Here is a 144,179-nt window from a genome sequence, read left to right on the forward strand (position 1 = left end):
CATTTCACTTCCGATTAGCATTAGCATAGCTAGCTGATTTGGGACCGTCAGCCACAGTGTTTGTATTATGTTAGCCCTACACTAATGCTAATCGTAGCTTCGCTAGCTTACCTTTGGATACAGGTTGGCCAAGTGAGGTCGCCCAGCCTTTTCACTCCCACCGACCTGCTCCAGACAGCACAGCTGCTGCTGATGAGCCGCTGCCTGGTCACATCAGCTTGCTATGCTAATTGAAAATGTTAAAATATTGCGTTGTGCCTAATAAGGTTGCACAGTATTTGTATTATGTTAGCCCTATGCTAATGCTAATCTTAGCCTTGCTAGCTTACCTCTGGAAACAGGTTGGCCATGTTAGCTGCAAAATAGTAGCGTGTTAATGCTAAATAAATATGTGGCTCAGAATATTTGGCTGAGAGTTTAAATTCATTTCAAAAATCCACCTTTTGAAAATGTTAACCTTGTTTTGACAGTTACATGCGACTGCCCTTTAAACCTGTGCAGAATTATATATATTAAATATATTATGAATATCAACAGTAATGAAGACAACGACAAAAACCCATTTAGTTTCACAGTTACTTTTATTAAATAATACTTTCATATGCATGCACTATACACAGAGTAATGACACATTCTTTGCTGTTTTGAAGTAATTCACTGACAAAAAAAACAAAAGTGAACAGCTATTCTTCCCTTATATAATGAAGCCTGTTTTAGTGAGAGGTGAAACCTGATGGATGAGCTGCCTACGACGTAGACCAGATGATCATCACGGATGAATGTATGACACGTAATATATGCACTTATGAAGTGTAAATAATCAAATCACATATGGTATTTATTTGTCCATGTTTTTTTTAAAGTTGTTCTACGATATCTTCTTTTCTTTTTATGTAAAACTGTCCAACACAGCAGTTCATGTGTAGAGTTTTCGAGCACCGTTAAGGTGGACAGATTTTCTGTCCAGAACAGGAAATGTTAGTGTCCTACTGCTTTTCATCCTGTGCATCCTCATACAGGAAGTAGCTCTGGAGGACTCTCTCCATAGCAGTACTTGGCTTGAGGGTTCCGGTATGTGTTCTCATGTTGAACACTCTGTATGAAAGAGAAAAACACATGATTTCATACATTTGACTATATTTCCTTTCAATAACACACATGTAGAATGTGCATGTGGATATCCACTGGCAGAAACAATACAAACAGACATTTGTCTGATGCTTTGTTCAGAAACAAATACTGGAGAGAACAATCAATGCCAGTGTTTGAATGATTTTTAAAATGTAATCGTGCAATTCATTTAAAGACGCCATAGGTAAGAATGTGGCCAAAAAACGGTTACTACACTCAAATTCAAAATACCGAGGTATCTTAAGTTTTGTTTTCTCCTCCATTGTAGCTCAAACGTAACTGGCACCCCGTGGTTGCTCAGCAGCTGAGACTCTACTGACTGCAATGATTGGTAGACGGCGGTAGGTGGCGCCACATGTCAAAACATGATTTCAAAACATAAACATGATTTGGAGTCCGCAAAAGATTTTTTTTCATGCAAATATTTTGTCTGTACTGTTGTTGTTGGTGAGTTCAGTTTGTTATATGAACATTATTCCTGAGTCTCTGTGACATATTAGGAGGATTTTATGGCCAGTTGCTTTAGATTTATTACATAATGCACCTTTAATTCAACATCTTAAAAAAATATATTTCATCAACCAATAATGCAAGTAGCTTTCTGGTGATGTGTGTGGTTATTGTGGCCGCTAGTGTCTGTGCCATAGTTTCAATGGTGTATTATTTGGTGTGCATGTTGCACAGCTTCTCTCTGTTTGGCTTGTTTGTCCTGTAGTTTGATTCTTCTTTTCCTTCTTGGGCAATATTTTATTGTTTAATGGAGCACAACCTTACTCTTTCATTATATAATAAACAGATATATGGAATGTGTGATTACTGTAGACTGAACATTTTCACTATTCATGCTCTATTTCAAAAATAATGGTATAACGGTGGTTATTTTGCAGACTCATTCTGCATGACTGTTTATACTTTTTAGGGAGTTAAGCCCAATTTATACTTCTGCGTAAAGTGCTCTGCGTAGGTTACGCAGAGTCCTCTGCGTCGACGTAGAGCCTGTCGAAGAGCCTCTGCGTCGTCTCCGACTGCACGAAATATTTTTTAAGTGTCAAGGGACAAAGGAGACGGCAAGAGCTGCGATTGGTCCTCAGGACAGGCTGAGCGAAGCTGCTTTGTGCCGGCTCACAGTGCGCACCCGAGCGTCCACAGAGGTGGAGCTGATCCCCGCCGATAACGCCGCTGCCAAACTATAAATACGTCATATCTTAACACACACAGCACATGTTTAGACTCTAAATGGCCAATTTCTCGCCTCAAATTATCTTAAAACTGCGTTCCGTCACACAGAAAAGTGAGAAACGGCCACCATTTCAACAATAACAGTCTTTCTTTCTCTTTCTTTCTCGGACACCATTGCTCACTGTAGCCTGAAGCAGAACAACCTTGCGCAGCGACCCCTACTGATCGGGCGGGAAATTGCAGCGCGTGTCCGTCACCACGACGCAGAAGTATAAAGGCTCGAGGCGTCTCCGTGGTGACGCAGACGGATAACGCATTACGCAGTCGGAGAAGTATAATGTGGCCTTTAGGTCAGCTGCTCTGACAGGGTAATTCAACATGACATAATAACATACTTGTGATGACGTTCGACACTTGGCCAGGCACAGCTCAAAATGATCCTCCACAGCAGTGAAGAGATTCTGGAAACCTTCAGCAGCACGGTTAAGGAAGTGCTCGAGGAGAGGTTGCTGAAGAAAATAAGAAAAAACAACACAAGTGTTAGTCTTCTATGTACTGAGTGAAGTATCAAGAGTCAAACCCAAACCCTGAACATCCTCACTGAGACAAATCAGATACCTTATCAGGTTGGAGGCAGCAAGACACGCAATACTCATAGATGCTGCAGCAGCCATTGGCCAGGCAGCTTTTACAAATGTACTGTCTCGTGCTGGGAGCGTTGACGTTACAGCAGCTGTTCACCAGCAAATCTGTCCTCTCGCAGACATAACCTGCAAAACATTAACACTGATAAATACAATGATAAGCTGATTAAAGGCAACTGAACGCGTTATCATCACAGTATGCTGTTGAGCACTCACCAAGTTCATCTGTGATCAGTGTCTTGCCCTGGATGGAGTTCCTGCACTGAGTCATCTGTCGACTGCTGTTGCCCAGGTTGAAACGAACTTTCCAAGGGATGCGGTGATCTGAGTCTCTAACCTCTAAAAGTGTGCGGTCCCGCATGGTCCTTTCCTCCTGTAAAATCCAAACAGGAGGTCATCATGTCACATCATTGAAGAGCAACAACAGGATGTGGTCAGATATCTGATAAATCACTATATGCACAGAGCAGTATTTAACAATTTCCGCTATAATATAAGCAAGCCACTTAGTCGTCACTAAAGGGAAACTTGGGCTTTATAAGATAACGCTATTAAAACTTTTTATATCGATCTGGAACTAACATAATCTTTTAGAAGTTAGCCCAGGGGGATTCAACATGGCCTACAATTAAAAAGGTGTTTTGATTTCTGCACCAGGAGGAGTCAACAGCAGTTTAGTTTTTTTTGGATTTAATTATGTCTTAAATTATTTGTGTATGTGAATAAATAGAGTAATCCTGGAAAATTGGCGTTTTTAATATAATGCTATATTGTCCTGCAATATATTGATTATCGTGGACCACAAATGTGCATTGTATTGGGGGGTTTCCTGTGATTCCCAGCACAAATGCAGAAGACTATCTCTGAATGTCTAACAATGAAGGGCTAAAGCAGTAGAAGACCTCAGTGGCCACTTCATAAGGTACACATAATACTGTGTGGGAGCTTCTGTACCTGTTTGAGTGTGCTGGTGAGAAAGTAGATGAGAGACAGACCGAAGACTACTCCAAGCACCCAGCGCTTTCTCAATAACCGCCGAAGTACCATCATAGCATGGCTTTCTGGTAGAGATGCCGGAGGTGACAGTGACAGCCCGAGTCATCAACATTCGCCGAATGAATATCAAATGTGCAGGTAACGTTTTATGTAAGGTAAAAGTTACGATGACTCACAAATAGAGTAACTATTTATACTATACTAAACGAACTTAGCGACGAGGTTAGACAGCTATTTAGGATAGCTTACATCACAAACGCCTGCTCTGTTGTTGCGCTAGCTTTCTCTAGCTAGCATTAGCTTTTAGTCGTTAACAAGGTAAACACGGAGGATGAGCAAAAAAAACGAGATACTGTTATGACAGTGTAATTCGTTACACTTCGTTCTTTGAGGCAAAATCAATCCACAGTTGCGCCAACAAGCAGCGACTTAAATATTTGTCCAGCGATATCACACTGCAACACGGATGAGGGTCGTCGGAGAGCTTGGCGCATTGGTTGACAGAGCTTTCGGTGACGTCACACAGGAAGTTTATCGGCGTTGTACGTACAGAATAGCATCCTCCATAGCTACAGCATCTTTTCTGACTACAACTATGACCGAACCTGGGCAGTACTTCACCGAACCGATTCAGGTAAATCATTTTTATGTTGTTATGTAGCTTAACGGCTCAATTACTGAACACAGACCCACAAATAAAGTGTTCTCACTCCTGTCCATGTCTAACCCTAATGTTAAGCTAGCCGCAAATAGCATGTCACCCCTAACTCTCAGAAATGAGGTTCTGCCTCATTAGGGCCATGTTTTGGTCTCTATTAGGAATAGGGGTCGCTGTTTACACTAGGTTCTCAAGAGGTTACAAAAACATATATGTAAACACACACGCAGACAAACATGTAGTATATGCACGAGCTGCTGGTGATGCTGCTTTGTATTTTCCAGGGTTGGACCATGTGGTGATGAGCAGTGTGCCATGCAGAGGAGACATAGCAGCAACACGGATGGCATGCCCTCTGAAAGGTGGACACAAGAACTCTCCTAATACTGTGTATTTTCTTACGTCACTATGTAGCCAAATATATCCAGAAATGCACATTCCTCCCATACACACAATCAGAGACGGCCATTAAACATTAGATACAAACGTTCTTGACAGTGGGGACAGTAACACTCCATCCAAACAGTTTGAAGATGTATAAAAATACTCTGGGTATATACAGCATGTATTGCTGGAAAGTGAAGGCCATACATCCCAGAGAGGTAAATGCATCTTCCAAACTAATTATTTTTCTCCCGTTTTTTTGTAATATTCAGGAGCCGAAGCCAAACTCTGGGATCAGAGAGCAGCCTTGATGAGGGTGGCGTCTTTGAATGCCTTAAGTCTGACTCAACCGCCTCACCCCAGCAAATCTTCTCTGGCCTCGTGGGTGTCCCCTCAGGCTCTGTCTCTTCTGCCCAGTTCCAGGCAGCTGGCTTAGTCCTGGGATCTCCCCCTGAAGTTTTTATCCAAATGACAGCATCTTCCAGAGAAGAAGGGGGCCCACACCGCTCGGAGGTTGGACCTTTCCTCCCTCGGCCGCCACAGCACCACCACCACCATCACCACCACCACTTCCACCACCAGCCGCTGCAGCACAGGACATCCTCTCTGCTTCAGCAGGCCACCACCGCAGCTGGCTCAGAGAGGCACAGCTCCAGAGAGGAGGGCCAGGAAGACCCATCCACTCCGGCACCGGCCCTGTCTGAGCTGAAGTCAGTCGTTACCTGGCTGCAGAGAGGTTTTCCCTTCATCCTGATTCTGCTGGCTAAAGTATGCTTCCAGCATAAGCTAGGTAAACCTGTGGAGTGTGGAGTTCAGCAGTAGTGTTTCTAACAATACAATACTTACAATATAATATCAGTCGCAGCCAAGTGTTTGGTTTAGTAATGATGTCCCTTCTCTCTTTTACAGGTATTGCTGTCTGCGTGGGGATGGCGAGCACATTCGCCTACGCAAATTCCACACTGAGGCACCAAGTGTCATTAAGGGTGAAAAACACTACACTATAGTTCCAGCTGAACTGATACAGGCTTAAACAGCATCTGATATTCTGCAATATTAGCTTAACTAGTGTTATTAAAAGTATTTTTTTTTATTTAATATGATATTATAAATGTATAGAAAGGTGAAATCACAAAATATTAATTCTACAATCAAACATTACATTGAAAGTTATTAATATGAAGAACCTGAACAACATAATACATTTCATACAGAGATTTTCACACTGTCACTGACACTGGAAGACTGTCTTGAAGACATTAAAATTGCAATTTTATAATTTAAAGAAATGCACTGTTTCTTTTGTTTCATTAAGGAGGAGCGTTCCATATTTGTCGCTCTGTGGATCTTTATGTTCCTCTCAGGAAATATTGTGTACATCTTCTACACATTCAGTCATGAGGAGCTGCACCACAGGTAAGGTACAATGTATATATAATGTATATACATACATGTGTATATATATATGAACATTTATCATATTTTTGTGTGCCATCTTTTTTTCGAATTTCTTTTATACATTTTGGTTTTTCCATTCATTTTCTGTTCAGCACTCTGTTTTATTTTAGTTTATCCCTTCATTTTTAGGGTGTTCCTGTTCTTGTCCTGTGAGTATTTTCTGTTTGTTTTTTTTTGTCTCCAGAGTTTCTTACATTATGTTTAACATGTTCTGTTTTGCTGATGTTGATCATTCTACCAACTCAAGTGAGAACACCACACCTCCCTATGACTGGATTTATTTTAAATTTTTTTCCAGCCTCATATTCGCCAAACCCAACCTCAACAGCTTTGACTTCTTTGATCTGATTTGGGCAGTGGGAATCACTGACTTTGTCCTGAAGTATGTGACCATTGGCCTGAAGTGCTTTGTCCTCTTTTTACCCAAGATTCTCCTGGCCTTCAAATCCAGGGTAAGAAATCGACATGGATCTCTTTAAATGTTGTGACTTGGTTTTCTTTAGTCTGTAAATATCAAAATCATTTATTATGTTTCTGTAATGGTTAATACACCACTACGTAGAAGCTCTTTAACCAAAATGATATTTTCAAGGCTAAAATATAATTGTTGTTTTCAAATTAGCTGTTTTACAAAAAAACATTCTTTCACAATGTAATAGATACATTTTAATTTAAAATAGTGAATATTTGAAGTATTAACAAATGAACTTTACATTTCATGGTCAAAATATAATAGCATCAATGAAACGCAATAAAGTGGAAAAAACTATCATATTAATATGTGTCTTCATAAGGTTTGACATTGATGAATGATGTCACACCAAGTTCACTGTCAAAGTTGTGAAACTATTCATAATGTTGTGATGAAATACTGTTCCGAGTGAAGAAAGTGCTAAAGGGTCACAGTGTGAAGCTGTTTTCTATTCATAAGGTTTTACATGGTATTCCTTAGGTGAGCATCTGTGTGCTGACCTGAGGCAACACACTATGTCTCGAAACACACGCACGCACGCACACACACACAGATAGACTTGTGTATAGGTGCCACTGGTATTTGTGCTTAGTGTTTGTGTGTTGGCCCAATGGAGGAGCAGAAGGGTTGCAAACTATTAGGATTAAATTTTCCACTGATAAACAGACAGGCCTATCAGAACTGCGGCAGCCAGCAACTGAGCTCATTCAACCTCCAGGGGGTTTGCAGCGGTGAGGTCATCCCTCCCTGGAGCTGGACCATTACCTGTAGCCTCCACACACACATGCATGCACACACACACAGAGATATAGAATAGAATGTAGACACATGGAAGAGTTAATAACATTAATAGAAGAGTAGAGTTTTAAGGGATTTCCAGATTTTATCCTCACTGTCTTCAAGGAGTTCATGAATCTTGACAGTTGCAGTCTTTTCTAAATTATCAATAATATATAAACATATCATTCTCAGTGTATTAATCTGCACAAACACCTACACATGCATACAGAAGTTCCCTAGAGGCTTTATTTTCTGCTTGAATCATAATGTTTTATGTGAGAAGAGTCATTGTTGAATTTTCACTAAGTCTGTATCTATTTCATCTGTTTTTTTCCCTCTTGAATTCCATTTTGGATTAATTGAGGAGAGGCACAGTTGTGCCATGGTTAGCATTGGTTTTTGTTTGATTTCTGTGTGGAGATTACATGTTCTCTCTGTATTTAAGTGGGTTTTACCTGAGTACTCTGGCTTCCTCCTGCAGTCCAAAGACATGCAGGTTGGGCTAGGTTAATTAGAGACTCTAAATTGCTGGGTACTGTGATCGGCTGCTAACCTGTTCCAGGTCTAACTTTCCTCAAGTAAACAAAGAAAAGTGTTTGTTTTTTTGCAGAATATTCAAGTTGAAATCATGAAGAAGCCACTCCATGCTTCAGTATTGGGGGTCTTAATAGGAAAATGTTTTATTTGATTCAGGGTTGTTTAAGGAAGGTTTAAGGACATTTCTGCTGATACCTAGTAGGGGGGTGTGATGATGCCACAGTCAATTAGCATACTGAGTTTGGTTGGCTATTCAAGTGCTTTTGTTCATATGATCAGCAGTATGGATGGATGACTGTTTATGTCTTGACACTTACATGTTTTTTCTCTATATTTTTTTAAACGACATTGAGTCTAAGATGACGTTATTTTATATTGCATATTCACTGGTTTTAGTCTAGGCATTCTAGGCATTGTCTTAGATCATTTGTTGTCTTGATCCTAAACAGACAAAACAACTTCATTCACTTGTTGTTTCAGCACAGAAGTAGAAACTTTAAACTTGGGCTTTGTAAACAATAGAATAAGAAATGTGCTCACTATTGCCAGACTGGTAAAGAAACCAACTGAAATGGTACATTTTTCATTAGTGACACAAAGGAACAACATAGCCAAGAATGTTAAATGCAGTTGTATCTGCCAACCAACACCAAAGTAAATAAATATACAGATACAAATGCAAAGGTTGCGATACTACTGCATGTGTTTGAGTGTGCAGTGGTGGAATAGATAACGTATTTAGACAAAGTAATGAAGTCAAATAAGTAGGAAAGTCCTCGAACATGGCCTGCAGTGAAGCTTAGTCAAACTCCTTGGCTTGTGTCCAAGCTTTAGATTTGACAGTTTGTGCATGGGCGTGATGGGCACTGTGGGATACGAGGCTGTGGGGACAATACGGGAGATGAATTAGCCACAAGCAGAGGTCTTCCATCGCTTACCAACCTGGCTGCTTGTGCCTCTTCACCCACAGTCATCAATCTTTGTCAGCTACCATCCGGGAAGTCATTATCCAAGCTGGGAAGCTACGAGGGCGACCGGGAATCAAGTTTGCCTTCATTTTGGTCACCTCTGTTTTTAACCGTCCCTAATCACTTAGCACACTTTGTGGCAGTATGGTCCATAGACAGAAGTTCATTTCTTGTCTGTGATTATGGATGGGGAGGGGAGGGTCTGTTAGAGGCAGCAAGTGAGCCCCTGCAGGGCTGGGTTTAATGTGGATACAGGGTAGCAGGTGGAAAGAGCTGCTGCCAGTTTCCCTTGCAGAATGGGGAAATTGCCTGCACTGCTGTGAAACTGTGGAGCTCTGGATGGCAGCCATGTTTGGGCTGGAGGGATGCTGTTTTAATCTTTTAATACTGCACTGCTCTTGACTAGATAGAAGAGTACCCCGAAGCTGTTCAGCCTTTTTTTATTTTGCTTTTTGGACAGTTACTGAGTAGATCAAGGAAAAAGAACACATATTGGCTTTATTTATTTTGTTTATTTTCATTGAAACCAAATACAAGTGTTTTGTTTTGTTCCTTTTTCAAAAATGGTGTCGTTCTCAATAGGAAAACATGAAGTGGATACATTCACAGAACTGCCATCTGCATATGGACTCAAAGTTTGACTAAAGCATCTAAAGAGGCTGAATTTCTAACTTTGTGCAGGGTAAATTCTACCTGCTGATTGAGGATCTGAGCCAGCTGTTTCGGGCCCTGGTGCCCATCCAGCTTTGGTACAAGTACATCATGGGAGAAGACCCCTCAAACAGTTACTTCCTGGGGGCTACACTCATCATCATCTACAGCCTCTGCAAGGTACTCACTCTGTGGCAGCAGAACAATCTTTTCCAGAGGAGTTTTCTTTTGCTGTTGCTTATACTTGGTGTAATGCTGACATGGGAAAACATGGCAAAAAGAACTTTATGTTTCATTCAACAAGAATGTCACAGTCTATGAGCTATTTCTTAAACAATTCTGCTGTTGATGTCTCACTACACTCTTTCCCAATCACTCCTAAGATAGTTACTAGTTATTGCCATACCATAATTTAGTTTCTAGTCTTCCAGTTTGGGCCTGGATTGCAAACACAGCAGGTGATCAGGTGTCATGACGGTCAATGGCATTAAGTAAAATGGTGAAATGAGCCAACAGCGTGGAAGGTGAATCTCCAAGTACACTGGGAAATCCCAGTCGGTGATTTACTGACGTAAAGTGGAATATCAGTTCCAGTATTGGTTGGAAAAGTGTAACGTCTAATAACTAAGTGTAGTATTACACCAGTGATTCATTCTGCTCAGTGGGGTGTATAGTTTCCTGTGTGTGAGGAGGTGTTTTCCAAGATCATAGTGAGTATAGTGAGTACATTGACATGTACAATGTGAATCAGTGTGGTTGATTCACCATTGTCATACTGTAACAGGAAGGTTCTATTCTTAAGAAAAGTGTGCTTTGTCTTTGTTGATTTGCAGTCCTTCGACATCTGTGGACGTGTATCAGCCATTTGCAAGGCCTTTTCTGTGCTCTGCAGGTCCCAGGTTGGCTGTTAGACTTTTTACACATTAGGAGTAAACAGACACAGATAAACAGATTGCATTTTCACACTGAGAATTGATCATAAATGCACATAACATGCTCGCTCTTCTCTCTCCCAGAGCTACGGAGTGAGGGCCAGCGGTCAGCAGTGCGGCGAGGCAGGCGACGTCTGTGCTATTTGTCAGACTGAGTTCAGAGATCCCATCGTTCTTCTCTGTCAGGTAAGGAGCAAGTGAACGCTTCACAGGAAGTTTACGGACAAGAAATAATACGTTTATGTATTTTTAATTAATTAATTAATTAATTAATTAATTATTTAATTATTTATTTATTTATTTATTTATTTATTTATTTATTTATTAATTAATTAATTAATTAATTATTTATTTATTTATTCATTCATTCATTTTTTAAATTATTTTATTTATTTATTTGTTATTTATTTAATTTTAATTTTACTGTAATTTAATTTGAATTTAATAAAAAAAATACAAATTTAAAAAATAAAGAAATAATACATTCAACACTGTCAACAAGAAGTATTTTACTCTATTTTTTTCTGTTGAATTTGAGATGATGAAAACTTCAATATCCGCACACAGAATTTTTGAGTTGTCCATCCGTTTTGTAAAACCAGTCGTAGAACCAAAGGAGCAGACCAACAACTCCTGTGTTCTGTAATAATTCACTGTTTTGTCGGTGTATGTTGGTGCAGGGGAATCTGACTTTAATTTACTGTTGAAAAAGGCTGAAAAGGTAAAGTGGCGAATGTAGCTTACACTTAAAACTGACAGAATTAAAGTGGATATTTAACTCTCACTAATAATCTGCCAATAACACTCAAGGCTATAGAAACAATTGAGTTTGAAGAAGAAGAGTCATTTCAAGGTTTGTTGAGAATATGAATCCATCTTTTTTTCTTGTGCAGCACGTGTTCTGCGAGGAGTGCTTGTGCTTGTGGTTCGACCGCGAGAGAACGTGTCCGCTGTGTCGCTCTACAGTCATCGAGACAATGCGATGCTGGAAGGACGGCACCACGTCAGCCCACTTTCAGATATATTAAGCCACGGCAACGCAGAATATGCACGCACTGACAGGCAACTGTGCTGAGTGAGGTAAACGACCAATAAACATATTTAAAAAATGACATCAGAAAAATAAATAGCATAAAGCTTCTGGAACCCATAAATGCTGTTGTCATACTTAAATGGGAATATTCCTTTTTTGTGTACATGTTGACATTTATTTTACATTAGCACATGATAACCCAATGTCCCTTTGATTTATGTTGTGATGTGAATAGTTGTTACACAAGTGAAGGTGTCATTTAGTGTAAACTATATATAGTGTTTGTTTTACTGCTTTTTATCTCATTTTAGTTTAAAGGTTCATATTTATTCAAAAATAGAATTTGTAGGTTAAAGCCTAAACATTTTTATTTGGATGTTGAGTATTGAGTGTATGTGTGGTTTGTGTTAATATTGTTGTATTATTATATTGTGAAGAGGTTTTGAATTAAAGCAAATTCATTCAATCATTGCAATAATGAGAGCAGAATATTTATTTCAGAAACATTTTTATTCATTTAAAAACCCTTATGAAATATGTAGAACGTATAAAGAGCACACACTTTATAAAAGATAGTTTCAGTCAAAGTTATCACATGAACATGTTCTATAAGAAATCACATACAGCATCAATGCACAGGTCCTGTATTATGTTTATGATTTTAAAAAGCCATTTAACACTGCCCCCAACAGATAATGCTAAATAAGATCATCTAAACACTGTAGAAAACATCTATATATATATAATATATATATATAAAAAAAAACATTCATCCTCTCATTATTTACAGTTCCACTTACAGCATAGCTTATGTAAAGATGGTGAAGCTTAAAACAGGTCTGTTTCTGTATATTTTTTTAGGATTACTGCACTCAGTTTGGATACAACAAGTATTTAACTCCCTTGTCATTGTGGGAGGTGAACATTCACAGCAGTCACATTAGTAAGCTTTTCCCTCCACTGTACCAGGGGAGGATTACATCACTGTTTTGTAACCAGGATGACAGAATGGGAGAGTCACGCAGGGGTAGGGACATGCACACCGACTGACTGACTGACTGCAGCTCTGCATGGGAGCTGCGTGTCAGCTCATTATCAAACCCCCAGTGCATCATCATCCGCACTGGGCCTGAGGAAAGTCTTCATGACACATGGAGTTCTGTCAGAAGCACAGTTCCAACGCCGCGACGCACACGAAACCCTGCGTCCTCCACCGCAAATGATGTGAGCCCATTAGTCCTGCATGGTCCCAAGGCACCATCTATATAATACACAATACATGGACTTCAGATTGAAACAAGCAACATCAACTCAACAGAACAACATTAACTATGCAAGCATTGATTCAAATTGGGGAAATTCAACAAATAAATATATATATATATATATACATATATATATATATACAATTTTGTGCTACACAAACACCTTTGATCATGGAACATGCATTTAAGTTTAATTAAACTTAATTGTGTGTTTGTGTATGTTCGTCAACATTACAGCCTTTTAAATGGTTGTAATCAAATATTAATCACATCCTTTTTTTAGATAATCATGGTTGATCTACACGCAGGATTAGATATGTATGAAATAAAAACAATTACAGGCTAATACATGTCTATAAAGTTAAATTGTATTGTTCACAATGTGGAACTTGTCTTTGGCTCCACATAATAATAAAGAAAACATACATTACAAATACAAAAAGAAAAACTGTAAAAAAAACTGGAGAGATTAGAGTTCATTAACAGGCATTTAAAATCTATTGAACAATTGGAATTGCACAAACACACGAGATTTGTCGCAGACAAAGTCGTTGAAATCATACCCGTTTTTTGGTGTGTTTATGGCGTTTTTCTCCTTGAAAATTGTTGTGTTTATATTTTTATTGGACTCTTCTGCTTCCTAACATCAGTCTCAGTTCCAGGTCACGTGACGTGACACTATTAACGCACCTGTTGCTGGTGTCGCCGCCTCGCGCCCTACAGGTGTTGCCCCGCGACGAACAGCACGCGCACGGTGAAGCGTATAACGGTGAACAGAAAGCCTCTCAAGTGTCCGCGCGGCACGGCCACCACCTCCTTCACCTCTTCCACCGCCGTCGTGCATCTGTCCCCGCAGCTGCAGCAGCTGCCGTCGGCATCCCCCGCCGCCCAGCTCCTCTCCAGCTGGTCCCCGATCCTCCGCAGTCGCGACGCGAGCAGCTGCGCCACCGAGCACGGCGAGGGTCTGCGGCCGATGCCGGTGGAGTCTCCGGGCACGAACAAAGGCTGGGTTATGGGCAGCCAGCACATCCTCTCCGGCAGAACAACCAGCTTCCTCTCTATATGTGGTTTATAAAGGCGATATGACCCTCCTTTCTTCTATTTCAGCTAACATTAAGTGTGTTTGTGCCCCCCCCTCCTTTTTTCTCTACCTCTCCCTGCTGTATTATTCATTACAGTGTCACGTGACGTGGGGTTTACATCATCCTTTCCCCAAAGAGATGCAGTGGTTACCTCTCGTGTCTGGTTTGATCTGAACAGTCCTTTGTTATATGTCGAGCTGGGGCAGTCTTTTGTCTTTGTCCGTCAATGTGCATGAAATATTACACATTTGCATTTATATTTATATTCGTAGTAATCACCAGCTGTGGCAAGATATACGGTCAACGTGTCCCACAGCCTATAATAAAACTGCGGTGCGGAATTAAAAAAAAAAGTAGCGGAACTGAGGTCACGCGGCGCGCTGTCCCTCTTCGGACTGTTTACGAAGACGGACAAGACTTGTTTTGCGACCAAGGTGTCTTTGTGTTATGTTATGTTACTTTATTTTAATTGTTGCTGTTTACAGGACACCGTTTTCTAATGTAAAGTTTTATTTCGTGAACGATGGTTGAGAAATATGGCCGGAGACGAACTTGCTGCGTTCAGGGAGCATTGGAAACAAGAGTTAACGAGTAAGGGGGAGCGACGACTTGTTGCTGCACCCTCTGGGGACACCTCTGGTCATACCTCTGGTCAGTGCGACAAGAAAGACTTGAAAAATAGGTATTTTGAAGATTTAAATGATCTGAACAATACCGGCAGTCCTTCGGTTCCAGAAGAGAGTGGCTGCAATGAGGAGGAAGAGGGCAGAGGAGAAGGAGAAGCTGCGGCGGCAGAGTCAGAGGATCAGCCGGAGTATGTGTCCATTGCTCGCAGTTTGCTGGACGGGAGGACCAGTCCTTTATTGGACAGGATTCAGGAGGAGAGGACAAGGAGGAAGAGACAGTATCAGTCCAGGACCAATGTGTGCTCCGCCTCCGTGCAGCAGCAGCCTCAGGGAAAGGTGAAGAAAGAAGAAGAGCTGGTGGATCAGCTCATTCAGGATCTGGTATGATGATGATGATGATGATGATGAAATAATATTGGTTGGCCAAAATCAGGTCATACTTTTTTCACTTTTAATGTTATGGCTGATCCGTGTATTTATGTAGAAATAAACAATCAAAGTTAAGTCAAAAATCCACTTCATATAAAATTAATATATATATTCAAAGAAAACTAAATATGATGATGATTTTGTCACTCTGGATCTGTATCATGATATTTGGGTTTCAATTCAGTTCATATTTCATCCTTAATCTGAAACTGAATGGAGTATTTCCTGAGAGACTTAAAGTCTGACATTATCTAAATTGAATTGGACACTGGTAAATAACATGTACAATAGAATTTTTTGGAAGATAATTGCTACATTTAGCTGCCAAGTAGAAAATAAAGTAGTTAGAGTAGCTAGTGGTCTAAGAAAATACAATAAAATGCTGGGCCAAAATGGATAGATCCTCCTAAATCAGGACTTTGATCCATGTACTTTGCCACAAAAACAACTATTGTTTGGACAATTATGAAGTTCATGGGTTTGATTTTTCTATGCATTCTTTTCCTCTGCAGAATGAAGTCAATGACATTCCTTTCTTCGATATCGAGCTACCGTACGAGTTAGCCTTAAAGATTTTCCGGTATATGGACTGCACTGAGCTCGGCCGATGTGCACAGGTAAGAAGATAATGAAGGAGTAGAAGTAAAAGAGTGAGCCTCGCACTAAATCAACAGCTATGTAGTTTAGATTATTTTGTAATGACATACAGATAAAAGGCTTGGACCATATTAATCCGCAGACAGAATTTATCCCAATGAAGTGTCAAAATGAATCTCAGTGATAATGACAGTTAAAGTGCTCTAAGATCACAAACCACTATCATTACCAAGAGACACAGATCTGCATTTGCACCAAATTGTGCCTGTTCATCGATGTTATCACAAATTGAAAATGAAAATGCCCTGTCTCGTAAATCCACTCCTTCACTCCAGATCCACTAGTTTATCATTTGGGCCTTCATTTTTGAATAATTGCTAAATAACAGATGGTCAGACAGACAGACACACTATCTGGTTTTTTGTCAAGTATATTTTAAATGAAAGGAAATTGCTTTGGTGTTTGGGTGTGTGAAAAATATAGTAACAAGAAAATAAGGCTTAAACAGACTCTATATACAACAGATTAAATACAAACAAAGAACGTATTCTACAAGACTATGCAAAAAAGATACAACAAAATCTTCAAAGGCATCAAATACATGAAAACTCCTTGTGGAGGAAACAGAAAATAATTTCTAGAAATCTGATTAGAACAAATATTTCAAACTGCGTCTAGAAGAATAAGTCAAATTTAGTTCAGGCTTTTGTTGTGGTTATAATCTGCAGTTTGAGATACTGAACAAAACATTAGAAATGATAAAATCATAAAAAGTAGCATATTTCTACATAAGTAAAAGGAGGGACTGTTGTACAGCAGACTGAGCTCTTCACGGTAAAAATCCAGTTATCTTGTACTGTCCTATACATGCAGCGTTACTCAGGGCAGATTGAATACCTCATGTGCCGTAATTCACTATAGATTGGTAAATGATATTATGTGTGGCAGTTCCACAGCATGCTGTGCATTTGTCTGCTGGCTGGGCTTATTAAGCACAAACAAATGAAGTGATCGCACTGTGAGCATGTAATGTATGCCGACTCAATCCACGGTTACGCTGCCCCACGTCTTCCCAGGTGAGCAGAGCATGGAGAGTCCTCGCAGAAGATAGTGTTTTATGGTTCAAGATTTGCTCCAAGGAGGGTTATCTCCAGGACGCCAGCATGTCTGACTCCCCCTGCTGGAAGAGCACGCTGCGAGACTGCAGGAACTCAGCCAAAACTGTGCGCTCCAACTGGAAGGTGGGCAACAAATCACTTTATGACCCACAGTAGTAAGCTTGTGTGTATATGTAATAGTAAAGCACAATTGACTTTATTTTACACATAACATAATAAACATCATTTCAAATGTTTTTTTGTTTTTTTTTATAATAGGCAAGGTGGTTTTCCTTTGGTAGAAGTGAGAGAAATATTCATTTTTGAGAGACAAAACATTTACTGTTCCTGATATTAATATTTTGGTAATATGCTTTGTGTAGAATCGTGTTGGGTCCATCAGCCAGCTGCAGTACGAGCTGGGGAAGGTGCTGTGTGACATCAGCTCTTTTGACCACTTTGTCTTGGCTGGGTGAGTTACAAGGAACCAACTTAAAGTTATCTGTATGTATCTGCCTCGTTTCTTGTGTTTGTATTTTCAAAAATCTAGTTATATAAACCTAAAATGTCTTCTCAGTGGTACAGTTCAATACTGACCGATGATCGAAGTGCACACTTTTCTTTTTTTTGTATTTCTGATGAACATAACAGACAATAACCTTACAATAACTGAATAAAGACCACACCTGGTTCACAAAATATGACAAATTTTCTTTTCCACACTAAGTTTGCACATTTTATTTTCAGTAACCTCAAGCATTATTACAAATATTTGGAGAAGTATTCAAACAGCTGTTTCTTCAGACTAAATGACACACCCAATGATAGATTGTGTGGACCCACAGGAGCCTTGTTGAGATATGCAGCATCTCCACAGTGGAGATGATCTGTATCTTTTGGCGTTAGCAGCTGTAGGACATGCACTTCCAAATCAGTTTGTGAACATGGCATTATACACGCTCTTTCTACGTTCCCTAAATCAGTCCAAATATTTGAATTTGTCAGACGATGAGGTTGGTAATTCATTGACACCCTCTTCATGTCCTCATAGACATTAAATTAATACATTTAAATAAAATAAATCCATAAAAAAAAAAAAATCTGTGGGAAAAAAAAGACCTGCTTACCTGTTTGCACCCAACACCAGAACCAGAATTCCCAGTTCCACTACAGATAGCAACAGGGATGAAAGGAGGAAATGCTATTTATTGGATGCATTTTTTTTTCAACGTGCAGCCTGCTATATTGCAAGCTTTTTTTAAATTCCAGACCCTAGCTTTAACGAGACAATAATCAATGTTGTCTAAATGTTGTCCGACCAGGGAGTGGATCCCTCACCTGTGGTTCTCCCTAAGGTTTCTACTTTTTTCCTTGTTATAAGGGTTTTTTCCCTGGTAGTTTTTCCTTACCCTGGTCGAAGGTCTAAGGACAGAATATGTTACTAACCCTGTGAAGTCCTGTGAGACAAACTGTGTTTTGTAAACTGTGGGCTATATAAATACAATTGGATTGATAGATTAAATCAGGTTAATTAGAGAATGGGTAGGATTAAACTTGTCTCTTAAAATTCAACAGAAGACATTTGTTGTTGACCCTTGATGACAAGTTAAAGGTGAAGTAAGTAGTTTATAGTGACATCTAGAGGAGAGGCTGAAATTTGAAACACTACGAAAAGGAAACAAAGAATATTATACAGCGACTAGACAATGCAGGAGCACATAATGGGTATAAAAAAGTGGATTTTGGGTCATATAAACCCATAAATACTACACAGTGTCCCTTTAAGTGTGAATTTGAAGGTAACCTGTACACAAAGTTTCGTGCACATTAAAGTGTTCATCATCAGTCTGCTGATTATTGGCATTGAGGTCATGTACTAATTAGATGACAGTGTTCTCCTATTGTTAACTTCCTGCCAAACCCTACAATGCCAGCTGCGCACGCACGCACACACACGCACGCACGCACACGCACACGCACACGCACGCACGCACACACAGGTGCACTCGCTCTGACACACGCTGTCATTGTGTCAAACACCCGGCTGCTGTGAGGCGGATACTTGCTCAGACATGATGGTATCTGTGGAGGTGGCAACGCTGGCACTTTGTCGTCTCCCACTGTGAGAACTCAGTGACTCCAGTGAAGAACAAATCAGAGGAGGAGAAATGGAACACGATGGAGCAAAAGTTTAACCACAGGTTAACTGTGTTGTTATGTGTGTGTATATATGCGGCAGAGTAGGACCATGTTTTCATCACTAACACTGGAGGAAGTGTTGTTCAACAGCTGAATGTCACAGTCTGGATCCAAAAAAGTTTAATGTCACAGTCTTATGAACACATGTTGTTTTAAACATTATCTTTGAGGTATAGAGGCTGGGTAATGAGATGATTTGTAATGTTTCTAAAATGTCACATTACAGTTTTCTAAAATGTCTTGTTTTGCACAAAAACTCACATTGGAACAAACAAATGTTTTGACAATTAACTAATTATTAAAATGTAAAATTAATTTTTGAATTTCAGATTTAAATGTGAAACTTCCTACAAAGTTTGAGAAACACTAGCATCGTTGTGAGATTAAGCATTGATTTATTCAACTACATGTACATTTTTAGGCCATTTCCTTTCTGCTCTATATTGTAAATCAAGCTACCTTATGATCAGTGTGGTTCAAAAGTGTGGCGTTAAATTAGCAGCTATGTTTTGCCCAAATGACACTTCAGAGTGGCCAAAGGAGGATGGTGTGAGAGAGGAAATGATTCATTGGTGAAAGAATGACGTCTGGTATGAAATAAATGGAAACTAATTCTATAATAGCCATTAGAGATTTGTGTCAAGTAAAGTTTCTGTTCTTGTCTCTTAGGTACACCTCTGGTGATGTGAGGCTGTGGGATACACTGCACTGGGACGCCAAAGCCTCGTACCTTAAGCCCAACGGCCTATCAGCCAACATGGAGCCCAGACCACATGCTTGTCACGTCCAAGTCAACGGCACAGTGGCTGCTGCAGCTTATGATGATGGTGTGTGTGTGTGCTGCTGGTGAAGAATGAAATAGAGACTTGTGCCAGCCGACAAGGTTTTGTTTTCTTTGCAAAGAAAAGGTCAATCAACACACGAGTGGTCAAAGATGAAGAAAGACCCCGAGCATGGGGAGACCTAAATATTTATACCTGAGGAACACCCCTCTCACATCCCTTCGTCTGTTGCAGGTATCGGGGCCGACTCCCCACAGAGGTATCCTGCAGGATGTTGTATTTAGGTGCAAAGTTGAGTCTAGACATCATAATTTGAATTAGGGCTGGGCGATAAAAATATAATCCCTGATTTATTTATAAAATAATTCGATTTTCTATTTAAATCCATTTTTTACTACTAAAAAACTACTAAACTACTAAAGACTTAAAATATATTCATATTATGTACTATGCGTAAATGCATGACATTTTACACACATACACAGTGTTTCAGTGTCAGTTAATTAAAATATTTTAAATACGTCCTCCATGACTGTAGCACAGACTCCATGTCTGTCACAGTCTCTGGACTAAAATACAGGGTTCCGCATGGAAGCTCCTGAGGGCAAAAGGTGCGGACGGCGTAGTAAATAATCAATGTTTTTATTTTTTTAAATCGTCCGTAACAAAACACTTTAATTAATTAATTGATAAAATCAATATATCGCCCAGGCCTAATTTGAATACACAAAAGGACCTGGTATCTTGTGTTAGGGTTAGGAAAGGGAATGTTGGGCAGCTCAAGTAGCTGAGACAAAACACTGGCATGAATCACAAATAAATGAACATTTCAATTGAATAAATATTGTGGATATTATTGTCAATATTGCCTTTGATGTGCATGCTCTTAGACTTTATTTCACTGTGCTTCTCGGTGCAGGCTGTGTGGACCTGTGGAGCACAGAGACAGGTGGGGAGCCCATCCATCACTACCAGATACCAGGAAGGATCCAGGCCTTTGCCCTGAGCCCTGACAGTCCTGTGCTGGCCGCCGCTGCTGGACCTGACGTTCGCCTCGACTGTACCGATGATCGTGGCTACTGGAAGACGCTTTGCCAGTCTCAGCTACCCAAAACTGTGAGTCGGCCAGATGAATGTGTATGAAGTGTTCCATACTGATGTGTGGAATGTTTGGATGATAATGATCATTTGATTCATGTATGTAGCAGAAAGGCAGACGATTCATTGGTCTTGTGTTTATCTGCAATAGTTAGATGTAAAATACTGACCACGCAATTCAAATGTCAGATTTCATCTTTGGATTTGTGGAGGTCATGAACATTATGTCATCTAGTGTTGTGTCGGTCACAAACGATACGTTCGAAAGAACTGATCTTTTGAGTGAACAAACTGAATGGGATAACTTCATGAACTGATTCGTTCCTTTCTTAGTTCAATTGAGTTCAGCAGCGGGTGTGGCACCCAGGAGTGGAACTGCCGCGTTCTGTGAATCACTTGTGAAGTCGTTCGCCGACGCCGTCACTCGCTCGTGAATCTTCGGCAAACGACGCCAGCCAATGTGCGGCGAGCGGGGAGGGACGATTAAGAAAGACTGTATATGGAGGATGTGATTTGTTCGCGCTGTCACTCACTGACTCACTCATGATTCGTGAACGTACTGACACAGAGAACTGTCACGGAGGAGGACATGAATCACGTTCGCAGCTCGTGCTGTCATTTACTCATCATGATTCGCAAACACAGAACTGTCACGGATTCACGTCCTCAACGAAACAGTCGCGGCACACTGCTGTGTGTCTATTGTAGAAGACTTTTACAGAAACGGGTGACAAATTGGCGTCCTTTTCTCCAAGCTAATGGCTAATGTTGAGTCAAGCTATGCCACTTGAAAACAAGCACACACACACACAGGGCCGTTTGAAGGAATTTGGGGGCCCCAAGCAAAATGGACAAGTAGCCCCCCCACCACACACGCAAAGCCAACAGGAACTACTGCATATCCATACAGTTTAAGTTCACCCACATGCAAAAAAACACACCACCGTACCATAAAATCAAATATACATTAAAAAAAAAGTACACAATGACTAAATCCAAGATACTTAAACACACACACACACACACACCATTAACAGACTTAGGTACACATAAAGTAATGAGAGGAGAGGAGACAGAAGAGAGACTCACCAATAGCTGCAAGATTTAAAATAATAACAAATGTGTGCATATTAGTATTCTTCTAGGTGCCTCTATAATAATACGAATACTAAAAATAATAATAATACTTTTAAACTTTTACTTTTTATTTAAGTATTATTGTTTTTTTATTATCATCATCATTATTAACATTATTATAATGCTGTTTTGCAATTAAACGAGTGTAGTCACTCACTCACTGACCCACGAACGTACTGACACAGAGAACTGGAGAACTGTGGCTGAGGACGTGAATCTCGTTCGCGCTGTCACTCACTCACTGACTGCACTCAGGGAGGACATGAGTCATGTGGCAGGGCACTGGGCTCCTGTTAAGCACTGAACGATTCGGTGAACAAATCATTTTAATGAACAGATTCTAGGGATTCAGTACACTCAAATGAACTGCCGTTCCCATCACTAGTGTCATGTTCTATGTGTTATAGCAAATTAGGAAATATTTAAAGCTCACATAGAGTGGTCCTGTTGCACATGTTAGTTAAGGAGGTCTACTTGCATACATTAACGTGTTTTTATGGTCAAAAACCTACTAGTTGCCGATAAAATCCCTCTTTTCTGACGGTTCCTCAGCCACATTATTTCAGACATAAATCTCACACCCAGAAGACAGAGTGTGTTGTGATTGGCCAGCCAGCGTAGAGCCTTGCCTACTGTCTTGTGATTGGTCAATACCCGGAAGTGACATATTCAGCACACCCGCTCTCAGAAGCGCAGCTCCCCCTTCTGGTACGGTGGATGCACTGCTACTCATTATCAAAACATTGTTTGAACAGTGTTTAAAAATAGCTTCTTCACGACTCCCCGCCGCAGTCCCTTTTATGACTTTGACCCGGAGTCGGACCCGGAGTCAGAAGACACTGTCGCTCGTGAAACACCTCCACAACGGACGTTATTCTTCTTCTGCGGTTCAATGTACGCAACCGGATGTGCCCGGAATAGTGCCTGGAGCAGGAGGATCTGCTGTTCAGGAGAACTGCTGTTTACGTAACCGGACCGGGATTTTTCAGAGATCTCGCTGAGCCGGAGATTACAATAAAACACAGCGTTCTCAGCAGTGGCTGAACTGTTTGTTTCGAAAATTCAGGGCTTCGTAAACAAGGTGATGACGCACTAAAAAACAGCGTTAATTGGACCTTCCGGTTTAGGTCCACTTTAAAGGTCCCATATTATGCAAAATCAACTTTTTAATCATTTAAATCCTTATATTTTGGACTCTGCAGGCCCTATGAGTCGGTGAGGGCAATAGTATCCGAAAACCGGAAGTCCACAAAGTCTGCGAAAAAAGTTCTATTCTTGGCTCCACAGTGCAGCACAGAGTCCTAACTAGTCCAAGAGCATTAGCTCAAAATTGAGTAGAACCCGGAACAAATTTGTTACAAGCTGAATTTTTCAGGATATGTTCAGAATACCTTTAGGAATAACATACTAAAAGTCCCTGTGAATCCCCCTTGTGCTTTCTGAGATATTCAAGATGGCGTCCAAAATTGCCACTATTTGGAGATTTTTCCATATCTCAGGCTTAAAACATAATACAAATGCAATAAAAATGTTAATATATATGTTTTCTCATACAAGGAATCCAAATTCACCATTGACACACTGCTAAAATTAAAGTTAACCAAGATTACAAGGTCATTAATGTGACAATGACATGAAATGCACATAGTGTACCCATTAAGCCCAGGCACCAATTAAGCCCATTTGTAACTTTGAAGTAATTTTTTAGAAAAAGAGTGGCCTGTCTAATGCTATTCATTATTTTGTCTAATCCTACAATGTCTTTAATATATGTTAGTTTTTATTTGGCACCAATCACACCAAATACATCTGTGCAGTCTCAAGGAGGCTCAGATAAAGTCGCTTCAAAACTTTGGTGTTTTTGAACCCCTCAGATTTTCAATTATTTTCAGCTACTGACTTAGTATGTAGATTCATATTATGTAAATTGGGAGATTATTGTTTTTTGTGTATAAACAGGTAGTTCATTGTAATTTTTTACCATTTAGCTTTATGTAGAAAGATGAGTTATGCTAGTTAGTGTAGTGAGAACTTGGAGAAGTTCACCGGTGTGCATAGTGCTACCTCTGAACAACACAAAGATCTCCGATCATCTACTCAGGCTAAAGACAGCAAAGACTATGATGTCTTTATGCAGTGGCTGGAGATACATCCAACATTTGCAGGTTACCAGCCTGATCACCTAGAGTCTATAGCTACTGTTGTTATAGCTGACACATCCATCAATTGTGAGAATGCAGTCCAGATTGGTCTGGCTGCAGCCTCCAGGATAACAGGAAAAAAGTTGCATCGCAGAAGTCACACTGCATCGCACTGACAAAGTCAAGACTATAGGGGATAAAAACACCATCAAAGTCAGGGGACAAAACATGGTAGTGAATCCCAGTCTCTTTTTCAACAGGATCACCTGCGTCCTAAAGACAAGTTCTGACATGGAGCAGTTCATGTCATATGAGCTTGCTCCTCAACCTCCATCCCTGTTTCATAATGGTGTCATGTGAAAGACAACCAAGAGTGTTCTAGGTACTCTTCTCAAGTCATTTGCCCCTGTACAACCTAACATTCCAAAGAACTGCCAGTTTGTTCTAGATGGAGGCCATCTGTTGCAGTTTGTGGTGTGGCCACGGCCATCTACTTACGGAGATGTGTGCCATTGCTACATTGCCTATATCCTGAAACACTATGGCTACAGCATGATCTCTACCAAGGCAGCAGAGCAACTGCCAGGGCAAAGAAGTCCACATCCAGTGACATCTTATTTGATCAGAACATGCCAACCACAACAACTCAGGCAGCATTTCTAGCAAATAGCCACAACAATGAGTGTTTGATAGAGATGCTTGGTGACTTGCTGAGTCAAGCAGGTGTTCAGGTGAAGCAGTCACAAGCTGATGCAGATGTATTGATATTCCCTACTGCTCTGTCGTTGACAGAGTCAATCAAACCAGTTGTTGTTGTTGGAACTGACACTGACCTGCTGGTAATGCTGGTGGCTCAAGCAACCACAAACATGGACTTTTACATGTTATGCTGCAAGAACCCCACAACTGTGTACAGGGTTCATGGCATTCAAGGGAGCATTGGAGCACATATCTGATGGTGTTACATGCTATAACTGGATGTGACACTGTATCTGCTCTGTATCACCAAGGGAAGCGTAACCCTGGATTTCCACTGGACGCGTTACAGCCGCAGCACGTCAGTGGCGCGGTCGCCGTTGCAAATAGCTTCCATTCTAACCAATGAGAGCATTTCCACCAGACGCGCTGCGGAACGTCTCAGCAGCGTCCCAGAAGCGGCTTGCCGTGCTGCAGCGCTATAGATAGGTAGCAGTTCTATTTTTGCCTTTGCCGCTGCTGAACTGCATAAATTTGTCACAACTTCACATCAACATTACGTCAACACCAGTCAATTAATCAGAGCGTCTCGGAGAGTCATAATGTACAACGAGACGCCAGATCAACAGTTCTTCCACTTCGGAGAATGAAAAGAAGCTGTGTTGTTGTTTCCTTTATGCACACAGTCTGTCGCGGGATCTCGCGAACTCGCGTCTGTTCGAGATTATCGCACGATCTTCCGTGAATACTGCTGGCTCCCAAGGCACCTCGCTGCTGCTGTAAAGCGCCTGGTGGACAGAGGTCGTAGCAGAACCGCACCGCTGACGTTCCGCGGCTGTAACGCGTCCAGTGGAAATCCGGGGTCAGGCATTCAATCTGGTGCATAAGAAGAAAGAGTGTGATCTACTTGACACATTCATCAATGCTGCATGGAGCTATGGAGCTTCCAGTTGTGAATCACTTGATCAGTTCTGATACATTGCTTACAATAAGGCAATCAGCAGAACTTCACTTTCCTCGTCCTTCCAGTTGGCAACTTTGCCTCCAACAGGTGCTGCAGCCAAGCAACATTCATTCAGAACATATCTCATTGTTCAGGAATGGATGGTAAGGCCATTGCAGCAAACAGATTGGGGATGGAAAATGGAGGATATCTTGACTCCACTTGAAACTGACCGCCCCATTGCTCCAGGCACTCTGCTCAACACGATCTCTTGTGGCTGCAGAGCAGATGACTGTGGAGTGTCATGTGGCTGCAGGAAGATGGGGGTACACTGCTCTGCCTTGTGTACAAAGTGCAGTGGTCAAACATGCAACAATGCAGCACCAATGCGATCTTTACTAGATGATGAGGGAGAAACTGAAGAATCGACACCAATTTCTGATGATGAGGATGATGACTGAAGTGATTTATTATTATGAAATGTGTCCATTTAAGAAACTAATGATGAAATTGACTTTCTTACCCTAAAAAACATATATTTTGACCTTGTAATTGCATTTGTATCAGGTTTTTAGCCTGAGATATGGAAAAATCTCCAAATGGTGGCCATTTTGGACGCATCTTGAATATCTCAGAGAGCACAAGGGGGATTCACGGGGACTTTTAGTATGTCATTCCTAAGGTATTCTGAACATATCCTGAACAATTCAGCTTGTTTCAACTTGTTCCGGGTGTAACCCTATTGCTACTGGACTATACACAAACTTCCAGCCTCAGAGGATTTATGTGCCTGCTAGAGCCTACTAATGATCACTTTTCCAAATGCTAACTGCTGTTAGCTCCCAGTAGCCTCTGTGGCTGATGTCAATTCCTGTCCCTTAAGTTTCGTTTTACTTTTTTTTAAGGTGGACCTAAAGAGATACTACTAAACAGAGCGTTGTGAACAGGGCTGTTTTGGCAGGATGATTGAACTGCTGTGATGCTTCATCCTTATGGTATTTTAACCAACGCATGTCACAGACATGTTCATTAGGACACCAGGGAACTAGGTTCACTTGGAGAAATAGGGTATAATATGGGACCTTTAAATTATGAGCAACTAGAAATGATATGACTTCAATCCAAATGTGGTATTCTCCAGCACATATGGATAAAATAATGACATTGAATTCAATTGTTGTAATATTACTACAGTTTGAAGTCTATTGTGTCTGTGCGACAGGTAGAGAGCTTGGTTCTGGTGCCAGGTAGGGCACAGCAGTCCCCCCTGGTGGCAGTGGCAGCAGGAGATGCCGTTCTCCTGCTGGACCCACGAGAAGACGAGCCAGGGATCCTCCACTCTGTCTATGGCCATCCTGTTACCTGTCTGGATTCTTCCAACTCCCATGTTGCTCTTGGGGTAAAGAGTGCCGGCTGGGCAATGCATGACGGAGGTAACAAGGTAGGTTCACTCTATCTGTAGTTTCTGCATAAAACATCTTAATAACAGCAATAATAATCTGTATTGTCCACAAAAGTGGAAATTGGTTAGCGGTTAAAAAGACAATAATACATCGTATACACACAGAAAGGTGTATTTGTGAACTGCAGTGACATCCATCCATCCATTTATTTTGTGCAGTTTAAAAAAATACATAAAGATTGACAAAGAATACAAAATAACATACACGGCAGGAGGCAGAAAACCTAGTGGGCTTATTTGAAGCCTCTACCTTAATGTTAAAATTTCACAATATTAAAAGAAAACACAAAGTTAACATACAAAAAATTATTTCTATATACAAGTGATAACAAGCTAATAGTAACAAATTATATATAATTACAGAAAATACAAACAATAACAAACATAATATAAAAACAAATAATATGAGTGTGTAATTGCATTCCATAATTTGGTACCCCTAAATCTTATTGAAAGTTGCATTCAACATTGACTGCTTATCTGAGACATTGAAAGAGACATTTTATATTTATGAGCACAACCTGGACAAATCACTAAATCAAATCAAAGCACTAAAAAAAACTACTCTTTAAATGCTACAGAGCTGTATCAAGCTGTCTTTGCAGCTAAGCTAAACCTATTTAAAATGATGTGAATATTTGATGCTCCGCAAACAAGGGTTGTTCTTCATTTCGGTAAATATTAACCGTGTCTCGGGGCATTATTCTGTGTCCCCTTAGACCCCTCATGTTCCCGATAGAAAATAATGTGATATACCTGCAGGGGATTTGTTCATAGTAGAAAAAAGTCAACTTAAATAGCAACAAGCTCACCTTGGGCCCTGGTCCTAATTACTACAGCCTAAAGTGTTCTTTAATAAAGCCTCGATCCCTGAGCTACATCTGTTTGTTTCTAATAATATTGTGTTTCTACGGACCTGTGCACCTAATTAACTCTTAAGTCTTTGCTTAGAAAGCACACAGAGCCATGAGACCAACTATTCTTTAGGGATCACGAGGCAAATATGTAGCCCTCAATACGCTTGTCTCTTTTGTATATGTGAATAGATCCTGGAATAAGCTGCTTCAAAGTATAGATGTGTCCATATTAGTGGCTGTTAAGATTGGACAGGTGGTGATAGCCATCCAAGCCTCTGTGGGGCCCAAAAAGGTAATTTCTAGTTTGGTCAGTAGGGGGCGGCTCATGTGTGAGAAAAAGACATTAGAATAGTCTTTTTATGATGATATTTCCCTTAATTTCATAGAAGAATAGTTTTACGATATAAACGTATATATGATATTAATCTATTAAGATAACAGAAACATACAGATATAACTCATTATAGCTTGATATTAAGTGGCCAGACATAGAACAAATTGAATCGATTATGTATTTATCAGCCCAACATAATATTGTGACTTGTTAGCACTCGTCAGTGTTAGTGTGAGCGGCTGCTGTCTTTGTTTGTGATTTCCAGGTCATTGCCAAAGCTGCTACAGTGACATCATCACTGCTGCAGCTCAGCACATTAGCAGAGTCAAAGCACCACACAGTGGATGAAGGCGAGAGTAGCAATGACAGAGTGAATGGCCTGCACTTATCAAGCAAACCTGCTGATATACAGCAATAATATTATGAAACTATTCTTAAATATGCTTTATGAGTTGTTTTATTTGACTTCATATATTGGATTTATGCATATTTGTGTTCATTTAGATATAAATCTCAAGTTTATCTTCAAACTTTTGAATATTTTAAATATATAATAATATAAAATATATATTTTTTTTTATTTAACCTCATGTTGTGTATATACGGAAGAGGATTAGGGCCAAACAATATTTGAGTTCTGACTTTAGTCTCAGAATACTGACTTTAAAACTCACTTTAAACTCAGAAATTCTGACTTTAAAGTCAGAACTCAAATATTTTTTTCCTGTGTGGCCCTAATCCTTTTCCGGACGTATATTGTCCCAATGCAGTTGATTTAACTTCTTTTTCAAGTGTGCAAGTCAAGTTTCCTGTGCACGTTTTTGAAACTTTCTTGTTTCCATGGCGACATAAGCCCAAACTCCCCACATCTTTTGATCAGAAAGCCTCTCGTACTAATTAAAATATTTTACAAACTTAATTAGCCTGTCTGTCACACTTTACATGCTTGGAAGTGCAACAAAGTGAATGAACAGCTGTAGCGGTTGGTGATGCCAGACATTTTTTTTAATGTGGCCTTTAGTAAGAAAACATATGCTTCATTAAAATCTGTCAAAATGCATGGAGGTGACATCCAGGGAAGTAATTTCACACCTCCTTCCATCACAGACGAGTGATAATCATTTCCAGCATTTTGAATGAGATGAACCCGACCACATGTGATTCTCACCGACTTTGCTGCAGTTTTGTTTCAAAATCTCACACTTTAAAGGATGAATGTTGCTTCATAGCCTGGCCAGCATTATCACAGCTTGTGTCTTTGTCTTGTAGCTGTTGTCATAGTGTGTGTGTGTGTGTGTGTGTGTGTGTGTGTGTGTGTGTGTGTGTGTGCGTGTGCGCGTGTTCCTGTGCTTGTGAGATGCCAGTCTGGACTGGGAGGTAAGCAGGCATTCACCCAGCTCCAGGCTGGCTGCTCCACACAAACTGGCATTGGCACAGTCAGACTATCCGGCCACGGTCGTGGATGTATAGCCCACACATGGCTGGATGATTGGATCAAAGACTTATTCAATGATTTAATGTCTTACATATGCATTTATGCGACATACTGTTACTAAAAGTATGGATGTAACTCTGTAAATCAACTTGTTGGCTATAAGTGTGAGTACAATTATCAGAGCCCAGTCGTTATTAAGTGTTAGCAGTTGACGCTGATATTGATATTAAAAAGATACATACTGTCTATTTAAAGATTTGCAATTGTTCTAAAATGTTGATACACTTTTCTTTTGAGGATATGTTATTATTTACCCACAAACCTCAGTATACATTTCTACAGTGATAACTAATATTAAATAATTAATTAGTTCTTTATGGGACTTGTTTTGTGGCAGAACATGAACACACTTTCTATCTAGTGAAATGTAGGGGTGGGGGGGAAATCGATTCACATAAGAATCGCGATTCTAATCATTCACAATTCTGAATCGATTCATAAATTTCAAACATCGAAAAAAAATTTTTTTTTTTTTTTGGTTTTTCTATTTTGAAAAACCACACAAAACACCAGTTTGTGTTATTTGTGTATAGTTATTTTGTAACTTCTGGTAGAAAAAGGCAGCCAGCCTAAGCTTTTATGCAAGTTATTTTTTTCTACAGTAAGTACTGAAAGTTTTTATTTATTTTGAATGAATAAATGTTAGCTTTTTTCTTAGATTTGCCTTTGTGTGATCACATCATTGGAATCTTATTTGTTTAATGAATAAATAAGATTGTTTTGCTCATTATTGCTTAATTGTTTATTTATTTAAAAATCAAATTATCTTGTACAAACGGTATTGTTTTGATGCCATAATTTGCCATAATAATCGAGAATCGATTTTCAAGTGAATCTTGACCCTAAGAATTGGAATCAAATCGTGAGACACCCAAAGATTCACATCCCTAGTGAAATGTGTGGGGGGAACCAATGGCAATGTGATGATTCCCCCCTCTTTGGACCTGAATCCACCAGGGTGAAATGAGCTGTGTGACTTTACATGCACACTTATCTACTCTCAGGGAATTACACTTGTGAGAATATTCTCTATGAAAAATGAAGACATATCTGCATGAATAATTTCTGATCCTGATAACTGCACTCACTTTTGTGAAATGAGCTGGAAAAATACCAAATGACATGAAGCCACAAACCTGGTCCACTATTCTAATCTCTGTTTACTCACATGGTTTCTTGGTCTGAAATACATATTTGTTTAGATGTGGGTGTGCGGCGGCCACTGAGAGCCAATAGTACAGCCGATTTGAAGACAATGATTGGCTGGCGTACCTGTCTGTTGCTCTTGCAGTGCACGTTTAAGCTGCACAACAAACCATAGAGGTGAACACCACAGTAGCAGAGATAATAGCCACAAGATAGTGGGCGAGCCACGGAGAAACGGAAAGTGCTGCCAAGATTTCTAGTTCTGCAGAGATGATGATCTCTGCAGAGATGACTTCCAGTTTGTTGAGGATGCTTAAATATGAGGGCTGACAGAATGGGGTGGGGTGTATCGATTTTATGTTTTTAAAGTCGAGCCTGCTCTTGCGAGCTCTTACGGACTTGCAGACCCTAAATCGGTGAAGTCTGTGGTGCAAGTAGACACATCTCAACCATAAATATGAAAAAGAAAGGTTGAAATTTGCACTTTTGCCAAACGGCCACATAAAAGGTTTCCTTTTAAGTGCCACAGTGATTGCCAAATGCTTTGTTGGTAACTACATTAACATCCCAATGCAAGCTGCCATTAGTTTCCTTTGTCTGCAAGCTTTACTCGCCTCCAGCAAGTACATTAACCTAACAACTCCTCTATGGTCATGCTAATGACTATTCTTCGTCAAAACTCTAAATAGTCCTCAATGTCATTTCCCTCACTTACATGGATTCACTTTATTGGGTTGATATTTAATAAAAATGTCTCCCTGCAGTAATTCATTGACAGCAGCAAACCAAACCTCGTTTCTGGACACCCATCCTCCTCCTCCTCCTCCTCCTCCTCCTCCTCCTCGTCCCCCCTCTGTCTCAGCTCATCCACCTCTCTTCCTGCGTCCAAATCCTATCAAGCTGTCATTTCAAAGTCTGCTGAGATTCAGGCTTTGCTCCAGGGTGGTGCACAAATAATGCTCTACTTGGCCAAAATGAGGGACACAAAAACTATTGGCACCTTTTCAAGACTTACATCATGCCTCATCGTTTTTCTTCAAATGTGTTTATCTTATCATGGCTGTCTCTCAGTATCGCTCTCCCTCACTTTAATTTCTTTATACATTTAATTATTAACAAACAAATTTTGCTTGGCGGGCCATTTTGTTTGTTCTGTCTCGTTTTGGATGAGAAAATCCCAGCCGTTGATTGACCAATTAGATGAGCGCCAGATGACATCATTTCAATTTGCATGAAGAAAGTTAATTGCAGTCATTGAGTTGATGTCCATGACTGTTGCTGAAGTTTGTCGTTATGTTGATCTCCTCTCCTTCACCAAGCTAGCTTATAAGCTTAAGTGCTTTTAATGAACTGTCACTGCGTCACTGCAGTATCTGATTTATCGTTGCAATATTATTGTCTTACACTGCAGTGTTGCCCTGCTGTCTCATAGTGTAGTGCCATTTTGTGCAGGTTATGGAGAATTAATAGGTAGGATATGTGAATCCTGTTCAGGGGGGAACCTCAGATGTCAAGTTGAAGTGTGTTGGCTATGGACCAGATTGTCCATTTGTTTGATTTAATCTACTCTACTGCTACAGCTGGTTACATCTGATTGTGATACGGCATTTATGAGACAATACCTTTGGCTTGATTAAGAAGCTGGAATTAAGTTTTATAAATTATGGACTAAGAGAAGTGTGAGATGTTAAAGTTGGGCCACCCAGCTGGTGTAGTGTTTAGCCGGGTTTACAACTCAGTCGGAACAAGGGTATCTCTGCATGGAGTTTGCATGTTCTCCCGGTGTGTGCGTGGGTTTTCTCCAGGTTCTCCAGTTTCCTCCCACAGTCCAAAAACATGAAGATTTTGGGATTAGTTAAATTGGAAACTCAAACACACAAATCACAGGTGTCAAACTGGCGGCCCACGGGCCATATGTGGCCCCCCCAATCGATTACATGCGGCCCCCCACTTAATATCATGTCCTGTATGACCTCACCGTCTTTTAACCCATTAAGTCCTGAAGCGCCTGGAAAAAATGCCACTAAAACCTGCTTCAATGGCGACTAAATGACTGATTTCTGATTTAATAAACAAATCACTCCAGTTCCACTGTAGGCGTGCTAACCGGCGCTAAAGGAGCTAATGCAGCTAATGGAGCTCACTGGTAAACGGTGCCTGGACTATGGTGTCGTGGCACGTAAACATGACGTCACGCACGTCTTTTTCCGGTCAGTCATCATGGAAATCACTTGTTCCTGGTCCCATTGTGGACATTTCCTGAAAATTTAATCCAAATCCATCTGTGACTTTTCGAGTTATGTTGCCAACAGACAGACAGGCGACGACATATACCAACATACCTTGATGGAGGTCAATAAGCTTGTTGTCGGCATTATTATTTACGTAATTTGAAATAAATGTCTCTGTTTTTGATATTAAAGGGACACTGTGTAGTATTTATGGGTTTATATAACCCAAAATCCACTTTTGTATACATATTATGTGCTCCTGCATTGTCTAGTCGCTGTATAATATTTTATTTTTTTTATAATATTTGTTTAATTTTCGTAGTGTTTCAAAAAGTCATGTAAAATAACATGGTCGCAGGCCGCTACTGCATTGCCACGACGCCATGTTTCTACGGGAGCCTGTATAGACAAACGCAAGAGAACAAATCAAGCGTCACTTTACTTTATCTGAGGCCATTTCTGAAATGTGAGACTATAGCAACCTTTTCATAAAAGGGATGCATATGCATGGGCTTTTAAGTAGAACTTCCTTTATTTGTGCTGGTTTATACAGTATGTTATATACAGTATGTTTAAGATGGTTGTGGTTCGGTTTTTGATCACGCTCTAAAGCTTTAACCTATGCAATGCACTATGTTTAGTTGGACATCTGAAGTCTTTGTTGATTCTTGGTTTTCAGATTCACGTCTACAGCTTGGAGACTAGAAAACCTGCGGCATGCCTCGGCAGCTCACCGGGAGATTTCACCTGCATCAACCTGAGGAACAGCCCTCCTCACCTGCTCGTATGTGGCAACAAGGACAGGAGGTACAGGAGACATATTTAAACAATTCACAGACTGATTGAGAAGTGGGTTAGATGTTTATTTATTGTTTAGTCATTCCAATTTTCTCTCTCTTTCTCTTTCCCGTGTTTCCTTTCACTATCGCTTACTAGTGCAGTGCCCGTAGGAAGTATGTATTCCTGTAGTGGGAGCTGAAGAAGATTATTCAGTTATGGTAATGCATGATAAGGAACGTAGAGGCTAACATAATACAAACACAGTGCAACCTCATTAGGCACAACGCAAATGTTTTCATTTTCGATTAGCATTAGTGTAGCTAGCTGTTGTGACTGTCAGCCACGCCAGTGCCTAATGAGGTTGCACAGTGTTTGCATTATGTTAGCCCTACGCTAATGCTAATTGTAGCCCCACTAGCTTACCTTTGGAAACAGGTTCGCCAAGTTAGCCGCAAAGTAGTAGCATGTGCTCGCATAGTGGTGAATGGACACCGACTTCGCTGTTTCAGTATAACACCATTTTCTGCTTTGAACCGTGTGAAAATGTCGCACCCACTGTGAGGACAGCCTCTTCACTCCCACCTCTCCACTCCAGACAGCACAACTGCTGCTGATGAGCTGCTGCCTGCCTGGTGTAGCATGATAAATCAGCGAAAATTAAAATTACTCCAAAAAAATTGAAAATCAAGGATGCACACCATTGGGCCATGCTCAACCCATATCCAAAGTCTTCGGGCGATCTGACTAACGGTCAGCGAGATATGCCTGTCACAGACAGACAGACGCAACTTGCTTTATAGATAGTTTGCATTAATTGGATGCTTTACATTGAGTGTGAGAGTGAGTGGTTGTTTGTCGCTATGTGGCCCTGTCATGTGGACGATAAAGCAGTGGAAGATGAATGGATGGTTGGATGTTTTTAGACTGTGGGAGTACTCAGAGAAAACCCATGCATACACGGGTGTTGCTGCAAGGTGAGGAAGTTGATTTATTCTGTGAAAACTCACACACAGGGAGAGAACATGCAAACTGAAACCAGAAGTCCAACCAAGAAACTTCTTTTAGGAACCAGTGCTGACAATGCTTCACCACAATGCCCCAAAACATCAAAACTAGGCCAAAAATATTAACCTGAGAGGAGAGCTTGTTAACTTTGTTTTCTCATAGTAGCGCCTGATGAAGGATGTTGGAAAGCTGAGGCTACTTTCAGTGGAAAACAGGTGTTTAGAAAATGTGTAAAAAGTAAAGGCTCCGGTGCATTATTCACACTTCTCAGCATGTCTGTTGCCTTGGAAAACAAAGATTTCAAAAGCGGCAAGTGAAAGAGAAGAGAGCGAGGCATTGAAATACTCACACGTCCTCAAATAAAGACGGTCACCTTTGTTACCTGGAGTGTTGTAGTGAAGGAAATCTGGCCATCTTGATCTCATCCAGCGACAACACAAGCATGGATGTGTGTGCACGCACTTGCTGCATCGCTGACCTGGCTCTCCAGATGAGAACATAAAAGAGCCATTCTCATCTATTCTGCACTTGTTAGCGGTAGCTGCGGTGCAGAAGCTGGCAGCAGAAAAGTCCCTGGCACGCCTTCCTCTGAAGCTGCCCCGCTGTTTCTATTCAGCACCAATCCATCTGGCTGTTAAGTAGTTGGCTTAAAGCAGAAGACAGAGTCACGTCATCCACCCGTCTTTATACAAGTTATGACACCTAGCAAATGTACAAAGACAAAAAAGTGCTTCATCAAAGATACAATATCAAGCCAAGAAAAAAATGTTTTGCATTCTCTGAGAAACAATTCACCAGAAGCAGCTTTTGAATGATGTATTCACTTCTTGCCAAAGCATCGGTGGGTAATTTGCCCAATTCCTTGGTGCTTTATTTGTTGTCTTTTCTTTCTGTGAAATGTGTGGCAGTGTTCAGAGACATTCACACACAGCTTGGCTCTTCCTTTTTGGCCTCACCTGATGCAGCGCACAGTCGAGGACAAATGAAACGCAGAGGGACTGAGGGACAGTCGGCGATCTTGGCCCTCGAACAGTGTGGCTTCAGGCCAAAGACTAATGTAGTTCTTCTTTTTGTGAGCTCCTGTGAACAAATGGGTTTTGATCAGGGCTGTGTGGAAAAAGGCCAGGTCACTGTTAATGGTAAAGCACAACATCTGATGCAGTAAGAGGGGGACATTCATGAGTGCAACACCCATAGTAATTGGGCACCTATTATGATATCAGCACTGTAGCATGTACATGGACCTGGATTAGGTTTCCACAGGTCCAGAAAGTGAAGCCACTGTAGAAGTACCTGAAACGTGAGGTGTTCATGGGGTCAATAACAAGTTTGATGTCTTCTTCAATACAGCATGATCCCATTTCGAGTCAAATAGATGATAAAAAAGTCAGAAAGATTCACTCTTCAACGACTCCTTTTCACCCTCTCATGCACTCTTGGTTTAAAGGTCCACTGTGTAATAATGAGGTACATCTAATTTTGGAAGTACAGAGTGCAACAAATTGAGGACTCCTTCAATCATGTCTCTCAAGCATGTCTGAGAACTACGGTGGCCTTCATACAGTAACAGACATTATGTAAATGCTCTTTCACCGAGTCTGATTTTCATTTGTGGAGTAAGTATCTGTTTCAAACCCAGAAACTCTGACCGGTTTGTCCTTTCAGGTTGCTGTAGAAACAATGTAGTGCCAGATGGTGGCCTCCATAAATCATGGCCCTTGCCTAAAGTACATAGAAAATGCTTATTTTAAGGCTACATAAACCAAGTTATTTTATTTCAAAGCAATGATACACTTATACAAACATACTTATGGGTAGAATATTCCATTGCTGCCAATAAACCACCCTAAATGTTACCGGTTGGATGGCGATGGCCACGTTGCAAAACTCTTCTTTTACCACTCAGCATTATAATATAGAAGTCTTGATCCAATACACTCCTGAAGGAAAAAAACATGTTTATAAAGGGCCACTTCACCCATAAAATCTATAGTTTTTACTCATTTACCAGAGATAAGTGTGTGATTGGATCATCAGACAGTGGATCTCAAATACATGTCTCATTCCCACAACAACACAGGAAGTTGGGATTGAAATAATAATAAAAAAATTATTTAAAGAAATAAAGAAATAACATGGATAAAAATCACTTCCTTCAAAAAGACTAAAAGACCTACACTGCTCTTTACTGCGTTTCTGTCAATTACAACACATTTTATTGTAAACGGTCTGGGGGAAAAAACTCTGTATTAGAATGTGAATTAGCAGCATCATAGTGATTTTAAGTTTATACAGTACTGGCGTCTTATTCATAATGTTCAAAATGTGTTATAATGTTGAAATATCAACCAGGAGCATGTGAAGTTAGCTAATCCCAGGTTTACATTAGACTGTAACTGTTCAGGAGCCTCTTCCTCTCTTCTCTAATGAAGTGGAGTCTGTCCACTGAAATCTCTCTGCTGCCTCCAGCTTCAGATGAACCCTTCCCTATGGTTGGCACCGTAATGTTCAGCTCTTATTGTTGAAACGTGTGCTTCCATCACGTAACACCACTCAGCAGACAAAACTAACTACACGCAGCCTGACAACTGTGGTGCCTGTTTAGCCATTTAACTCTGATTCTGAAATGAAATCTTGGTCCCACAGTGAATTGGATTATGTTAATGAAGTCTTAGAGGACGGTGGAGGCTGGATACAGTCATGTCCTGGATGCTTTCAGCTGCAATGAAGCCACAGTGACAACAGATGGAGCTGCAGGTCCCATGAGCTTTTGTCGCTCATGAAACCCAGAAATCCTGCTTTTTTTACATCATAAATACACAATTACCAGTGACTTAATGATTATGATTATCATACAAAGTATGTATCTCAACACAACATTTACTAGGATTAAAGAACAGAGTTGTCAAAAGGAAACATAATTGCATTAATGCAAAATATGTAATTAACAAATACATTATGATATATTAGAATCAATTCAATGTCGGATGAAGTCATAGGTAAAACTGCTTTTAAGACTACGATCTTAAAGAGAAAATCATGTTGATTATATAGTTCATTTTACTTTAAAAATCTATACATTTTCTTTTTGTTTTTACTGAAATAAATATTTTTTATTGTTTTCTTGATATTAAAGGGACACTGTGTAGTATTTATGGGTTTATATAACCCAAAAGCCACTTTTTTTATACATATTATGTGCTCCTGCATTGTCTAGTCGTTGTATAATAGTTTTTGTTTCATTTTCGTAGTGTTTCAAAAAGTCATGTAAAATAACATGGTCACGGGCCGCGGTTGCATAGCCACTGTTAGCAGCGAGACGCCATGTTTCTACCGGAGCCTGTAAGGACAAACGCGAGAGAACAAATCAAGCGTCTCTTTACTTGTAGTGGAAGTCCCGCCTCCACTCTCTCCACTTCGTCTGCTACGGCCGCGGTAGCTCGCCCTCTCCCTCGCCTCACGAACCTCATCTGCTGACACGGAGAAAGACGACGAGGACGACATTTGACCAGCTGAGGATACCGTAGCGCTCAGGGAAGGGAGGGGGTGAGCAGAGTAGCAGTTCTTTGTTGTAAATTTCAGCCTCTCCTCTAGATGGCACTATAAACTACTTACTTCACCTTTAAATTATATTCCCACACAACAGAATTTACAGGAGATTGTATTCATGTCATTGCAACATTATTTTGTGCCCACATTTATTTTACTGAAACATTGTATACATTATTTTCTTTTTTTAGTCTTCATGTTCATTCATTCACTTGTTCAAATACTTCATATTAAACACTAACTACTGATTTTTCTCCATTCAAAATGAACCTTATGTAACACCATCTCCATAATATGAAGTTTCTCGTGTCTGTCTTGGTTTATCCTCTTTATCTTAAAGGTGAAGTAAGTAGAGAGTGGACGCTTGATTTGTTCTCTCGCGTTTGTCCTTACAGGCTCCGGTAGAAACATGGCGTCTCGCTGCTAACAGTGGCTATGCAACCGCAGCCCACGACCATGTTATTTTACATGACTTTTTGAAACACTACGAAAATGAAACAAAAACTATTATACAGCGACTAGACAATGCAGGAGCACATACTATGTATAAAAAAGTGGATTTTGGGTTATATAAACCCATAAATACTACACATTGTCCCTTTAAGGCCATGTGTTCCACAAATGTAACTCCAAGGAAATGTTGCATTTATAACATCAGGCAGAAACTATGTGCTTCAGCCTTTATTTCTCTGTGCTCTTTCAGTTCTCAGTTCTCTTGCTGCTCCTCCAACACCGAATAATGTGCTTTTGTCTGTGAATGAATGCACTCTTGTGACAAACCTCTCTCTGGTGCCGTCTTGGTATGAAATCTCCGCCTCTTGTCAGCAGGAAGTTTGACTGGAAATCACTGTTGTTATTGTGCTCTGGTATTCTTCTCTGGTGCTCATTTGAAACACATGTTTGTGTCACATAAACACTGTGTTATTAAAAGAACCTTAAAGAAGTTAGAGAGTTCAAAGTCAGCAATGTGAATGAACTGAACAAGATAGATAGATAGATACCCTCAAATTAAAGCTGAAAGTGTGCAGTTAAAGCACATCTTGTTCGTTTCATTTCAAATCCATTGTAGTGGTGTATAGAGTCAAAATAAAGAGAACTGTGTCGATGTCCAAATATTTATGTGCCTAACTGTACACACGGGGATAAAGGACTGTGTCTAATTAGGCTGTAAACAGATGAATGAAATGAATTAATAGACAATAGACAATGAATGAATAGAAGCATCTGTGTTTCTGTGCTGTGATGCAGGGTGAGAGTGTTTGACCTTCGAAGTGGCTCCTCTGTGGCGTCTCTGTACGCTCACCACCTGGGCGTGACGTCGGTGCAGGTGGACGACTGGAAGATCGTGAGCGGCGGAGGCGAAGGTTTGGTGTGTGTGTGGGAGCTGAGGATGGGAACGAAGCTTTGGGAGATGCACAACAGGTGAGACCGTTTTCTGCTTTCAGATCAGAGTTTTCATTTGGCTGTTTATCCAAACCCATGTTTTCATTTTTCACAAATGATCACCTCAATTAAACAGGATTCTGGTTGATTTCATGGTCATTAATGTGGTAAAACACATGGCACTGTGTCTCTTACACAGCTTCAACCTCACAATTACGTAATTACGAGGGGCTTTTTGCGTAGAAATCTCTCCATCTCTACTAGCACAGAAAAGACAACAACCCTCCCTTTAGTAGGATCTTCTCTTCCATAGGTAATTTCCCCACCACTACCTACTGTGTTGGTATAAATCCAAAAATACCCTCAAACTGCACCGAAACATGAACAATCTTACTTTTAATAATGTTTTCAAGAAGCAACCATAGCAGATTAGCAGAATCTAACCTGCTATGGGAGCCAACATTTATATTTGGCCTATGTTGGAATTTCTGTCTTAATTTAGAGTAATTCAATATTTTCCGTTGTCACATTGTGCTTTAACTAAACAAGTTTGGGCTCAAGATGCTGTGCAGTCAAAGGCCCTGTCCGGCATCTTTGCGGCCATATTTCCATGAATAATGTGCTTTATATTGTACTTCTGGTAGCGAAGTGTGTTGTTGATCTGTCTTCCAGGCATCCTGTTAGGCACATACACTTCAACAACAACACCCTGGTAACCGCCAACATCCCAGATGATAAGTCACCGCGGGGGGCCTGCATCACAGATGACGACCTCACTGCTCACCGCAGGTCACTGCTCTCACTCCCACACTCTTCTTCTTTCTCTTTGTTTTAACCTGGAACTCTTACATCAAACTTCACGCATTACAATACATTTTTAGTGCGTGAATGGATATTTTAGTATCCTATTATAATAATAATAATCAACATCACTAAATGATGCCTTCTTGTGGTGAGGCTATCATGAATGGCCTGTGTAACTAAACCCCTAAACCACTTTTTTTCAGGTTAAAACTAGTGTATATGGTTATCTAGTAATGTTATTCAGTGATCCAGGTATTTGAATTCTGTATTTTGTTGATGATAAAAATGGGCATATGTACTGGCTCTCTGGCTAAACACCTCCCATTACATTAGAATTTTTACGTATTAGCTGGTTCATCCCAGTGCTTAATTGTCGCCAACCATCTTCCTCTGGCCACACCCCCGCATATATTCAGCAGAATTCAGCACAGGAAATGAAACATCCAGGTTTACTTTTCAAAATAACAAAATAACATTCTGTGTTGACACCACATAGTATGCAGAGCAGACGTGAGACACAAGCAGTGTAAATGCTGTGTGAGCTGTGCGAATCAGGGTCTGCCACCAGTGTATTGACCCGGCAACAATAAATACTATTTTCTGATATTATGCGGTGACGGTGATGAAAATGTCATGTGTGGCATGCGAGCGTGTGAACTCTTTGAAATGCGTGAGACTTGAGAGCTCTGCTCACTCAAAATGGCAATGAATGACAACCAGAGGCACAGAGGCCTTGTGATGCTGAACTGTACTGATCATTATTAATTAATGGATGAATGAATTAAATCTAACACTGTTTTATTTCACTAACATTCTCAGAAATGTCATTGCTTTCTGTGGCATGTCAGATGATTCTGTTGCTGACATTGCTGTTTCTATGGTTCAGACACAGAGGAGTCATCTGCCATTATGACTTCTCTGAGGACGCGCTGTCACAGGATCACATCCTGCCCATCTGCAGGTCCGACTTCGCTGAGTCGTACGGCTACAACTACAACATTAGCCTGGCGGTGCCGTACGATCGGCTGCCCGGCTCCCATCCATCCCACTGAGAACAGTCTCAGCTGTATCTTCTCTATTTTTATTTTCCTTTTTACAATTTTGGTAAATGTAATATTTGTATAGATATGATAATGGTTATGTGACATTTGCATAGTTTTTTTTTTATATAGTTTTGGCGTCCTGGATTTTAATCAATAAAAAAAAACACCTCAATAAGATCTTAAGTTAATTATTTATTAGTTTATCTTAAGAAAGCTTGTGCACATATTTAAATTATTAATCTTAGGTAAAAAAGGGTTTGTTAGAGGATTTTCATGGTACAACATCAGTGTATTGTTACAGAGTGTAATCCTGCAGGAATGGAATAAATGAGTTGCAGAGAGAGTGAGTGTTTGTGTGCAGTCTCATGTCGAACATTAGCCGTAACAGAACATGCTGCTTACATAAAATCAGCTCATCTGAGTAATTATGACAAAAGAGCAGGAAGGTATTTTAAATATGTGACACTGGTTACTTTTACGGTCTGAAAAACACACTCCACGGCCTAAAAACATCCTTGGAATGACAAAAAAGCTCCAATTCTGTTATACTGTTGGTATAAAAAGATTCACCGACTAAAAACATGTGAAAAGTATTTGGTTTCATTTGTATTGTAGGACTGAAGAGATTCTGCTAAAAACAGCAGCAGCATAGACAATTCTCCTTCAAGACATGGATTTCCCACAGCGCATTGTCGATGTGTCTACGTCCAAAAAGCGAATGTGCATCCTGGACTCCATTTCAAGGCCCTTCAAAATCTGCACACAGATGAGAAAAGCATTTGTAGCAACTGCACAATACTCTGATTTAGTTTGATCACATGAAGAGTTAGAAAAGTGCAAACCTGTTCAAAATGCTCAAATGTAATTCCTTCATAAAAATCATCTGGGGCCTGTAATGATACAGAGACAAATGAACAAAATGTCACTTTTTCCTCCTAGTTTAAATTTAATTCCCCTTACCATGTCTGGCACGTTTGTGCTCGCCACTTCCAACATGGCGGCGTCTGCGATTGCCCTCGCAGCTTCGTGTCCGATGGCTCCGCTCTTTGAAAGAAGCTCCTCCACGACCTTAAGTGACATGAAAAGGATTCTTTCAATTCTCTCGAACAGCGTCAAGAGGTCAACATCAGTCAATTATGATGCTGAACGACATGTTCATCAGGTTTTGGTTGCTTTTTCAGCATTTTTGAGAAAATTTGAGAAAAGTATTGAAGTATTTTTTTATTGTTTGCATTAGAACTCGGGTAGGCGACATATTTTTGGTGTTATTGATCCTTAATTCCCAAATAACCTTGCAGCACTATTTAAATGAACTCTCTGTTTCCAGCCTGGGGGGAAATCTGGCCAGAGAGAAGAGATTTAGACCAATCATATGGCAGTTCAGAGGAAGAGGGTGTTCTTTTTGGCTGTTTATCAGCTGCATAAGAGCACGCTCCTTTACTGGGAAGGTTGTTGTTACAGCTTTGGCACCAACTGTCTATGCTGCAAACCAAGCTCAGAAATTAAAAATGGCAGTAAAACACATATCTGTATGGGATATAAGGCAAAAGTGACAAGTCAAACCTGAATTTTAGATATCTGAAACTAGATTTCACTAAGAATGAAGAAACAATTCATACTGATAAAAAAAAAAAATAACATCACAGATATCTGTAATGTTATTACAGACAGTCAAACGTGGTGATTAAATGTCAAAAAGGCTCATCATTAGTGATAGAGAAACTATTTTCAGTTTTAACTCCATAATTCTGTACTCTATACATTCACTATATTCTATATAACACACAGTACATAATGCGTGAAGACAAGAAATGCTGAATTTGCTTTACAAGATCTTTAAAGAAGACACTAAACTAGTATTTGAGACCAGTAACGCCTTTACTTTAGATTTCTATTTCCTTTCCAATATTTATTTCCTGGTTGGCTTCAAGAGGAAACTGGAAGATGTTTATTTAGTCTCATGTTGGACTCACTGAACTGAAACACCAGCAAGCAAACCCCATTTTTAAGTTTCCTCTCTGAATGCAAATAAGTTGATTATTGGTCTTAAATGTCTTTAAAGTCATTTTGATTGATTTACAGTTTGGCATTACCCACTCACTGTTATCATCACTTGGTAATCTTTCTTAAATCTTAAAACCAGTCATTTAAAAGTTAGATCATTGCTTAGTGATAGATTTGTCAAAACCAGCTTTAAACATAGGAATTCACAATATAATTTCACAGTATGCACTACCGTTCAAAAGTTTGGGGTCACCTGTCCATTTTTTTATTAAATGTCACACTTTTATTCATCAAAAGAGTTGCAAAATAAATAGAAAATATAGTCACGACATTGACAAGATTAGAAATAATCGTCCAGCTGTGCTAACATCATTGCACAAAGGTTTTCAAGGGTTTTCTAATCATCCAATACCAATACAATGTACCATTAGAACACTGGAAATGGCCCTCTGTACACCTATGTACATATTCCATTAAAAACCAGACGTTTGCAGCGAGAATAGTCGTTTACCACATTGACATTTAATGTTATATTCATTGAAAGAAAGTGATTTTCCTTTAAAAAAATAAGGATATTTCTACGTGACCCCAAACTTTTGAACGGTAGTGCATATCGGAGCTAACTCCGCGACCGCGTCACAGTCCACCAACACCACTAACTATATTTAGATCAAATTTAAAAGTGTGCTTTTATTACCAACTACCTGCTGGAATAACAACAACAACAACAACAGCAGCAGGAACACCACACCTCTGTGATCCACCCACACAAATATTTGTCTCGTATTGTCACTTATTATTACACCTCTTCACAAACCCGTGTGGGTGTGGGCACACTCCGCTGCTTCATTACACACCTGTTCATTAGGAAATGTGAGGATAATAATTATTGAAAAATAAATACTTGGGCTACTGTGACATGCACACTCCCACACAAAGTATATAGTGTAGTTAATATACTTTTACAAACAGTCATGGCTCACTGTCTTACCTTCCTGTACTCCACCAGTGTGATTACACCATCGTTGTCTGTGTCGTGCATGTTGAACAGAACTGAAGGAGAAAAAAAAAAAGGAAGGAAAAGGACGTCAGTGTCTGCTCTGGTTATTTTAAGGAAATCGACCATCATCAGCTCACTGTGATTGTTTATGTCACTGCGATTAGAGACGAGAATCATTCAGCAGGCTGTCGTCAGGCTGACGCACCACTGCTGAATGGTAACAATCACAATGAGACAATGAAACATGTCATTTAATGCCGACACGAGTCAGAGAGTTCATGATTAGCAGTCGTGTGATGCAACAACCAAGATACCCGCTCGCTTCCTTCTGGCAAAAATATGACCACTGACATTTTTGAACACATAATAAAATGTTCACAACACATAACGGACACGTGAAACTGTGCAAAACATGCACAACATCATTGTCCAGACTGTATATTGTTCAGTTTCTTCTTAATTTACTGTGACAGAGATGTAAATATCTCTGTTGTATATAATTCTATATACTTCTCTTTTTATACATAGTTATGAGAATTTCTGTTCTTTTTCTATTCCTAGTTGGAATGACTGTAATGAAACCCTTTATTAATCTGAAATACTTTATTAATCCCTGAGGGCAAACTCAGGTTTCATTAATAAAGTAAGTTGGATCCTGAGTAGTCTAGCTGCACCGTGACTATAACTGCTTTAGTAAAGTCTCTTACATTGGAGCTTTTCTTTCCTCATCACTTCTCTCTCCTCCTCAGACGTCCTCATAGACGGAGGACGGAAGTGAGACATGACCATGACGAACTGTTCAAAGCCGATCTCCTCCAGGTGACCCATTTCATTGTCACGCTGGTTTCTGGTGGAACAGAAAAGTCAAAAGTCAACCATAGTTTGTTTTAATTTCATCATTTCAGAAAGCTCTTGCAGATGGCAAGTTCTTAAGATAACTGGATGAGCTGTTAATTTTTTTTATTATTTGCTTTAACATTTACATGTTTCCATGGGTGTGTGGCTTTTCTCTGGGTTCTCCCGTTTCCTGCCACAGTCTAAAAACATGCAAATCTGAGGATTAGGTAAATTAGATTAGTGTGAGAGTGGATGGTTGTTTGTCTCTGTGTTGTCCTGTGATGGACTGGTCCACCTGTCCACGGTGAACCTCACCTTTTTCCCTGTGTCAGCTGGGATTGGCACCAGCGCCAGAGAGCAGAGATCACTGACATTTTATACACACACTCTATGTCATAATATAGAGATGTTTAACAAATGTATTTCACGAGGAACTTTACGTCTCAAAACAAGCCCCATATCGTGGTTTCTGAAGCATAAGGAAGTGCTGGTTTTAAAATGTCAACAACTGACTTTCCATCGCCGTAATCCCATTTCATTTATTTATTTCTATTTATGGAATAAATATATCATTTGTTTTCCCCCGTACTGCACCCCAAGGATGAAAGCCACAGCATCAGTCATCCTGACACCTGTGTTTTCATGACAATCTTTTCAATCGACTTTAATCAAACAGAAATGAAGCATTAAACACTCAAGAGTCTGAAAAATCTCTGCATTTACTCTAATCTACTCTATGCTAATTACATTCTGTCATTGTGAAGGTGACTCACTGCAGAATGACACTCAGACTTAGGTCTTTATCTTATCATAATAAGCCTGGAACTGTCAAAAGCATCAATAAATGAATAGTTGTAAAAGACAGACTGTTTTCCCCAGTTTCTATTACAGCCATTGCCAAATTTAAGAATCCTGCAACCCAATTTAAATCCATATTAAACTAAATGTTACCATATACCTATCAGCATATTACTTCTTAACACTTAAAAGATAAATAAATGATATGTCTATGTCGTGTAATTTGACTCCACCCACCTTTTGTCGAAGAACGCCTCGATTATTTGCTTCCTGATGGGATTGTTGGCAAGAGCCGGAATGGCGTCCAAGTTCTCTCTGCTGCAGTGCGACAATAGAAAGCTCATTATCATAAAACAGAAAGTGCACTACAGTGGCAGCACATATGTTCTCTCTGTCTAAATTTAAATATATATATATATATATATATATATATATATATATATACATATATATTGTTTTACACATTTAAATAATACAGAACTTTATTTTTAGGAAGTAACAGTATCTCTGAGCAAAAAGAAACACCAGCGTGTTGACAGTGACAGTGTACAGTATGTCGTGTGTCTGTAGCTGTGCCAGATACCACACATACCCTCTCTTCTTTACTTAACTCTCCACGTGGATAGGATTCCATTTTCTGCTTCTGAAACTGAAACAACAGCACGCAGACGACACAATTACAATTTACCTTATTGTCGCTTCGTTTCCGCTCAGCTGCAGGAATCGTTTCTTTAGGTTTTTGATCTGCTCCAATGAAACTGAAAATAAAAAAAATACACACCAGCAAAATGAATGTATGACATAATACACCATATTAAACACATTTTTTGTTTTTTGATAATCTATATATTAATGAGATGAGATAGTGACCCCAGTAATCTGATTACTGACCTGGTTCGTGCCATGATATTTAGTTACAGGAGTTGCAAATGTTGTGTTAATCTGACTAAAGTAAATCAGATTACTGCTGTTCATGTTCACACTGAGACACAAAAATCCAACCACCGACCTTATTCTGAATAAGACGTTATTCAGTTTAATTTCAGTGATATTCCATTTAATATTCCTGATGCCACATTACAGATCATAGTCAGATTAGGACACGACTAACTGCTATAAACTGATTATTAATTGGACTAATGTAAAATTAATGTCAGGGATGGCACGATACCACCTTTTTAATGCACGACCAATACTGATGTAACAAAGTCAATGATCTGATCCAGATATCGGTCTGATACAGTCGTTTAAAACACATTTGTGTTGATGTATTTCAAAGACATAATTCTCCGTGTGGCAAATATTCAAATCCGATAAAGTAGAAATAAACAGGCCACAACATTACTCTGAGCATATTGCATATAGGATGTTGTATTTATATCTGACTGATACTGACTATAACTGTATGTTGCTTAGTCTTGTGCTTATTCTGAGGAAGCAGATTGGGATTAAGGTAATGAGAAAAAGCAGCGACTGTTGTTAATATTAGCAGGTTGCTGTCGATGCATGTGTTTAAAGAAATAGAGTGACAGACTACTATCAGTCTCACAGCAAAGCAAAAACACTGTGCAGCAGCAGGATTGTCATTTAAATAGCATTTCCAATGCTTCCCTGAATCATTAACTGACTGTGTACTAATGACCTGATCCCATATCAAGACAGGTCTGGTATTTCCTCGTGTATTGCTTAATAATCTTCTAAAACCGCTGTGGCTGGAGGTTGCAGGTCGCAGAAACACGTTTGTTGGTTACAGTGGGTGGTGCCATGATGGCATTATGCATGGACAGATGTAAATAACAACAATTACAGCTTTATCATTTCAAGTTTGCACAATCACAAATGTCACCATGCAGAGTCCATATAAATCAGTGTAGATAAAAAGAAAAGAATGGCCCCACCTTAAGGAAATGGAGACAATAAAAAGTACAAAGTCGACACAGTGTCAATAAAGTTGTTTTTTTTGTGTTGCTCTGAGCTTCTCTCTGCATGCCACTGCATGCGCAACAAAATCCTGCCCCTTAAAAAAAATAAAAAAAATATCAACACACTTCTGGTTTTTCTTCTTGTTTATTTGCTTTATTACACTTTTTAATCCTCGATCTGGAATTCATGAAGTCAGATAAAACTTGGTCCAACAAACGCTTAATCCAGTTTAATATGTGAATCCCTCAAAAAAAAACAGCACTAAACTCGTATAATAATAATAATAATGTGCTCCGACGATCGGGTTTTTGTTTATTTCCTTGCCAGCGCCACATATAAAGACGCACCTTGAAACGGAATGACAGCGCACAAATAGGCGCCGCGCACACAAACGGCGACCGCGGAGAAGAAGGTTCGCAGTGTGTTTCGTCTACTCACAGCCGGTTTTATCCATCAGCTCCTGGTGCACGCTCACGGAGCGCGTCTGCGAGGCTCCCATCGTTGCTGCTCCGCCAGCGGTGCGTCAGGACGCATGACCCGGAGCCACTGGCTCAACTTTGCTGAGCTGCTCGATTATCAATGAGTCAAAAGGGCGTGTCTTACTACACCCAACTTTTGGCACAGACACTTTAATCATTTTCCATAACCATAAGAAAAGTCGTTTTTTTTCTTCTTTAATAATGTTTTGAATAGGTAAACCAGAAACCAGTATGAAATGAGTTTGATATTCAAAGTAAAAAACTGTGATGCACTTAAACCAGTTAGACATGAAGTTGCACAACATCTCCAGGTGAAAAGATAAGGAAGCATAAATCATTAAAAAATACATTAATCAAAAACAAGCCTTGCGATACATGAGGGATATTCCTTTTTTTATTTTGAATATCTAAATAATGTTGAATATCAAAGTGACTTACACTGACTAACCAGAAATACTGTTATAAATATCTGTTATAATTGTACCTTAAAGAGATATTAGTGTTCAGGTTTTAAATACTATTATCCAGGGTTGGAAAGTAATGAATTACTCACAATACTATAGTATGACTTTTTTGTCAAATTTTGGTACAAAATGTTAAAATAAAAAAAAAAAATCAAATAAAAAAATCAAATTTTGGACGACATAGTATAGTATGACTTTTTGTCAAATTTTGGACAAACCTTTTTTTTTATGTCATACTATACCATGCCATCCAAAATATTAAAAAAAACTTCATACCATAGAATGTCCTCCAAAATTTGACCAAAAAGTCATAGTATAGCAAATTTGATTAAAAACAACATGCTATACTATGATGTTTCTGACCATTTTTGGACTATGATGTTGTCAAATTTTGTCACACTATAGTATATCATCTAAAATTTGACGAAAAAGTCATACTTTACTATGTTGTCCAAAATTAAAAAAAAAAAAAACGTCAACTATACCATGTCGTCCAACATTTGACAAAAACGTCATACTATAGCATGTCTACCAAAATTTGACCAACAAGTCATAGTATAGTATGTCGTCCAAAAATGGTAAAAAACGTCATAGTATACTATATCGTGCAAAATTTGACAAAAATGTCATACTATACTGTCGTCCAAAATTTGACAAAAACGTCATACTATACCATGTCATCCAAAATATTAAACAAAAACGTCACACCATAGCATGTCCTCCAAAATTTGACCAAAAAGTCATAGTATAGCATGTCGTTCAAAATTTGATTAAAAACGATATGCTATATACTATGACGTTTCTGACCATTTTTGGACTATGATGTTTTTGTCAAATTTTGTCAAATTTAAGTCATACTATAGTATATCATCTAAAATTTGATGAAAAAAGTCATACTTACCAAAATTTGCCCAACAAGTCATAGCATAGACATAGCATCTGCCCCAAATGAACATGTGTGATTAAAACTCACTCAGGAAGTCAGCTGGTGCCAACATACAGAATAATAACCACAGGGCCATAATATCCTCCAGAATTATGACCTAAAGGTTTGTCGTTTGCTGCCGGCATCTTGGAAAAACATCTGGCATCCTCATTGCTCTAAATCCATAAATCCTGTGAATCAGGAACCTGCTGATTTCCTGTTGGTTTACTGTAATAATTTAAAGAATCATGATGAGACAGAGAGAAGCAAGTAAAAACTTGTGATTCTTTATTTCTCTGCATGTCCATTGAAACACCCTCTCTTGAGTCAGTAGGGTCCTTGTCATCGGTTCTTCTTTTGTTTTCTTTCATTTACAGTTCAAAAACACTGATGATCCATGGCACCTCTACATGTATTAGTATACAGAAAAAAAAAGTATTCTAGAAATGTGAGTGGGTCAATCTTGATTAAAAGATGAAGATGTAAAAGAAAAAATACATTTACAAAGTTTCTTGTGGCACTGTAACCAGAGGGTTTATAGACTATATAAAGTGGGATTCTGTGACTGGTGCTGGGTGCAAGAAGGTGTGGAGAGGGGTTGGGGAACTCTGGGTAAAGGCGCATTCCTTGGTTTTTACATAAAGGGAGATGTACAGCACCTTGATACTCACCCTGAATACACATAGGACATTTGACCCTTTGTTTTGTGGTTAGATTTACAGATTATGAGGTCATTGGGTTGCACGAAATGATCGACCCCAAAATGAACTGTCATCTAGGTTATTGTTTGTGATTTTTCTCAACACACTGATTGGATGCATACCAAAGCAGAACATTGACAATCTGAGCTTTTTCTATATTTTACAGATGCTGAAATAAATATTTCTTGACAGGAAACTGAATTATGGTCATGTGATTGGCGTCGCGTGATGTTGAGACGCCAAGTGGCAAAATCACAGTCTTGCTATCAATCGTCAGTTTGTCTCTTTTTTCAGTGAATATCCGCAATAAAGAAGCAGCTAAATGGATGGTAAATGGAGAATGGATGAACGGTTACTGCTCCGTACGGCTCAGGATGATGTTGGTCTCAGCTGCTTTGCTACATTGCCATGGCTTGGTGCGTACTTTGGTCAGAGGCCAGAGTGTGATCTTGGTCACCAGAGGTGGTCAGTCTGCGATAAAGCTTCTGCACCGTGCCCAGTGTTTCCCTCGTGTCCTCTGGGTATCGAGCCTGAAGTTCCTCGTTGGCAACATAGTGAGTGTCGGCGAACTCAGAGAAGTAGCGACCCACCTCCGGGTGGCCGATCTCTAGAGGGGCTGAGTGGGGTTCCAGGTTTTCTGAAGAACAAATACATGCAATGAGGTATTGATCATGGACACAGCTTTAGATCGACTAAATTCTCAACAAAGAAACATACACTCCTAGTCATGACCTAATTGCGAAATAATAGGACAAAAATGGAGCCAATTTTTCAGTTTTGCTTGTTGTTGGTGTTACTTTTGTTGTTATCTTCATAGTTAAAAATTAAAGCATACAAATGTCTGAAACAACCCTTAAAGGGAACATATTATACCCTATTTCTCCAAGTGAACCTAGTTCCCTGGTGTCCTAAAGAACATGTCTGTGACATGCTTTGGTCAAAATACCATAAGGATGAAGCACCACAGCAGTTCAACCACCCTGCCAAAACAGCCCTGTTCAGAACGCTCTGTTTAGCAGTATCTCTTTAAGTCCACCTTAAAAAAAAGTAAAACAAAACTTAAGTGACAGGAAATGACATCAGCCACAGAGGCTACTGGGAGCTAACAGCACTTAGTATTTGGAAAAGTAATCATTTGCAGGCTCTAGCAGGCACACTGCTGTCATATATAACATGTATCCACTTGACAGATAAATCCTCTGAGGCTGGACGTTTGTGTAGGACTCTGTGCTGCACTGTGGAGCCAACAATAGAACGTTTTGCTGACCTCGCGGACTTCCAGTTTATGGATAAAGTTGCCCTCGCCAGCACTCTTGTGCGTTTTAAGGAGCTCTGCGAGACAACAATTCCAGAAATGTAGCGCATTGTGACGTCCCAATGAGTGCGGAAGTCAACATCACATGTTTTATCTCCTGTACTTAGACTGAGGAGGACCACAAAAACATGAGTGAGTCATCTTTTTTCACACTTTGCTGACTGATAGGGCATCCAGAGTCCAAAATAAAAGGATTTAAATGATTAAAAAGTTGATTTTGCATAATATGTCCCCTTTAATACTACTTTCAGTCACAGACAATAATAGTTTTAGGGTTATTTAAGCGCCTCATTTAACTACTTATTCATGTCGATACATTTTATTTAATAAACATAACCCAGATAAACACAAACACGTCAACAAAGTGTACATCAGCTGATAGAGAAGCACAGCAGCAGACACGGCAGATAAATAGATTCCTATTCATCACACAAACCATTACTTATACAAAACCTGATCAAACTGACATTAAAATATTCAGCTAATCGATTCAATTAGTTGACATTTACTGCAAGGCAAACAGAGTAGCAGGGATTATCAATACAAATCCCTCTGTGGGTTTGTAAGGTGAATGATAAAGAAAGTTGTGTAACAGCAGAATCAGCAGAGTGAACCATTGACAGGGTAATAAACAGTACAATGAGGAGATGTTTTAAGTGGGGGATATTTATACATCACCAATGAAGCTTATAGGCATGGTTTCATTCACAGTGAGCCATATTATTATTATTATTATATTATATAATAATAATAATGACCATCAGTCTTATTAAAGCCAGGCTATTTTTTGGCGTCATTGATCATCAATTCCAGAATCAACTGATCTGACAAGAAACAACACTTCTGCACCTTTTCTAGACTCTGATACAATAAACCTTTCCATAGTCACCAGAAAATAAATGATTATACATGACAAAAATCTATATTAAACAGTAATCAGTTAACTTTATTATTGCTATTATTGGTAAGTCCATATTACAGTGACTCACCACTTAATCAGTCTTAATGACTGTATCAGAACGTATGTCAGTATATTAGATTGTATGTATAATTTCATACAATTTTGGCAAGAAACAGAGGTGCTTCATAGATTACTTGATAAGAAACTGAGTTGATAGCTGACATGGTATGGAAGCATCAAAAGTGTACATTCTAAAAAGAACAATTAACCAAAAGGTGTTTGTTGTTTGATTTTGACATCCATACCCTGTGCTGCGTAGCGGCACGTTCCATCCTGCACCAGGACATTGTAGAATGGCTGGTTGGCCCCGTTAGACAGCTGGTGGACCCTCATGGTGGTGATCCACTCCTGACTCATGGTGCATTTGGGATCCCAACCGTAAATCACGCAGTTATAACCTGACCTGTAGGAGGTGGTGCAGAACAGCTGATTATGTTAGAATGGCTTGTATAACATAGAGAGCACGAGTGCTGCTGTTCCACATCCTAATATGACCCACCTCTTGTGTTTCATGATGAGGCCAACCGAATACTGAACCTCCAGGTGTTCTGGAGTGCTGCGACTCTTCATCTCAGGTGCCAGTGGATGCTTCTTGTGCTGGATGTGCTCCAGCGTGTGCTGCACCAGGTAACCCACTGCTCCATGCTGGGAGGGATCTAATGCCTGGATGTGCTGCAGGATATCAAGCACCTGGGAGAGGACAAACATGAATGGACAATGTGTTGACGTGACTTTGTGACAGCATAATATCTCTTTCATATTATGCTGAATTTTCTCCAGCTCAATGCAGAAAAGACAGAAGTTATTGTTTTTGGTCCCAAAAATGCGAGGCTTGAGGTCAGTGACCAACTTGACTCAATGACACTAAAAACCACTGACAAAGCCAGAAATCTTGGTTTAGTTATGGACTCAGACCTGAACTTTAACAGCCACATAAAGACCATCACTAAATCAGCCTATTATCATCTCAAAAACATTGCACGAATCAAAGGATTTCTGTCTCAACAAGACATGGAAAAACTTGTTCATGCATTTATTCTTAGTAGGTTAGATTATTGTAATGGTGTCTTCACAGGTCTTAGTAAAAAATCAATCAAGCAGCTGCAGCTTATCCAGAATGCTGCTGCCAGAGTCCTGACCAACAGTAAGAAAATGGACCATATCACACCTGTCCTTAAATCATTGCACTGGCTCCCTGTGAGTCAAAGGATCGAGTTTAAAATCCTGCTACTAGTCTACAAGTCGCTGAATGGTCTTGGGCCTAAATACATGTCAGAGCTGCTCATTGATTATGAAGCGTCCAGACCCCTCAGGTCATCAGGGACAGGTTTACTCAGCGTCCCCAGGGTCAGAACCAAGCAGGGCGAAGCTGCATTTAGCTTCTATGGTCCTCACCTGTGGAACAAGCTCCCTGAACACCTGAGGCGTGCACAAACTGTCAGCTTGTTTAAATCAGGGTTAAAAACATTATTGTTTACTGCAGCTTTCTAATATTACCAATTTTAACCACTTTAACTTTCCTTTTTAATGATTTTAATAATTTTAAAATAATGATTTTAAATTGCATTTTTTTGTGCATGATTTTAAGTTGTTAAATGTTTTAAATTGTTGATCTTAAATTGTTTAATGTTTTAAATTGTTTTAATTTCATAATTGATTTTTGAATTTATTGTGCTTAAATTTCAAATGATTTTATGTTACACTCATTTCTGCTTGATTTTAAATTGTTTGATGTTTTAAATGGTTTTAATTTCTTTACTTGATTTTTTAATTGATTGTGTTTTAATTTCAAATGTATTTCCTGCCTGTAAAGCACTATGAATTGCCTTGTGTAAGAATGGTGCTATACAAATAAACTTGCCTTGCCTTGCCTTGCCTTCACATGTACAGACAGGGTTAATACATTGAAATATTAATGTTGCAATAACAAAGTTCTTCTTAAAAGCAGGGTTAAGTGTTATTACCTTTTCTGGCCAGATGCCCAGGTGGAAGTAGAGGCGAGCTTGCAGCAGCAGGTACTGCACATTATCAGGGTTGATGGTGAGGTAGAGGTCCAGAGAGTCTCTCAGCAGCTGGTAGGATTTCTCATTGCCTTCCCTGAAAAGAATGGTAGATGGTGGTTATTGGTATAATATACCGATAATCCCAAAACTAAGTCTGAGATGCACTTTTTAAAATAACATGCTATTATGCCAGGGTAACGGTTGTTATTGGAGGTGAAAACACATAATTTGTTCCATGTTAGTCACGACAGAGCTACGTCATTGTAAGCGTCTGCATATACTGATCTGTTCTAGACAAATTAGGCCTCGATCGTCTCTCCAAAAACACATTTTACATTAGAGGCACACACAACCCTCTAGAAGTACTGATCTGTTATGATCTATTATTAAAATGTTTGTTCTCATCTGAGCCAAGGTGCTATTCTGGCCAGAGAAGACAGACAGTTTAAAAGAAGAGTGAAGGAAATCACCTTCATTCACCTGGAACAACCGAAGACACCTTATCAGTCTCCTACAATGTTGTCCTGAGCTCTCTTAAAAGAATCAAAAACCCACTTACAGAACCACCAGGGGTTAAATAACCAGCACTGTTTTACACTCACAGACAGTTTTCCATCTCCCAGAAGCCACATTAATTTTTTTTCACTGCTGAAGAAGCCTTTTGACTGAACATATTCAACTTAACTCAACAAAATCCAGCAGCCTCCAGCTAATTACTGAATATACATATATATATATATATATATGTAGTTATTTATTATTTATTTATTTTTTAAGAAAAGAGTTGACATTTTTTTTTTTTTACAAAAGTTGAAACATTAATTTAAAAAAAATATATAAATATTATCATTTTTAATAAGACAAAAGTTGAAACATTACTTTTTTTTGGGGAAGAAATTTACAAAGGTTTAACGTTGAGCTTGATGATGAGCTGACAATTTATTTGAATCAGGTGTTTTTGGAGCAGGGCAACATCTAAACAATGGCAGGGCAGTGTTCTGAGGACCAGGGTTGGGAAGCACTGACCTAGATGACCAAGAACCTTTTGGGCCTGCATTTATCCGTTGTCAAGCCACCAATTACCAGAAAAAGAATGCAGAAATCCAGGGATCACAAATGCGCAGATGAATTTGTGTCATTCTCTCCAACCATTACCCATATGAAAGCAAACATGCTTTGTAAATCACACCTGCTTTTGTATGTTTTTTCCATATTTGTGCATGATACTAAACTATTGTGGCAGGCAGTCTGCAGTTCTTCTGCAGTATTTTAGTACATACCAACCACGTCATTTGTTTTCATCAAATGTAGGGTTGGACAGTAACATTTAGTGCATCTGCCCCTCCGTGGCATCAGTCGGCTGATCACTAACTCTTACCCTCTCTTGCCAATGTTGAGCAGGTTTCCCACCATCCTGAGGAGGACCTCTGTGGTACTGATGGCACTGTAGTAATCTGCTGTCACCTGGTGGCCAATGAGGTACTCGCACTCCTTAGCCGTTAACTGCTTGCCTTTCCCAAAGGCGTCAATGTAGACAAAGTCATAGATGTCCTCGCTCCTGTATGAGAGAAGTTTAATTGATCTTTTAATGTATTTATTGAATACATTCTGAAGCAGATAACCAGTCTTGTATATATATATTATACAATAGAATAATTCTAAAATGAATCAGCTGCAGGTCTTTGTATGTTTTCACCAGGATTTTCATTATAGTGAATCGGAGACACACAGCAATGTAATGAGTGTTATCAAACTAATGGGGTTGTACAATAGTGTAGCATTACTGCTGATGAACAGTGTGCACAATGAGTTTCAGTGTCAAATGTCAATAAACCTGTATTGTATCATACAGTACAAGTGGATATGGCAACATACAGCAGTGGGAAAATAGTGGATCATTCAGTTATTGTGCAATTTCAACAGAATGTGGGACCAGCAGCATCTTCTGGGCTATGTTTACTACAAGAACTCTTCTCATTGAATAAACAGTTGAATGAGAGGCTCAAAATACATGAAACCTGTTGTTGTTTGTGAATAAAAGTAATGTTATGTTATAAACAGTATGACGGAACCAGTGATTGTTCAAAGATGTGTGTGATTGTTTGAAATACTGAAAGACCTTCAGTGAAGTTTACTTATTTATTTCCTGCCCGCAAAAGAACAACAAAATTCCTATTCCTATGTATCAAGAATAACATAAATGAATCAGAGGAATTTGCACAGATATATTCATTGGTTTTCAACTGTACCCTCTTGGTTTCTGGCACCAACGTAGCAGGAAGTGATTCGGAAAGTTGACAGGTTCCAGTTGAACACCCAGCTTCCGGGCAAGTGTCATGTAGAGAACAGAGAGGCTTATGGGAATGCCTGTGTGGCGGAGTAGCACCTACATTTCAAACCAAGTGAAATGAAGAGTTAAGATTAAAATAAGTTGTTAAGGAATGATTATTTCAAAAAGCTTGTGACTGAAATGGCACATCCACATACCTGATGGATGTACGAGTTGAGCGGATTATAGTAGTCAAACTCATTGCCTTTGTACTGAAGCTGCTCATATAAGACTGAGTTTATGGCACAAACCACCTGTCTCTGGAGGTCCAAGTCTTCTATAACAAAACAGTCACCTACATCACACACATAACAATTAAACTTCATGATGGATTTGTTGAAAGGTAAGTGGAGAAGCTGACACAGATGCACTGTCACTGCCTCACAGAGTGTCTAGTTTGGTTAGTCGGGGCCAGTGAAGTCAAAAAAAGGCAAACTTTTTGAGAAAAAGACATGGAAATAATAATATTTATGATAATATTTCACATAATTTCACATTAAAATGTATTGTTTTTATTTAAGAAAGAAAATATATAAGATAATATTCACATTTAAGAAGCTGAAACAATCAGAAATCTTGTTTTAATCATGAAAAAAGCTTCAAACCGATTATTGATTATCAAAATAGTTGATGATTATTTTAGTAATTGATTAATAATCCATTAATCGTTTCAACTCTAAACTCATAAGTTGATATTAAGTGGCGGGCCACATGCAATTGATTTGGGGGCCACAAGTTTGAGACAACTGCTTTGAAGGAAAAAGGATAAAGTAAAAAGTACACACGTCCCTTCAGTGTTCCTTAGGAAGCTACACTCTCAACATTCGTGCATATGGTGTTACCCTTTTTTCAATAGCTAAAGGCAGGACAATGATTACATCACCTCATCTGAAATATTTCATGTCTTAATTAAAATGGCTCCAATGAAGAGGATTTGCAGATATTATCAGCGACACTTCTCTGTTTCCCATCAGAGATCAGAGAGTTCTTGTTCCCACTTGTGGTCTGGGATGAACAGCTTTCTTTGTTCCCAGAGCCAGGGGCTGTGTGTGAAATGCAGTTTATCTTGTGGACAAAAGGGCAGCGAGCAGGAGAATGATACTGGCTCAAACCAGAAGCCCAAACTGAGCTTATGCAACTGAAGCTGGCAATAATTTTGGCATAATCAACTCAGGGGTCATTGACTGTAAAAATCGAATTTTCTTAAATGTACCTACTTTATAAAAAATAAAATAAGATATTCAGTAAAAAAAAAAAAAAAAAAAAAGAGACTTTGCCCACATTCCAATGTGTGATATTGACAATTCCAACAAGTTTACATTTAAGAAAGATAAAATCAACTGTGTCCCCCTCAAAAAGCCCCCCACAATTTTCCATTACAAGTTTTCCTACTTTTAGGAGCCCACCTTGAGCGATGCGCAAGGTGGGGTGAGACGGATTCTTGATTCTCAGCATCTTCTTAACTTTCTCTTTGATCTCATCCAGCTGAGCAGATATGCTCTCCAGTGTTATGTCAGCCAGTGGGTTACAATACTGATCCACCAGTACAGCACCTGGAGGGCAGACGACACAAAGAGAAGGAAAGCGATACGTAAAAGAAAACGTTAAATGACAAGCTCAAACGTAACAAAATTAAAGGAATACTAAGCAGCGAAAATACACCTTCCTGAGAAATCCAATCAAGGGGGAGAGCACAAAGAGCAGCGACTGATGACTGTTTTCATTATTGATAAATCAGTTAAATACTAGTGCAGTGCCCGTAGGAAATATGTATTCCTATAGTGGGAGCTGAAGAAGATTTTTCACTTATGGCAAAATGAGTGTGTGAAAGTTGGATGTACAAAGTGGTGTAATCTTGGTGAAATACCCTGTGATAATGTAGACAATAGCCTACTGGTAACAAACCATGTTTGTTAATGTATTGCCACATATCATAGCCAAGCCCAACAGTTTTCATTAGCCCAAATAGCTCGACAATTGAAGATTTTTGAATTCATTTGCGCAGGCTATTCGCGACCTGTAGAACATGTGTCCATTGTGGCCACATCCATGCATTTTTAAAACACTCACTCACAATAAATACTATAAATAAAATACTCATCAGTTCTTAAAGTCATGAGGTTGTACACGATGTCTGTACAAAAGTAGCCTGGGAGGGACTGTGCTTACTATGAAAGACAATCCTGACGGTGCTCCCTGCCTGGTGTAGAAAATCAAGGATGCACACCATCAGGTCAAGCTCAACTCATATCCAAAATCTTAGGTCCATCTGACTAACAATCAGTGAGATATGCCCGTCACAGACACACACACAACTTGATAATAGATATATTTTCCTCACCATTTTCTGCAAAATCTGTTTTCTCATATGTCCAATATGTTTTTCAAACCTCAAAACAACCATGTCTGCAAATGTTTTGCTTTTTATTTTTTGTCACACACAACAATCTGACAGTAACCACACTCAACTTTCAATTTAGTAATTGATCAATAATTGATTTATTATTGTGTCCTACATGTGTCTGCTGTGCAAAAGTCGTGTCCCTGATACTGTATGCAAATACACACAGAGGTCATTTTTGGAGTGAATCAAAGCAGCACTCCCGCAGCTCTACTATCAAAAATGATTTGAAACATTAGGGAAAAAAAGGTAATTGCGAATCTGCAGTGGGACATAAGCTGAGGAGACAGCCTTTAATGCATCCTGAGGAAATATTAGTGTGTAATAGAATGTGTGTACATGCATCCCAGAGCACCTCTAAATGTGGTTGGTACTTGATCTGAAAGTGCCATCACTTCACTGTCAGACCACTCAGGCCGATGATTCCGCACCTTCTAGGGGGGACTGCTGCTCCACAGGCTGTTCCAGGAACATCTTCAGACTCCTCAGGATGTTCTGCTGCCTCAGGAAGTAAAGGATTTTCTTTGCATAGTACTTCAAAGTCAAGCTTTTCCTATTGATGGGAAAACAACAGTGGAGACAAGTTAATCACAAAGGTCTCAGGGAGGATTGACAGGAGATCAACACCCAAAGCCATGCATGACAGCAAAATGTGGCACAAATGTTGCTGTCACCTCTTGTCAGTGTTGAGTATGAAGAGGAGCTCGTCTTCACAGAAGTGCTCCGGCATCCCGAGTGACTCTATCTCTGCAAAGCTGTCTCCGAGCACCTGGCCAACGCAAGGCTAAGTTACAGATCTCTGGGTTAGTTTGGTGCTTGGAACACACGCACACACTCACCACTCACACACACCTGTTCCTAGTGTACATGCACACACAGTCACAAATAACACGGTGTGCATATTCACAGAAACAATTAATTTTTATTTTTAAATTATGCACTTAATGCAATTAATATCATAAAAGTAAAAGAGCTGGACAATGAAACAAATCATCATTACGGGTGTCTAGACTGATATAGTGACTGAGTAAATATAAATATATGACATAACACAATTTAATTATGATTCCAGCTCCCTGAATTGTAGACACAATTTGTACTCTGACAGATTTTGTGATTATAACATCACGGATGGGTTTATACATAATGTTATTGCGCATTGCAAGAAAAAGTACTCACAGTAACTTGAATATGATACATTTCCATTCTTGGAATAATCCTGAATAGGGGATATTGTTAATATTTCACTTAAGGGATTTGAAAATGCAGTCCAGCTTGCCAAACATACAGTCATAATGATTTATTTTGAAGGGTTAACTCCCCATGACCTCGTGTGGAGGATAAATTGGTAAACAATGAACCAATTCATGTTCGGTGTGTATAATGTCACTTTCAGAATTGTCATGGAACCCAATTTACACCCTTTCTGCAACAGGATTCTCTTCAAAATAGTTCAAAATAAATCAATGTAATGTTTGAAAAAAAAAAGAAAAAAAAAAAGACATTTTCCCTGTGATTGTTGAAAGACATCTCAGATGAAAACATGATTGTAGTTGTATGCTAATGAAGATGTTTACAACCACAAATACACACAGATGACATTTCTCATCTTTAGCTGATAATCTGATATTTATGGAACTCCATCCATCCATCATCTACCACTTTATCCTGCACTGGGGGGTCGGAGAACATGCAAACTCCTTGCAGAAAGGCCCTTGTTCCAACCAGGGCTCGAACACGGATCTTCCAGCTGCAATTACGGAACTTCTTTTTTATATAATTTAATCATAACAGCCTTCTACCTTTTTATCTAAGCTCTAGATAATTTCAATAATAACTAGAATGCCTTTCAGTGGGAACTGCAGTGTGCTTGCTCGGGTGCATTTCACTAATGTGAGCCCGATGATGCGTGGCAGGGCAGAGCTGCACTTGTGTCAGTAAACGGTTAGATAGTGTAGGGGCAGTGACGAAGGTGTACCATTGCCTGGGTGTGGTCATGTAAATAACTCTGTGAAATATCCATAAAATTAGATTTTTTTTTTTCAGATGTGCTTCCTCATATTGGAGTCCCGAGTTCATGTACAAAGTTTGGTTTCGATACGTGAAAGCGTTCCTTATATATGAGCTGACTTCCTGTTTGGCGGCTACGCCACTGATTTCGTCTGGCTGTGACGGGCAAATGCTTCTGAAAATCAAAAATCCTTCCTTCTGGTAACTTTTGTGAGGCTTGGTCCAAGGATCATGTACGTCAAGTTTCGTGAAGATCGGACAACATTTTGTGACCTGTGAAAGTTTAGTTTCGCCTTCTATTCAATCCAATATGGCAGAAGAATGACAAGGGTCAGTCACACTATCTTCAATTTCCACACTACACCGGTTCCGGCCGGACGTTCCAGAGTTGGACCAGTGGAGATATCTCAAAAGGTCTAGGAGCAGTAGCTGACCAAAAATATGCCTGACAGGAATAAGACTTAAGAAGGACAATAGTGTGCTGCCTTTCAGCAAGCACACTAATAAGAATGACTTACAACTTCAGTGAAGAATCTCTTTGAGATTGATTCCACCATCCTTAAGATTTGTATACCGACTCGATGGCGTGTTTTGTATTCCTTGAGCCAGTCACAGCACTCATTCTGACGGTAAAACCTCTGCAGTCTTGGCCATCTGTTGATGGAAAGAGTGTAAAAAGACAGAGTTGTCAAATCAGCCAGGAGGAAGGCTTTGATTTTGGCACGAGTTGTGAACTTCTGCGTATCCAAAGCTGAAAGCAACATTCAAGGTCATGTAATTTTAGCTGCTCTGGGTTAAGCAGAGTTGAACTCGTAATTGCGAAGATTTAAAAGCTTCATAATAGTCTGCAGAGGAGCAGTTGCCACACGCCTGTCTTCACTGTGAATTAGGTACATTAGCACAAAGTCAATCAATGATAGCTGTCTGTCAGTTTGCAGCGAGTGAACTAAACAGACTTTGAGCAAATAAATGACCGTTTTGGTCACTGTTGAGACCATGGTTGGACAAATATACATAAACACGATCGGACAAAAGCCAACATTCGGTGGATATGCTACAAACCAAATCCTACCTGAGTTTGTACTGGTGTCCCCAGACCTTTCCCCTTCCATGACAGACGTCGTGTAGCCGCTTGCAGCAGGAGGAAACGTTACAAATATCGATATGTTGGAGAACAGGGAAGCACAGGATATGTTCGAGCAGCTCGCTTGGCAGGTCGGTCAATTTTTTGGTTTGAGGGTCGCAAATAATCCCATTTAGACATTGTTGACCCTCTCCGGCAACAGACGTCGCCATTTTTTGTGTTTACTCGGATTACCTCATTGTTCAGACCCCGCCCCCATATGGCGCAGGGGGCAGGGCTACAGGCGGGTCATGTGAGGTGAAACGGCGAGTGATTGGTTGATCGGGAGAGCGGAAGCTGTGCTACATTCAGGCTCATCAGGAATTCTGGCATTTTGTTTGATTAATTGTTTTATGTCTTCTTCAGAATACATACAGTTGTTAAGAATAGAACAGAATACTTAATATATTGTTAAGAATATGATAGATCGATTTACTATAGATGAACTACCAAATTAGTCAATATTTAAACTCCACATAACAGCTTTTGTTATGTGGTGTTTTCCCAATGCTTTGCGTTTTGCCAATACATTAAATAAACCAACATATGTCAGACTACTTGCTGACTATCAATTATTATAATAATATTTTACTACCAGATTATTGTGTTTGTACTCTGTCTGGTTAATTGTTATTACAAACTTATGCACAGCACTTGAACGCACCATAACTTTATGGCCAAAACAGCTAACAATCGGTTAGCAGCAGAGCAGTTAGCTAAAGCTTTGTTTCCTGCGTAGTGTGAGCCAACTTGCCTCAACCTGTTAGATTAACAATTTAATACGTTTAACTCCGGAAAAAGATAAAGCTTTTAAAGGTTTATGTCTATTTACCTAGCGTTAACACCAGCAACAAGCCGAGAGTAGATCGTTGGCTGAAGTAACTAGCTGATAATAACATTTTCTTCGGTAGTTAGCGTAAAGTAACGTAAAACTCTAGTAAAGTATGTAAAGTTCGGGAAATAATTACATGTCTGTAAAAGTAAGTAATTCAACTTTACATACTTTTTTCTGGTAAGCTTCGACAGCTGAACGAGGAAATGTATGAGAACCTGGTCAGTCCCATGTACTGCTGCGTTTATCTTCTGATATCATTGCCAACATTATGTATTTCTCTGAATCTCTAACACAGAGTTAAGCATATGTAAGGCCGTACAAGTGTAGTCAAATTAGAGAAATTGAAATACTTTGTATTAGTGAATAATATCCATCCATTGGCCATGGCGAGTGCCTTCGCTGCAAAGATGGGATTTAACTCACTGTTGAGGAAACAATCCAGGACCTTCAGCGTCAGGATATGCACGATGGAGTCAGACTTGGAGTTCAGCTGTGAGGTGTGTATATGTCGTACAACTTGGAATGACTTGTGCTCAACTTGTCACAAAACTCCACAGATTATAGCAAATCCACATTTATGCTACTAAGGCTAGACACAGTGACATGGTTTGCATGTCTTTTAAGTCTCTTGGTTGTAACAAGTGGTTATTTTTTACAAGTGGGTTGTTGCCTTTCTTTCATCTTGAACCATTCTGGCCATTCTCCTCTGACATCAACAATAACTGCTGCTCACTGGATATTTTTTTCTGTAAACCCTAGAAATGGCTATGCGTGAAACTCCCAGGAGATGTATGACCCCCCCCCCCCCCCCCCCCATTGTGATGCTCAGTTACAACTAAATCAGTTCATCCTAACCATGTTGCTGCTGTGTGACTGACTGACTGTATGTTAAGATGAACAAGCACTACAGTGCAGTAGTAACTACTCTTCGATTTGTGGTACTTTTTAAACACTAGATGGCAGCAAAAAGCTATCAAATTATTATTTTGGTTTATCTGCTCTGCACCACCTGCATATATTAAAATGTATTTCTGTCCTATGCAGCAATGGAATCCGGGAAATTATTCAGTGCAGTATAGGCCTTTGCTGGATGTGTGCATCACCCTGCATTGTCAACATGTCATCTCATAGCACATTTTGTTTTGCCTTCCTACAATGTCTTTGAATAAGTATATGACTTGGGTGGTGATAAACCAAAACTGAAAGGCACTGAAATTACTTCCAGATACCATCTCTGTACTTAAAGGGAGGAGCCCCTGCCAAAGTTTACAGTTGGTAATAATTACTAAGAGCAGCATAAATGTTAGTTACATGTTTCTATTTTTTGAGCTGGGCACATAATTGGATTCAATTTGGGTTTTGTAAATAGCATTTATAAAGGGATAGGCAATTCAGCCTTGCATGGGTCTTTTTGATTGCCATGGAGTTGATGCTTTCATTCCCATTTAGTTTACCAAGATTAAAGTCTCTCAACTGTAACTTGAGAAAGCTACAAATTATGTCTCCCAGCTTCAGACCAGTGACTGAATTTTCTCAAATATGTTTAATTGTTTTAGCAGCCCATTTCTACAACATTATCTGTGTTCATATTTGGACACACTGTTCAGCATTAAACGATATATATGTTGCAGGTCAAGTGGAAAGGAAAAGACCTTTTTGACATGGTGTGCCGCGCTCTGGGACTAAGAGAGACATGGTTCTTTGGCCTCCAGTACAACATCAAAGACACCGTTGCTTGGCTGAAGATGGAGAAGAAGGTAAGTGATTCTACTGTTACACTGGATTTTGTTAATATCCACAAGATACGTAAACATTGTTCATATAAACTGGATAAAGCAGCCATCAAGATGAAAAAAACGCTTCTTCACTTCATTGTTGCAGGTTCTGGATCAGGAGGTGCCAAAGGAGGAGCCAATCACCCTTCACTTCCTGGCCAAGTTTTACCCTGAAAATGCTGAGGAAGAGTTGGTGCAAGATATCACACAGCATCTCTTCTTCTTACAAGTAACTATTCCTAATATTATTCTGTTTATATCAGATCATATTTAGACTTTTGTTATATTTAAACCTGAAATAGACAACCTCTAATAATATACACAAGCTATGTTATTACTGTGCAAATCACATCTATTACAGTGTTTACAGGGTACAGTCCATGTAGATGGACTGTACCCTGTAAACACCAATTGGAAAATTAAGGGCATGACATACAGTACATCATTTTTGTGTTCCTATCTGATTCACTTATCAAGCAATTAAGGGAAGGGTAGTTTTTACATTATTATTCTAATTTTCATTCAAAAAACACATTTAAAATAATTGCTGTTTGATTTGTGCAGAAACAAAGATATTTACTTCAATCTGTAGAATAAGATGTGTATTGGTCAAGACAATAATGAATCTAAAAACATTTCAACACACATTTTGGCTTTAACAAATAGTGCTCCTTGATGTTGAGATATACTGAGCAAATCATATATTATGTGTTGTCTTCTTTCTCCACTGATTTTTAAGTTATTTTTAAAAAGGCTCCCAGGTACAGTACACCTGAAATCCACCATGGCGAGTGGGCAGACTCTTAAAAAATGTTTACTTTTCTTGATTGTAATTTCCCTTCAAGAGTGCTGTGTTTCAGGCTTTAGAATCTGGTGTTTTTTCTTTCAGGAGCTTGATTAGTTTAAATGGATGCCGGAGAAAATAGGTTTCTGAGAACGCCAGACGTGTGTTTTATGCTCTGTGTCTGTGACTTCTTTACTCTTCTGAAACCGACCCAGTGCCAACAGGGGGCATGTGTCCCCTACACTTCGAGTTTTCACTTTTCTCCCTATCTTGATTGTGTGCAGCCATGTGGAATCAATGTGCAACATTTTACCACTGCCTTTCTCGCTACACAATACTCTCCGGGGAATTATTGTGGAGCCTGCCTCATCACTCTGCTCGCAAGAGATTTCTAACTATGCTCCCACAGTCCAATACGACCAGCAGTCGCATTTATCAATCACAAGTTAGGCTTGAATTGCTTAGTTATTGGCCTGCTATTATTCTCCATGGAATGCTCGTCTTCCATAACATACCCTTCATGTCCAGCCTGTTGCGCTGGCTTAGTTATGTGGCTTAGTGAGCGCCCTGCTATGTCTATTAAAAATATCCATCTGTGTTATTTGTCTGTTTAGAGCTAGGCAGAGCAGTTTGTTTATTTCAGAGTCAAACCATTCTCAAAAAAGACTACAATTTAAAGATAACTTAACAGTTCAAATGATGCACAGCTACATCGGGAGAAGAATACAAATGCATAATGTCTCTTATTACCTGTCTGCTAATAACTTTGCTCTCATTAATTCACTCCAGCTCCAGCCATGATTAAGGGCTGTCACCTCTGGCTCCACACCTTTGTTAGTTCGAAACACCAGCAGACAGCATGACTGCCTATGTAAATGTTAAGGTTTGAAGCATTAAATTGCCTACTTATATTACTACTACTACTACAGCAGAAGCATCTTTGCCCCAAGAATCTGACAGGTCAGCACACTGTACCAACCACTCTGACAAAATTAAATTGCGTGGCCTTACAACCCAGCTTTATGCTCTATATGTAGTTCTGCATGTTTGGGATTTAATTCATTTGACAGGTGACAGAGATTAGGAAAAGACACCTGGCGAGAAGCAGCACACAAATCTAAAACAAGCTTGTTAAAGTGGATTTCCAACCATAATAAGAAATCATATTATTACTGTCATCTCATGACATTTAAGGCAACACATGGAAGAATGAACCATTCCTTTCTGTAGTAGGCAGGATGGCTCGTGTGGTGAGTTGGTTGGCTTTTTTTTTAGGTTGCTTTACAGTGCAGGCAGTTGTCAAAGCTACAGTAGTGAGCTACAAGCTAATCAGCTGACAAGCTCACTCATTTATTTAACACTTCATCCTCACTAATTTCTTGCTACGCAATGCTGCCTCACACCACTGCCACTGGCAAAGCTTTGTTGCCACCCCCCTAGGATCCACCTTTAAGAACTTTTAAGAGTCTGACACGCTCAAAATTCTAAAATGTCTTGCTTGGGCTCACCCTTGTATGGGGGTGTCCTTCATTGTCCTCCCAGTTTGGCGTGGCATGCTACTTGGCCAATCCAGGGAGCATCTGAATAAATTGTTTAGTTATGATGAGAGTGTTTCTGATCAAAGTCTAGTACTTGATTTATGCTGAAAACCTATGACAGAATGTTTGCCCTATACTGTGAAGTGAAGTATGTTGCCAACCCTATCTGAGTGGAGTAAATTCATAATAACAACACAAATTCACAACGCAATTCTCAAAACACAGCTATCCCGGAGGTACAACAGAAAGTCTAAAAATGTGTGTCACTTTCCTTTTATTATCATTTGGAGGATTTATAGGACTTGATGTCATGGTGTTTTCATGGTGACTTGCAAGCTGATATCGTTGGAGCAACTTAATGATCATATGAAATACTGTTGGTTAAAGTACGTAGTTCTTGGCTCAGTGTCTAATTGGTCCCCGTGTGACTATGATAACTTAAGTCTTACAATATTTACTTGGCAGACCCCACCAAAATGAGCAGGAATGAGTGTTGTGCAGCTGTGGTAGCTGGGAGTTTATTTATGCAGTTTGCAGCGTTGTTGTGTGACTCTTGAAAATTTGAGCCTGAAAACTACATTTTAATTGAATTCACTTCAATGAAGTAAAAGTAAGGGAATAAAGTTCTGCCTTATTTCGTTTCAGCCAAGTTAGATCACCTACTGTACTACTGGAAAAGCCTTTGCCACCATTAATTATTGCATTAACAATGATGTAATGATATACATAAAATGTATTTCCCCCCCATTTTAATGGAACACTTCAAAAAAAATATGGGAAACATGTATGCAGTTTTAAAGAAACAAAACTGCTTCTGTTGTATGAGTTTAACTGACTGAACATTTGGGATCATCTTTTAATCACATTATTCCAATCCATATACCAAGGATCACATAATTTGACAGACATAAAAACAACAACGCTTTAGAGGCTTTAAACTCGAAACTAAAGACAAAAATGAGATGTCCTGATTCATAATGTGAGTGAAAGTCTTTCTCCTAAAAACCCAGGTGCAAGGTCTTTGCATGTCACAAATAAACTGCATGAAGCTGTGAGTAATTCTGAAGTGAATTTTAAAAAATCTGAAAAAAAAAACAACACTGAAGAAGAGAGGCTTAGTTCAGGAGATACAATTTTGCCCACTCCAGGACAGACTTTGGAATGTCGCTTTGATAGTCTGAGGAATGTCCCATTTCTCCAGCTGTGCATATTTGTTTATGTACATATTTACACACATTTTTTTAATCATGCATTCTGTTTGGTTGGATATTTAGTTGTGAAAGTGAAACTTCAACCTCGGTCTATAAAAATAGAAGCCGCAATGTCAAAAATATTTGCTGATGTGAACAATTAATTGACTCATTCATTCATTGACAGATTTCAAATATATTAATAATATCCAAATAAGTCACATGCACAAAAAAACACCTGACCGGAATACACAACTGAACAATTAAGCTGCATAATTAATCCTGAATTGATTTTTTTGTCAGAAAGGTTAAAGAGGAATTGAACTAAGTGCCCAAAGATGATTATATTTGTTGACTCCTCAGGTGAAGAAGCACATCCTGGAGGAGGAGATACACTGTCCACCAGAGGCATCTGTGCTGCTGGCCTCCTATGCTGTCCACGCCAAGGTTAGTGCTGTCAAACACCATCCATCCTTTCATCCACTGATACAGTTAGGTCCATAAATATTTGGACATTGACACAGTTCTCTTTATTTTGCCTCTATACACCACTACAATGGATTTGAAATGAAACGAACAAGATGTGCTCTAATAGTACACTTTCAGCTTTAATTTGAGTATTTACATCCAAATCAAGTGAACGGTGTAGGAATTACAACACTTTCTATTATGTGCCTCCCACTTTTTAGGGGACCAAAAGTAATGGGACAATTGACTGAAAAGCTATTTCATGGACAATTGTGGGCTTTTCCCTCATTATTTCATCTTCAATGACACAGGTAAAAGTTCTGGAGTTGATTCCAGGAGTGACATTTGCATTTGGAATCTGTTGCTGTTAACTTTCTATATGAGATCCAAGGAGCTGTCACTGTCAGTGAAGAAGCCATCATTAGGCTGAAAAATCAAAACAAACCCATCAGAGAAATAGCAAAAGAAAAGTGAAACTGTACCATTAGAGCACATCTTGTTCGTTTCATTTCAAATCCATTGTAGTGGTGCATAGAGCCAAAATAAAGAGAACGGTGTCAATGTCCAAATATTTATGGACCTAACTGTATGTCTGCCTGTCTTTGAAGCCATCCATTCATCCATCTTCTACCGCTCCACATAGACAAACAATCATCACACTCACACCTATGGTCAATTTAGAGGGTCTAATTTGCCTAATCCCCAAATCTGCATGTTTTTGGACCGTGGGAGGAAACCTGGAGAAAACTCACACACACGGGTAGAGCATGCTAACTCCATGCAGAAAGACCCTTATTTCCGAACAGGTCACAACCCAGGTCTTTTGCTGCAAAGGCAAGAGAGCTAACCACAACACCAACCCATTTTATTTCTGAGACACTTTTTTACTTTATTTGTGGAAATCCACTTCACATTGCAGGTTAAAGCAGGGGCCTCAAACTCAAAATGACCTGGGGGCCAGTGAACTTCTAGTCTGGTCAGGAGGGGCCGGGTCAAGTTAAAAAAGTCCAACAATTTGGGGAAAATTGACGGTTTAGTTAAGATTATATCTTGATAATCCCTCATGCTGTTGCAATTAGTTATATTGAGATTGAGATTGGACACAATTTCAAAGTAAAAGTGTTTGTTTTGATGTATAGTTCACACAAAAAAACTATTTATGACGCAAAGTTAATCTGTAAATAACAAAAACAGGCGGAATTAAAAACTAAAATTAGCACACAACATGTAGACAATTGTATATAAGCTTATATATAATTAAATGTTGAATTTCATCATTTCAAAAAAAGTGTAGGGCTACAGGACATCGACCTCAACTTGAAGTCTTCCCCCATTGCACCATATAGCTAACATATTCTACTGTATGTATCAGGTTGACACCAGGGTAAAGGAAGTGTGATAAGAATCAGTAACAGACTGTTCGTACAGGATGAAATCAGCCCCAGTAAGGAATCATTGTGTCTAGTAACAGGTGAATGTTGTGGGAGGCATTTTTACTTGAATGTTGTGACTTGTGAAGTTGGAATAACTGGCATTAAATGGTGTATTTATCTCCTATTAAATGATCTAACACACTGACGTGATCTAACAGTAGATGCAGCAGTTTTTTTCACATCATTTATGTACCTAAACCTATGGATTCACAGATATCTACATGTTTCACCTGAGGCATGACTGTTGTAATCGTTTATATATCTGATCTCTACCCAGGAAACATACATTATTAAAGGTACAATTGATCCAGAATTCATCCAAAGAGCACACAATCATTGGCTACTTTTGGTACCAATGTGTTAAATTGCCATCAGTATTTTATGAGGTGCAATGTTCAAACCTATGGCTTGGGTGCTTGGGAAGTAGTCTTTTTTAGGTGCTGCTCTAAAAAGCAGAAACACCTCACTGTTTGTTGAACCTGAGAAAATACAATAGCTACTGAAGGATTACTTCTGTGCTTGTAGCTTTTTACGCTCATATTTGTAGCAAGTGGCGAGTGACCAAGTGAAGGAGTTTGGTTATTGTGGAGTCTTTTAGGTGGAAAAAAAGTTCCAGTATCATCACACCTACACTCTTAAATAGAAATAAGGGTTCCAAAAGTGTTCTTCTACACAGGCTGAGGTTCTACCTGGAACCATTTGCTTCTAAAGGGTTCTTGGTAACACTAATGGTTCCAGTAAGAGCCATTATCCAGAGAACCATTTAAACCCCTTTCCTGAATAAAGGGTTTTAAGGGGTTCTTGGTAACACTAAGGGTTCTTAACCAAAAAGGGTTCCTCTATGAGGACAAGCTGAAGAACCTTATATGGTTCTACTTAGCTTTTTTATTTCTAAGATTACTGTACGCGCAACATAAGGTGCTGTCCATGGTTCTGATATAATACATAGAAACTGGCATCTTTGTCATTTATTGTGAAATGAGTCTGAAAACAGGCTAAACAATATACATGTATATTTAATTAAAAGTCAGCTACTTCCCTTTCTGTGCCCTGATATATACAATAATAAATATTATACAGAAAGTTACTTATTACCCTGAATAGCAAATATGCAGTATGTTCAGTCGTCCATAAAAGCTGTCCATCCCAGAGGTACAACCAAGTTCTGACCAGAACAATGTTGGTTGAATGCATAGCATAATGAAAAAGATCTAGGGGTGTGTAAATTAGACAATGTAAATTATTGTGAATGTGATATGTAAGTCAATATCATCAAAACCTCTCTTTTTGATAAAATAAATATTTAGTTTGTTTTGTAAAATATATTTTTCAATTGATTTCAATTGACCTGTTCATTGATTTATTTTTAAACACCATCTTTTTAAGTTACCTGGAGTGTATGGAAATCACTTGACAGGATAACCCTCCACCCTTGATAAACCTCTTGCAGTTTCGGTGGTTTTGGTTGAAGGATCCCATCTTTCCCCAAGCAAAAAGATACAGGGAGTGAGGTACAGCTTTTTGACAGGCAGACAGGGTCGAGTGAGACTGGAGCACTACCTTAAAGATTTATCCAAGAGCCCTTGGAGACTTTTCTTTCCCATGCCAATTTGCAGGTCTCAGACAAAGCAGACTATGTGGATCAAGAAAAACCTGCAAATCACCTTAAGACTTATGCGCTTTGCTCTTGGCCTTCTCCATTCTTTAACAGCTAAATTAATTAATTAAGTAATGAAAGTTTCACACCACAATCTGTTTTAGTTTATGGTTCACATTGATTATTGAGCCAGTGTTAGTGAATTGGCATTATAGAGGGGAGACAGGTACTGGTTTAGCAGTGCAGCTGCAGAAAGAGTTTTGGCAGACTTTTCCTTTCTCCTCTTCTCATCATGAGTTGCTATTACACTGAACTACTATGTAGTCTGTGAAGCAGAGTGTATCCCAGAGTGGGATCTACTTCAGTACTCTTGCTCATCTCTAATCATTATTATACCAGTCTGAAGATAGAATTATGGAGGGAGAACAGGCATATTCCCAAAGACTTTAATGTCCTACACTGTGACTCATAGCTGCAGTGTGTTCAGTATAGATAGTAGCACACAGAATCCATGTGTGTAATCCGGTCAGAGCGAGAGAGATTATAGTATAATTCACAGCAGCTATAAAAGCCACCATTACCTTGTTTGAGTTACGGAGTGCATTTGAATAGAAGGGATACTAGATGTGTATGTGTATTCTTGTATTTGTGACCTCTTGAGAACCCTTTCTGGCATAAACACTGACCTTGTGAGGACCAGTTAGTCCCCACGGGGAGCAAAACCTGCTCCTTGTGAGGCAGAATCTCAGTTCTCAGGAATTGAGTATATTTAAGCCTGAGATTTGAATTGTGGTTAGGTTAAAGTTTGGGTTAAACATTCACTGGTTATGGTTAAGGTTAGTGATAAGACTTTGTTTCGGCTGTCTAAATGAAGTCAGTGCAGTGTCCCAAGGAGAATAGCTACGCAAACCTTTATATATTTGTGTGTGTGTGTGTGTGCGTGCGTGCGTATACGCATGTCCTGAATGAGAAGCTATTCCAAGGTGACAGTCGATCACAAAAAATAGTAAATAAATAAATGATATTATATTGTTTCTTAATGGACACACACATTTCATGCACCATTTCATAATATAATAATATTACCATATGTTATGTAATATAATGTCTTTTATATGTTACCTTTTATATATGATGCACTGTACTGTATGTCATAATGTTTGTATGAAGGTTATTAAAATCACACATAATAATTTATTTAAATGCTATAATGTACCTGCCTAGTTGGGTTTTACGATCCATCAGACTTTATCAGACACTTATCATCAAACAATGTTCATTCACTTTATTATGATATATTATTAAGCATTCAACACCACCATTTTGTCATAGATTAATCTGATTAAGTAAGTTATTTGGTCTATATATACAGATATAAAGTTACATACGGAAACTGTTATTCTTACAATTTAATTTGTATATTATTATTATTATTATTATTATAATATATATTATATTATATATTATTTTCTAATATAGAGCCATCGTCAATTTTTGTAGGGATTTTTCATGTGTAAAAAACCAACAGTTCATTCTCCGTGCCTCTGAAAACGTGTTTCATCTCCTCCTGCTTTGTATTCTGAGCGGCTAGAGCACTACAAGAAGGCATAGTGGATAGGAAATTTGAAAAGACAGCCATTCTGTTGTGGAAAAATGTAGTGTGTGGAGTTACTTCGGTATTGTCATTGAACAGAGAATGTGGTCTACTCCCTCAGTAGGGAGTAGTCCCCGAGTAGTGACATTGAGATCTTTGTCCAACCAAGTGGGGAGGGATATAACAAACTTAAAGGCATTAATGACACTTGTGGGAGTCCTTGTCTTTAAAAGGATGCTTTAACAAAAAGACATGTGCCCTAATGAAAGTGTTGAACATTTAATAGGGCAGCCGCTAAGTTACAGGACGACTGAGGGAAAAAGTCCTATTTCGACTATGTTAAGATTTGCAACAATATCAAATTTTATTTGGTTATAGAGTGTATTTCATGGCTAGAAAGGAGAACCCTGTATTTCTCACTATTGTGCTGTAAATTGATTTTTCTTCAAAAGTGCCCGGAGAGTGTGCAAAACACATTTCCTAGATGTAGAAAAGGGGTTTATTGAACAGAATATATCCATTAGTCAGCAGTCACTGTTGGGCTGCTCGCGATAATGTTAAGTGAAAATATTGACACATGGCTGTCCTTTGAGAATCGATTTTCACTGAAACTTTGGGCTTTTTTGAAGGAATGGGAGGAACTGTTTTAAATCAGAAAGTGTCTGAGAGTACTGTTCCTGTCAAAATGCCACCCTGTCTGTGTGTGAGCTGAGTTCTAACTCCAGTGCATATGAGATCAATTAAATTGCATTTGCAAACAAACAGACTAAATGAGGGAGTAGGAGCTGTGAGGATGGGAAACTGAAAATATCTAATTAAATGGCCCTCAGCTTCTCTATTATGTGTGTGGTTCCAGGCGTTTTAGTCTCTGTGTTGGGCTTATTAAATCCAGGTCTTTTAAAGCTGCTGTCAATTAAATACCTTTTGTTAAAATATGTTTTTCAAGTAGCTCTATATTCTGACAGGTATTACTAACTGAGCAGTTTTTTTCCAGTGTCATGGGTCTTTCAGTCTCAGTGGTTGTCAGGAAAGTCTACAAATATACCATATCACTTTTTTACGACCAGGAGCCAGAACTCCACCAATAAGTAGTTCTCATTGTTTGTGAATACACATTCACACAGTGAAATAAGAAAGTAATGTGAAGCACAGGAGAGAAAGAGAGTGCAAGCTTTCAATAATTAATATAATATATAATTAGCACAATTGCATGCAGTGCAGAGTGTTGTACTATGCATGAAATATAGGTTCGCTACTATTGATCCACTATTGCTCAAAGCAGAAATAAAAATCTAAATGAAACAATTTTAAGGCAATTTAATTTTAGAACAACCAGTGATATAAAACTCCACACTCTTCAACCTCACTGGTTATATATGCCTGAAGGTCCAACTGTGTGGTTGACTGCTCTCTTCTCTTAAGCTCAATTTTCTTTTTCGAGCGCAGTACTCGGATACTGCGAGTACTACGAGGTTGTGGAATCATGGAAAACGGACAGAAATACATAAATGAATACAAACAAGTAAAGTTAAACTGATTAGTAACTAAACAAATCACAGTGAAAAGGAATTAAATGACTACTTTTAAAAAAATATACACTGAGCATGCAGCAGTGCCCAGGTACAGGTAGATGTGCATGTTAACCTACTTGCATAAATCAACAGTCAGAGCCCACTTTCTCAACTGTAACTACATGTATAATTCATATCCCTCCGCCAGTTTTCAAGTAGCCCAGAGGAAATTCACAGCCATTCAGTCATGGCCTAATACATTCATATCTCTCCTCAAACTTGCTTGCATATAATGTGTACCCCAGTTCAATGATGATAAGTGATCAGTCTCAGTTCTCTCTGAAATATTTCAAATAGTCATATATCCTGTCTCCACTATGTGTGCAGTGCACATTAATGACCTGATGGCAGAGCAGCTACCATTCATTCTCTGACAGACACTTTTCTTCACGGGGCTGTAGTTTGCATCTTGAGAACGTCTCCCAGGAGAAACATCTTCTGCACCATTATTGCATGAAAGGTGGATCCTGGCCATTACTTTGGAGTGATTTTTAATCCTTTTGGCACCTTTGCTCCATTTTGCAGTACGGGGACTATGACCCTAGTGTTCACAAACCTGGCTTCCTGGCAGAGGAGGAACTGCTGCCAAAGAGGGTGAGTTACAGCTGAGTTTACTTATTGACGTCCATGAACAATGGTGTTTACATCTTTGTCATAACCACCCAGGCCTACATCTGCATTATGACATGGCACTGCAGAGTGAACTCTATTCTCCGCATGCATTCATGGATATTTATGTCTGTCTATCTCCATTACAGGTGATTAACTTGTACCAAATGACTGCAGAAATGTGGGAGGAGAGGATCACGGCATGCTATGCTGAGCACAGGGGTAGAACAAGGTGAGAAGTGCTGCACTGAAATTATACCACAAACACAGTCATCAGCACAATTTCAGTTTTGAGGGTGAAGTTGAATAAAAAAAAGAAATGTTTTCCCAATAGCCATCATCCACGTTTACTGCAAGATGCACGCAGACTTGTTTCGTTGAGGAAGTTGGCTTTAATAGGCCAAATGGCACAGTATAACGACACATTATTTAAAATGACACAAGACGAAAATCTGTCCTTTTGTTGCACTTTGCTTCAGAATTAAACCAAACCATGTTAAAAAATGGATGTAGACTAATTGTTAGGGATGTGGATTGTGGACTGTCTTTAAACTCCCCTGGATGACGTGCTCTGTGCAGGAAATTGAATTTGAGAGGCCAGAAGCCTCAGCAGTGGGAGAAAAGTAATAATTGAGTCACTGGTGCAGATCAATAAGTCTTTCAGCCCTAGCAGAGGCAATGTGGCTGGTGGTCCTCACACCTTTAGAGTTCTAATTGTTTAGTAAGTAATGCACTGTAGTGGAACCACAGGAGGGAATCACTGGCCTTCTGGTGACACCATTGTGTCATGAAATTACCTGTTTTTAAAAAGGAATATACTGTCTATATATAGTTTCTCATGTTTTTTTAAAATAATTTTCTTTAAATATCTCTGACAGTGGATCAATTGATTTATTTATTGCTTTGGTTGTGACTAAAATATATCATCCCATCGACCTGCACATATTTTCGTTCAGTGCTCATGCTAAGAATTTCAGAATAAATGCAGCATCACAAAGTATCCATAAAACTTTTCATATATATAAAAATGTGTGACCTACTGGTCCTTGTGGTGTCAGTAAGATCAACCCCCTCAGTTCTTCCCCAGCTCCTTTCTCTTATCCATATATGGGCTGTGGTTTCAAAAAACCACTTGTCAAGCCAATCGTGGGTTCGATGGAATCATGTATGGATGGATTAAAATCTTACTCAGGTTATATATCCAGTTCCAGGTGAAGCCAAACGGATAAATGTTGCTTTCAACCAACATTTTATTGTAGGTTCTCCAACACACATAATTTTGAACTTGATTCAAATGTGACTAAAATACAGATATCAGCAACATCAAGGTTCTTCGACAGAAATTTTATGTGCATTTGCATGTTTTTTAATGAATGGAGTTGTTAAAGTGGACCTAGACCGGAAGTTCAAACTAACGTTGTTTTTTAGTGTGTATCTGCGTCATTGCCTTGTTTAAGAAGCCCTGAAGGTTGCTGTGTTTTATTGTAATCTCGGGCTCAGCGAGATCTCTGAAAAAACCCAGTCCGGTTACGTAAACAGCGGTTCTCCTGAACAGCAGATCCTCCTGCTCTGGGCACTAGTCCGGGCACATCCGGTTGCGTACATTGAACCGCAGAAGAAGAATAACGTCCGTTGTGGAGGTGTTTCATGAGCGACAGTGTCTTCTGACTCTGGGTCAAAGTCATAAAAGGGACTGCGGCGGTGAGTCGTGAAGAAGCTATTTTTAAACGCTGTTAAAACAATGTTTTGATAATGAGTAGCAGTGCATCCACCGTTCCAGAGGGGGGAGCTGCGCTTCTGGGAGCGGGTGTGCTGAATAGTACTGGCCAATCACAAGACTCTGTCTTCTGGGGGTGAGAGTTCACTCTGAAATATCGCGACTCAGGAACAGCGTCAGAAAAGAGGATTTCAATCGGCTCGTTTACAGCAACTAGGAGGTTTTTGATCATAAAAACAAGTTAATGTATGTAGGTAGACCTCCATAACTAACATATATGTGCAACAGGACCACTCTGTGTTTACTCAGTGTGATGCTCTCTTGAAACCTAAATCTTAAATGTTTCCTATTACCTGTATCAGTCACTTGTTAAAAGTTTCGGCATCAGGATACTCTAATTTTCCCTCAGCCATCAAAGTTGGTTTACCCTATCTCAACAAATCTGCATACCTGGCAATAGGGAGATATAGATAGAAAGCAGATTCGAAGTCATGGGAATAAGTTGTCTCCATCAAGCGTAACTTCTAAAGCCTATTAGTGAATTATAGTTGTGTTTTCTGTCAGAGCTGTGGTTATGTTTTCACCCTCGTAAAAGTGTTTTTAAAAAACAGTTTTTATAGATCACAATAAATGACAGATGCTACACACAAAAGCAGAGGAAGCAAGGTTTGTTCTCTCTTGTTCTCTCCTCTGATCTGCACCTCTTTGTCTCTCATTCTTTCCTCCCTCCACCACCCCCCTCTTCTCAATTCCCTTGGATCACTCTCAATCTCTGTCTCCCTCTCTCTCTGTATTTTAAACAGGGATGAATCTGAGATGGAGTATTTAAAAATAGCTCAGGACCTGGACATGTATGGTGTCAATTACTTTTTAATCAGGGTGAGTGATTGCTACTTTGCTGTCTTTACAAAATAATCCAGTATGTATGATCAGGAGGAATGCTGCATGTTACCATGGTTTTCTGTTTTTAATTCCTCATTGATTTTGAATTTTGAACATGTTGTGAACAAATGTGTCTGTTTTTAACAATGGCTCCTACTGTTGCACACTGGAACAGGTAGCAACAACAAAATATCACAGTAACTCTTTACAAACAGAAATTCACTTAAGGTGACTGCGCCCTTGATCAAGACATTCTCTAAAAGGCCAAGACATTTTAAAATACCACCAAGTCAACCTCAGCTGAAGTAAAACAATGTAGTGATATTTTTCAAGTGAACAAGGCATAGACACCCTGCAGGTGGCTGGCATTGTTCAGCTCAGCTCTTACAAATAGTTTTGGCAAGCGGAGTCACTGCTGTGCTACTTCTGTCAAATACAGGAACAAATAAATGTTGACTGGAAGGTTGGCCTCACGACTGCTCACTGTCTTTTGTTTACTTCACCATTTGTAAATGTGGTCCAGAATAAAAAAGGAACTGATCTTCTCCTGGGCGTGGATGCCCTGGGTCTGCACATCTACGAGCAGGGCAATAGGCTGACACCCAAATGCTCCTTCCCCTGGAACGAGATCCGCAACATCTCCTACAGCGATAAGGAGGTGGGAGAATCAAAGTAGTGCTTGTATTGCACTGAAGACTGTTGTAAATGGATTATAGAGCTGCTTGAATCTGCATTTTAAGTATCATGCCTCACTGCTTTAACTGTCAGATTTATATCTTAATATTCTTTACCTTGCACATGCTATAGTGACATAATGAGTCTTTAACCTTGTGGGGTAGAGAAATAGTTCATTTTTGTGTCTCATCATGAGGACATTTGATTTGAAATATTTTGAGAAGTTAGGCTCACTGCCATGAGCGCACCCTAGCATATTAGTCTGCATATCTCTAAATCTCTTGAACACTATTGACTCTCTTTTTTGGTTACTTTGCAGCAAAGGCATAATGTAGATTCAATTATATAAGATTGAAGATCTACATTATGCTGAAAGGTTATGGGATAACCAGGAACACCAAAACTTGCAGCAATTTACATGATGATCTTTTTCTACTTTTGTTGTTGTGACCTTTTTTGTCTCCTTATTCAGTTTACCATCAAACCTCTAGACAAAAAGACCAATGTTTTCAAGTTCAACTCTTCACGTCTGCGAGTAAACAAGTTGGTGAGTTCCACTGAGCTGGTAAAAAACTATTTTGACTTTAGATGATAAATGTTGATCATCAAATAGTTTTCTTCTCTAAAAAAACAATACTTCTTGTCTTTTTTTTTGACCGTTAAAGTGAAGAAAAAGCCTATTAGATGGTGAATTATTATGAATAGCCCCAATTCTTGTTTTCTGCATATTTTGTGCAGATCCTTCAGCTGTGTATAGGAAACCATGACCTGTTTATGCGTCGGCGGCGGATAGACTCTCTTGAAGTGCAGCAGATGAAGGCACAGGCCAGAGAGGAGAGGGCCAGAAAACAGGTACAGATATTGGATAGAACAAAGAATGGGAGATGTGGTTGAACATGAACAATGTCTGAGTTTCCCTCTCAGTGTACTGCAAAGTTTCCTTATTGCCACTAATTAGTTCCTCATTAAATCCTCTTTATATTTGCCCACACGCCGTCTGTCTGTGTTGTTCAGGTGGAGCGGCAGCGTCTGCAAAGGGAGAAGCAGCTGCGGGAGGAGGCAGAGAGAGCCAGGGATGAGTTACAAAGGCAGCTGATTCAGCTGCAGGATGATGCTCACATGGCCAATGATGCCCTGGTAAGACTTTATTTGTTAGCTTAACCAATATCTATTATATTGTTGCCTGTATTTTGTCAGATTCTTTTGGGTACTCAACAAAAATATTAACGCACAAACTTGAAATGGTGAACAAAAATAGATTGCTCAGATTCTTGATGCATTTGTTTATGGGATGATTTGTTTTGCTCAAACCCAGTAGTCCAGTGTCACTTGGCCACTGCTATTGACGACAATCTCAGATTGAGTTTTTCAACTCACGATAGTCATGGAGCATGGCAGAGTGGTGGTCAATATGCATGACCAGTACACAGACACTCCTTATGGGCTGGTCAATAAAAGGGCACACCAAAATGTGGACTTTTGTCACTTGTCAATATGCCACAGATCACAAATCATGAGGGAGCGTGCCATTGGCATGCTGAGTGCTGGGTTGAGCGTTACAGCTGTGGCAACACAACTGAATGACGCCGTATTCACCAGACATGTCACCTATCGAACATCTTTGGGATGTTCTGGATAGGCGTGTTCGCCAGCGGGTTCCAGTTCCAGTTTTCTCAGAACAGCCAACTTCAAGTGGCTCTGCAGGAGGAATGGGACAACATCCCCCAGGCCATGCACGACAACCTGGTGATGTCCATGCATCACCCGTGTACCGCTCTGCGTGAGGCTAATGGTGGACATACACGTTATTGAAGTTTGTGAACTTGGATCATCGACCCCCATTGTGTTCTTCCTTCATTACTCCAGGAATTTTGTTTTGGAATTGATCCTAATGCTCGCAAATTAAAGCCACTTTATTGATAAAGTTGTACTGTTATTTTTGGATAATTACTCCAAGTTTTTCTTTGTGCGTTTATATTTTTGTTGAGTGTATTCACTTGGTCTCCTCCATTTTAATTAGCTAATTATTTCCCTTAACAATCCCCTCTGTTCCTACCATATTTTTGAACATTCTTATTTATTTTCTATTTCTTTGCTCCATTTCTCCTTCAACTTTTTTTGTCACTTTTATTTTTTAACGTTCCCTTTCCCCTCCATCTGCTCTTCTCCAGCTGCGTTCAGAGCAGACGGCAGACCTGCTGGCTGAGAAGGCACAGATCGCAGAGGAGGAGGCCAAGCTGCTGGCCCAGAAAGCTGCCGAGGCCGAGATGGAGATGCAGCGCATTAAAGTGACCGCCATTCGGGGTCAGGAGGAGCGGAGGCTCATGGAGCAGAAGATGCTGGAGGCAGAGATGCTGGCTCTCAAAATGGCAGATGAGTCAGATAGGAGGTGGGTAAGGAGGACCGCATGAATGAATGTGGAGAGTAATAGCCTTCCATGCTGCAGTGGATATCAGTTTATCTTTGGCCACTGACTGTGCAAGTTGTCTCCAAATCCTGCTGTACTGGTGCTTCAAAACCCAGTTACCAAACACTTAAAACCTCCCCAATGTTTTTTTGGGTTGCTGAACTGTTTTAACTTAAAGGTCCAGTGTGTAAACTTTGGCAGAAATTGAAGATAAAATAATTATACTTAACTTTGTGCTTGGTCTTTTATATTTATATCAGTGTTGGGTCAGCTCTTTGGAGGTTGCCATTTTGGACCAACGTGTTTTTACAGTAGTCCACAATGGACAAATTAAACATCTTTTGAGCTTTGATGCTAATTGATGGCTACATAGGCTCTCCAACACACTTGGAAGGGAAAGGTGAGGTTATGAATATTAAACTTCAACATGCAACTTCACCGGTGATGTTGCTAAATTTTGCACACTGTACTTTAAAAGATGCATGAACATGCAGCTACACAGTAGTTTGCTCAGTAGTACAGAAGTCGGTCACACATGTAGCACAGCTACATTTAAACTGATCAAAGAATAAGCACCTGAACCTCTAACTTTTTAAAGCAGGTAATCATGCAGTTACAACTATGCTGATGCACAAAGCAGGGAGAGGCCTTTTATTCAGCCACCCTCCCCCTATATCTTGTAGGGATGCAACGGTATTCGGTATTTTACCGAAACCGTTCGGTACACCCTGTTCAGTTCAATACGCAACGGCAAACAACGGTATTTCGGTACGTTTCAGTCCGTCAAAATGTATATTAAAAAATACACAACGCTGTGTGATTAGATCCACTCAGGAGCAGAGACATGAGCGCAGCTGCGCACTCAGTGCTGCTCTGCTCACGCCGCCTTCAGCGTCATCAGCAACGAGACTCTGAAAAAAGTTAGTTTGAAGCGACACCGTCTTCATTTAAGTCTGCTGTGTGAGATCATTTAGGATTCAGCGTAGACTACGATGAGAATGAGAAAATGAATGTCAACAAACAAACCACGGTGTGCAAGCAGACACTCGCTCTACAGCGCCCACCCAGAGCAAGCGTCATCACCCGTCTCTTTCACTTGGAGCAGCATGGTGTATTTATAGTTGTAGTTTCTGTGAGTGGGTTAAAAAAAAATGTTTTATTGGATAGCACTAAACTTTATTCATTTTTAATTTGTGTGGTTTTCTGTTTGCTGTTTCATTTGATCTGATGGTGCACTATTGTTTAAATAAAGTTTGTGGTGTGATTATATCTTTGCTTTTAATTATTTTTACAATGTAATATTGCCTTTGTTAGTCTGAGCAGTTTTATATTAAGATATCGAAACTGTACCGATACCGTGGCCCCAAAACCGTGATACATACCGAACCGTGGAAAAACTGTACTGTTGCATCCCTAATATCTTGGCACATAAGTTAATTTATGTTCGATAATTGTAAGCGGTAATACCAATAGATGGTAGGAGTTTATGATACAGTTAAGCTTCACAGTGCTATAACTGACTTTTTATTTCTCCATGTCAAAAACAATCATGGCCAGTTGATTACTTCTTAGAATGTCAGATGGAAAAGGGGATAATGTCTTGGTGACTGATTCTCAATCAGCATTTCTGCTGATATGTGGCCATCACTGTGGAAAAGAGCTGAAGTCATTTTCTTAATATAATAGTATACAGAGATACTAAGAATATCACTTAATTTCCCCTATTATGCAATTTATTAGGCAATCATATGAAATGAGCACCATTATCCACTTGCTGGTAAATGCAATTTCAGGATGAGCACTTTGCAGCACCAGTGAAATTTAAACCTGTGGCACTCAACATGTAAATGACTATGTCCACTCAAACCCTCCAGGCACACAGTGCCCCCACATTAACTAGAAACTGCTGAGCGTTCAGGAACACAATCAAAAGAAGTGTAATAATCACCATATCACAATTCTTAAAACAAAGTGTGCAGACTCGATGGTCGCATAATGTAGGCAGAAATAACATTGTCGATTATGTAAGATAGTTTTCAATTCAATCTCGATAATTCTTGGAACGACCAGGAGATGAATTAAACTATTGATTACATCTGTCTTGTCTGTTTGTTCCTCAGGGCCAAGGAGGCTGAGCATCTGAAACAGGACCTGCAAGAAGCTCGGGAGTCAGAGCGCAGGGCAAAGCACAAGCTGCTGGAGATCACCAGCAAGGCTGTCTATATGGTAGGTGGCACATATGTTTAAAACACACAATGGTCATATACAAGGATTTAGTCTGTTGCAAGAAATCAGTTGATGAAAATATGGCTTACAAACTGAAGTAGTTTATTTTAAAGTAAATGCAGAGTTTCTATCTATCTATCTATCTATCTATCTATCTATCTATCTATCTATCTATCTATCTATCTATCTATCTATCTATCTATCTATCTATCTATCTATCCGAAGAGCGTGCAAAATCTCGGCACACAAGGGTTGTATTTAATGTCTGAATTATTTGTAGGTGTGTTTTGGGTGTAACATCAATAATGTATTTTCCTTTTAAAGCCAGGTGCACTTGTGTCTGTCGAGAGGTGAATGATTCTCTGCTGAGGAGATGGATAAATGCAAAATTAAATTTTGAAAGGAACTTTAAAGAAGTGCACCAAAGGCACATTTTAAGTGAAGTACGAGTGTCAGACGTTGATGGTCTCACATTATGTGAAGCTGCGATTCAAATAATTGTTATTCTATATTGACGATGGCACATCCTCATTGTAAAATACATCCGCACTACTGTGTGAGACACTTTGCTTGTTTGTATTTCAATTTTTTGACTGAATCAGCAGTTTAACAGTTTACCCGTGCTTTGACAATCAAAATGCAGAGGAGGAGGAGTGCTGAAGCGTGTCTCTGTGTGCGACACAAGCAAAGTGTATGTGGATTGTGAACTATGCTGGTACATCTAATGCACCACTCAAACACACATGAAAATACTGCAAATACTTGCTGCTCAATGGTGCAGTGGATTACTGATTCCTCAAGATAGCAATGTGCCAACATTGCACTTGACTTCACCTCATTTTGAGACCAACACACCCACGGGTACTGCAACGGAAACAGAAAATTCTGCGTGGACTTTGGTTCCCCCTAAAGTTTGTAGACCAGTATGTGTGTGAGAGTTAGTTTGGGCCCTCCAGCTGAAAAGCCCCCCCCCCCCCCCCCAGCATCTCAGAGCATAGGATATTGCAGAATTTTCCATGATTTGAAACCTAATATATAAACTCTTAGCGACTTTCATAATCATACAAATTAGGTAAGGTAGATAGTAACACATTTTTCTTTGGCATCTTGCGATAGCGAACACACTCCTCCTGGCACAAAATAATCGTCAGAAAATGTAAGTTTATTGTAAACTAAACCCGTTTTCTAAGTTAAATATGTGTTGCTCATTACAGGTTGAAGTGGCCATAAATAAGGTCTTAAAATATTTTGAGGTCTTGAGAAAATCTTAGGTAGTAAGGTATTGAACTTAACTTCAGGATTCCTGAAGATTATACGCTGTCTGTCTTTGTTTTAACATTAAGGGCCTGATTTACTAAACTGGATTGCGCACGCAAATTTGAGCTGATGCTGATATACTAACAGGGCGCAACGAGGATTGCGTCTCTCAGACGGGCAAAATAGCTCTCGCAATTTAGCGGTCTTGCCTTAATGCATATGTAATGTGGGGCGTTTACACACAATTTTGCGTGTGCTGGGATGATTATATGTAAATGTGTTATTTTAGCACGCACAAAGTGATTTATCAAACCTGAAACTGATTGCGGTGCTTATTTTTGGGTCTGTAATTAGCATGTTTGAACGCCAGGTCTTAACTGGCACAGCAGTGCGCACAAATGGCTGTGATTACTTTTGCACCCCTGTTGAAGCATAATCCTCTGAGAAATCCATAAACAAAAATACTTTTTGTATATCAGGAAATTACGCTTTTCCAGAGCATGTTCAACTACGTGTTCACAGATTACGCACATTCATTTCTTATTTAGTATTTCTGAATAAATTAAACATAGATATCCAGAGGAGAAATGCGTGTTTGTACTGGTATGGGCTTACTTTGGTCTGCAGTTTGTGGTTCAATGATGTTCCTTTTTTTTTTTTTTTTTTTTTTAAAGGCTTATATGTTACCCGTTTTTCCTTAACGGGTCCAGCTCTAACCTGGTCTACTCTTGGTGCTCGGCGAAGCGCAGGCGGCACAGTTTGCAAACGTCACCAAAACCTCACAGGCAGGTTTCCACAGTTCCAGGCACATTTAAATGCAATAAATAATCACAACAATCACTATTTAATGTAACTATCTGAATCAGCACATAGATTTATATCTATATCGATTGTCCCGTCGCATCTGATGTCAGATCAAAGGTTCTTGGCACGTGTAATGGAAACTCGGCCTGACTGAATAAACACAGATGAAACCAGGGACGGACTGGGACTAAAAAGCAGCCGCATCGCAGCTCCCGTTGTGATGATCCGCTTTATTTATTTATTTACTTATTGACAAAAAGTGTTGAAGACATGTCACACATCTATCTGCCCCCTGGCAGCTCTCAGTGAGTTGCAGGTGAGTTGGGAGGAGAGTGCAGCACCTTTTTTTTTGTTTCACGGCAGCATCCATAGTCCATAGTTTTCTTTGTTTGTTATGTCAGGTAATGATGGAGCTGTCTATCATACCGACGCAGGATTTCCTATGGACCCGGAGAACATAGGTACGGCCCCTTAAAGGATGTCATATCCCTCGACCTCAGTTATCTGCTCAATGCAGAACGTCAGCTGTACTTTCTGTTCAGTGGCTTCAAATTTCATTTTGCGCTTCCGTTGAGTCTGAGCTTTCTCTTTCTCCATGTTGACAACCCATGACTAGCACAAAATCCTCAGTTAAATAGGGCGTTCTTCACCACTTCTGCGCCTGTAGTCAATAGCGGCGGCAATCTAAGTAGGTCACCAGCAAAACGCAAACCAGAAGCATGCACAATCTTTAAGCTTCTGCACGCAATTTAGCGCTTTCTATTAGGGATCTTAGTAAATCAGGCCCTTAGAGCGCTACACAGTCAAACTGCCCTTTACATTACTGACAATATTTATGGTTGCTTCATTCCTGCAATTTTTTTTTTGCAATTATGATTGTTGTTATTATTATCCATCATACACCTCCTCCACATGAGGGTCGCTGCTGGAGCCAATCCCAGCTGACATAAGGCAAAGGCAGGGTACACCCGGAACAGGTCTGCGGTGGCCCGATATCCACTCGTACCTGATCGACACTCTAAGTCTTTATTCCAAGGAGAACTTAAAGTCCTACACGACTCTGGATGCTTAAGAAAGTGAACTCTTACAGTATTAGCAACACAACTTGTCCAGATGTTTACTGGCTGCTTCCTACAGCTCCACAAACTACCCTCTGGGAAGGGCGAGCAGAATAAGTTCGGCGGACAATGTGAGTGTCTTTAAGAGGTTTTATTCTACACACAACTTAATAAGCAAACAGCTTCTGATGATCAGTTACAGATGAAAAACAGGAAAATATACATGCTCCATACCTGCTGGAGAAGTTCTACACAACTAGCAAAACAACCGGGGTACATTAGCTTCTAAGCTACGGTAGTTTGACTTAAACCTGAGTTTAATTACGCTGTTGCTCTCAAACATTGTTTTTAAACATTGTTATGCATACTAATAATTAGTTCATTCATGTTAGCTTGTTACCTGATGCCAAAAATTAACGTAATGTTAACTGATATGGAGTGAGCACGGCAAATTTTTCTATCATTTGTTCGTTCCAGTCGCTCCTCCTGATATCTTGCAAACAAAGACGTTTCCGGGTTATCCTTGAAAGGGGTGCAACTCGGTATCCGGTAAAACGTCAGGCGTTTGTCTTGTTTGTTAAACCGATTAGTGCAACCGACAGCACAAGACATGTTGTTGTGTTGCTCACAATAGCGCTTTCTGCAACCGACATGCGCAGTGGAGAGAAGATGACGCGCGCGTGACGTAGGCTGCCAAGGGGTCTATAGAGAAGAACAGCCAGTACCCATTCTGCATGTTTTGTTGACTAGTGCAGTGCCTGTAGGAAGTATGTATTCCTATAGTGGGAGCTGAAGAAGATTGTTCAGTTATGGTAATGCATGATAAGGAATGTAAAGGCTAACATAATACAAACTGCCGTGGCTGACGGTCACAACATGTTAGCCCTATGCTAATGCTAATCGTAGCCTCGCTAGCTTACCTTTGGAAACTTGTTCGCCAAGTTAGCCACATAGTCACCTCCACACAGCGCAGCTGCTGCTGATGAGCCGCTGCCCGCCTGGTGTAGCGTGATGGATCAGCGAAAGTGCAGCATGATAAACCAGTGAAAATTAAAATACCTCCAAAAAATTTGAAAATCAAGGATGCACATCCTCGGGCCATGCTCAACCCATATCACAAATCTTAGGGCAATCTGACTAACGGTCAGCGAGGTATGCCCGTCACAGACAGACAGACGGACACAAACGCAACTTGCGTAGTTAGATAGATGTTGTGATTGGTCATGTGATCGGTTATTGAGCTCAGCTGTCCTATTGTGTTGAGTGTACCTAAGGAAGCCATGGGCCAAATGTGTTGTTTACTTGTTCACTTGTGAATAAATAAAAGTCAAGTCATATTAGAGTGTGGTGGTTTTTCATTGTTATTTTGTACTTTTGGCGGCGCAGAAGATCATTTTGTTTGATACAATGTTATGTGGCCCACAAATGCTGTCCCCATAGGGAAGAACTGAACACGCTTTAGTATTTCACTGAAAAAAAAGTACGAGCACTGCTGCTGTTTGTATGATATACGTCATGGCTGTACAGTGAACAGAAGCTACTTGCATAAGAACAGGCAGCACATAAGGCTGCCTACACAAGAGCTTGCGACATGCTAAAAACCCACACACTCCATGTTCATCTGCTCACACACATGCACACACAGATGCATATTAAGAAAGAGAACTATGAATGAAAAGCTTATATGTAAACACATGCGTTGTGCACATACATTGCCACCAGAAAAACAATCTAACCTTATCAGCTTCTTATTGAAAACTACACAAACACATTCATGCACACACAATTCTCCACTTACATTCTCATAAGCCTGTGATTGCCCTCCATGCTCTGCCAGACTGTACCCACCGTGTAGCTTGGATTCACATGCCAACAAACGGATTTACATTTATATTGTGTGTAAATCTATGTCTTATCCAGGTGGCATGTGGTCAGATATTGGGCTGGTATCTCATAGCATGTAATTATAAATCCATGGTCTGTGACAAATCTCAGTGGTCATCTTTATTCTATTCCTGTTTTTTTCTACTTTGTGCCCCAGAAGTGTATAATTTTTTTTCCTCATGTGAAAGCTAGGCTCGGTAATTCTATAAAAGCAAGCAGTGGCAGGCTACAATTACAACTTACAGTATATATTCCACCCTTTCCCGTCGGCCTTAAGAATTGGAAACGGTCAAGGCGCTCAGACCCAGTTTTACGTTTTCCATTCTGTCCCATTTTCCGCTCTATTTGTGAAAGTTTGTCGGTATCTCATCCTTGCTTCTAATCTCTCTGTCCATCTCGTCTAGTCTCCTGGACTCCCGCCTGACTGCATGCCTCGTGACCTGAGCTTCAGCAGGGAGAACCTCAGCTTTGACTTTAAAGATACTGATATGAAACGCCTCTCCATGGAGATCGAAAAAGAGAAGTGAGTGGCCGGCTGTACCTTGCTGATATTTTGCACTTTCTTGTTATGTATTGCAGCTTTATTCAAATAATGTTATAATTGTTCATAATCAGAGGCCATTGATTGTTATATTATTGATTTACCCTCAACATATGTTACAGCATTTTACTTAAAGGATGACTTGCTGCCAGCTTTCAAGCATTTTATTTCATCTCACTCATGTTGTCAGTGATTGCAGACATGAAACTATGTTTAGATGAGCATGAGTTGAATTAATTACCTGGGTTTTCATTGGGTTAGCAAGTGAGGAGAAGGACTGCAGGTTCAGTGTTGGGAATCATCTGTTCATAAAACTTGAAAGCCTGATTTCTTTCCAATTACCAGCTTCTCCAGTACATGTGGTAATCACTCACCACTAAAACTTGTATCAAGTGCCTGATTTTTTTGATTTTTGTCTTCATACAATTGTCTAATATATGAATTATCAAAAATTATTATGCATCGTTTGCCTCTTGCAAGTTTTACAGAATGAAAATAAGCAACTTTAAATGTATGCAGCGATGACACATTAGGTGAAAACATTGCTCCCAAAGATAAAAAGTGTGATTTATCTCAAAAGATATCTACTGAACAGTCTCCCAACCTGTAATTTTTTTCTGTCTTTAGAGTCGAGTATATGGAGAAGAGCAAGCACTTGCAGGAGCAGCTGAATGAGCTGAAGACAGAGATTGAAAGTCTGAAGCTGAAGGAGAGAGAGACTCCTCTGGACATCATTCACAACCACAACACTGAGCAGGGGACCAGCAAGCACAGCAACTTTAAAAAGGTAGCCCCCAGCCTTGCTGCTTGCATGGCAGATGCATAAACACACATCCACTTTATTTTGCTGTTAGAGAACAGAAAACTGCATTTTCTTTTGTCAATCAGAGACTGGTGTTCTCTAGTATTCCTGCTGAAGTTTCCACGGAGGTTGTAGAATCCTGTCTTCTGTGCAGAGAGCTTAGTCAGGTGTATGTAAGATGCTGACTTTCATAAAACCTGAACTCTCACTTTAAAATGATACCGGATAATTGATACAAGAGCCTCACATTTGACAAAACACAACAGTTGCTGTCAAGCAGCTCAGCTGTCTGTCGATTTTTTGAAGGCAGTATTTTGCACATCAGCTTTAGCATTCACTTTATGAGAAAAATTGAAAGTAAAAAAAAAAAAAAAAAGTTTTTACCCTCAATATGTATATATATATATATATATATATGTGTGTATATATATATATATATATATATATATATATATATATACATGATACATATGATACATGTCAAATTAAGTAGGAGTGGTAAGCACCGCTGCTTATTCTTAATTGTTAATTTAAGAAGTTACTTTTTATCTCTTCAATGGCTCTCCAATCTTAAACCATCTTCCAAGGACTGTCAATCAAAATATATGTATAGCCCTCTCCTGTACAACACTCATGTCTCACTATCATATTATTTTAAGGGAAGAAATGAGTCTTGGCACATCACTCAATAACAATAGTCTCCACGTGGTCCAGGGTTCATTTTTCAGCCATTAGTTTCTTTATAGATGGAGCCCACTTGGGAAAGGGCTGGTCATAATTCATTATCTATGGTAGTAGTCTATGGTAGTACTTAGTCTTAAGAAAATAGAAAACATGAAGTGCTACTGAGCACAAAATTATTGTATTTATGGCTCTGCAGCTGACAACAGCCAGAAGCCCAAGGCATTATGTTTTTGGGTTTTGGATCCTTACCATTCATAGAACATGAGATCTTCAAATATAGTTCACATGGGCACTTTTTCAGGGATAATTTGCCTTTTGACAGGAATATTTGAAGAACACACCAAGGGAAACACCTGCTGGAAATGTTGGTACAAATGTTCACTTGGATTCAAGGATGACCTGATTAGAATTTGGTCGCCAAGGTCACTATGACCTCAGGAAACCTTTTGTTGCCTTGTGAATGCAGCATCTTAAGAGCACCTTGAGAGAATCCTTTCTAATTAGGTACAAACATTTACTTACACTCACATATTTACTGTTTGGGTGGTCAAAGGTAAAGGTGGCAGTGGCCTCACAAATGTCCTCTTGAACATTAAATTCCTTAAATTCCTTTTCGTACAAGTACAAGATATATGTGTCCTGAAAAAAAAGTGCATCGGTCAGCTGAGGCAAACAACCACTGTGCGGAAACTGTCTGAATGTTCCATTCAGTCTATGCATTCTTGTGTAGTGATGATATGAAATTACACTAAAAATCAGCCCTTTAGATTTAGGCACAGTCCATAATAGATTGATAAAAAGCAGTGGGAATTGTTTACTGATTCTATTTCCACTGTCCTTTGATGAACTGGCAGATTGGGCTCATTTTCCTTTATCTATCCACACCAGTATTTCTAATTCCAGCAAAAATCATCAAAAGAAACTATTCTCCTCCAGTGTAAAATGTGCATGTAAAGCGAGCACTAATAGATTTTTGTGTGGTGATTAGTCATTTGGAAGGATGGGGGCACTGCTGGCATACAGGGGGTAAAACAGGCTAAGTAAAAAAGTGTTGCTTTAATTGAACCAGAGGCAGATGACATTCATCTTATAGTGAGAACGTGTGGGGGAGAGGGGAGGAGAAATCCAGAGTGAGGAAAATAAGTCACCTGTGCCAAAAAAGGTGTGAGGTTTTTTTTTCGAGAGGCAGGGCTTGACCAAAAAATATTCAAAGGATGAGGATTTTAAGGGATGCTGATTCACAGAGAAGTACTAAGAAGTGCTGGCACCCACAGATGAACAACACTGGGGAGGTACACAGTGGGAGGACCGGGTCACAGGGAATGTGTAATGAGGCACAGATCTCTCAGCCAGAAGCATCAGGACCTGGTGAAGTTTCCTCTCTCCAGATTCTCTCTCTACCCTCTGGTTGATTAATGAGTAGCCCCTGAACATGGCCCAGTGCCTTTGCACTTATAACAGGCCACATGTTCTGCTCTGTTAGCACTTGGCCTGTCAGGAGTGCTTATTGTCAAAAACTGAATCACAACACAACTGCACTGGGGAAAAAAACCCACACAGTTAAAGGGGACATATTATGCAAAACCAGCTTTTGAATCATTTAAATCATTATATTTGGGACTCTGGAGGCCCTATCAGTCGGCAAAGTGTGAAAAATATGACTGACTCATGTTTTTGTGGTTCTCCTCAGTCTAATTACAGGAGATGAAACACCATGCGCTAAATTCCTGGAATTATTGTCTCACGGAGCTCCGCTTTGTCTGTAAAACACGCAAGAGTGCTGGCTAGGGCACCTGTATCCGAAAACTGGAAGTCTGCGAAGTCTGCGAAAAGTTCTATTCTTGGCTCCACAGTGCAGCAACTGTAGTGCAGTTCTACACAAATTTCCAGCCTCAGAGGAATTATCTGTCCAGTGGATACATGTTATATATGACTGCAATGTGCCTGCTAGATCCTGCAAATTATAACTTTTCCAAATGCTAAGTGCTGTTAGCTCCTAGTAGCCTCTGTGGCTGATGTCATTTTCTGTCCCTTAAGTTTTGTTTAACTTTTTTTTTTTTTTAATTTTTTTTTAAGGTGGACCTAAAGAGATACTACTAAACAGAGCATTCTGAACAGGGCTGTTTTGGCAGGGTATAACATGTCCCCTTTAAAGGCGATGGAGCATTATCACGTGTGACACTATCAAAATATTACTCCAGTGCAAGATGAGAACTTTGAGATACAATTTTTTTTTTTTTAATTAGCATAGGAAGTAAGAGTCAAAACTAGGGAAATTAAGTTGCAGCCTTTGCAATTTGCTAATTAGCATTGTTTCAATTTGAAAATTATTCAGAAAGCAATACTGTCTGAAGAACTTAACCATTTTTTTAATCGTTTTAATACCCATGATTTTACGGAGGAGCTCTTTGGTTGTAGACATGTGTCCTCAGACGTAACAGTGCACATTGACCTGATGGCATAGGAGGTCGCATTTTGAAGAACTGCGCCCTACAACTGGCAGACGTTTTTTTCTCTTGTCTAGAGTTAAAAATCATCGGACCCACTTCAATTTGCCTATAGGTCAGGTCAGGGGATGGAGGATGCAACAGGAACTCTTTTAAACATGATCTTAACCTCTCAGCTAAAAGCTCATATAAACCATTCTTATGTTCATGAAACACAGTTAAAACACAGACGGATCAAACCAGCAGGGGAGAAAAAAACTGTTACAGCGCACACATTGAAAAGCGGCACTGGAGCGTCGGCTTGATTACGTAAACAAAAAAAACACGTTTCGACTTGACAACGGAGAATCCACAGATTCCAGCGGTACCATTTGTATCACTCTACAACCAAGATTCACAGATCCAGCCCCAAAATAAGAGCAAAACAACTGACTTTCAAGAAACACAAGCATAAATATTGTCTTACCTTTACTGTTTATCAAAACAAGTGATTTCCACCAGAAAAAAAACACTTCTAATGAAAAACTCCACTTTCCAGCATGCTTTGGGAACAAATCCCGGTCTGATTGATCATTACAGAGCGACATTAGATCGTTCTGATTAGAGAAGGGCGAATGTCCGCACAAATGCATTGTATGCGTTTATGTCCTTTTGACTCACTAATGAAGTAATTCACACGCATTTGGAGACCGGGGTCTGATTCTACCGGTTTAGAGGTTTAAAACGAGCTGTCAATCACCCTAATTGACCAAGGTAAGCCAGAGCTATGGCGCTGCGTAACTGAAGGTGCTGCAGAGCCACAGAGTTGTTATTACGCAGCATCCATTTACAGCGAGTTATCATACTTTTTTTTTTTTTTTTCAAAACAAGTTCTTTTTAGATCTGTAGTGACATATAAATAAAATTAAATGGGTTTTTAATAATTTGGTACCTAAGAAATCTCAAATGGCACAGGTTGCCAAGCTGAGCCAAAAGAGAGAACTCCTAGACATCTTTTTTTCTAAAACCTCTGTAATTTCACTCTGCTTCATTTCAGCAGCATCAGACTTTGCACAGATCATGTCCACATGTTGTTACATGACCTCCATGTGTTTTAGGCTCCTACTGCATATTTTAAAGGTGATATTTGCTTTGCAATATTTTTTTAGTGCAAGAGAAAAAAATCCTTCAGTTATGCTGTGTTCCATGTACATTTACTCTGACACAGTGGCATCTACAGTGAAACTTAAAACCGCCTCTGGTGTTATCTGTAGTTTGATACCAAGATAATCCACATAGACCTTGTAACTGCAGAGGTTTACTCTATTTAGTTTGGGCATGTCATTTTCGAGCAGGGACTCCAAAAAGAGGGTCGGGGAAGAAGTGGTTAAAGCATCTTGATAGAAGGAAAATTTGATATATTACTTTGTATTGACTTCTCATCAGCTTTTAATAGTATTCAACCCCATATTTTAGCTAAGAGATTACATTGTTTTTATGATATTGACTCTGGCCTCATAGGATGGTTGATGGACTTTTTAACTGTAAGGTCTCAACGGGTAAGGGTCAATGGGTTTTTTTTTCTGATGTCCTCTTCTCCTCTACCGGCTCTCCTCAGGGCTGTGTTCTTTTACGACTTTTATTTATTATATACACCATTGACAGCGCATCAGCGGATGTACTTTTATCGAAAGCTCCGTAGTTTTAATTTGGATACTACTTTTATGAGAATGTTTTATGCTTGTTTTATCGAGTTTTTATTGACTTTTAACTTCATCTGTTGGTTTGGTCTTTTAACGTGTAAAAACAAGAATAACATTTTGGGAATTGTCAGAGTGCGCAGAAAAATTGCGGGCGCAGCCTTAAATGACCTCTCCTAGCTGCCCAAAGAGAGGTCAGTGACCAAAGCCAGACATCCTGGCATACCCAGATCACCCCTTGCACAGAGTTCAGGTTGCTTCCTTCCAGATGCAGATACCCGTTTCCGAGATGTAATACCAATAGATGGAGAGATTAATTTGTCCCTGCAGTGATCAGGCTTTTAAACGATATATGTTGAATGTTTTTGTTTTGTTGATGTTTGTTGTATGTTTTGCTACTTGCCGTGAAACAAATTGCCCCTTGGGATAATAAAGACTAAAAAAAAGGTTGGGTTTGCTGATGGAGTAAAAGCACAGCCACTATCCCAAATTAATCCGTTACCAGCTAATTTAAACTGGGAGCTAAAAACAGTTTACTGTGCTTCCTCTGACTGATATTGATCCTCTGCCTGCCCTGTACTCTCTCTCTGTCTGATTATCTCTGCAGTAGTCAGGTGTCTGAGTATCCTCTAGATTTATTTGTCTCTCAGGGCGATTTGAAACCTTGAGGTACATTTTCCTTCCAGCTGATGTACATTTGGATCAGTGTATCACCAGCGTCGCATGCCTTGAAATGCCATCAAAGATTTATTACAAATAAAATAACCTTGAGGGTATGTTTTTCTGTAAACGCACCACAAATATTTGTAGACTAACCAGTCATCTTCTCCTGATTGTCACTTCAACTTTTGATAAGGGCAATAAAACCATTTGTCATTTGTTGTGGGTCGGTGGGTCGCATGATAAAAACGCTACTAAAAACTAAACATAAATATCAATCACACTGTAGCAGACATGGTCAGGACAACCTGCTGAGTTCAAAGTGAGCAAGAAAGGAGATTTAAATGTTTTTGTGCCGTCTCCATTGCCGTGTATGTATTCAGTTCTTGTTTTCCACGTATTTGGGAAAATAAACGCATGAACTCTGTTGTTATTTCCTCCACAGCTAACACTACAGAGCACCAAGACCAGGGTTGCCTTCTTTGAGGAACTTTAAAAGACTTACCTTTAAAGACAGGGACTCTCTCATCACCATTCCTGCTCAGAGTTAGTGACTAACTGCACTACGAGGCCTTACATCCCACCACTGGGAAACCACTATTAAAATAACACTATGGAGGAAAAATCACCACTGCCTTGATCTGTGCAATCTCCATGGGCTTCACGTGTAATAATTCTACGATTCCACTTTAAAACTGTGTTTACAGCGAGTGTGCGGACTACAGAACATTCCTCTTAAACAGTGTGCAGTATCTGTATATTTTACACCAGTTATTTCCATTTTATTCAAAAGTACCAATGTATATCATATATATATTTTTTATTTTTTTCTCTTAATAACTTCATGGTGCCTTGTTTTTTTTATTTTTAGTGGCATGAATTAATGAAAAAGTTAATGTTCAAGATGAAATGCAGTCATGTATTGCTAAAAGTGGGAGTTGATGTGCTGTGTGTAGATAAAGCCTTTTCCAGGAGGCGTTTCCAGGACTTCTGTTTACACCTTGTTATGTTACATATCTCTGGCTGCTTACAGCAGTCGATTAATTTGTCCTTTGAGACTTGGTGCACTGTGCTCTTCTGATAGTGAGGAGATGATCCTGTGTACCATGTTGCTCTTAGAAACTAAACTGGATAAAGGAACTGTGATTTATTTTTATGATGTGAGCTTGTCACACGTATCATCTTATTTTTCCCCTGAAAGCAACCACTCTTTCAAGTGTCTTATTGGATTTCCTTTGAAAGCAATATCTTTTTTTGGGAATTATTTGAAGAAGAGTATTTGAACAAAAATAGAAAGCAGTATTTAAAATGAAACCCGGGGTTGAATTGATAGGACGTATATCTCTGGATTAACGTTGTTATATTGATATGTGTGCCTTGCTTGTAAAATAATAATAATAAAAAAAGAAACAGATATTTTTGTGTGTGTTGGAGTTTATGTACAGGAATAAATCTATGCAAGATAATTTTGGCAGACTTTCACCAATGTCAGCTTTGATGCTGCCTGTGCCAACCCAAACAGACATCCAATTACACCTTTGAATTGACTCGGGTGTGATGTAAGCACCCTCCATCTTGTATCAGATCACATACGCTGTTTGTTTGAGTGACAAGGTCTTTGTGTTTCTGCTTGAGTGAGCATGTGAGGTTGTACACATATCACTGCATTAACCCTCTGATGCGCATCACTACAATGGCTCCAGATCCCGGTGACTGACAGCTCTAGGACTGAGGTCATTGGGGGCTTCTCCAAAGCTCTGTCACCTCTGGGCTCAGCTGGAAATTGACCACCTTTGGCTTTGTCAACGTTGTGACAGAAAGTCTTCAGGAACCAGCTCTCTCCCTGGGAGTGGGAGGTCTGCGCTCTGCAGGGGCGTCAGATACACATTCCTTCATCGCTGCCACCCACTCATCCCTGTCCTTGGAAACAGAGGAGGAGAGGGGAAGAGATGGGGAGAGTCGCAGCTTTTGTCATTTACCCCGTTCTCAAGGGATCACAGTTGACGTCACACCTGTACGCAAACACACTCCTCTCGCAGCAGACTGGAAAAGGTTGTTAGTTTCTTGCAGGGTGGGGACGGAACAACCACTGCCAAAGCCTTGAATATTGAACAGGTACAGATAATGAGCATCAATTCAAAGATGGTGAATGTCTTTGTGCCATATACTGAAGTGGACCCTTTAAACCCAAATGACTTCAAGGTCTAATATGTAAAAAATATTTTAATTTTGCAGAAATTGAAAAATTAAAAGGTGCATTATGTAATAAATCTAAAGCAACTGGCCATAAAATCCTCCTAATATGTCACAGGAATAATGTTCATATAACAAACTGAATTCACCAACAAAAACAGTACAGTCAAAATATTTGCATTAAAAAAATATATATTTTGCAGACTGCAAATCATGTTTATGTTTTGAAATCACATTTGGCATGTGGCGCCACTTACCGCCATCTACCAATCATTGCAGTAAGTAGAGTCTCAGCTGCCGAGCAACCACGGGTTGCCAGTTATGTCTGAGCTTCAATGGAGGAGAAAACCAAACCTAAAAGACCTCAGTATTTTTGATTGTAGTAACCGTTTTTGGCCACATTCTTACATACGGCGCCTTCAATTATACGCTTTTTTTGTTTTGTTTTTGTTTTTTTTGTTTTACAACCTGATTGTATGAATTCTTGTTATTGATTACCCCAGAATGAGGCTTTTATATGTCGGTGCTGGGTCTCTATGGAAGCAACCAGTTTGGACCTTCATGTTTTTACAAAAGCCCATCGTTAGGAATGCGGGTACACTGCTTGAATCCAAGTGAAACCACAAAACAAAACTTAACACCTGGTCCAACTATACTCTAAGAAAACTGACTAGGGCAAAAACAAAATCACTTCTTCTAGAGAAGGCAAAAACAAAATCACTTCTTCTAGAGAAGGCAAAAACAAGAAACAAAGCTGAGCTTTAGGGCTAACTATACTTGGAGTGATACAGACTTGAGCACTGACAAAACCTCCGGAAGCAAAAACGATGCACTGGCAACACTATATAAGGGCGACGGAATCAAGGGCAGGTGTGAGTGACTAAGGATCACCAGGTGAAGCTCATGAGGGAATTAGGAGAGATGTGTGTCAGTATAACAGGAAACCCTGAACATTTACCAAAATAAAAGGGGAAGTGAAAATCAAACCCAACACCAAAAGTGACATGAACTTAACGTGACTTTTAACATAAACTAAACACAAAGAACTGACTTAAACAAAGAAAACACTAACAGACCCGACGCCTTGTGACCTTGTGAAATGTTTTTTGCCTTTGTAAATGGTTAACTTAGGCATAATATTGTTACAATTGCATTTTTCATATATATATATATATATATATATATATATATATATAAAAAAAACATACAGTACACACACACACCTATAAAAGGTACAGTGGTATGCAAAAGTTTGGGCACCCCTGTAAATTTTCATGATTTTCCTTTAGAAATCATTGGTTGTTTGGATAAGAAATGTCAGTTAAAGGTGCATTATGTAATAAATTTAGAGCAACTGGCCATAAAATCCTCCTAATATGTCACAGAGGACTGGGAATAATGTTCATATAACAAACTGAACTCACCAACAAAACTAGTAAAAAAAAAATATTTTCCGCACCGGAAAGTTTGTTTATGTTCTGAAATTATTTTTTGTCATGAGGCGCCATCTAACGCCGTCTACCAATCATAGCAGTCAGTAGAGTCTCAGTGGTTGAGCAGCCATAGGTTGCCAGTTACGTAGCTACAATTGAAATGAAACGAAAGGAAACCTAAAAGACCTCGGTATGAATGTCAAAAACGCCAAGATAAAGTTTGCGGCAAAGCGAGGGTCTATATAGGACATGCTTTTGAACGGTGGAGAGAGTTTAAAGCTGAGAGGAATTTCAAAACGGATGCAGAATGGGCTACTCTTCTCCTAGACAGGTAAGTTCAGCTTGGCTAACTAAGTTAGCATCATAGCTCGACTGTCGAGTTCTGTGTTTTGAACTGTTCACTCGGTTTTGGGGCTGCCGTACTTTATTGCATAAAGCATTAAGCAGCTTGTGATGCATAAAACATTACCATACATAAATATATCAGATGTGTGGTGGTTATTTGCCACGATGTCTCACTCTAAGGTTTTGTCAGAAGTTGGCAGCCCTGCTATATAACATTGTAAAAGGGGAGGCAAAAATGAAGGACAGTTCTGTCAAATATCATGCATAGTTATTCCATCTGATATATCCATCCCAAGTCAGCAGCTAATGTTACTATAAATTATTATACATCTTGATCTTTACTGAGAGAACAGAATTGTGTGTCTTAGAGCCACTCATTTATGATAAAACGCTCAATCGGAGTTACATGTCAACCGCTCTGGCAACCTTGGCTCTGGAAGGGAGGGGTGGAGTGGGAGGCGGATACGATTCGTGTTTTGATTTTGAGTGGAGTAACCGTTTTTGGCCACATTGTTACATAATGCACCTTTAAAAAAAATCTTTTGCGAACTGCAAATCATGTTTTGGCATGTAGCGCCACCTACTGCCGTCTACCAATCATTGCAGTCAGTAGAATCTTGGCTGCTGAGCAACCATGGGTTGCCAGTTACGTCTGAGCTACAATGGAAATGAAACGAAACCTAAAAGACCTCGGTATGAATGTCAAAAACGCTAAGACCGCAGTGTTTTGATTTTGAGTGTAGTAACCGTTTTTGGCCACATTGTTACAGATGACGCCTTTAACATGGTTTAACTCTTTTCCATGTACGCTCCTGCACTTTATTTACAATCTATACAATACAATGCCGTCGCGTCATGGTAGGTGCACCGTATATTTTCCTTTTTTTTTGTCCTTTGCCAATCACACCCCTGACTTCACAGAAGTTCACCTTAGAGCAATTGTTCAATTTAGGAGACATTTCCAGGTGTACAATTAGCTTGAGAGAATTTGATAACTAGTAATGAAATGAAGACTATTAGTTTTATTGGGAACGACTATTCAGCATCAATAAGTATAGTTTTATAGGGAAATAATAAATTGTCAGAAATTGTGGTTAACACTCTTGCCTTTGCAGCAAGAAGACCTGGGTTCGAACCCTGTATGGAACAACTTCAGAACAAGGCTTCCTCCCATAGTCCAAAAACATGTGATATGGGGATTAAGTGAATTGGTCACTCTAAATTGACCATAGGTGTGAGAGTGTGAGTGAATGGTTGTTTGTCTATATGTGGCCCTGCGATGAACTGGCGAACTGTCCAGGGTGAACCCCGCCTATCGTCCTATGTCAGCTGAGATAGGCACAGCACACCCCGCGACCCTCTGGTGGAGGATAAAACGGTAGATGATGGATAGATGGATGTGAACTATTCCTATTTGAATGAAGTTTCTATGTTTTAACCATGTGGAACTAGATAAATGTGACACAATAAGAATAAGAAGAAAATGGATATAATGGGAGTGTTTTTAGCAATCCTACTAAGGACACACCAGAGCAAAAAACCTGGAATATCTGGTGTTTTCAGATGGTGAGAGTGTACAAACATGTTTTGGCCGCAAATTCACTGAGCCAAGCAAGAGAAGTAGGATCTTCATATAGCAATGCCTTTGGCTGTAAACCACATCAAGCGCTGAAAGGTTTTTGATTCGCAGAAATGCAGTCAGGGCTTTCAGTAGTTTGTAGGATCAGAGATGACTCACACACGCAGGGTTAGATCATTGCAGCATGTGAAGTACGAAGGAGGAGCATGTGGCATGATCACAGATTCCAATTTCGCCTCAATGTTTTATAATTTATTCAGTTGTCATTGGGGGTAATTGTCTTGATGACGCATGCAGTCGCCATTGTTTTAACAGCATTACAGCACCTGTGCTTGAATTTGTTTTGTTGTGTTATGACCCTGGGTCATGTGTTTTTGGGTTTGTTTGGCATTATTATTTGCAGCTCTCTCTTCCTTTGAGTGTGTGTCTGTGTGGTGTGGGTGTGTCTTTGTGACCATCAGCAACCAGGTGGCACACTGCGAGTGGCTCATTTGAAGAAGATTGGCTCACCATGAGATGAAATGATGGGGACCTGGACTATATAAAGCCTACTCTACCTACACTCTGGGCTTCCTCACTCTTTCCAAATGAATCCTTTCTCTGTGTGATCGAACATACTTAGTTATAGGTAAGTTTCATCTATCTATCTTTAGATGCAGAATTATATAAACATCTTTTTTTCCAACACAAGCATCTCAACAGAGCCTCAAAACATGGGTTTTATTAGTCACATAAGCACATTAGGAGTTTTGGCTTAGTAACAGTTTAAAGCATCATCTAAATGTACATGTGTGCATTGTAGGAGCATGCTCATCTGTGCGTAATAAGCACATTTATCTGCATCGTGTGCAAGTTTGTCCTGCCAGGAGGCTCCATTGACTCTTTGATTATGAAACACATCATCAAACTGGTAAATCCCCCCTCAATTCTCCTGGATGTGTGGGGGTGAGGTGCATCAGTGTGCCTGCTCCTGTGGGATGTATTTTATTGACTAAATATTCAGTATAAATCCTCTTGACATTGCTCCTTTCTGCTTCCCTTCATGGTCGTTTTTATTTGATGGTGCGTCAACTCACCTGCGCGTATGTTTCCTGTGATTAATTTTTTTCCAGTCCCAGAAGACTCGAGGCAGGGGATGGATGGGGGGCTGGAAGATTTGCTGGACTATATCAGGTTGCTGGCATTATGATGCGTTTCTCTTAAATTCATGCACCCACATTCTTGACAGACTCACATTTCCTGACACATGCATACACACACACAGAATCACAAAATCTTCCTTGGCCCTTCTGGCCAAATTAGTATCTTGTTTTATTCCAGGATGCAGATTTGTCTGAGTGAAATACCGGTGGAAAATGGCCATGATTGGGTTCATCATGTGCCTGCAGTTAGCAACGATGTAAATGAGTCTGGTATTTTAGGCTGGAAAAAAAAGAAATCCCTCTTTTCAAAATAACAGCGTGTTAGAGTGAAGGAAGGTGGGTTAGTGCAGTTTGACTGTTTTTGGTACATGTTGGCACAACCTGATGAGGGGGCTATGAATACATTTTCTTATGAACTTGAGATAACGATTAACTCCTATTTTTAAATGTCTCAGCTTAATATAAATTACAATATGATAACTTTTTCCTCATCCTGATATAAATCAATCTTCAGTCTTTGCTTGTCCATATCTTTTATTTCTTCCATTATCCTCCTTGTCCTCAGGAGAAAGTGTTTCTGAAGCAAAATGGTGTGTGGATTATAAATGAAACAAGACTCTTAATACGATGTTGACGTTGGCTGACATGATGAACGGTCAGCTGTGTTTTATTAATAAATTATTTGTGAATATTTAAGAGACCCTGAATTAAACCTTAAAACGTTTCAACTCTTCCATTGCAGAAAGCTCATTTGCATGCACATACCCCAAGGGGGCTGCCCAGTGCCCCTTTACCTTGCATTTCCTCTCCTGTTATTTCCAAATGAGTTTCCCTTTACGTCGTCTCTGCTCTAATCTCTTCATATGATGGCGTGACAGATGGGGCTTTCCTCCACTCATACTAATGACCTGACTGCTGTCCCATTGGCGGCTTAGTAGGGCCTGTCACATTGATTTTAAACTCAAATACTCCAAAATAGCTGAGGGCAAAAGACATTTGGAGATAACAACGTAGAAGTATCCACGTTAAATCAGGGCAATTCTGTATTGTTAACACTGTGGACTGACTCAGGTTTATAGGCCTTCACTTGAACATGATGTGAACATCTGGAACAAAAGAGCTACTGAGTCCCTGAACATTGAACATGGTGAAGCAGCAGCAGCAGCAGCAGCAGCAGCAGCAGCAGCAGCAGCAGCAGCAGCAGCAACAGCCCAGTGGACGTTTGGTGATTGTTTGCTCCATTTCTGATTTCTACATCAGAGCAGCAACATCACTGTCTTTGGTATGACAGTGGATCACCTCCCCTCTCCACTTGCTGTGGCTATATTATATTGATTAAATCTCTTGAGACAAGACTGTGCTTGTCGTAACAGCACCCTGAGAGTTTGAAGACAGGCTTTCAGAAATTACTGGCATAGTAATTTCATTTTTCTTTCCTTGGGTTTCTGTGAGCAATAGCCTGAAGATTAGATATGGGAATCAATACATTAACAATAATTAATACTTCCAATACAATCATATAATGACGAATTACATATATAACTAGCTGTTAAAAAATACAAAATGTGCTGGATTGGTAATTATTGTCATTGCTGCCATTTCCCCCCTCTGTGAGCATCTTCTTCTCCTGCCAGTTAAAGTCTGTTCACGTTATCCTCAGTCCTGTGAAAAGCATGACCACGAGGAGTCATGAAGTGAGCGACGCTGTTGAATTGAATTGGCAAAAAGCTATACCCTTATTATATTTTGTGAGTGAGGGTGACAATGCTGTATCAATATTTGTTTCACCCCTGCACTTTGATTCACCAGATAATAATTCAGTAAAACTTGACTGCCGATGCTTTTAAACCAGTACCACAGCTTTTGCCTAGTTGTATTTGTTATCTGTGTGTTTTGTTGCCCCCAGTGGGACTAATAAAGTTGTTTGGACTGAATTGAAATCATCCGAGTGCAAGGAATCACTCAAAGTTAGTTTTTCTTCCTAAGTGGTCGAGTATGACATGACTCTCCTGTCCAGTGCGGCTTGTTATAAGTTTCCATTGATTAACTATACATTTGTTGACTTACCAGCAGCCTTACACTGTGATATTGAGCGTCATCTCTGCATAAAATCAAAGATATAACGACACGAAAGTGTCACTGAATACAAGTGTGTCAGCTTTGGTTTATTTGTACTCAGGGAAATTGGATGCGACATTTCATGTTGTGTAACAGGCAGAGATCTATCTGGGCAGACAGAAGGCTGCCTTTCTGTGCACTGATGTCAGGTGCATTGTTCATTAACGTGGCTCTCGTTCTCTCCAGGCTGCTGTCAGTCGAACATGTTGGTGGCAGACATCTCAGTATCTATGGTTGAGTGTGAGGGATTCATACACAGGTCTCTGTTCTCTCACTGGCCTCTTTCTCAGCAGCAGCTTACTCAAAAACACTGTCACGTCTGGAAACACTCCTATTTTTGGTCAGACAGTAAAACAACATATTTCAGCTCTAAATCATGAATTACGTTTTCTCCTCATTAAAAAGAGATAAGTGAATGGATCGACCTCTTCAACAAACATATAAGCATTGTAAATCTGTCTCGAGAGCATTATAATAATTAGATTAGTTATTATTTCTTAGCTCAGCAGTGTGCTCCATATTTCCTGACTTATTTTCCCGTCTTTGTCTTCTGCCATGAATCACATCACCCCACTTTCTTGTTATCAGTTGTGGTTAGGTGACCCATTTTTGGCATTTGGGGAGTGTAACATTTTCTCACTTGTCATATTCTTGCATCTTGCAGATGTAGTTGATTTGCATAGATGTCTCTTGCTGCCACCACTGACACGGGACAAAGGATGCCCTATTATTCAGTCTGTCTCTATATGAAACCAGATTTAGAAATGACTGGTTTATTGTTGACTACATTTATATTTGTTCCGTTATAGAAAACCCACAGTACATGTTGTTACTTTAGGTCCTCAAAACCAATCAGGACACATCTAAAGCCATCATCACTGGCTCCCCTGCCACCTTCTGCAAAATCTGTCACTTAAATCTCTTCATCCCTTGTTTCATAAATTCCTCTGTTTCTGAAGTAAGCATTGTCTGGAGGCAGGACGAATGATTCAAGAGCTTTTAATTGTTCCTCTTGCCAAAAAAAACCCCAAACAAAGCCATAAGAGCTATTCGTCTACAAGTAGAAGAATAAACTAGCACTGAGCTAATAAAGAACAACATGAGCGAGGCCTTGGACACGATGTTTTCACTGGCACATGACAGAGGGACTGGGAACACTATATAGAGGAAGAGGGAATCAAGGGCAGGTGTGAGTGATTACTGAGGATCACCAGGTGAAGTGCATGAGAGAGAATTAGAGGAGATGTGTCAAGACAGCGCGACAGGAAGACATGAACGTTTACCAAAATAAAAGGGGAAGTGAAAACAAACCCAGCACCAAAAGTGACATGGACTCAACGTGACTTTATACATAAACTAACACAAGAAGTGACTAAACAAAGCAAAAACACTAACAGATCTGGTGCCTTGTGACAACACCCATGTCAAATATATGACAAAAACAGCATTTTTCCATCTGAAAAACATTGCCAGATGCCACCCTTGTCTCTTCCATACTGTTGTCAAAACCTTAATACATGTATTCATTGCATCTGGTCTATTGCAGTTCCCTCTTCCTTGGTACATACACTCACAGAACTTAAAAATATTTCAATATGTTCAAAATTCAGCTGTAAGACTTCTACCCCACAAATACACCCATGCACATAACTCCATAACATATGCAAATACTGCATTCAATTCAAAGGTCTTCTCCTTCATGCTCTGCATTATTGGCAGCTTAACACAATAAAAGAACATATATTTAACACACCGCCATACTTATAAGCCAAGTTGTGTTTAGTGTTTCTACTGTTGTATTGCCTGTTTTGCTAACTTTGTTTTATGTCTTAGTGATTATTTTTTTACCCTACTTAATATGTGTATTAATTATTTTAATGTGTCCTTGGGTGACTTGTTTGTGTTATTTACAGTTCACCATCCCAAGCTCCTCTTCTTTACATTTACATACAATTTGCTGTATATTCCAGGTTGCAATGAGGTACAATATTTAGAAAGAATTACATTTCGTTTAATTTATGGCTGAGAACACATCAGATAAAGTGTACTTTTTAAATATGCACTAAAGCCCAGTAGACATTCCTTTTTAAACTAGTTGATAATCATCAATATTGAAGTCATGGGGATATGTTTTCCTCTACAGACCTTAAGCTACTTCCAGCAACATTAATATTAAATGACCGTAGCACAAAGTTATAAACTTCCCCAAACTGAAAAGGGGACAAGAGAGAGCTTCCATAGCCAGAACACCGACAGTGAAACTGGTAAATGTGGTATGAACATTCAATTTTATTTGTAACAACAAACTAAGGTAGTGTTAAAATCCACAAAGTGGATTGACTCAGTTTTGCAAACACAGAATTGAGAAACACATTTCTCCTGAGAAATGATGCTTTCATTTAGCGGCAGTACCAGTGGTGTGTCACTTTAATAGTTTCTGTCGCAGTGAAGTGTGGGATGATATTATGCAATTCATTAATTAATACAATTGTATACAATTACAATTAATTCCCTATAATTAAGATATTTGAATTGACTCTTATAAGACACTGAAATACTCAAGTCATTTCACACAGTTAGTCAAAGCTGAATGCATCAGATAGCCTACACTTGAGCATTCATTAGCTTTGTCAGATTATGCAAACCTGCTGTTCCACTCATTGTTAATAGCTAGTCTTCCCTCACTCTTGAGGGTTTAGAGGGGTTTAAACCTCGCAATACAGACATAATAGCAATAGGCAGGACACCATGAAGCAGGCAACCATTAAAACACATGGAGAGAAAAGGACAGAGCTTATAGCTTGCATATTTTAGATGCTCTGCAGTAATGCAGTCCATACCACAGGCTTTGTTGTTATCTAACATATTAATGGCATCATAGATATCTGCTGCCCTAACTATCATATCTGAATGAATGATTGTAACTGGGTTTCTTTTGACACAATTAAAAAGGTTACGGTAGTGCTCACACCAAAGCTTTCTGGGCTACTAACACCTTCAATGTCAGACGGTAGGGGTGTTTTATTGTTATTCATTACTTGAACCTCCTTCCAGAAGTCAGTAAGGTTGTTGTTCTGAAGCTTTCTTGCAAGCGAGTCTGCTCTCATTGTGTTTTCATGTTTCTTAATAAAACTGGAGTTCACACTTTAGCATTTGTGCGTTTTTTTTCATATCTAGCAATACCCCATGTGTAGGTCTACCTGCCTCAGACCAGAGTCTGAAGGCCTCTCTTGCCTCCGCATACTGCTCAGCCACAAACTCATTCCACCCAGGTCTGATGTTGGGTACCTTACATTTACTTTTACAAGCAGGTTCACTAGAAGCATTGAGACATTTCACAATATCATCATACATGGCACAGGTTTTCAGCACGTTGCATGTCTTTACAGTTCATATCTGAGCACATAAGGGCCTCTTGAGGCAGTGTAATATTATTTAAAAGACTGTCCGTTTGCAGTGAGTATCCAGCCACATCCTCTCTGCTCAGTTTTGACCAATCTAGTTTACTTAAGGAAGCAGCATTATTATTTCTGGCCAGCAGGGGGGACATTCTCAACATTTAACAGTGCAACAATAGGTATGTGATCAGTGGTGGCAAGTTCATACCATATCTGTACATTTACCAGAGAGGCTTGAGCATCAGCTGTGGTCACAATATGGTCTAGCCAAGATGCTGTGTGCCATGCTTGACTCACGTAGGTAAAACTTGTGTCAGGTAACAGAGGTTTACTTGATAGAATTAATTTAGACTCATTACAAAACGTCTGCAGGTGTGCTGCAAATAAGGATTTGCTATCTGACATGTCAGCATTAAAATCACCCATGAAATTCATCCTCATGCTCATATGATTCATACGGTGTACAGACATTTAAAACAGTACATTTCTTTCCATTAAAATTGCACTCTAGCCCTATGGCCCAGTCACCATTTAGTCGCACCACCTTCACCATTGAGACATATTTGATGTTCCACAGTATGGCTACACCACCCGCTAACCGTTGTCCACATAAAATGATTTCGGTTTTCTTTTTGTTAAGGGTTAGGAAGTTTAACTCTCAGAGACATTCCAGTAGAAACAGCAATGACATCTATACAGTATCTGTAAATCATCTGCAAAAAGTTGGAAGTATTTTTTTTTTAATTTAGACAGCAAGGGGAGTATTTACAGAAATAATAGGATAGTACCCAGGCTAGAACCCCAAGGAACCCACAGGTAAGAGGAGAAACAGAATATTGACCTTGATGAACAGAGAATCTTCTGTTTGATTATTAGGCCTGTGCCTCTAACACCCACACACAATTCAAAGCCAATTTCAAAAAAAAGTTATGAGTCAAGTCCAAGAGCACCAACACAGCAGAGTTTTCTAAAATCAACACTTAAAAGTAGGTCATTAAAAAACCTTTAAGCTTTTTGTTCTTAGGCTTGTGCTGTGATGTAGCTTCAAATCAGATGGAATTTCTTGTTGATGCATTAGGATTTGAGATAGGCTTGCAGTTGATCATAGTCCAAGATCAACTGTATACATTTTTCCAAGACCTTAGAGAGAAAAAGGAGTTAAGAGCTAGGCCTGAAGTTGACCAATATTATTTTATTTTGATGAGAGACTGAACAACAGCATGTTTGAAGGCAGCTGGAAAATATATCAAGGCAACAATACAAGGCCTGATTGTAGTGCTTAGCTATTTTGGTAACAAAGGAAAGGAACACCTGATCAAATTCCTCCAAAGCAGCAGTGTATAGAAGTAGCAGGGTCTGAGACAGAAGGAGAGGGGGAGGTTGAAGGAAGAAGGTTGGCAGAAATCTTGTCGTTAAATGATTTAGTTTTTCCCAAAATGACAACGAGGGCACAATACAGTCACAGGGCTTTAAAAGAGAGCTGAGAGTGTTAAATAGGAAGGACAAACATTCACACAGCGTGTTGGAATGTATAGCAAAAGCCTATAGGAGGAAAACAAAGCCTTTATAGCATTGTGAGAATTATCGCTTATCCTTGAAGGAAGGAAACAACAGACAGAGACACTGTCCTTGCATGAACCGAGGCAGGCAAGCACAAAAGTATAAATGGTGATACTAAGGTCAGGCAAACAGTAAAGAGAATGTTACACCCTCCATGTATGTTATGGTGGGTAAAGACTGGATTAGTGAATGGGCAATTATGTATGTTTTTATTGCATATTACATGGCAGGATCCTGGAAAATGGCACAAAGCCCAAGTTATGCAATAATGGTGAATGTTAATTACAGGGATAGGAGTGAAATCAAGAAAATGATATGTTTTCAAAATCATTAACCCTATGGCTTATATTTACATTGTTTCACAGACTGACACAGAGTGTAATTTCAGCTCAGTGTTTGAGCTGCACCATTATTTTATTAATGAGGAGGTTGTTCATTTATACTGGGGTCCTCTGGCTATTAATATTGGATAGACTGAAATTGGATGAGCTCCCGATATTTGAAATGCAAAATGGAGCATGAAATTGCAGATTGACTCAATTTACATGTCTCAGTGAGGTCTAATTTTATATTTTTTGAATCTGCTGACCAGTATGGGGCTTAAAGAAGGAAAGGAAGAAAGATACCCAGTTCTATTTTAGACAGCCAGACATCTTTGACCTGACATTTACGAAAATCATGTTTACAATAAAAGTTCAGAAGAAGAGGTAACATATCACAGGACAAGATATTGGTTTAAAAAGACAGATTTATCTCATTGTAGCCTTAAGAAAGAGAGGTGGCAGAGGGTTTAACACCTGCTGCTGAGTTTTATGGCTGTCCTCCATCCAACTTGTTCACTTTTGGAAGGCTGCAAATGCCCATGCCGGAAAAAAATATGAAAACTGATGCATAATGATAGCCAGTGTCACCTCCGTTCTCTTCAATTTCACGGTCACTGAACATGGAAACAGGTGTACACAAGTCGACCCGTGTATTTACTGCCATGGGCAAATCTCCAGGGTTCTGTTTACTTCTCAGCGTGATAGTGTCTAGCAACCCCTGATGGAGACCTTCGTCACCACTAGTCAACACACGCACACATGCACGCACGCACGCACGCACGCACGCACACACACACACACACACACACACACATTCTGAGGGCAAAGAGGTGTCTGGCAATAAGCTGTCAGCTCCTATTCTCTCTCTTTTTCCTTTTGAATTCACAGCATGTATGAAAACATTGAATGTACATAGTCTCCAGGGGCCTGTTGCACTGTTGCATGAAAGTGAACTTAACAACGTCAAACCAGGACGAGGGTAACCCTTTCTATTACAGTCCCCTAATTACCATGTATCTACCTGGTAAATTCATGGTAACACAAAAAAGTTACGAGGTAATTACCAATGGTAATAAGAAAGTAAATACAATGAAACTATTTACTTACTGCCGTAAGTAAATAGTTTCATACTAAATGCTTTTAGTAGCATTTACCTGGTAACTACTGAATATAGTAAATTATAGTGTGTTATTGGGTTATAAGCTGGTAATAATCAGGTAGCTACAGTCCCCTAATTGCTAGCTATTTACCCAGTAAATATATGGTAACAAAAATGTGTTACTAGGTATAAACCTGTAGTAATAGGAAGGTAAAAACAATGAAACCAAGGCCAAAATACTGGGTATTTACCCAGTAAATTATAAAGCGTTATAAGTGTCACGTTCCTCTGCTGCTCTATGTGCTCTCTCTCTCTGCAGGAGGCGTGGTTGACCTACCTAAGACGCTGGTGATCGTTTCCATAAATCTTCTCTTTGGTCTTCCTCTAGACCTCCTGCCTGGCTGTTCCAACTCCCACAGACACGTGGCCCGAATGATATTTTGTGGCCCCCCACTTGATATCAAAGTTTAATGTAAGTGCGGCCCGCAGTGGCGATAACGAAGAGCAGCGCAAGAGCTAGAGAAAAAAGCTACAGCTGTAGTAGCAAACACACACACCTATATATCACAACGTCTCAGCTGTTGTCAAGTTACTATAGCAGCCTATATGTGATACGCTTATACATGCATCCTCAGCAGCTGCGCTGGCCCGCCACACCGGTAGAACTGCAGTCTCTCCACCCGCAGGTGCCAGGGAGAAGATATCAGTCAACACTCGCTGCAACAAGGATATAACCGCGGTGTTCAACAGAGTCAATGGCCCGTTATTGGGAAGTTCGAGGATAAGACTGTGACTGTGGGATTGCTGTAATGTGACGAAGACGGGAGCCAAGCGCAGGCTTTTAGCCAGCATGGCGTGCGGGAGTCCTGTACTGAAAATAATAAGAAATTAGACGCTCTACTTTTATGCAGGACGCCCTAAAGACGCCCTATTTTTTCCTCCCGTTTCCCCCGGTAACCACCGAAACGATGTTGTGATGACGCACGCAAAAACTGCGGCTAGCACGCGCCTGTCTATACCCGCGTAGAGTCTGTCCAAGATCAGTTTGGAACACCAATAAAACCATTCCAACAAGATGTGAGTACACGGTGGAACAGCACCTATTAAATGCTGGAAAGTCTCTTTGAGCAAAAGCGAAACTTTGCTGCAAACAGTGCAGATTATGAACTCTCTTCTCTCTCTCTTTGAGCAGTTAAAGGGGAAATAAGTAGTTTATAGTGCCATCTAGAGGAGAGGCTGAAATTTACAACAAAGACCTGCTGCTCTGCTCACCCCCTCCCTCCCCTGAGCGCTAGGGTATCCGCAGCTGGTCAAATGTCGTCCTCGTTGTCTTTCTCCGTGTCAGCAGATGAGGTTCGTGAGGCGAGGGAGAGGGCGAGCTATCGCGGCCGTAGCAGACGAAGCGGAGAGAGTGGAGGCGGGACTTCCGCTACAAGTAAAGAGATGCTTGTTTTGTTCTCTCGCGTTTGTCCTTACAGGCTCTGGTAGAAACATGGCGTCTCGCTGCTAACAGTGGCTATGCAACCGCGGTCCGCGGTCATGTTATTTTACATGACTTTTTGAAACACTACGAAAATGAAACAAAAACTATTATACAGTGACTAGACAATGCAGGAGCACATAATATGTATAAAAAAGTGGATTTTTGGTTATATAAACCCATAAATACTACATATTGTACCTTTAACTAGAGATCAGCTCATCTGATGCATCTGTTATTCCCTTAATTACAGCGCTAAAGCGTCTTCTACACAAATATTAAGACCACGGAGTGAAAACAATGAAAAGTGCCCTCTTGAGAATCTGTCAACACGTTTTACTAAGATCTACCCGGATCCACTGTATTTCATCGCGACTGTACTCGATCCTCATCATAAAGATCATTATGTATGTGTCATATATGGATGTGTGGATAAATAGAAATGAGAAATGATCCAGGCTCCTGCTTGAAGCTGCGCACAATGCAGGAGAGTGAAAAGAGCAGAGTCAGCAGGGGTGGTGCAGATAAAAAAAAGGCCCACACCAGATGAGGGGCACCCTCTATAATTGCAATGCCTTGACTTTAGTGATGTAAGTACTAGGGATGTAAAGTCAAAGTCGACTGGTCGACTAATTGGTCGACACGCTCTGGCTCGACCAAAATTGTGATTGGTCGACTAAATTTATTTTTATTTTTTTTTATGGTGAATTTCATTAGGAGGAAAGTACCACATGATAATAGGGGTGTTTTAGAGCACCCATGCTTCACAGGTAACAGCCTGTCTTCCGAGAACACCCCCCTTGCTTTCCACTATTTTGGTTTAGTCCAGCCCAGTAGGTTGTTGTCCCTCCGTGGCTCATGAGCAACAGACAGAGTTGCCATTAATTAGACGTGAATGTTGATCTTTTCATTTGTCAGGCCTCCTGTCACATCCATGTCAAAGACATCAGCAGTGTGGCAGCATTTTTCAAAAGTAGATGACGGTAAAAAAGTGGAATGCAAACTTTGCAAGCTACAGTTTGCTTTTCACAGCTCTACTACAAACATGACATATCATTTAAAAACGCTAAGCTAAGGTTGCTCTGTCCGTTTTGAGTATGAACATATCAGAATTATTAGCATATTTCAATGTTTTAGTCTAATAATCGTTGATTGGTTTTATAACTGCAGGCTCACCTGCCTGCAACAACGGCAGCGTTCAGCGGTCTATTTGTGTCTCAGCCGTGAAGCTGCGCTGTTCAGTCTCGATCTGTACTCCTCAACACTTATTGTGCTGATATTACTAGTTATTTTCGGATATCACGGGCTATGGTATTGCACAGATGAACATAATGCTAAACGCTGTCAGAGCCGTCAGACTCTGTTGAACTCCAGCCGCGGCTGCAGGTCTTTTCAAAATAAAAGAGCCGCACCCGCAAAGTACCCCCGTCGATTAGTCGATTTTTGGTCGAAATTTCAGGCCTTGAGTCGACCAAGAGTTTCTTTGGTTGATTACAGCCCTAGTAAGTACACACAGTCCCAGTGATTAATTTCGTTTTTTCCATTTTGAGTTACTTGCCACTACTTCATGCATTACCATAATGGTCTTTAAAAGCCTCAGAATACCCCTTTTTACCTCAAATTTTCGAAAGCTCCACATGTCCCACAATATTCTTTTTTTTGGGGGGACGGGGGTTCAAGACTTTTTTTTGAGTACTTACTTGATGCGGCCCAGCCTCACCCGGACTCTAACTCATGAGGCCCCCAGGCAAAATGAGTTTGAGACCCCTGTCCTATATGCTCCTGCCTCTTCTGGGAAAAATTTCCATCCTTTTTGCAAAGTCTACCACCATCTGTCCCTCTGTGTTCTTGTCCTGGATACCAAACCTGCCCATCACTTCTTCATCACCTCTATTTCCTAGTTTTGTAGTTTTTTAGCAAATAAAACCCAACTGTTTTTATACTTTAAACTGAGGTTGGTGCCTTTTGATTACGGTATTTTATGTAATAAAACTGAGGAATCCTAAAAATAAAACTGACAAAAACATATTTGTCTCACTTTTTCTTCTTAGTTTTTGCAAATGAGCTCCCCACGTCCCACTGCTCCACGGAAATCATCATATTATTTGCAATTTCAAGAGTTAACTCTCTGTTTGATAACAAAACAAACGTTTCCCTTAGGGACATTTGTCTGCAGTCCAGTGACCAATCACACAAGGAAACCCGTTACGCAATATGAGTTATCCTGTGACTGTAAGGGAAAGTGTTTTGTGAAATATGTAATGCATGTTATAGGCATTTTTGTGCAATAGCAGCTTAGGGCCAGTAGAAGGCTGGGTACTCTGCAGTTATACAGTTATTGACAAGTTGTTGCCTATATTAAAGCCAGCTGAATGGAAGATGAAGTTTCTGTAAATTAATTGGTATCCAAAGATATGACAAATACACTTAATTTACTGCATACAGTCCGTATTGCACAGCAAATTGTGTCTTTACTTGCAATAACAAAAAAAACGATGCCAGACCATCTGTGGGGAGTTCATGGCTCTATGCTGTGTGATGCCAAATGTTGGATACCAACACCGTATAATCAATACATGTCATGCAGGAAACATCAGGTCTGAGCTGTCCTGCAGCACTCTCTACCATCAGAAAGCCTGTCAAAGTACTATAGTAAGTAGTATAGTAGTAGTGATAGAGTCAGAGATGACATGGATGCAGGGGCGGAGCTACTTGTAAAAACATCATGTCCACAAGCTTTTATGATTGAAACAAACAATAAATTGACCAAAAGTCAATAATTGTAAATATAATCTTAGGCCCCTGACTCACTTAGCTACGGCCCTGCATCAAACGTGCAGTGCGCTGTTCACAGTCTGGCTCACACACCCGGCACAGAGAGGAACGACTGAGCTGCCCCCCGACCATCTGAAGGTGTCAGTTTCCCGAGGTGAAGTTTAAACACACCAATTTAACTTAAATTTACATTTATAATTAATGTAATCTAAGGTTATTCAGCGTCAGCGATAACAGCGTGGCCATTAATCAAATGTGAAATCGCTCACTCGTGATTTGTAAGAGCGTTTTGCTCTTTGATTAATTTTGATTTTGGTAAAGACAACAACAGCTTCATACAATATATTAAAACCTGTCATGTTTTAATCCATAACGTTTTCACAGGGTCGCCGTTTCGCGGGATTACTTCACAACACACTCACAGTTGTAGCTGGATGGATCATATTGATTTGATTAGCTAAGCAGTAGACCTGCTATAAAACCACTTACTGTCACCTATCACAGCAATGAGTTAAACCATTGCGGTTTGACATCCTTTACTTTTCTAACTGGGAAAATAACAAATACAATAGCATTAAGTAGTCTAAACATAACTGTTCTGTGTAATAAATATCTTCTGATTTTAGCTACATGGCCCTACAGTGTAGTGATACAAGGATAACCAGAGCTTCTCATGTCTTGACTATTGCAGGCAAGAGTAGCTGGAGAGAGCAGAACAATGAAAAGGAGAGCAAAAAGTGGGGATATTGAATGGGTTTTTAGTAAGAAAGGTGCACAGCAGAAGAGAAGGAGGAAAATGAAGGAGAAGGTAGTGAACTGGAGAGACCAGGAGGCTCAAAGCAGAAGAAGATCACAGAAGGAGATGAAGAAATAAGTGAAGGAGAAGAGGATGGGATGCATACACCTCCCCACATACATTTATGGCACTGGGGGAAGGAATGGCGGGGCTGAGAGGAGTTGGAACCACCACATGGTGGGACCACTCTCCACGGCCCCTGACAATCTGCCGCTCTCCCCCCTAATTTTATCGCACCATAGACAACAGGGTCTGGTGGGTGAGGGAGCACGTTAATGTCCACTGTCCGCCAGCAGTGGGGCATCCGTGCCATGCCGTCCCCCTCCATTTTAATTTCACACTAGTTTACAACATACCTCATATTCCATACCCCGTATCACACACACATGCACACACACAGTCGCCACCAAGCCATCCCTGGAGGACGGGGGCTGGGGGTTGGGCATGAGTACTCTCCCGGTTACCCGACCCCTGCTCACTCCTCGGTCGAGTTGGGGGCTGGCTGTTTGGGTGGGGGGCGGCTACGGCGGCTTGGGGGTGTTGCTGGATGTGGGGGGACTGGGTCGCCTACGCTCGGCTGGGGGGGACTGGGGGGCATTGCTGCTGTTTATCACGGCGCACCTCCCGGAAGGTGCGGTGGTGGGCGGCTGACTGCTTACCCAGCGGGGGCTGGCGATGGGCATCGGCACTCTTGGATGTTTGGTGGGGACCCTGGCTGGGGCGCCGCAGGGTCGGACATGTCGGTTCCTCGGACCTCTGCCCCCGCCCATGATTGGGAGCTCTGCCCTGGACTGGCTTGGGGGCCTTCCCGTCTTCCATCTTCGGGGATCCCCTGACTCGGGGTCCTGTGTGGGCCTCTACCTGCCCCTCCTGGGTATGGGGGACGTGCGGTCGGTCTCTGGTGGGTGGCGGGGGTGGTTGTGGAGGGCTCTGCCCCGCTTTCCCGGTGGGCGGCCTGGGCGGGCTCTGCCCCCGCCGGTGGTGGGCCGGCCCCGCCCCGGGGTGCTAGTGGGCTCTGGGTTCCTTACTGGCTCGCTGCTGGGGGTTGGTCGGACAATGACTCGGTCCCCCACTCAGATTCCAACAACATCTAATGACAACACCTGCACATTTACACACATGCGCGCTTATGTTTTCTCTCACACACACACGCACTCCACTACACTATAAGATGAAACTGAACTGATATAGCTGTTGTAAACCTGGATACCCTCTCTTGATATGGTCGTTAACGATTACTAGAAACCATACCTGTTATACAAATGAATGTCAATCAAATGTTATGTTCTGTGAAGTATGTTCAGTATTAATTTGTTGTTGTTTATGTTCTGTCTTGTGAAGCATGTTCTGTCTATTTTGTAGTACCTCAATTGTTTAGTGTTGCTTATGTTCTGTGAAGTATGTTCTGTCTGCACTGTACTACACTGTCACTGTTAATGTTGTCTGCGCATCTCTCTCTAAATCGCCATGGTCATTTATGTGCTCTTGCTTTTGTGCAACCGACTCGAGGCTAAGTTAAGCTAGGATTACTGACCCGCTTAATCCCTTATCCTAGTTTTGTGCAACATGCCCACAGTCATTTCTCAGCCATTTTTGACTGACTGATCTTCACAAAACCGTTGGCTGAGCCAGAGCAGTTTGAACTACTTTCACTATTACCAAGTTTGCGGTTAGTATTATCACTATTTAAATGTGTCTGCGGGCTGCACACTGTTTTGGTCCAATGTTTTGGTCTGTTGCTCCATCTCATGCCACTTCCACACCACGGTTGCCAGCAGCCAGAGTTATACTTGAACATATTTTGGAAACTTTGGGAACCACGCTCAACATTATTTTGAATTGGGTTTGCAAAAGCTGTTCTGTTGCTCATGTACAGAGCCCATCACAGGCAGACAGGCTCCACAGTATATAGTGAACTTTCTGCAACCTCGCACCATGAGCCAAGGCTTTCCAATCATGAGATCCTGGGATTTGGAATAGCTCCTGAGGTATTTAGAATCTGTGCACTGTTTTTTTAAAGAAGCAGCTAAAATAAATCTGTAACGCGTGACGATTGTATTTAACATTTATCCTACATTTACTTATCGAGGAGAATCTCCAGATGCAAAGACCAATTCACAAAACAATCTCGATCAGTGATAGCTGTTGAATTATAAATGCTTTAAAAATGTCACAGTCTTGATTGCGAAGCCATACTTTATCCAAACTTTAAAGAAGGTCAAAGGAAAACGAAAACACCATGAGAAACCACTGATAAACTTTTCGCCTTTTAGGAATTCTCCAGTGTAATTCTCTGACCTCCGCTGTGCAGCCCTTTCCCCTAACAAGCTGGGCGCAGGACACTGAGAGAGATTAATATACATTAATTCAGAAATCTAATGAAACACCTCTGTCCAAAAGGAATTGACTGCGGTGCAATGCCTTATAGCATATGAATCATGTTCTTAATCAGTTTTTTTCATTCTTGGGGAATGATATAAGCCCCGTAAAGATTTTCAACTGTATATCTATAACTGCGCTTCTGACTGACTTGGAAAATACTGCATAATCCTTCCAGATTCTTTCCCACTATGTGGAGGTGAGTGAAACCCCGAATTCTCACTCCCAATGGGACTGGGACTTAGTCTGAGTGTTGAGTGAATCAACATCTTATTCAGACCTGAAACAGCACCTTTGTTTCATACATGTTATGGTAGGATTTAGTAGGAATAATAATAGCTGCTGTAATTATTGTAATTGTGCACATTGTCAGCGGAGTATAGATTATTCATGCATGGATGGATGGATGAATATCTGTTACAGTTTCATGTGTGTGTTCTTCCTGTATATCTTTAAAGGTTGTGTTGATGCCATATTGCAAATGCTGCTGACACTGTTTTTTATGCTACTTTTTTATGATTGTGATCCTCTAGAAACCAGTAAAAATGCACATTGAATGTATAGACCCCTTGGCAGCCTACGTCACTCGCGCGTCATCATCTCTCTACTGCGCATGTCGGGTGCAGAAAGCGATATTGTGAGCAACACAACAACATGTCTTATTGTGCTGTCGGTTGCACTAATCGCTTTAACAAACAAGACAAAAGCCCGAAGTTTTACCAGATACCGAGTTGCACCCCTTTCAAGGCTAACCGGAGACGTCTTTGGTTGCAAGACATCAGGGGGAGCGACTGGAACGAGCAAATGATAAAAGAAGCAAGAATACGCCATATCAGTTAATGTTATGTTCATTTTTAATTATCAGGTAACAAGCTAACATGAATGAACTAATTATTAGTATGCATAACAATGTTAAAAAACAATGTTTGCGAGCAACCATTGGGGCAGCTGTGGCCTAATGGTTAGGGCTTCGAGCTCGAGACCGGAAGGTAGCAGGTTCAATCCTTGACCAGTCTGCTGCTGAAGTGCTGTTGAGCAAGGCACCTAACCCCCTCACTGCTCCCCGAGCGCCGCTCACTGGCATGGCAGCTCACTGCGCTGCGTTAGCATGTTCTCCACCTCGCTGTGTGTGTTCACTAACTCACTGCAGAATTAAATTTCCCCTTGCGGGAAATTTAATCTTAATCTTAATCAACAGCATAATTAAACTCAGGTTTAAGTCAAACTACCGTAGCTTAGAAGCTAATGTACTCCGGTTGTTTTGCTAGTTGTGTAGAACTTCTCCAGCAGGTATGGAGCATGTATATTTTCCTGTTTTTCATCTGTAACTGATCATCAGAAGCTATTTGCTTTGTTGGTTTACAACCTATTAAGTTGTGTGTAGAATAAAACTTCTTAAAGACACTCACGTTGTCCGCCGTACTTGTTCTGGTCGCCCTTCCCAGAGTAGTTTAGTGAGCTGTAGGAAGCAGCCGGTAAAAATCTGGACAAGTTGTGTTGCTAATACTGTAACTGTTCACTTTCGTAAGTAAGTGTCGATCAGGTACGAGTGGATATCGGGCCACTGCAGACGGGGCCACTTCATCTCGTCATTAATCCACTCACCGGTGCCTAAAGCATGTGTCATCAAGCTGAATCCCATTCACCAAGGTTAATTTCCAAGCATAACTTGCTTTATCACTAGGCGACAAGCTGACGTAGTACGAAGAAAACATCTCCTTTTTTTTTAGCCGTCTGAATTCGTACATGAGAGCCGACTAACTTCACGACAACACTGCTACTTAAACGCTGAGTGGTGCCCTTCTGCACCCGCGCTGCGCACGCATCCGCAATGTTTGTATACAGCCAAGAGCCCTATACAACCCAACAGGGTACAAAAAAATGAAGTTGTGGAGGTTTGGGGAAGAGCAGCATGGCATCACTAATTATAAACACGTGGCTCATTAATAGAAGAAAGAAAGCACCAAACTGAAAATAAATGTAAATGATGTGCTGTACATTTGTATTAGTGCATGTGAAGATATACGTTGACAGGAAAATAATATGATTGGATGAAATTTGTACAGCCCTATAATATTGGCTATCTATCTATCTATCTATCTATCTATCTATCTATCTATCTATCTATCTATCTATCTATCTATCTATCTATCTATCTATCTATCTATCTATCTATCTATCTATATGCTGTTTTCCCTTTTCCAAATCAACAATGGTGACACCCCACGGCCAAAGCGGGCGCAAGTCGGCCCAGCGCAAAACAAGTAGAACACGAAAAAAAAATTTTTTTTTCAAAATGAGGGATTTTCATTTTTTTCAAAATCGTTCAACTTGAAGTTTGTATGAAGCCACTACATGCTTTAAATCACAGTATTGTGGGTCTTAAAACCATAAACTTTGTGTTTGAATTAAGGTTGTTTTATCGCTGTGAGTCATTCCTTGTTTGGGTGTGGCGATCTCACATTCCAGAGCTTTTGTTGTTTTTTCGGCCAATCAGCTGATGGTCACAGAGAATACAAATGGCTAATTAATATGCACGCACAAAGAGAGAGAGATGGAGGGGAGAGAGTGTGTGGAACTTTCCAGCAGTTATTGAGCATGTGCAGTTTCGTCATCAAAGCTTTGTTGACCAAAGGAAGGCAAGGAGAACCGGGCAATAAATAAACTGTGGCTGTACTCCTTAACAAAGACATAAGATAAGATAAGATAAGAAGTCCTTTATTCGTCCCGCAGTGGGGAAATTTACAGTGTTACAGCAGCAAGACAGTAAGGATAAGGATAATAAATAATAAACATGCGTTACCAAAAAGAAATAGAATCTATAAAGTACAATATATAAAAATATTAACACTGACTATAAAATAGGTTTAAAAATAGAATGTAGAATGTACATTACAACCGGTCTGCAGAATATACACAGTATGCACATGGTTTTTATAGTGTAAGGAAACAAGGCTGAGCTATTAAATAAGGATATTAAATAAGGACAAGGATATTGCACTGATGAGAAAACTACAGTATAAAAAATTTGACAGTATGAAAAATGACAATATATTGCACTTAAAAAAAATTTACATTATGAAAAAATATATACAGTATATTACATCAATGAAAATTAACAGTATATTGCACATGGAGAGTGGAGTGTGTGTGTGTGTGTGTGTGTGTGTGTGTGTGTGTGTGTGTGTGTGGGGTCTACTTAGAGCAGTACTTGTTGTACAGTCTAACAGCTGCAGGGAGGAACGACCTGCGATAACGCTCCTTCAGACATTTCGGATGTTTTAGTCTGTGACTGAAGGAGCTGCCCAGTGCTGCGATGGTGTTCTGCAGGGGGTGGGAGAGGTTGTCCATCAGAGATGATAGCTTGGTAGCCATTCTCCTCTCTCCCACCACCTCCACTGGTTCCAGGGGACATCCAACGACAGAGCTGGCTTTCTTAATCAGCCTGTCCAGCCTCTTCCTGTCTGCGGCTGTGATGCCACTGCCCCAGCAGACCACTGCGTAAAAAATGGCTGATGCCACTACTGAGTCGTAGAAGGTCTTCAGGAGTTCTCCCTGAACTCCAAAAGACCTTAGTTTCCTCAACAGGTAGAGTCTGCTCTGACCCTTAGAGACAGAGACACAGATCTCACTTCTGCTCGTTGAGTGGACTCGTTAGCATTTTAAGCTAGGGATCTTAATGCTAACGTGTTAGCAGACTTCATTGTCACACAAACAACAAACAGATGATTATTCAGTGGCCGAAAGAGAGCAGGACAGACACAGTAGTTGTCTGAGATGATGACGTGACGCCAGCACCGCTCTATCTCCTCATGGTGAGTTTTCATGAACGTGGTTAATCTACGTAAGGTTAGTGTTCAGTCACATACAGGGCCGTTTTTTCTTTTAATAATCCGTGCGTTTCAGAACGTTATGTGGATGAATTGTTGTTCACTAGCTCCACATGTGCTGATGTGCTTGAATCATGTGTGAATGACACAGCTTTGTGTATGACTTTGATGCTAATGATTTAGCAACGAGCTGAGAGTTATTAGCACATCATCAGCTCATTCAAGAACAGACTGATCCATCCACACTACAGCACAGAACCACTTCAATGTATTTCATTAGTGCCTGCGGTGGCAAGGCAGTTTGATTTGATGTTAGAACTAGCCTACGCTGTCGGGGGCCGACAGCAAGGGGTATATCCGCAAACTTTTCCAATCCTCAACTTTCCAATATACCCAAAGTATATGCACTCGCACCTGCCACTAACTGTTTTAATTAATTATTAATAAATTCAACAAAATAACTGTTAAATATTATGATATAATGCTGACTACACTTTATACATGTTCACCTCTAGGCTGGATTACTGTATCTCCTTACTGTCTGGATGTCCTAGTAAGTCCCTGAGAAGCCTTCAACTGGTCCAGAACGCAGCAGCACGGATACTGACTCGAACCAGACGACGTGACCTATAACTCCTGTCCTGGCTTCTCTTCACTGGCTCCCAGTGAAAAGTAGAATCGATTTTAAAATACTTCTACTTACATACAAGGCCCTGAATAATCAGGCACCTTCTTACATTTGTGACTTAATCACTTTATATCAACCGAATAGACCGCTCCGCTCCCTGAACTCAGGTCTACTGGTTATTCCTAAAATAACTAGAAGTAGAATCGGTGGTAGAACATTTAGCTACCAGGCTCCTCTCCTGTGGAACCAACTTCCGCTTTCAGTCAGACAGTCTGACTCGGTCTCTGCCTTTAGGGTGAGACTGAAAACCTACCTTTTTAACATAGCCTATAGTCGAAGCTAGATCAGGTATGTCCTGATTAGAATAGTCTATCTTATGCTGCCATAGGCTTAGACTGCTGGGGGAATTTCCCATCATGCACTTAGAATGAGCACACAGACTTTGCATGAGCCGCACTTTCTCTACCCCGTCCTCGATTTTTCATCCCTCACCACTTACCCGATGTACCCCCATGAGATGTAGCACATAAATCTACATATAGCACATCTCTAACTGATTTTAATCTCTTACAGTTCTGCTGACACCAGTGAACGACATGAGGTCAGGACAGAAAAGAAGACTCCGTCATCCTCAAGTCTCTGACCACAACAGTCTTCACTACAGGCTGTGATAAACCCAGTGATCCAGATGATCCTGGCATTTAAAGACTGTTTTCACTTTTTATTCTTGTCATTGTGTATTGTATGTTTTGGGTAACATCTACTGCACGTCTGTCCGTCCAGGGAGTGGATCCCTCACCTGTGGTTCTCCCTAAGGTTTCTACCCTTTTTCCCTTTTACAAGGGTTTTTTTTCCCTGGTAGTTTTTCCTTACCCTGGTCGAAGGTCTAAGGACAGAGGATGTTACCATCCCTGTGAAGTCCCGTGAGACAAACTATGTTTTGTAAACTGTGGGCTATATAAATAAAGATTGATTGATTGATTGATTGATTGATATTAAACTCGATATTGAATACAGAATACCTGAACTCATAAATTTCTCTCTAGTTTTTAATAAAACTAGTTAACCTATTATATCTTGTTAAATATTATGAATATTAAAATGCTAAAAAGAAAATGCTAACCACACCTGCCATATAAGTGTGCACACCAAGTATCCACAGAGGCGGAGCTGATCACCGCCGACAATGTTGCTGCCAAACTATAAAAATGTCATATCTTAACACACAGCACATGTTTAGACTCTAAATGGCTAATTTCTTGCCTCAAATGATTTTAAAACTGCGTTCGGGAAACAGAAAAATATTTATTTCAGGCGAGAAACGGTCACTGTTTCAATGTTATTCAGCTGCAACAACAACAACAGTCTTTCTCTCTCAGACGCCATTGCTCACTGTAGCCAGAAGCACAACCGGGTGTACCGTGGGTATCGTGCAACTCTCATAAAGGCTTGAGGGGTCTCCGTGGTTACGCAGTCGGCTAACGCATTACGCAGTCAGAGAAGTATCCCTTTAGGAGCTTTGAAACAAAAAAAATAATTTGCCATTACATTCCTTATACTCACAGTTGTAGCTGGTACAAGACACTCAAAACAGTTTTGACTTATTTCTCATGAACAAAATTCTGATTAGAAATATGATTTACAAAAACATTAGACAGAAAAAGGAAATCCACCCAAAATGTGACAGTTTTGTCTGTTGTTGGTTTAAGTCTAGAGAAATAGGGTTGCAACACCTGTACTGGTCAAGGTTGAAGGGGGAATGTAGAAAAAAACTGTCCAATTATTACCAACACAAGACTGAAAGGTAATTAAAGTGAAGAGGCCACCTGCTGTGTCCCCACCCTTCTCCTAAATCCTTCAGATTTAGGTGTGATTTAGGTTTGAGCACAGGTGAAAAGGAGATGAAGGACAGTGTTAAAGTAAAGGAAAAACTGGTGCCATAAATAAGTATCTATCAGAGGTGCAGTGTTGGTCAGTCCACTTGAAATAAGAGAAGTAAAATGACTGCAAACACTAGTGCATTACAAATGACACTCCAAAGGGCCCATTTCATGCAAATGTTGTTGCAATAAGTGCATCATTAATACCCATTACAGATTTTGTCTTGGGGAAATTGCCTTTTGCCGCCATGCTTTCTTTTTGCCAGTTATTGTTATTTTTTACAGCCTTGCACACGAATTGGATGATATTTCCTTTAACATACCTCAGGCTTGTGTGGGCCTGCCAAAATGAAACAGTATTAGCTCATTTAAAAAAACAACAAAAACAACAACAACACATGATTGATTTAATTGCAGTGAGCAGTTTGTTATGTGGGCTATCAGTAACCAGGCCCAGAACCCAGAAACTGAATCACATCATGCTTTTTGCAGGGGTAATTTTCGCCGGATCGTCTACAATTGGCTCTCCTGTCTGTTTCCATTAGCATCAGAAGTAGTGGTAAAATAGAGTGAAATGAATGAGAATGTGAGGCGTTCGTGCAATACAGCTTTTGCCATATTTATTTTATTTATTTAACTATTTATTAACACTGTTTGTCGAGACCGGATTTCCAACCCAAGTGAGGTTCCCAATTCCTAATTTTCGAATTGGACTAGAGTTACTTACTGTTATATAGGCCATACAGTTTTGGCATACAGTATAGAAAAATTGTGCTATATTAACGTTGTCACCACCTGTCGCCATTACTTGTGGGTGCATGAAGTTTTGAACACAGCATGCTAGTAATTCAAGTGGTAAAGTCATGAGAACATCACTGCTGGATATAGTATATATATATCTGTCTTCACACAGTTCTGAACTCATCTAAAAACATTTCCCAAGACATTTGAAAGTAACAAAAATCAGATTAGACATTCATCAACCATCCACTGAAAAATAACCTTTTGTGAGCGCCACAATTTTTGAAAACATCACAATTTGTAAGCTCCGACCTGTTGCCGTAAATAGGAAATGATGGTGTTTTCGAACACAATCGAATACGGAGAAACCAAGTGTTAAGATGCCTAAAGAAACTCCCTGAATCTTACACTTTGTGTTCACAGATTCCACAGTTCTAATATTTGTAAATATGTATGTCAGCTTTAAGTTGAGCACTGGAGAATAGTGATGGGATCGGCAGTTCATTTGCATATACTGAATCACTTGAATCAGTTCATTAAAATGATTCGTTCAAAAGATTATTTCACCGAATCGTTCAGTACTAAGCAGGAGCCCAGTGCCCTGCTACGTGACTCACCTCCTCCCTGAGTGCAGTACGTTCACGCCGCGGCTCAGTGAGTGAGTGACACCGTGGACGTGATTCATGTCCTCAGCCACAGTTCTCCAGCTCTCTGTGTGTCAGTTCGTTCCTCAGCCACAGTACACCAGCTCTCTGTGTGTCAGTTCATTCGCGAATCATGACTGAGTCAGTGTACTGACAGCGCGAACGAATCACAGCAGCACGGCAGACACAGTTCTTCTTACGAGTCACTCCCTCCCTGCTCGACGCACGTTGGCTGGCGTCGTTTGCCGAAGATTCACGAGTGAGTGACGGCGTGGGCGAACAACTTCACGAGTGATTCACAGAACATGGCAGTTCCTCTCCCGGCCGCCAAGATAGCTGCTGAGCTCAACTGAACTAAAAAAGGTACGAATCAGTTAATGAAGTGATCCCAGACAGTTTGTTCACTCAAATGATTTGTACTTTCGAACGAATCACTCCTGAAGTACTGGAGAATGTCTTGGAACTAAAGAGGTTGGACTTGGGTAATTGGGACTTAACTTTGGCCCGACTTAGACTCTTCTTTGGTGACACAGTGTAGTGACTCAACAGCATTAACATTTAGCCATGAGAGACTAATGACATGGGCTTGTGGGTTAGCACTCCTTGCTCCTTTGCAGTAGGAAGACCGAGGTTCGGGACCTGGTCAGAACAAGGGCCTTTGGAGTTTGTTCTCCTCATGTGTGCGTGTGTTATCTAATATGGGGATTAGGCAAATTATATTAAATTGACCGTATGTGTGAGAGTGTGAGTGGATGGTTGTTTGTTTCTATGTGGCCCTGCGATGGACTGGCAAATGAGTATCGCCCTATGTCAGCTGAGATTGGCAAAGCATCCCACATGACCCTCAAGTGGAAGATAAAGCCCTCCCCCATCACATCACATTGTTTTGCAAATCTTCCCTCACTGCCATTGATCAAATGCAGTCATGATACCATCTGGGAGATTTACATAACTTCTTCTCAGCGCATCTCCCTCTGCAGCATCCACTGAATGTGCCACATCATGCTCACAGAAATCTTGCAATTCAAAGACTTTGTTCTACAGAGAAGACTCCAGGCTCAATGTGTCCTTCCATGACCTTCTACACTTTCAAAACAAGCACTGTCTCAGTGAATGCATTATAAATAAACACTAAAATGAAATCAAGTCAGAATAAAGATGTGTTTGTGTCTATTTCATACATTCCAAGCAACAGAAGTGGGAAGTTTTCTGTGTATATGTACTTTTGAAATTTGTAATTTTTAATTTTACTTAAGTATGTTTTTTTGAAAGTACTGTACTTAGCTACATTTTAAATGACATCCGTTACTGAGTAAAAGAATGTTGGATTAAAATATAAACTAGAATGCATTTCCGGGAGAACTGCAGAGTGTGCTTGCTCGGGTGCATTTCACTAATGCGAGCAGCTTGTAACAGTTGTTTCTCAATTAACAGACACACAAAACATATTTGTATACCATAATATCTACAGTAATTGTAATGATTTAATCGTATTTAGATGTGAAATGTAACACAACAGTGCCACCTAGTGTATAAATGCATTAACATTAAAAGTGTGAGATGAACTTTTTTCGCTATTGACAGGTTCAACCAGGGGTCGCGTTAACCGAATATTTTCCGTCATTGACCGTTTTTTTAAAACGGCGACGGAAAAAATCTGAGGGCCATCCGTCATTTTGACAGATTGCAATTCACACCCCTGACCACTTGGTGGCGAAGAGCATATTACAGTAATTGGCTCTTGTAGAAGAAGAAAAGTAGAAAAGAAGAAAAATGTCACGGCAGTTGAGTGTCAGAAGTTTCTTTAAAAGCCCAATAACGATGTTGATAAAAGAGGGATAGCTGCAGATGAAGATGAAGGACAAACTCAGCCCCGGCAGTTCTGTTCTGTCAGCGGCTGCGGCTGGTTCTGCTCGGCGCGGGCTGCAGTGGCAGTTCAGATGACACAGAGATGCGTCTTTTAGTCTCTCTCTAATCTAACCTAATGGTCTTCTTCTGACATGCACAGAGAGAAGAACAGTGGTAGTCGAGTGGTTAAATAGGTGGACTTGTGTCGGGAAGGTTGTATGATTGATTCCGGACAGTGTCAACATTATTTACCTTGTTATTGTATAAAGCATTAATAAGCTTGCGATGCATAAAATATTACCATAAATATATTGGGTGTGTGGTGGTAATTTGCCCTGCATGCCACGATGTCTCACTCTAAGGTTTTGTCAGAAGTTGGCAGCCCTGCTATATAACATTGTAAAAGGGGAGGCAAAAATTGAGGGCAGTTCTGTCAAATATCATGCATAAAGTTATTCCATCTGATATATCCATCCGTAGTCAACAGCTAATGTTACCATAAATTATTATACATCTTGATCTTTACTGAGAGAACAGAATTGTGTGTCTTACAGCCACTCATTTATGATAAAACGCTCGCTCCTCACTTGTTGCTGACGGAGTTACATGTCAACCGCTCTGGCAACCTTGACTCTGGAAGGGAGGGGTGGAGTGGGAGGCGGATACGACTCGCCGCAGTGTTTTGATTTTGAGTGTAGTAACTGTTTTGGTCACATTGTTACAGATGGCGCCTTTAAAATTTTTTTATTTTAATGTTATTTTTATTTATACTTGAATGCAAATTGCACCAAAGGGAGTGGCACTGAAATTTCGTTGTACACAATACAACAACAATAAAAGGCTATTCTATTCTATTCTATCATCATAATTAAACAAGTTAGATTTGAACACCATGACTGTGAAATGTATTGAATTTGCTGGGTATAACACATGGTTCTACATCACTGTTTTCTTTAAGCCCATACACATGGCATGATCCTGATGATGCGTGGCAAGGCAGAGCTGCACTTGTGTCAGTAAACAGTTAGATAGTGTAGGGGCAGTGATGAAGGTGTACAGTTTCCTGATATATGAGCTAACTTCCTGTTTGGCGGCTACGCCACCGATTTCGTCTGGGCAAATGCTTCTGAAAATCAAATTCCTTCTTGTAACTTTTGTGAGGCTTGGTCCAAGGATCATGTACATCAAGTTTCGTGAAGATCGGAAAACATTTGTGACCTGTGAAAGTTTAGTTTCGCTCTCTATTCAATCCGATATGGTGGAAGAACGACAAGGGTCAGTAACACTATCTTCAATTTCCACACTACAACGGTTCCAGCCGGACGTTCCAGAGTTGGATTGGTGGAGATATCTCAAAAAGTCTAGGACGGGGATACAGATTGAAATTACAGAAAAATGCCCCTTTTATTTTATTATTTTTCATTTATAGCTCAATAGAAAAATAATTATTTATATCAAAGCATTTAACTGCTTTCTCTTCCCCATCTCTTGCCGCTCCTGTCGGGGCTCGCACACCATGACGTTTCGGACTTTGGGTTCATGTGGACAGCGCAGTTCAGTTGTGAGGGGCACAATGAAGTTTTTCCATGTCATCACACGTTTTTTTATATATAAAGGACTGAGGTATTTGTTGCAGCCAGGTCAAGGATATTACAAACCACTGTTACTGGACATCTGTGCATGGCTGCTGAAGAGAAAGCAGCTTGAATTGTAAACTGTGTCTGGTTTAGTCTTTTCCACTCGTGATGGTCACAGCTTTGTGGACAGTGATCAAAATGCAGACATGTTTTTGTTTTGCCCTGGGTGACAGTGAGTGATGCGTTGTCATTTTTTAGCACCTTTGTGGTGAACACACAGGTTAAAAACTTCTGTCAAACATACTAGAAATAAGCTTTTGGATAGCTTCAAATCCCTCTGAATATAGTATAACTATATATAAAACTATACATTGTGTTATCTTAATTTTAAGGGTCATTAAAGGGAATTTTATTTAGGGGAGAGGGGCCAAAAATGGCTCTTTTGATAGTAAAAGTTGCTGACCCCTGGTCTAGGAGCCGGAGCTGACCAAAAATCTGGCTGACAGGAATAAGAAAACAAGGACAGTAGTGTGCTACCTTTCAGCAAGCACACTAATAAAAAAGTAAAACAAATTCACACACTGGAAACTTGATAAGGACAGGTGAATAATGAGGACCGGTGAATGATGAGGACCGGTGAATGATGAGGACAGGTGAATGATGACATGTGAGGACAGGTGAATGGTGAGGACAGTTGAATGATGAGGACAGGTGAATGATGAGGACAGGTGAAAGATGAGGACAGAGGACAGGTGAATGAGGACAAGTGAATTGGCAATAATTAAGGTCCCTGAGTGAGTGAGAAAGTTAAGGCAGTTGTGACACAAGAAAGAACCCCAACCCCGAATAATGAGGACCGGTGAATGATGAGGACAGGTGAGGACAGGTTAATGATGAGGACAGTTAATGATGAAGACAGGTGAATGATGAGGACAGAGGACAGGTGAATGAGGACAGATGAGGACAGGTTAATGATGAGGACAGAGGACAGGTGAATGAGGACAGGTGAATGATGAGGACAAGTGAATTGGCATTAATTTAGGTCCCTGAGTGAGTGAGAAATTAATGCAGTTGTGACACAAGAAAGAACCCCGACCTTGTTAAAAAAGTTACTAAGTTATTTTGAATCAGTACATTTTAAACAAGCTACGTAGGGTAGCCTCAAAAACCAAGTGTTGAGGGTTATTTTGTAACTTAGAAATGGGACACCCCTTAAATTCAGATACGTCTTCAGACTGTAGGGGGCAGAATAACGCGAAAGCTGCGTCCAGTCTGTCAGATCCAAAAAAGAAGAAGAAGAACACATTTACGTCACCATTATTTATTACAATCCGTTTGTCAGTCAAGTTATTAGGTTGTCAGTTAGTTATAAGATGATACTCATACAAATACCACAACCACGGACATTTTCAGCTGACAGTTACCGCACACCACGGCTTATTGAAAAGTAAACGATTGCTTGTCCCGGCCGGCTATTGACAAAAGATCGTAAAATAAAAATAAATGTTACGCAACAATGACGTCAGTAATCCATAATATGGGCCTAAACTAAGATAATACAATGGTTTTCATCATTTTTATATATCTATTAACAAAGAAAATACTTAATTTGTAGCGTACTCGTTTCGTTGCTCGGCGCCATCTTTGTTATAATAATAATAATAATAATAATGCATTATATTTAAGGCGCCTTTCAAGACACTCAAGGTCGCCGTTTTATGTCAAAACACGCAATGCATTCTGGGTAGCCCTTGCTCCCAAGGGTGGTATCGGAAAATCTCAATATTGAGGGCGATACAGCACTTAAACTCGCCCCTCAACTTAATTTTTCTGAGAATCGGGACAGCACTTGCACTAGAGGGAGCGCGCATTTTTGAGATTGAGGGTTAAGTAAGGAATTGTAATTTACCCTAAACCCCTGGTCTGAGGCTAACTCCGCCCAATGCCTGATTTTGAAAATCTACAAAAAGTGGAATTTATGTGGGATACCAAGAGTAGGACCTGGATCACTGACTAACATGACTAGATAACCATATACACACATTTTAACCTTGAAAAAAGTGGTTTAGGGGTTTACTTACTCTTTAAAGAATGTGCCTATGAAATGCAGAATATAATTCTTAATAATGCATTTTTTTATATCTTCCATACAATATTTCTTTGGCATATTAAATGTTAGTCTATTTGCCATCCCATAGAGCCCCATTGTGAACCCGGAAATTTCTCAAATATATGATATATTATGATGATATGATATATATGGATAGTATGGGTCCCCAGCACATAGAAACTGCCGGATGCCAAGTTGTAAATGTTGGGCAATTTTTTTTAATTGCATAATTAGCATAAATCTTCATAATCGCCTAAATATCCATATCTCAGAAACTACCTGATCAATTTCAACAATGTTGGAGTGGTTTTGGGGGTTATTGAGGATGCTGAATCCATTTATGATACTTCAAAGAAGAAAAAAAATTGCAATATTTAACGGAATTGATCAAATTCTGATCCATTTTGGTGAAATTTCAGTTGATGAATGTTTCAGAAGATATAATGTTCATGTTATGTTCAATTGCAAACAGGTGCAGTTGAGCTCTGCCATTAGTCCTGCTGCAGTTTGTTGCCACAACTATTATGGGCGACTTTACATATAACGTTGGTTCACATAAAATCGCGGAGTAATATAAACTCGCCATTTTTAAAAACGGTGTATTTAGAGATATGTGCTAGGTGCAACATCAGTTATAATGCCAGCAATGCAAACCTGACGGACTAACGTATTCAGAACACTGTCTGAAAAGCTTCGATAACCATGCATTAAAAGATGGGGACGTCAAAAACTCTCCGTCCCTTATTGACACAGTCTGAGGGCTTCATGGGAGAATCACACTACATGGTTGTTTGCTGGTTTATAAGACAAATGTCACATCATCTTCCTGCTAAACACAATTATTTACAAGAAAACTTATTAGAATCTCTTTTGCTAACCTGCAACTGGACTCTAAGTGTGATCAGTCATCAAAAACGCCACTTTGTTGCTGCAACCTATGGCTACGGCGCTACGGTCTATTTTCCCGCCACCCTATTTATTACCCAGAATTCCGTTGTTCAGCAGACGACAAAGGTTTGTGAGGAAAACTTTTTTTGTCTAAATGTTGTGTGTGATAGTGGACTGAGGGCAATATTTTCCTCAAAATTCAGAAGAAGATGGAGCCAGGGTGGAGGAGTTAGATGATGAGGAGTTTGATGGTGTGGATTCAGAGTTCTAAGCCACTATCTGAATGAGAAGTTTCAGGAAGACTTACACTCTAAAACTAGTAATTATCCACTACTATGGAGTAGGAGGAATCACATAGTTACGTTGTGGGCTATATGCTTAACTTATGTAAATACCTTCTTATGTTATTTCAGGGTGCCCCACGGTTGGTGTAGTGGTTAGCACTCTTGCCTTTGCAGCAAGAAGACCCTGGTTCCTGGGTTTGGAACAACTTCGGAACAAGGGCCTTTCTGCAAGGAGTTTGCATGTTCTCCCCGAGTGTGCGTGGGTTTTCTCCGGCTTCCTCCCATAGTCCAAAAACATGCGATATGGGGATTAGGTGAATTGGTCACTCTAAATTGACCGTAGGTGTGAGAGTGTGAGTGAATGGTTGTTTGTCTCTATATGTGGCCCTGTGATGGACTGGCGAACTGTCCAGGGTGTACCCCACCTATCGCCCAATGTCTGCTGAGATAGGCACAGCACCCCCCGTGACCTTCTGGTGGAGGATAAAGCGGTAGATGATGGATGGATGTTATTTCAGTTTTATTAAGCTATGTTATTGTATTAAGGAACACAGTTTGACCAGTTTTAGTGTTTTTTCCAATTTGCTGTGACGTTACAGGTAGTAAATAAAAGAGCGGAAGCCCTTCACATCTGAGTCCTTCCTTTGACAATGCACCTGCCTACATCTACTGTACTATGACAATATGACATTACTATGTCATTACTATTAATATATCTACTACCCCACCTATTTGGGGTCAGTAGAGATATTGTGAATACATACTGTCTGTTCTGTCCAAATATAATAATTTCCTTGTCCTCTAAAACTTTCTAATGGACTGAAAATGCACCAAAATTGCACCAAAATAAGTTCAGTAAATATTGAAATTTTGAAACCTTTTTTCTTCTTTGAAGTATCATTAATGGATTCAGCATCCTCAATTACCCCCAAAACCACTCCAACATTGTTGAAATTGATCAAGTAGTTTCTGAGATATGTCCATTTAGGCGATTATGCATATTTATGCTAATAATGCAAAAAAAAAAAAAAATTGCCCAACATTTACAACTTGGCATCCGGCAGTTTCTATGTGCTGGGGACCCATACTATCCATTTATATCATACAACTTTGGTGGTTCCAAAATTTCCGGGTTCATTGTGTTGGCAAATAGACTATGTATGATATTTGGCTGCATGTGGAAAATTGTTTCTCTGACTTTCAAAAAATATTTGGACAATGTTGGTAGTTAAATTTGTCAAATAGGCTGTAGAAACATTGCAAATATGAGATATTCAAATTGGCAAAATAATTGAATCCCTGCTCGACAAGTGTTTCTGCAAACATCTGTTGGAAAAGTCTTTGTCATAATAAGAGTGTTTTTTTTAAAGCCTTTCATAAAGACGGTGCAGCCTGAAAAAACTGTGGAAACTGCCCTTTTGCGCAGAAACCATAATGATCTTCTTTGAGGACGATTAAGTGTGGATATAAGTGAGACAGATGTGGCCTCACAACGTCCTGACTTTTCACTGAGGGCTGACAGGAGGCAGGATGAGTGCACCGGAGCTCATTCTTGTTTTTCATGGTGATGTATGTGTCCGATTAAAGCGATCCACATCTGCTGCCGTTTGGCAACGGGCTCGCTCCTGTATCACCATTCGTCATTTGTTCTCGGCAGTCCCAACAAACGTGATTAATTGTATGCGTAATTGATTTTCTGTTGAAGGTCACCCAGCATGTAATGGGCGTCCTTGAAAGGATAGTTATCGGAAAGCTTTGGATCCTGATTAGTCGCTCACTGCAACGGGAGTTGTGCTGAAGCACTGCACTGCATTTACCAGAGAGAAATATCTGACTCGGTTGCTAAGTCACATTATGATGTGCAATAACTAACAGTTTGCTTGGTGCTTGCGCTTTTAGCATGATCCATTTGCTTGTTCTCCAGCTTCCAAATATGGTCTCTTCAGTTCTCATGAAAACCAAAGATTGCCCGAGTGAACTCAAAACTTGAGTGATGGGTTGATGTCATGGTGGGTTGTGTCCAACGTATCTGATCCGATGATGTAACACGTCATTCATTCATGTGCCACTCAATGTATAATTGCACTTTGTTGTTTTGGAAGGGTGGTGGTCCGAATCAAAAATGTTAAAGTACACAACTGTATTGTTGCTTACACTCCATCTGTCAAAACAAAATAAAATCTAACCATTTTATTACATTGGTTGACCATATGTCCTTTAGTATTAAAGAACTCAGCCAACAAAACCTTGGCCAAATATGAATCCTCTGTCAATGAAAAACATCTCACTGATGTGGTTTATTTTTTAGTCCTCTCAAAAATAATGTGACTATGCCACCGCCTGAATTGCTTGTTGTTTATTTCTCATTGTATATTTAGACCTCATTAATATCCTTGAGGAAATCACCTGACATTAAACCCCTGCGATTCAAAAAAATGGTGCCTCAGCACAGAAATGACAAAATGTGCCTCAGGATTACTCACTATGGCAATGACAGGCACGCTGCTGTGCTCCCTCCCTCTATGTTTAACCACATAAATGTAACCCTTAATGAAACCTGATGCAACACGGGCATGGGAAAAAAATGCATATCAAAGGAAAACACCCGTGACAAGGATGAGGTGCTGTTAATATCCTCTGATCAAAAGAGGATAAGGAGCAAAAAGAACTAAACAATAGCAAAATTTGAATAACATAATTGAAGGTGCCATATGTAAGAATGTGGCCAAAAACAGTTACTACATTCAAATTCAAAATACCAAGGTCTTATAGGTTTCGTTTTCTGACGTAACTGGCAACCCGTGGTCGCTCGGCAGCTGAGACTCTACTGACTGCAATGGTTGCTAGACGGCTGTAGGTGGCGCCACATGCCAAAACATGATTTCAAAAATTATTTCTTTTAATGCAAATATTTTGTCTGTACTGTTGTTGTTGGTGAGTTGTCAGTTTGTTATATGAACATTATTCCTGAGTCTCTGTGACATATTAGGAATATTTTAAGGCCAGTTGCTTTAGATTTATTACATAATGCACCTTTAAATAATCAATACAAAAGCACGGCTAAAAAAGCAGTTTAGGTCAAGGTTCGGTCACCATTGGATCTCAGGTTGTCATGCAGAAGGCAGCTATCTTATCTGGAGTTACTCTCCTAAGCCTTAAAGTAATCATTCATGTTTTAAATTGTATTTTAAAATGGACTGAGAGTGAAGTGGTTTTAAAATCGGTGTAATATGTTCCCCCCTGTTGGACCGGGAGATGAGTCTGGCTATATGGTCTTTTGTATTTATTGTAGTTTTGAATATTATGTTGGAATAGACAGAGAAGATTGAATTACAGTAATCTATAAACAAGATGAAATGAACTCATGTCTAATGTTTGTAAGCTGATGTGTCTGTCTCTACAAAAAAGCTAGGAAGCAAAATGGAAAAGCAGAAAACAAAATGGAAGCCATACATTCCACCCTCTCCTGTCAGCCCTCTCATCATATCTCAAACATTTCTGACTGTAGTGGAACTAGTACGTTTACGTTTACATGTACTTTTTTCCCCAGGAATACTTGCCTCCAGTTTGCCATGAAGATATCATAAAATACATTATGTACATATCCTGTTTGCCAAGTGTATGAAAAATGCTGTTTGTGGTCCAACAAACTTTGCTGGATATGAAAGAGAATAGGACAATTCCCATCCATTGTATGTTGTATTAGTTTAGCCATTTGTATTCTTTATGTTCTGTGGAGTCACAGCAGCTCTCCTTTTTAATAATACACCATTCTACTGGTGGAGGAGAGACTTTTTCTAAGTGGACTGTGCTGCAGTGGGATTGCAGCTCGACTGAAAAGAGTGTGTTGCAGATAGAGAGAGAGAGGGGGAGAGAAGGCAAGGGTGTAGTGAGGTATGCCTTTGGGTTAGGTTGACTGGTGTGTGTGTGTGTGTGTGTCGTTGCGTATGTATATGTGTGAGCATGGGATGTTTGTCAGCAAGGTGCAGAGAGAGAGCGAGGGAGACAAAAGTGAGAGAATACCCCCTCCAACTCGAGTGAAAACATAACCGACATGTTGTGCAGAATCTTAATGGACTCTGCTGTCAGACACGGGGATTTTCCGTCCAAATCCCCAGACATAAAGGAAGCACACACGCACACACGCACGCACGCGCGCACACGCACACACACACACAAAGGACATACCCTGAAACAGATCAGGCAGAGACTGCATTCCATAAAATCTCTGCGTACAGAACACATGAGGCGGTCTATAACATCTGATGTGGGATCAGCATGGCAAAAATGCATCCCACTTTGTTCCCAAACGCAATAATTCACAAAGTGTGTTTGGCTTTATGAGTGAGTTTGTATGGGAATTGTAACCCGCAATCACAGATTCAACAAGATTGTTGCTTTCCAATAATTTCAGGAGCCAAAAGGTGGTATGTATACATTCTGCAGCCTGCACTGCACACTGATGACACAATTTGCATCATGGGGTCTGCACGCACTGTGCACGGAAATTTACCAGGACCTTAATCCATATCTCCAATGAATACTTTTATGCTATAGGACCTACTTAAAGCGCTCATGGACCGGAAGTTCCAATTAACGCTCTTGGATGTGTATCTGCGCTACTAACTCGTTTATGAAGCCCTAAAGTTTGGAAACAATCAGTTCAGCAACTGCTGAGAACGCTGGGTTTTTATTTTATTCTTGGGCTCAGCAAGCGCTCTGAAAAAGCCTGGAATCGTGATGTAAGGATCCCGTCTCCTGAAGAGCAGATCCTCCTGCTCCGGGCACGTCTGGTAGCGTACATTGAACCATAGAAGAAGAAGACCGTCTGTTGTGGAGGTGTTTCACCAGCGACAGTGTCTTCTGACTCTGGGTCTGACTCCGGGTCAAAGGTGTAAAACGGACTGCGGCGGGGAGTGGTGACCAAGCTATTTGGAAATCTGGGTTGATTGGGCAGGCAGCTCAAGTTCCTAGATTTAATAACAACCTTCTTGAGACCAGACATGGTGCTGACATCTGTGTCTTCCATGCAGGTCCTCTTACTGAAACATATTTTTGACACTGGACATTTGAAGGAGCGCACGCTCTTAGAAATAAGGGTTCCAAAAGTGTTCTTCTAGGTTTGACGTTCTACCTGGATCCATTTGCTTCTGAAAAACCCTCTCCCGAGAACATTGTTTTTCAAGGGTTCTTGGTAACACTAATGGCTCCAGTAAGAACCATCTTGATCCAGAGAACCCTTTAAAACCCCTTTCCTGAATAAAAAGTTTTAAAAGGGTTCTTGGTAACACCAAGGTTCCACCTGGAACCAAAAAGGAGAGTGAATCTCTCTTAGTTCCATGAACTAAGAGTTCATGGAAGAGGCCAATGAGTGCAAGTGGCTCGCTGTGATGGAGGTGGGGTGCAGAAGCTTTGCTGTGTATGACATACAGCACAGAGCGATCCAGTCCACCACAGAAGCTGCAGAAAGAGCTTTGAGAATTTGGATCAAAAGGCCAGAGAAGTGGGACAACATCGCTGGGACACAAGTCCGGACCTGATCGATCTCTACTGGGATGGAGAGAGTCTGATGTGAGACCCGAAACACCCGAGGATCTCAGGAAACAATACTGACACTGTGTCGGCGCACATCCATAGATGTATCTACATAGAGACAATCGTGCAGTTAAGCTATGTATACATAAATAGTGAGTACAGGGTTGCAAGTAACGATTATTTTCACAATCTTCTGATTAATTTCTCAAATAATTGATAACTCGTTTGGTCCATAAAATGTCAGAAAATGTCCCCAAACCTTGAAATTATGTTTTGTTTTGTTCACAAACCAGATATTTAGTTTAAATTATTTCTTCATTATATGGAACAAAGATACCAGAAAATATTGACATTTAAGAAGCGACAAAATCAAATTGTTTTAATTATTTAAAACAACAACAACAACACTCAAAACTAATTAATTGATTATCAAACTAGTTGGTGATTAATTTAGTAATTGATAAACGATTAATAGTTGCAGCCATAAATAAGAAGCAAAGGAAGAGCAGGAGCAGCCAGGCACTTGAGCACGTGAGACAACTTTTTGAAAGCAACCCCATAAAGTTTACAATACAGTGTGAGCCAGAGGAGTTGGTATGTCAGCATTAAACCTCTTAAACATATATATCTCATATTATTGTGGGATTTACAGCCAACGGCTGCTGTTTGTAAATGCAAAGTCAAAGTAGAAGCCAGGATCACAAATTGTATCGTGCAAACAGAAGGCAGCTTTGAATAACAAGTCAAAGCAATCTCTGGGGGTGGTGGGGTCTGCAGTGGTGGAGGTGGGTGATAAACTGTGGAAGGAAAGTGAAGTACAGTACTGTGCAAAAGTCTCAGGGAAATAGTAGAAAAAAACACAGCTTTTACTCCAAGTTTTCTTTTGTTCCAAGTGCAGTTAATGTACTTCATCAATCAGCCAAATCCTCTGTGACACTTTTAGCAGCACTATATCATTTTGATTATTTGTTTATGAAGTTATTTATTTATTTATTTCTTGTTGCTGATATTTCAGTGTATTTTTTATTATTTCATTATTAGGCACTATTTAATTATATATTAACAATCACATCATTATGTCTTACTTAGCATTAGTTCACATATTAGTTAATGCATTAATAAGAAATGCATTAATTATTACCACTCAACGTTAGTTAATACAATTTAAGCATTAATACAAGTTTAATATTGTAATAAGTTATTATTTGGTATGCATTACTGTGCATTAATTAAGACATTATTCGGAGTGAATAAGCATTAAGTAACAGCTAACTAATGCATCTAATAATCATTCACTATATCATGTACATGTTTCCTGGATGAGCATTAATAAACATCTTAATTAATATTAATTAATCATTTACTAATGCTGTAGCTCTGACCTAACCTTGTGTAAGGTGTTACTTAACATTAGTAACCTGACCTAACCCTTAATAAGTGCCTCATAAGCAATAATTAACCATAGTTAAACATTACTGAATGCTTTTAGGACCCTTATTGTAAAGTGTTACCAAATAAACGCCACTTGTGTCTTTTTAACCACTGCTGCAAACCAAAATCCCCCCTTGAGGGACAATAAAGGTCTGAACTGAACTGGAAATTAAATGCATACATATACTTCCCATGTTATCTGGATTTAGATTTTGATATTGGTATTTAGATATTGATATGTCAAGCCATAAATAATAAATAAAGTAATAATACAAAAAGATATCTCTCCATTTTAATATTGCAATATTTATGTCCTTTAGTAATTATTAATGTTGTCTGTGGCAATTAAGGATAACATTTAACAGTCTATTGTGGTTTGATGTGGAGCACTGATGTTGTTTAAGCCTGAGATGGTTTGAGCTTTTTTATTACTTATAATATTGCTGTTTTATGTGACCCAATGCTCGAGCACACAGTGATGAAGTGGCTAGTGTCTCTGCGGGTTCTCCACCTTCCTCCCACAGTCCAAAACCATGCAGATGAGATTAATTGGACACTAATTTGACTGTAGGTGTGAATGTGAGCGTTAATGCTTGTTTGTCCAGCTCCAGCACCCTGTGACCCTCATGCAAAGGGTAAGATAATGAAATGAAATGAGGTAGAAAATTAATGAATGATATGATGTGTGCTGGGACAAAACAAATATTACAGTATTATAATTAATCATGATAAATCCTTATGAACAAAAACAAATCAGTCATATATTGCTTATGCTTTGTATGTCTCTAATTATTATTTCTCTCAAAGTGTTTGCAGCAGTGATATGTGAAAAAGCGCCTCACATATTTTCCATGACTGGTGTTTTTGATGAGTTAATACCCCAGTGCACTGAGCCTGCACTGAACTGAAAACCATCACAAAATAATAAAATTGCCTCTGTAGAACTTTTGTATTGTTATTTTTGAGGCGCTTCTGTGGAAACGTATTTCTCTGGGTCTTCTCTCAAATAAAGGTTGTTCAAACTTTGGAGGCAGAAGTGCTGTAGATGCAATTCAATTAATTAACTGTGAAGAGTGACTCTGATTGACTGCAAAAAGCACAGCCACATGAAATTTTCAGGAAATGTCCGTAATAGGACCAGGTACAAGTGATTACATTTTTGGCTGCTCTGTAGACACTATCACTGGTTACACACCTGCGCCGGCAGGGTGTATTTTGCAGTCACTGAGCTGCCTTGGCTGAGGTCTGCGCTCTCCGAGTGCTTTTCCATTTTCTGATTGTGAAGCTTCATTGATAGTGTTGATATAGTTCCGTTTAGTTGCATCTGTGTGTACAGATAAACGCTTTAGACCCTATTTGGACTCGTGTATTCCAGTGTTTCTCAAACTTTATATTTGAGGATCCACATTTTAAAGATGAAAATGGATTCACAATATACAGTAATTCATGAAACGTGCAAATGTGTTTTCTTCATTGTTTCTGAAACCTTTTATTATGTCACCTAATATTATTTCAGATAGGCAAATTGACGGAGGCCGACAGGAGCAAACGCACTGCAACGACCCAACACACATGCAGAAGGAGAAACGAGCTGTATATTCACAAATACTGCAGATTCACAAACGCGCTGCACAGAAACAATCCTCTGCAGAGAGCCAAAGCACATGCATCCACAGAAACAAGCTGCAAAACCAAAACCATGCAAAACTGAAAACACATAAATCCCAAAACAGCAGCATATTCAATAATGGAAGTGCCCCGGTCTGTGGGGGGCGCTCGCTGTCGTGCAGTTCTATGTCCAGGCATAACGATTCTCAGTGACTACTTATTTCTTACTTTATTAAAAGACCTGGTCATGTTGAACAAGCGAATAAAAGTTATCCTCCTGTAACCTCAGTTTTTATGATCTTTTTCACTCTGGGCGTAGTGAGATTTGTTCGCCATCTTTCTAGACTTCTACCGCTTTCAATCTCGGAAAATAGTGGTGAAGACGAGGAAAATAGTCCACATAACGTGATCAGAAGGGATTATGTAGGTCACCTCCATGAAGAACAAACAGCCAAATAGACAATAAGGTGAATTTAGAAAAGGTGTCTCAACATACCTATACATGAATTTGTAACCAGAGGTTATCTAAGGTTACAAATACATGTATACATGTAATACATGCATACTATTTGAGTATTTTCTGAGATTATTTTTCAGTGGTTGAGATCTAGAAGATGGATTGCATTTACAAAAAGCTGCCATCTTATTGGTGGAACATGCGACTGCTTTACCACTTGTGGATAAAATGTCACTACGCCCAGAACAACGTCAATGTATGCACATTTTATGTAATAAATGTTCTTCCACCTATGGGTCTCGATAGCGCAAGAAGTGCCTTGCTTAAGGACACTGATGTTTGAAGGAACTGGAGATACAACCAGGAGCTGCTCTAACTCCTGACAACAGTGAAAATCAGATGAGAATGAAAACCTGAGGTCATTAACACACAAAACACTGCATTGCATCTCCTGCAGAGGGTGAGGCTGTCTGCTCTGACAACTGTTTTAACTGAGGTGTATATCAGCAGCACAGACAGTAGCACACACACACAACAACAAACAACTGCATGCATGTCCACTGTCACACACCTGGGCATTATGTGACCATGATGAGGTTCACACCGAGGCGACTGAGATGTTGATCTGCAGAGATACTTTCTCCTCGTCTCACTTTCTCATTACTCCTGAACCTGCCGTTGCAACAGACTGGCGCGTCACGCACGAACACACACGCACGCACGTACGCACGCACGCACGCACGCACGCACGCACGCACGCACACACGCACACACACACACACACACACACACACACACACACACACACACAAGTGAGGTTTTCATGACTTAAGGGGACATTGCATTGACTGCTTTACTACTGGCCTAACCCTAACCCTGACCTGACCTTAAAACATTTCTTCACCTTAATATATATTAATTTACATTATGGGGACTTGATTTTGCATGCACATGCAGAGGCAAATCTACAGCAGCTAATGAGATTTACTTGTGAAGGAATAGCAGTTGATTCATGACACGTCAAACCAATGCAACAGAATAAACACGAGGCAGCTGAATCTCAGTTGAATGTAGAAGGTGCCATTTTGTGGACGAGTGGTCAAGTTCATTTTAGAAATGCTGATGTGTCACAAATGAAATCACAGAATAAAAACTGTAAATGGATTTAATGCATTGCTGGATTAGGGTGTTGTCTGCTTGTCTGTTTCCCGCTCTTTGTCAACATCTCAAAAACTGGCTCACTCTCAAACTTTTCTGTATTCCCAGAGTTACTATTTGCCTCTTCCACCATGTCAGCATCACAAAGATGTTCTCTCTGTCTCGTTCACTTTCTTACAAAGGCTTCATTAACCTCATGATAGCTGTCAGTGATGTCACATTGATTATGCAGCACCAAACTTAGTAACAGCCTTGTCTTAGGTTGTGACTGACAGCACTGTCTCATGTGGACTCTAATGCCCGGAACTGAAAAATCGACTGTAGGCCGAATCCAAAAATCCATCAAGATCACTTAGGCATGGCTGCCTCAGTTTGTCTTTCCATAACCATGGCTGTCAAGTGACTTGTTGGACAGAGAATAGACTTAACTGCAATATAAAGGGCCTTTGGAAACATTGCTTTGGTCCAATGTGAATTTCCGAAGTTAATATCAGACAACTATTTGCTTAAATGGGACATATTATGCAAAATCAACTTTTTAATGAT

At 39.9% G+C, this 144,179-nt stretch overlaps 6 protein-coding genes across 8 annotated transcripts; 3 read left to right on the forward strand and 3 right to left on the reverse strand.

The window, feature by feature from the left end:
• Positions 1-716: 716 nt before the first annotated feature.
• spring1 (SREBF pathway regulator in golgi 1) lies at positions 717-4,334 on the reverse strand. Its single transcript, XM_083904463.1, has 5 exons — positions 3,909-4,334; positions 3,171-3,327; positions 2,929-3,080; positions 2,706-2,819; positions 717-1,095 (listed from the first exon to the last, which is right to left on the reverse strand). The coding sequence occupies exons 1-5, from the start codon at positions 4,002-4,004 to the stop codon at positions 1,012-1,014; spliced, it is 603 nt and encodes a 200-aa protein (XP_083760589.1). The 5' UTR covers positions 4,005-4,334; the 3' UTR covers positions 717-1,011.
• Positions 4,335-4,501: 167 nt separating this feature from the next.
• On the forward strand, positions 4,502-11,818 carry rnft2 (ring finger protein, transmembrane 2; the record flags this gene model as incomplete). The annotated part of the gene is made up of 10 exons (XM_083904846.1): positions 4,502-4,584; positions 4,893-4,970; positions 5,265-5,782; positions 5,902-5,978; positions 6,308-6,408; positions 6,749-6,902; positions 9,889-10,038; positions 10,692-10,757; positions 10,875-10,976; positions 11,684-11,818. Exons 2-10 carry the CDS (start codon positions 4,924-4,926, stop codon positions 11,816-11,818), a joined length of 1,350 nt encoding a protein of 449 aa, XP_083760972.1. The 5' UTR covers positions 4,502-4,584; positions 4,893-4,923.
• A 2,888-nt stretch (positions 11,819-14,706) lies between these two features.
• Positions 14,707-42,013, forward strand: fbxw8 (F-box and WD repeat domain containing 8; the record flags this gene model as incomplete). Its single annotated transcript, XM_083904497.1, has 11 exons — positions 14,707-15,177; positions 15,738-15,842; positions 16,899-17,063; positions 17,303-17,391; positions 19,788-19,945; positions 20,820-21,016; positions 27,138-27,356; positions 34,120-34,247; positions 40,023-40,196; positions 40,830-40,946; positions 41,848-42,013. 11 exons carry the CDS (start codon positions 14,707-14,709, stop codon positions 42,011-42,013), a joined length of 1,989 nt encoding a protein of 662 aa, XP_083760623.1.
• A 217-nt stretch (positions 42,014-42,230) lies between these two features.
• tesca (tescalcin a) lies at positions 42,231-49,107 on the reverse strand. Its single transcript, XM_083904498.1, has 8 exons — positions 49,005-49,107; positions 47,332-47,401; positions 46,881-46,961; positions 45,716-45,855; positions 45,000-45,061; positions 42,965-43,072; positions 42,847-42,894; positions 42,231-42,760 (listed from the first exon to the last, which is right to left on the reverse strand). The coding sequence occupies exons 1-8, from the start codon at positions 49,063-49,065 to the stop codon at positions 42,668-42,670; spliced, it is 663 nt and encodes a 220-aa protein (XP_083760624.1). The 5' UTR covers positions 49,066-49,107; the 3' UTR covers positions 42,231-42,667.
• A 1,602-nt stretch (positions 49,108-50,709) lies between these two features.
• Positions 50,710-63,473, reverse strand: fbxo21 (F-box protein 21). 3 transcript variants are annotated; one of them, XM_083904757.1, is made up of 12 exons: positions 63,227-63,473; positions 62,673-62,808; positions 60,819-60,913; positions 60,576-60,697; positions 59,150-59,296; positions 57,902-58,038; positions 57,664-57,800; positions 56,793-56,972; positions 55,376-55,508; positions 53,911-54,101; positions 53,657-53,814; positions 50,710-51,772 (listed from the first exon to the last, which is right to left on the reverse strand). In XM_083904757.1, exons 1-12 carry the CDS (start codon positions 63,448-63,450, stop codon positions 51,534-51,536), a joined length of 1,899 nt encoding a protein of 632 aa, XP_083760883.1. In that variant the 5' UTR covers positions 63,451-63,473; the 3' UTR covers positions 50,710-51,533. The 3 variants fall into 3 exon arrangements, with proteins under 3 accessions (XP_083760883.1, XP_083760884.1, XP_083760882.1); XM_083904758.1 differs by having other exon boundaries at positions 57,902-58,020; positions 60,819-60,928; XM_083904756.1 differs by having other exon boundaries at positions 60,819-60,928.
• Positions 63,474-64,009: 536 nt separating this feature from the next.
• nf2a (NF2, moesin-ezrin-radixin like (MERLIN) tumor suppressor a) lies at positions 64,010-97,776 on the forward strand. The gene is made up of 16 exons (XM_083905074.1): positions 64,010-64,609; positions 65,744-65,869; positions 65,994-66,116; positions 69,763-69,846; positions 76,588-76,656; positions 76,821-76,903; positions 79,192-79,267; positions 79,794-79,928; positions 80,418-80,492; positions 80,684-80,797; positions 80,960-81,082; positions 82,117-82,334; positions 84,473-84,578; positions 89,986-90,104; positions 90,750-90,909; positions 96,840-97,776. Exons 1-16 carry the CDS (start codon positions 64,496-64,498, stop codon positions 96,888-96,890), a joined length of 1,776 nt encoding a protein of 591 aa, XP_083761200.1. The 5' UTR covers positions 64,010-64,495; the 3' UTR covers positions 96,891-97,776.
• The last annotated feature ends 46,403 nt before the right edge of the window (positions 97,777-144,179 follow it).

This window comes from Microchirus variegatus (genome assembly GCF_963457635.1).
Source record: "Microchirus variegatus genome assembly, chromosome: 18".
Taxonomy (NCBI): Eukaryota; Metazoa; Chordata; class Actinopteri; order Pleuronectiformes; family Soleidae; genus Microchirus; species Microchirus variegatus.

Coding starts and splice junctions, on each gene's coding strand:
- fbxo21 (XM_083904756.1), bottom strand. CDS start 63,450: ATGGCGACGTCTGTTGCCGGAGAGGGTCAACAATGTCTAAATGGGATT. Junction 59,297..60,575: donor GCAGCAGTCCCCCCTAGAAG/GTGCGGAATCAT, acceptor TCTGCCCTCCAG/GTGCTGTACTGGTGGATCAG. Junction 54,102..55,375: donor TGGGCATCTGGCCAGAAAAG/GTAATAACACTT, acceptor GTCCTCTCCCAG/GTGCTTGATATCCTGCAGCA.
- spring1 (XM_083904463.1), bottom strand. CDS start 4,004: ATGATGGTACTTCGGCGGTTATTGAGAAAGCGCTGGGTGCTTGGAGTA. Junction 2,820..2,928: donor GCTGCCTCCAACCTGATAAG/GTATCTGATTTG, acceptor TATTTTCTTCAG/CAACCTCTCCTCGAGCACTT. Junction 1,096..2,705: donor AGTGTCGAACGTCATCACAA/GTATGTTATTAT, acceptor TCTTTCATACAG/AGTGTTCAACATGAGAACAC.
- tesca (XM_083904498.1), bottom strand. CDS start 49,065: ATGGGAGCCTCGCAGACGCGCTCCGTGAGCGTGCACCAGGAGCTGATG. Junction 46,962..47,331: donor GGAAACGAAGCGACAATAAG/GTAAATTGTAAT, acceptor GTCGCACTGCAG/CAGAGAGAACTTGGACGCCA. Junction 42,761..42,846: donor CATTTGAGCATTTTGAACAG/GTTTGCACTTTT, acceptor ATCTGTGTGCAG/ATTTTGAAGGGCCTTGAAAT.
- nf2a (XM_083905074.1), top strand. CDS start 64,496: ATGGCGAGTGCCTTCGCTGCAAAGATGGGATTTAACTCACTGTTGAGG. Junction 80,798..80,959: donor AGGAGAGGGCCAGAAAACAG/GTACAGATATTG, acceptor TGTGTTGTTCAG/GTGGAGCGGCAGCGTCTGCA. Junction 90,105..90,749: donor ATGGAGATCGAAAAAGAGAA/GTGAGTGGCCGG, acceptor TTCTGTCTTTAG/AGTCGAGTATATGGAGAAGA.